The sequence below is a fragment of the Eulemur rufifrons genome, chromosome 3 (genome assembly GCF_041146395.1).
Source record: "Eulemur rufifrons isolate Redbay chromosome 3, OSU_ERuf_1, whole genome shotgun sequence".
Taxonomy (NCBI): Eukaryota; Metazoa; Chordata; class Mammalia; order Primates; family Lemuridae; genus Eulemur; species Eulemur rufifrons.
This window is the reverse complement of record NC_090985.1, coordinates 3,403,283-3,524,314: the sequence shown is the minus strand read 5'-3', so window position 1 is coordinate 3,524,314 and position 121,032 is coordinate 3,403,283. Positions and strand designations below refer to the sequence as shown.

The following is a 121,032-nucleotide window of genomic DNA, read 5'->3' as shown; positions in this document are numbered from 1 at the left end:
ATATAGACATCTTGGCCCAGGTATCAAAAAGACATCTCCACATATCCTGTGACACAGTGCTTTCCCTCTGGAGTATTTGTCCTATTCAAATATATTCATATATTTGTGAAATGACTAAGTACGTAGATATAATTGCAGCTGTATTTGTGATAATAAAATATTGGAATACCCATCAGGAGAGAACTGGTTAAATTATAGTATATTCATCTAATAGAACACTGTACAGCCATTAAAAAGCAGATAGTATTATATGTACTGATATGGAAAGCTCTTCAAGTTATATTGCCCAGTGAAAAAGGAAGATAAGAAAACAAATGAAAATGAGCCATAAGGCTGAGATAATACAACATTTAACAGGACATTATAATTTATAGACTGTCTGGATCAGTACTTCTTAACTCTGTGACAATGTATTAATCAACTTTTGGCCTTGACCTTGTTCTACTTCAGTTTTCTCATTTGTAAATTTGTTATTAATATTATGTAATAGGCCGGGCGCGGTGGCTCACGCCTGTAATCCTAGCACTCTGGGAGGCCGAGGCGGGTGGATTGCTCAAGGTCAGGAGTTCGATACCAGCCTGAGCGAGACCCCGTCTCTACTAAAAATAGAAAGACATTATATGGATAACTAAAAATCTATATAGAAAAAATTAGCCGGGCATAGTGGCGCATGCCTGTAGTCCCAGCTACTCGGGAGGCTGAGGCAATAGGATCGCTTAAGCCGAGGAGTCTGAGGTTGCTGTGAGCTAAGCTGACGCCACGGCACTCACTCTAGCCTGGGCAACAAAGTGAGACTGTGTCTCAACAAAAAAAAAAAAAAAAAAAAAAAATATTATGTAATAATAATAGCTGTATCATAGAATCAGGAGTGGATTCAGGTTTTATGGGTCTGAAGCTTATACAACTGGGGGAGTACTTTCTAAGAAAAAGAATACAAAATTAGAAAATTGGGGTATGTGGTCTTCATTGAATAAGTCTTTCAAACTTTTCTATATGTTTGAAATTATTAGAAAAATTAGAAGAATATGAGGAAAAAATAATAACAAGTCACACATTTTTTTAAAAGGTAACAAATATCACAAACAACACAAATTCTGAAAATAGCAATCTTTTTTATTAACTACCTGAAACACTTCTATAATATTTTTCCCATGCAGTTGTGGCTTCATACTCTTTGATTGTCTCTTCACATGAAAATAATTTTGGAATATCATTTTCTAGAGAGAAGATAGAAAAATTATGTTTTTCTTCTAACATGATCAAAAAAATTACCATTGGTTGTTTAGTTTCTTCAGTTTCAGAAATGGTTGCTGGTAAATAGCACATTTTTAGGATTGTTCTGAAATCTAGGAATCTCTTGATATTTGCTTTCTATATGAGCTACAACAAACATTTTTAGAACTGCTACAGATTCTTGCCCTACAAACACAGGAATTTTGATAAATTCTATTTTGGGCAATTCCTGTCATTAAAAAGTATGATTATCTATAGTTGTAATCGATGAATTATCAAGAATAGCAGAACAGTTCTTTTTTGACCAAGTGTTAATGAGAACCAAATTCTCTATTTGCAAATTTACACTTTGATGGATTGGAAGAATTTTCCACAGACTAGCTGTATTTGTAACCTTATTTTCTCTACTAGGCACACGCTCTGGGGCTGGGTCTCAGAGGATCCGTTTATACTGTGATGAGTTCTGGCCCTGTGTCACGACCTTTGTCTCATGATGCTGGCTAGGTCGGCATAGTAGGTGTTGGGAGTATTCCTGGAAGGTTTTCCCACAACGTACATCTAGCACAAGTGACCAGTAACCACATAAGGATATCCTACTAACCTAACTGAATGTATCCCTAACTCAGCTTCTCCCTAATGTCAGAGGCTACTCCAATGACACAGGGGAATTATGATGGAAGATTTGTCAGAAGCAACACTCTTAATCAACGACGGTTGAATATCTTATTTTGCAAATTTTACAAAAATATAACATGGTGTGAATATATTGCTAGGGCCTGTCCCATGGCCTTAGGAGACATATGTGCAACTGAAGGGCCCTGAAGCTTAAGGATCATGAGTTTCATGGTAACTCTGACTCTGCATGGAGTCGATGTGAGGATCAAGGAAGTAATACATAGAAAGCCTCAGAACAGCGTGGCAACACAGTAAGTGCTCAATAGTTGCTGTCTATTATAAATTACTGATACAGGAATAGGTAGCTAAATACAGCAGACCAAGAAGTCCAGAAACAGACCCAATTATAGGTAGACAGATTGTTATAGAGATATAGGAGGTAGATAACACTTCATATTAATGGAGAAAATGAGGGATTTTTTAGTAAAGGTACTGATATAAAATTATTGAATTCATTAGAGCTAGATTGTATTTCACTCCTTACATCAAAAGTTTTACCTGAAAGAATAAGCTATATATTTTAAAAAATGATGAAGAAAAAAAACAGTAAGAACAATAAGAACAAGACCAATAAGAAACCATAAATGAACTAGAATAAAATGTAAGTGAAAAGTATCTGTTTTTGAGGCAGAGAATTCCTTTCTAAACATTCACCAATGACTAAATCCACAAAATGAAAATACTGGCCTATTTGACAATGTAAAACTGTTAAACTTTCCATTTAAAAAAGCAAAATAAAAGTACAAAGACAAACCGAGAAGAATGTTTGCATGATTTATGACGAAGGCATGGTATCCTTAATATATAAAGAGGCTTTATAAATTGATAAGACAAATATCCTCTCCCTTTTTTTAATGGACAAAGGACACAAACAGGGAATGCACAGAAGTATAACCTTTCTGAAGAGTGATTCAGAAATGTGTCAGTAGTTTAAAACCTCAAAACCTGTGTATCTCCTGTTCCAGCCATTCTACCTGTGGTAATTTATCCTGATGAGTAAGAGCTGGGTGTAGAATTAAAAACAACAATGAAGGCCAGATGTAGTGGCTCATGCCTATAATCCCAGCACTTTGGGAGGCCGAGGTGGGAGGATCACTTGAGGCCAGGAGTTGAGGGTCAGCCTGGGCAATATAATAAGACCCCATCTCTACAAGAAATAAAAAGAAAAAAATCAGCCACGTGTGGTGGTGCGTGCCTATAGTCCCAGCTACTCAGTAGGCTGAGGCAGGAGAACCATTTGAGCCCCGGGGTTGAAGGTTACAGTAAGCTGTGATGGGCCCACTTTACTCCAAGCTGGGCAACAGAGTGAGATGCTGTCTCTTAACACACACACACACACACACACACACACACGAAGAATATCAAAGTGTTATAATAATAATTTTTAAAAATAGAAACAACTTAGATAAGTGATTAAATTATGGTGCAATCAATCACATGATGGAGCAATAAATTCCTATTGAAATAGTTGTATTGATATGAAAACGTGTTCTCAACCCATGATAATTCGTGAAAAGAGCAGGCCACAGAGCAAGATGCATGGCATACCATCTTGCCTTTGAGACTTAGAGTGTACCAGTTTGTTTTAAATGTCTAATATATATATGAATGTCTAAAAAGACAAAGCATGACCACTGCTATTAATTTGATATATTGCAGGGTAATGGGATTGTGAGTGATTTCACCCACTTTATATTACTTTTCTTATTTCAGAGAAAGAGTTTTTTTTTTTTAAGTAAAAATATTGTGAGATTTGACTACATAAAAATTTTGAATGAGCTATCTGGTAAGCTACAGCAGGGACACTAGGCATGTCTATGACATAAACTGCAGTTTATTTCTTGACTTCATCTGAAATGCTGTTAAGTATCACTTTTTATTTGACTAAATGTGATTTAATTCAGTTCAGCACTCATTGCAAGGCACCAGAAGTGAGATTCAAAGATGACTAGAACATATTATTCACTCAAAGAAGCTTATAATTTAGTAGGAAAGGGGGAAGCCCACTGGGGCCTGCTCAGCTAGAAATAAAACCTCTTTTGCTATCTGGTGGATTTTTAAGAAATGCAGCAGCAAAGGCAATTTGCCATACCCTAGACTAAATTCAGCTTACTTATGGAGCTCTTCTTTCTTTGCTTGTCGTTGCTTTCTGGAATCCAGCCTAGGAAAGTAATATATGTCACCATGTGTGCTAGTTTATAATTAGAACACATGTGAGGACTTACAAGAAAAAGGCCTATCGGCAAAAAACATTAAGTCCAATCCTAGAAAAGGCAGTCAGGACAAAGAAGGAGGAAGAGATCTATTTTGAAAAATAATTTAATGCCAAAGAAAGAGAAGACATTTAAAAAGCATAAAAGGCAATTATTATGCTGTTAGGATTTTTATATTTTAGAGAGTGCATGAAAATATAGCTGCTATTGAATTACCCTCTATTTGAAAGGATGAGCATTGTAGGTATAAATAGAAGCTAAGGTCAAGAAACTAAAGGCAGAAAGAGGCTCACGTGTCCGGCAGAGACTGATAAGCGTGTGAAATAATACCCTCTACTCGTACTGCCATAACTATGCCTGGGAGCGGAGTTTGAGCTCCTGGGAAGAAGTGCAGGGTAAAATCAAAAAGGCCCACGACTGCCCTTCTTATAAATCTTAAATCAGCCCCAGCCTTCATCAAACTTTATTATGACACTAACGCACAGTAGATTCTTAGTTCTAAGATCTCTGAGCCTAGAGGGTCATTTTCTCCCCACATGTCACCTTTTTCCAACTGAGAATTGACACTTTTCAGAAAGATGTGGTTGACCTAAGCCCTGATAACCAACATTTCCTCCCTCTCCAGGCTCAAGCGTTTCTGAGAGGCCTTTCCCAGGAGCATGGGCCCCGGAATTAAACAAACAAACAGGCAAGCAGGAAGAGGGTCACTCTCAGTGGGAAGCAGCTTGATCTCTCCCCATCTTTCCACCCCCACCCCTCCCCTGCACTGACCTCCTCCATCCCAGATTTCCCACCCTCTGCCCGCCGCGCTCAGACGGCAGAGCTGCTCGGCCACCCCCTCTGCTGCCCTGCCAGGCTCCCCCAGCACCGCCCCGCCGCCTCCTGCCTTGACCGTTCCCTCTGTCTGGGGCTCTGGTCCCAGCTGGGCTGCAGTCACTGCGGGACCCGCCGCTGTGCCCCCGCCCCTCAGCAAGGTTGGGAGAGTCTCCACAGATGCTCAGCGAGTCTGCCGCCTCCTCTTCGTCCTCCTCTGAGAGGTTCCCTTCTCATGACTAGATGCCAGACCTTTCTTCGAGAGGAGGGAAAAGAAGGACGTTTTAGTTCACTGCGTTCACCCAAGTTCTCTCAGGACCCTAGCTCTTCCCCAGACACGCTTCGTCTCCGTGTTAGAGTATCTCTCTTCTGCCTCACTCTTCTGGGCTGGAAGGAGAATTTATTTAACCGCTGATACATAGTTTTTGTCTGCAACCCGTCTGAGGGATGGGGACATGTCTACTATTCCCAGCAGATACTTGGCACCTTTTCCCTAATGTCTTCAACCAGTGGGTGGGAACAGGAAGTACTGTCTCTCTGCGCTTTATCTTTTTGGATTGAGGAGGCAGAGATTTCTACTCCTAGGTTCCTTTGGGCAGCAACATTCCTTCTGATCCAGTTTTCTGGGGATGGTTGGAGGAAGCTGAAGTTCGTAGCTTCCCAGGAGCCCACTGTCTTAGCCCAAGAATCTGTCACGTTGGCACCAGGGCCCTAGGCCGGGTTTGTCTTCATTGCCGTCACACAGTTTTCCCTACAAACTCTAGATCCTACAAAATTCAGGACTCCCTGAATCTATCATCTTATGTCAAAATTTCTCCTCCTTTCTTCTGACCCTGTGAGAGTATGCATTCTCTTGGACCAGTAGAACTGAAATAAATGTTAGGTTATTTAACTAAAGTATGTCCAGGGGCTTGTTAAATAAAGAGGAGTGTGTATGGGAGATTGATTTGTTAATTAAATGGAAATCAAAGTCAGGGCAATCTGAGGACAGCTTATCTAGATGCCACAATAACACCAATAAGCATATTTACTTAAATATTGAGGGTATTATTTTTGGCCATCCCTCCTCTTCCTCTTCTTCCTCTTCCTTTTGACATTATCTCATCACTTATGTTTTACAACTTTCTCATTCAAAAAGTCCATATTTAATTCACCCTGGTTTCATCTGACAATTTGGAGAAGCAGAATAGCACAAAGTAAAAGATCACACACCGTGGAGCCATGTTGCCTAGGTTTGAATCCTGACTCCACTTCCTATTGGCTGTGTGACCTGGGGCAAGTTGTTTGGCTCCTTATGCCTCGGTTTCCTTATCTGTAAAATGGAGATTATGACATTCAGTTTATAGAATTGTTATGAAGATTAAATAAGATAATATCATAAAGCACTTAAAATATTGCATTGCACATGAGCTAAATCTAAGTGCTTTAAAATAAATAATATATGTCTTTGAGCAAATTAGGGAGTAAAGGCATTTGATTCGTAAGTTTTCTAAGACTTTGCAGACCTGAAATGTCTTGGTGTTACTTTGTTCTACGGATGACAGCTTTGTTGAGGAAACAGCTCTTTGCAATAAACCTCACTCTTACCCTCCCCTGCCACTAAGCCTTGTAGATGTTGCTCTGTTGTATCTGGGCTTATGCTGTCTCTGCTGGGAAACTTTGCAAAGTGTCTGCAATTTGAAAACACCATTGTATCAATCTCTTACTTAAATGTTTTTACTCTTTATTGTGGAAAATTTCAAACTTATACAAAAATAGAGGGATTCTCTAACTTAATTTTAATAAAGATTCCATTTATAGATGAATTTTTCCCCTCGAATTCTGTTGTATTTTTAGTTATTGGCTGTTGAGAATTGAGGCATCTTCTCTGAGGTTCCTGAGGTTCGGAGTGTGGATGCTGCTGCTTACTGTCTTGGAGCTCCATCTGTCTGTCTTTCCTCCCGGGTGATAATTGTTGTGGAGAAGCCCAGGTTTGGCTTCTGGTTTGATCATTTACTGGTTATGACCTTATTAATTTTCTCTAAACCTGTTTCTTCATACATAAACAATGGTGCTTAACAATAGTAGTTTAGCGATTTTTCTATTTTACTTGGTTTATTGTACATTTTTCTTTGTAGAGTTCTTTTATGTTCTGAATGTTTCTCGAGTCAACTCTGTTTTGCTCATTGACTTTCTACCATGTCCGTTTTGATTTCCACTTCTTCCTATGATGACTTGAAGTAGTTTATTATGGATTTTTTATAATGAATTTTTAAAAATCTTGTCCTAGTGCTCTTGGGTATATGTTGCCTTTTAGCTCTTTTAGCAATGGTGAACCTCACATGATATAAGAAATCCACTCCAATCTAAATATGAAAGGCATAAACAAATCTTATAGAAGAAAACAAAGCAGAACATATTGGAGTAGGCAAAAATTTCTTAAAAAGGAAATAAAAAGCTTTAACCATGAAAGTTGATAAATTAGACTATATTTAAATGACACTGTTTATCAAAAGATGCTAATCAAGAGAAGGAAAAGGCAAGCCATAGATTGGGAAAAGATATTTGCAATACATATGTCTGGCAAAGGACTGGCAACCAGAATGTGTAGATCGATAAAAGGAAGGAAGCCAACTGAATAGAAAATGGACAAGAGACTTGAACAAGCACGTCATTAAAGAGGTTATTCAAAAGCCCAGTAAGTGCACAAAGAGATGTTCAACATAATGCGTCATCAGGGAAATGCAAATTAAAACCACAATGAGATCCACTACACCAGAACCATAATCGCTAAAAATTAAGTGGCTGAAAATAACAAGTGTTGGCAAGGACATAGAATGATCATTAACACTCATACGCTCCTGGTGGGAGTATAAATTGGTGCAACCATTTTGGAAAATTTTTTAGCATTTTCACCTATGGATGAACATACACATGGTCTGTGACCTACAGATTCCACCCCTAGGGATAGTCCCAACAGAAATATGTATGGGTGTTTACCAAAAGACATGCCCAAGAATGTTCATAGGAGTACTCTTTGTGATAAACAAAAACTAGAAACTACTGAAATGTTCATTTTCAGTAGAAAAGATACAGAAGTTGTGGTGCATTCACACAATGGGCTACTACACAGCCATGAGAGTGAACTGATACGTGAACAGCATGGATGACTCTTACAAACTCAATATCAAATAAAACGAGCCAGATCCAAAAGAGTGTATATTGTGTAATTCCACGTAGATAAAGTTCAAAAACAAGAAACTAGTCTATGCTGTTAGGAGGCAAGAAATGGGCTTCTGGGTACAGGTGATGTTCTGTTTCTGGGTCTGAGTGTTGCTACAGAGGTGATGTATGATGTTCAACATCTCTGTGTGCTTTCAAATCTACTCACTTTTGAAAATTCACTAAACTACACACTTTGGATTCGTGCATCTTTCTGTATATGTAGAGTCTATATAGACTGCAATAGAGTTTGAAAAAATGTTGGAGATTAGTTCTCTAAAACTTGCATTTCTTCTGGGTGATTTAGTCAAGAGATTTTCCTTAGGCTCTTACTGCTTTTTACTGTTCCTGTCCTTAAGTTACTTTGTGCTTGCTTGAGTTACGGTGAAAATATTTTTGCACACAATAAACTGATGTGTTTGTTTTATTTCCATCTTAATGTTCCCTTGCAGCCTTCCCTAAGAAAGAAGACTTATCTTCCCAGAACAGGAAAGAGTGAATATGTGGCTTCCTTATCAAGGTGGTTGGTTTAAAATTAGGGCGTCCAGGGAGAAGACCTGGTGTTCACTCCCAGGAACGCAGACTTGAGACCCATGGACCTGCTGGGTGAGGGTGAGGTGACCCCATTGCTTGTCCTCCTGGTCAGGGGCCAGATGGACAAAGTGGCAGCGATTTAGAGGAGCTCCTGGGATCAGTGAAAGCCTCGGTGAGGTTGAGCCAGCTGGAGGGCAGCCCTCAGGCTCTGACCAAGAGAAACCAAACTGGTTAGACCAACTGCAGAGGTGAGCTGTGGACACCAGAACACCAAGGACAGGGACAGTTGTCCCTCAACTATCACCAGCCCACACATACCAAAGGGACCAAAGGGCCAGCATGAGGCCAAAGGAGGCTTCTATCCCCACAAAATCTTGAGGCCACCTGGGCCCCTCCCCTGTGTGCCCGGATGCTACCTTAGGGCTAAGCTGGAGGAGGAGAGTGGGATCTGAGACTGAGTCCTTCTGCCTATGAGACAGCCTTACTTAAAGGGATTGGTTACATTCTTACTAATTGTCCTGGGATAGACTAAAATACATCTTTTCCATGTCACCTAGAGGGTGGGACCTGGTGACATCAGATCGCTTAAAGATGATTAAACAGCTACATTTTGTCTGCACTTCTGAGTATAGTGTGAATAAATTGGCAGCCTTCTTTCTCTCTCTCTCTCGTTTTTTTATTTTTCCTAGATTTTCACCAACTTGTAGACTTTTGTTGTTGCTGAAAGTACTTCGTATTAGGAACTTTTCTAGATACTTGAATAGAATTTGAAAAGAAAGCTTCCAAAATTGCAACTTCCCACAATCATTCCTTTATTTGTTAGTAAAACAATCTTTATAATTTCTCTTACTTTTTCACTCTATTCATCATCTAATCGTCTTTCCCCCCATCCAAATAATAGCCATTTCGTTGGCTCCATGTGTCAGGTGTTGAGCTACCAGATGAAGAAGACAGTCCTCGCCATCGAGTTTCAAAATACAGAGAATGAGCGGGTAACAAATGCTGTTCCATAGTTGCTTTTCCACACAACCGCACGGGCTTGTTACAGCTTCAGTGTCTGGGCGTTTTAATTACCAGGCCTTGTTCTAGGCCTTGGGTTTCTGAGTCTTGACATAATGACAGTCATCTTTGGGTTGTTTCCACCTTTTTGCTGTTGTGAATAGCAAATAATATGAGCTTTCACATATGAGTATTTGTTTGAATATGTGTTTTCATTTCTTTGGGGTATAAGCTGAAGAATCGAATTGCTGGGTCCTATATTTACATTTTTGAGGAATGGCCAAACTGTTTTCCACAACAGCTGCATCATTTTACCTTCCCACAAGCAATGCAGGAGGGTTCCAATTCCTCCACATCCTCACCAACACTTCTTAGTTTCCATTTTTTTATTATGTGTATGGAGTGGGTGTCTTCCTTGTGGCTTTGGTTTGTATTTTCCTAATTATTAGTGATGTCAAGTATCTTTTCATGTGCTTATTGGCCATTTGTAGATCTTCTCTGGAGAAATGTCTATTCAAATCCTTTGCCCATTTTTACATTGGGTCTTTTTATTGTTGAATTGTAAACATTCTTTATATATTCTGGATACTAGAACTTTATCAGATGTATGATTTGCAAATATTTTCTCACATTCTGTAGGTTGTCTTGTTACTTTCTTGGTAGTGTCTTTTGATGCACAAAGTTTTTGGTTTTGATAAAGTTCATTGATCTAGTTTTTATTTTGTTGCTGGTGATTTTGACATCTTTTCTAGGAATTGCTTGCCAAATCCAAAGTCGTGACAATTTACCCCTATGTTTTCTTCTAAGAGTTTAATAGTTGAAGTACTTACATTGAGGTCTATGATCCACTTTGAGTTAGTTTTTTTATATGGTATGAGGCAGAGGTCTACCTTCATTCTTTTGCTTGTAGATATCCACTCGTTCCAGCACCATTTGTTAAAGAGTCTATTCTTTGGTCTTGGCACCCTTGTTGAAAACCAATTGACCATAGATGTTTGGGTTTATTTCTGTATTCTCAATTCTATTTCATTAATCTTTATATTTATCCTCATGCCAGTACTACATTGGCTTTATTCTTAGACTTTTGTAGTTTTGAAATTGGGATATGTGAATCCTACAACTTTATTTTTCTTTTTCAAGATTGTTTTGGTTAAACAGGGATCCTTGCAATTCCTTATCAATTTATTATCAGTTTTTAATTTTTTGCAAAAAAGGTCATTAGGATTTTCATAGAGATAACATTAAATCTGTAGATCACATTGAGTAGTATTGCCATCTTAATATTAACAATCTCAAGTCTTCTAATCTATGAACCCAGGATATCTTTCCATTTATTTAGATCTTTATTTTTTTCATCAATGCTTTGTAGTTTTCAATATATAAGTCTTGTACCTCCTTGGCTAATTTGGTTTTTTCTGATGCTATTATAAATGGAATTTTTAAAAAAATTATTTTCAGATTGCTCACTGCTAGTATATGGAAATAAAACAGATTTCTGGGTATTGCTCTTGTATCCTTCAACTTTGCTGAATTCATTAACTAGCTATAATAGTTTTTTTGTGCATTATTTGGGATTTTCTATATATGGCATCATGTCATCTGTTAATAAAGATAATTTTACTTCCTCCTTTCCAATTTGGATGCATTTTTTTCTTTTTCTTGCCTAATTGCTCCGGCTAGGAGTTCTAGTACAGCGTTGATTAGCAGTGATGAAAGTAGGCATTCCATCAGTTTTCCCATCTGCAAAATGGAAAAACAAAGTAGGTATCCTTTGTCTTATTCCTGATCTTAAGAGAAAAGGTTTTAGTCTTTCACCATTGAGTATGATATTAGCTGTGGGTTTTACATAAATGCTCTTTATCGTGTTGAGGATAATTTCCTTCTATTCCTGGTTTGTTGAGTACTTTATAATCAAAGCCTCAATAATTTTTAAGAATGTAAATGGACCCTAAGACCAAGAACGTTAAGGGGTCCTGAGACTAGTTTGAGAACTGCTGGTATAGAGTATTAGTTAACAGCAAGAGCTCTGAAGTCTATCTACCTGGTTTTGAATTGCAGTTGGGCAACTTATTTGCTATATGACCTTGGCTGATTTGTAACCTTTCCGTGCCCTAATTTCCTTATTTGGAAAATGGGGATGACAATAGTAACATGATCTACCTCAGAGGGTTAATGAAAATTAGAGGAATACATTTAACTCTCTGGTTGTACTTCTATTATTAGCTGTCTCACATATTGTTTTGATGCAGTCAAATATAAGATAAATAACTAAAATTAGTCCAGTTTACACCTCATTATCAAGGCTGTTCTTGTGTTAATGAAAATAATATAAGGGCTCCAAGGACAATGAAGAGCTGGAATTATCTGTCCCACATGTTCTGAATCTTTTTGATAAGCCAGACTGAGCACAGTTGCTGTGATTCTGCTGTAGTGATATAAATATGACCTTCCACGAAAAAGCATGTCATGGCCAGAAATGAAATTCAAAGCAGCAGATTGGGTTTCAGAGTCCCCATCACTAGAATATGCTGCCTCTCTGGTTACAGCGAAATAAATATAGACCAGACTGATGATGTGAACACATTTATTTAACTTCGCCCATCTTTGCTTACTTCCCAGCCAACAGAAACGAAACCAGCCCAGCTATAAGTAGGTCTGCTAATCCCTCTCCCTCCAGCCTCAGTGATTCCTTCCTTTTCAAGGGTAATTTTCCACCTTTGCTCTTGAGTTTTTCCCCTGTTGTATTGCTAGACTATCTGTCCATTTTCCTTCTGGCGACTTTAATGTCTCTATCTCTACTGGTTCCTTTTCCTGATGCCCACAGATATATATTAATAACTATTCCGCTAACAGAAACGATTTCCTCAAAGCCTCTACTTCAGCCTCTGAGTGTCTGCCGTTCTTTCTTCCTTCCTGTCACAGTTTCTTCACTCCACTTCTTCATCTCCTCACGCTCCTCAGCCACAACAGTCTGGCTGTGGCCACCACTTCCTGAGTGGCTCTAGGGCCACTGGCTGGTGAGCTCTAACTGCCAAGTCCATGAGTCTTTTCTGTCGTGTTATTTGGCCTCATCAGATATGAGTTGACCATTCACTCCTTGAAACTCTCCTTGCCTGGAATTTGTGTCACAGTTTTACATTTTTTCACACTTCTCTAACCTTTTCTTCTTGTTTGCTGTATCACAAGCTTCTCTCCCGCCCCTACCCTTGGGCAGTGGTACTGCCCGTGGTGCCATCCTTGGCTCACTGCCTCTCATCCCCAACTCCGTTCTGCATGGTCTCATCTACTTCCACGATTTCAGCTAATGCTGGTGATCCCCAAATCTGTATCTCCAGCCCTGATCCTTCTTCTTAGCATAATACTTGTGTTGGGTCTTTAAATGTTGAGCAGAAATCTCCTGCTGATGTCCTACAGACATGTCAAACTGAGCTGACTACATCTCCTTCCCTGGCACCTCTTTCAATTCCTTATAAGGTAAATTGCTGCTACTTAAAAAAAAAAAAAAAAAAAAACTCCAGCTGAAATCCTGGAAGTGAAGTGGGGACAATGTCTGGCAGTCTGACGTTAGCCTGTGGCCTCAACAGATCAATTACATCAGAATGCAACAGAACTGTGCCGTGTGTGTCACATAATTGCGTTCAGAGATGAGGGGAATGATTTGATGACATTCCTGTCTCCGGGAATAGCACCACCCACCTGTCAGCCCCACACCGTGGTGGAAAGTCACTGAGCCCCGGTTGCTCTCCTGGTCTGCTCATCACTAGCTCAGGGAGATTGGGCAAGGTTTTAAACCTTGCCAAGCTTCCATTGCTTCATCTGTCAAATGGGGAGAATAACATTGTTACCTGGGAAAACACAAAAGATGGGATTGTTCAATCAGACTCACAAGAATCAGAAATCTTACTCAGTATTGGCCTTTATTAATAATTCAAAAGATACAGTTGGTATTGAGACTTGGGTTGACCATGCTGTGGAGAAGTCTGGGGCCACCAATGCAGCTCCAGGTCCTCGCTCACCACATTAAGACACACTCTGGCCCAGAATGGACACATGAGGTCTGTAAGTGATGCGTGCAGGACGTCACTTACACAAAGGGGTCAGGAAACACTTCCATTTTATACTCAGTAATTAGTAGCTGACACTAGTGCTTTCCAATGGGCGAGGTCCCATAAATGTCCCCATCCCAGATATGCTCACCATAAAGTGCCAGCTCAGCCCTGGCAAATGCATTGTGCAGATCGGGCTTCTCTATCGTCTTTCCCAGTGCAAATGCTGCCAAGAGGGATTCAGCAGGAGTTTGACCTGGGTCACTTCTTCTTTTCTTTTTGTCTTCTTTCCTAGGATGTTCTGAAATTTGGGAACATGACTTTCAACCATCACCTAACAGTTATTTCTTCTTCTTTCCCAGTTTACAGAACCTGATTTTATTTGGGCAGCAACATGCACAAGGAAGGAACACCTGTCCCTAGGCCTCAGAGAAAAGCCATGATTGGTCCAAGCCTGCCCCATTCCCCTGCTAGAAATTGGTTCTGGACTGAGCGTGTGCTCAATTATGGCCAATGAAATGGAAGAGTCTGGAAGCAGGCGTTTGGAAGGATTTTTGTAGTCCAGTTAAATATAAAAGCCCAGAGAGGAAGAAGCCTCATGTTAACAAGCTTAAGGGTAAAAACCCAACATGCTGAGGACGGGGACTAGGAAGACATAAAGAAGCCGGGTCCTTAATGGCATCCTTAAACCACTGCAGCAAAAAAGAAAGCTTCTTTCTCCAGGGTTATTGTTATGTCAGATTTTCAAATGTCTTCATTGCTTAAACCAGTGTGAGTGTGGGTTCTGTCACTTGCAGTTCCATGTGTTCCCAATCGAGACAGTACCTTGTGGAGTCCTTTGAGGATCAAGAACAACCCCTGAATGTAATTGTCAAGCATATAATAGATCTTTAATTTCCAACCACTATCCAACAGTTTTTTCCTCCGGTCTTTGCTAGTTTATAAAACCTGATTTTATTTGGGCAGCAACAAGTGCACGAAAGAGGGCCCCATCCCCAGCCTCAGGGAAAAACCACAAGTCTCGATAGATCTCAGTGTACCTCAGGCCCCTTAGTTCCCTTCCCCTTTCCTTCTCCCTGCCAGCTGTCATCCCTACATTCTTTTCTAGTCCCAGCTGCCACATCCACGCAAGCACCAAACTCTGTAGACTGTTTCCTGACTGCTTCCTCCTTTCTGCTTTCGCCATAGCTGCGCTGGCTGGGATGACTGCTCCTCTTTGCTGCCCATTTCCCTCCCCCAACCCCGTTCTCCACACATCTATTTGTAATTGGTTAAAGAAATGACGCTTTGTCTAAAGGCTTGGAATGTTTTAAGTTAAGATAGGAGAGTCTGTTGATCAGAGACAAGCCACCGGACACTCAGTCAATCAGACTCAGTGATCTGTTAAGTACCTTGAGGACCTGCAGGTGTGGTTCAAGCTTTGCCTTGCATGGCCTCAGGCCTATTAAATGAGTCACAAAGGACATCTCCAAGAAGGGAGGGGGGCATGAGGAGGCTTGTCTGATCTCCCTTCTCATGGCCAGCAACTCAGCCTTAGGGTATGTCTAGGGTCCCCTTGGCCAAGAGGGGTCCACTCAGTCCACTGGCTGGCGGGGCTTCAGGTCTTAGTTTAGTTCACAGCAAGCTAGTAGGTGAAAAGTGCTACTTTAGTCTTTTTCTTTAATTTTGTTCAGGAGACCCTTTCAGTCTTAAAGACCCATGTATTTCTTGAGCTTAAGAAAATGTTCTGTTGCTTCTTTGGGTATTTTCTTTCCTTCATTTTCTCTGTCTTTTCCTAATTAGACAGTGGCTGCCTCTCTCCTCAGTGCTCTTACCCTTGCTGCCTCTTTGTTTTCCTTGCTCCCCAGTCTGTGAGATTCCTTGATTCTAGACCAACTGCTTGGTCTTTCACTGTTGCCAACTTACTATTTGGCCCATTTACTGAATGTTTGCTGTTGCAATCCTCCTTTTAATTTCCAAGAACCTTTTCTCGTCCTTTGATTTGTTCCTTTCCCATAGCCACGTCTTCCCAGTTTTCTACTGCAACGTCTCACATTTCTCTGAGGACAGTAATTACTATTTTTATAAAGTCCCAAGTTGTCACTGCTTCCTCCAACGTCAATTTTTCTATTGGTTCAACTTGGACTTTCTCTTTCATGCTGTTGGTTTTCTTAATATACCTGCAATCCTTGGTTTCCTGCCTGTATCAATGAATACAGGACTGTGTTCATCGGCATGGCAGTTGTCATGAGTGTCTTTGCTGAGGTTAGGTCACTGTTAGGCCACACTCTTGACTGACAGTTGTCTGAGGGTTCTGTGTAAGTAGGTGGGGTCTACCAAAAGACAGAAACCCTTTTAGGGTGCCTGGGTGAGGAGCAAACAGTCAGGTTAGAGACCGTCACAGTAGTACGGGCGGGCTTTATTCTGAGGGGTAGAGCTCTTTAGTATTTTAAACTGGGGTCTGCCTCATTCTCAGGCCCTACACCCTCCCTCAAACACTCTCTAGGCAGGTTGCCTGCTTTCTTTAGAGACCAGGTTCCCGATCAATACTGAGTGTGAAAGCCATTGCCTCTAGCTGTGACATGTTCATGCAGGGGAGGGGACAAGGGCTGACTCAGCTGTTCACAGTGCTGTTCCTGAACGATCATCCAAAGCCTCCTTCTACTTTTTGCATGTGTTGACTCTGAGCTTGGACCTGTTCCTTGTCTCCCTTAGGAAGAATTTTAGTGTTTCAGGTTTATATTTCCTCTGTTCTTTCTCTGTCACTGCTTCCTATTTTTCAGTTATCCACTGTTGCATAACAAACCACCCCAAAATTTAGTGGTTTAAAACATAAAAAAAGGTATCATTTCTCATGATTCTCTGGGTTGACCAGGCAGTTGTTTTGTTTCATGTGGTGTCGGAAGGTTCCAAATGATGTCCTTTCGTGGCTGGTTGTTACTGCTGACGACTGGCGGGATCTCAAGTCAGGCATCAGCCAAAGGCCTTGGCTCTTCTCCGTGTTAGCCTCTCCACGCAGCTGCTTGAGCTTCCTCACAGCATGGTGTATGCGTTCCAAGAGTGAGTGTTCTAAGAGGATAAACCCTAACGTGTAAGCACCCATGAGCCTCTGCTTATATTTCCTAATGTCTTGGCCAAAAAAAGTTACATGGCCAAAGTCAAAGTCAAGTGGTCAGGGAGATGTGGTTAATTAGAGGCACCCAAAGTAACAGAACAAGCTTCTATGTAACCTTCACATTTTTTGGTCTCCTAGTAGTACCCTTTCCTGTTTTCAAGCACTGTGTTGTTTCTTCTTCTAGAAACAAAGCAGAGTCGGGCTTGGTGGCACCTGGTGGCTACTCGGCTGAGGAGGGAGGATCACTCAGCCCAGAAGTTCAAAGCCAGCCTGGGCAACATAGCAAGTGTGCGTGTGTTTGAAAGACCTCGGGAGCAGTCTGAACACTACAGCAACGTTGCGTTTTGATTTAGTCCCTGTCCCAGCTCACCTTTTTCATATGAAATGTCAAATTATCTTCCATTTCCTTCTTGTCGAACCATAATATTTTGTCCTTTCTTATCAATACAGAATATTTCTTCTTTCTTGCCAGCCACTATAACGTCAAACTCCCCATTGCCTCATTTGTACTCAAACTTTATTATATAAAATAATATTCGTAGAGCATTGCTTGAAGGGTAGTCATGAATTCCCTTTGGTCAGAGCTGGCAGGTAGGTTCAAGCTGGCATGTGAGAAGAAACCTAGCAATGAGTACTGTTGGGAAGGGTGATGAGGTGATGTCCAGTCTCAATGGGAAAACGTTCAGTGATCATTTGGTGACGTTTGCCCTGGGCAGGACTGGAAGTGCTGGTGTGGGTGCCAGAAGGTATTTTCCACCCGTGTCTCCAGATATTGTAAAATTTATCACTGAACCAAGCCAAACTTTCAGAGAGTTGCTGATCTGCGTGAAATCATTTTAACCACTTGAGTGTACTGAAAGGCACTTGGCAACACGCCAATCACCTGCATCGAGGATATTCTGAGAGACAACTGTTCAGAATTTGATTCTATATTTATTGCAGGAACATTGCTGGGGACAAACTATACGACACTGTGTTCCCTTTAAGAGGATCCAGGGAAGAGTTTTTCTGAGCAACGGATCTGTTTTTATCTTATGGGCACTGTGCATGTTATAACTGATTATGTTTCCTTCCTTGCTTTGGTTGCTAGGAAACCCAGGACAAAACTGCAGACCTCCTCTGGCAACAGCACAGGACCTTTGAAAAACATTTTAGGTGCTAACTTTACTTCTCCCTTCATTTCATTTTTTAATCACTCTTTTTCCTACAGAACTCCTTCCTTCCCTCTTTCATTCCTGATTCCTTTCTTCCTCTCTCCTTCCCCCTCTTCAGTTAACATTAATTGAGCATCTGCTGTGAGCCAGCACTGTAAAGGGGCTGGACACACAGCCATCTTTCCCCCTCAAAATCCATGTTAATAATTGCATCCTTAGTCAGGGAACTCAGGCTATTGGAAAGAGTCGGGGAGACCCATGCACTGAGAGATTCTTTCAGTAGTTTTCTTGGTGGGGGGGTTGGCTCCTCCCTGGTCCCTTCTCCAGACAGGATCCTAGGGACCTACCCACTAAGCACACCATCCTTGCCCTGGTTACTCTCAGGTCATTTGTTCTGTCCCTAAACACCCCAATGATCAGCCTATTTAACTGCCTCTTGCACATTCATCTGGAGTGTACTGTAGCCTTTCCTAGGAACACAGACACAACTTTTATCAAAGGACAAAAATTGGCAAACGGAAGCATGCGAGGAGGGGAGGGGAGCGCAAGTCCTGGAGCGGGGGCTAAAGTGGGGGCCGCTTCCACTTCGCTCTTCCACAAAACCATTAGTCTGATGAGTCTGCCCAGCAACATGCTGTCCGAGTTCCCACTTCCCGTATGACCGCGCTCCACAGGGCTCCACTTTCACTTCCCTCCGCGGGAGAAACAGTCATCCCGAGGGGGGCCTTCGATTTAGTTCCAGATTAGTCAATTATTTTGAATCTACATTACAAAAAACTCTGTCTTTCTCACCAGGTAACGGGCAGTGTGCAGCTCTCCATGTTTCTATTTTTGCTTCCAGGAAGCTTGGAGTCAAATCTGATACTTTTGTCACAGCTACAACATTAGCCTTCCTGGCTTGCAAGATTGATGCTCCCAAGAAAACCAAAAAGCAAAACTAAAAAACCAAACAGGATTTATTGTCTGAATGTCTTTTTTAAAAGCCATCTCCAACCCTTTTTCAAACTTAGTAAGTACTGGTCTACACTGAGCAGAACTCCGACCTCAGCCTCCTGAGCAGTGAGTCAAGGTACCAAATGGTGGCGTGTCCATCCCTTGTTTTCTAAGGTGCTTTGCTGCTGGTCAGCTGTGGCATCATGAGTACTGTGACTTAGAATCAGAAGACATGAGTTCAAGTTTGCCCTTTGTCTTCTTAGCCCTGTGAACTTGGGCAAGTCATCTAACTTCTTTGAGCCCCAGTTTCTTCATCCATAAATGACTGTATATCTTCATGGTGTCGTAAGGATTACAGGAGATAGTATCAATGGAATTACTTTTTAATCTACAGAGTACTACACTGTTGCAAAATGGGATCATACGCACTGGGTTTATGACCTACCCCCAAACCCAGGTAAGGTTCTATGAAACATTCTTCATTCTGACCACTCATATCTTCAGCATTAAGAGAGACTGTTGGCAACATAAATCATATAATCTCCAATATTATATCACCATACCTCGAAGCTTTGCCATGTCCCTTGGGCCCCTTGCAGGCTCTGAGGGAGCAGCTCCCTGCGCTGGGATGTTGGATGTTTCTGCCGTGGAGTCCGGAAGCCCAAGGCTGTCATGCCGGTGGCGAGGCTCAGCAACCCCTCTCAAGTGGCTTCTGTTCACCATCCTCTCTGACTCCACCTTCTTCACGGGACATTCGTTTCCTTGATTTTAAGCCCCATTTCTATGCTGATGACCCCAAAATATCCGTAGCCTGTGCTGCTCTTGGAGCCACAGACTAGTAGCCCCAACTGCCTGTGGGTTCTCCTGGGAGCTTCTCCTGGGAGCCCCAGGGGTACTGAAAACCCAACATGTCTAAAACCAAACTCATCTCTAGCACCTTCCTCCCGACCTTCTCCAATTCCTATCCAGATCTTCCACATCTGTGGCTTCCTTCTCACTGCCATCGCTTTGGTTCAGGTCCCATCCTCTCTTGTCAAGACAACTGTAGTAGTCTCCTAATTAATTGCTCTTCCTGACTTCTATCTCTAGTCCTTGTAAACCGTGGTCCCTACCAGCTGCCTGAACGAGGTTTAAAGATGCTACTCTGATCAAATCAGCCCCTCTTCCCATTTATAAATCATAAAGGGATCCCTGCACTTAAGGTTCTATGACATTGAGCCTCTGATCACCTTCCGTCTTCACCTCCTGCCAGCCCTCCTTGACAGTCCTGCATGACATCCCAGTATTTCCAACCAGAGAAAATGGCTTGCAGTTCATAAAGTGACATGCTCTCTCACACATTTCAGCTTTTAACGCATGCTGGCTCCATTGCCTGGAACACTCCACCTCTTCCTTGTCTGCTTAGCCAACTTCTAGCTGTTCTTCAAAGCTGGTCTAAAGCTTCACTTCCCTCTGAAGCTTTTCTTGGCTCCTCCAGACCAATTCGGCTGGTTTCTATAGCAATTTGTACATACATCTTTTATTGCATTATATGGCAATTGTTTATGTCTTTCTCTCAAACTAGACTGTGGTCTTCTTGGGCAATTCGTAATTCATCTTTGTGTGCCCACTTAGAACAATGCTGGAAACATGGTAGACTCTCTGAGGATGTCTATTGATTAAATGAATTGATTAGTGATTTAGTTATCACACCTATTCTTACAGTAGTAGAAAGCACTACTGAAGCCAGGTCAATATGGTAGGAGTAAGTCTAGAGCTGTGATGTCCAATAGAGAAGCCACCAGCCACGTGTGACTGCCGAGCAATTGAAATGTGACTAGTCTGAATTGAGATGTGCTGTGTCAAATACACACGGGATTTGAAGACTTAGAATGGAAAAAAGAATGTAAAGTATCTCATTAATAGATTTCATATTGATGACTTGAAATGATAATCTTTTGAATATATTGGACTAGAGAAAATATTAAAATTAATTTCACTTGTTTCTTTTTTTTTTTTTTTTGAGACAGAGTCTCACTCTGTTGCCCAGGCTAGCGTGAGTGCCGTGGCGTTAGCCTAGCTCACAGCAACCTCAAACTCCTGGGCTCAAGCAATCCTCCTGCCTCAGCCTCCTGAGTAGCTGGGACTACAGGCATGCGCCACCATGCCCGGCTAATTTTTTCTATATATATATTTAGCTGTCTATATAATTTCTTTCTATTTTTAGTAGAGATGGGGTCTTGCTCTTGCTCAGACTGGTCTCGAACTCCTGAGCTCAAACGATCCGCCCACCTCGGCCTCCCAGAGTGCTAGGATTACAGGCATGAGCCACCGCGCCCGGCCCACTTGTTTCTTTTTACCTTTTTCATGTGGCTGTAAGAAAATTTAAAATTATACACGTGGCTCACATTTGTGGCTTGTATTATATTTCTATTGGACAATGATGATCTAGAGCATCCATCCACTGAACAACTACTTCTTGAGAACCTACTGTGTATCAGGTATTAATCTAGATGATGGCAACGGAACAGTGAACAAGACAGGTAAGGTTCCTGACCCCAAGGAGCTTCCACTATAGAGGAGGAGAGACACAGATGAGCAAACAAAAGTGTAAGCAAAATAATGTTAGATGGTAAAAGCACTATGAAGACCGTCACGCAATGCGCTTGATAGTGTGGGGGAGGCTCAGGAGGGTGGTCAGGTAAGGCCTTCTAGAGCAGGTGGGGTCAGGGAGAGGGAGACAAGGCAGGAGACTAGGACACAGTCTAGACGAGAGGTGATGTAGACACAACTCGGAGGTGGTGCAGATGGGGAGGGGCAAACAGACTTGAGCGATACTTGGAAAGTAACACTGGTAGAACAGTGTAACCAAAGGAATTCTGGAGAGGTCAGAATGGCTGTGGATGCCCAGGTTTCTGGTTCTGGTGAGTGGGCGAATGTGGTGCCACCAGATGAGATAAAGCAGCAGATGTCCCAAGGAAAAACGAGGAATTCCACGGCCATGTCAAGTGTGAGGTGCCATTGGGATGTCCATGCAGCCACACTAAGGGAACAGGTCAGTGCTAGGAATGATCATTTGGGATCTATCAGCATAGATGTGGTCACTAATAGCAAATGTTGCTGAGAAAGGAAAGAGAGAAGATGGTAAACGAAGAGGAAACTCAGGTCCAGGGAGCACATTCCTAAATTGGAAGATACTTGAGCATGTGTCTAGGTTGAGGGGAAGGATCCAGGGCAGACAGAGGGGTTCTGGTGTAAGAGGGAGGGCAAGATCAACGCAGCAAAGCTTGGGTGGTGATGGGAGGGTGGCCTGCTGTACCGCTGGGAGGAGGTCAGGGGTGTTGGAGGAGGTGGTGTTAGGGAGGCAGCAGGAGTTTAAGGCGAGTGGCTTAGATGAGAGGTAGTTATGATGTCCAGGTTACGGGTGAGGGCACTTCTTGGAGAAATTTTGGATATGTCCCAGTTTGGGCCAAGGCATTATCACTGTGTGCTCAGAGTTGGAGAAGTCTTCAAGAAGAGCTAGGAGAGGCGATTAGGAGAGCTGCCTTTTGAAGAGTTGCGTGGCCCTAGAGCAGGTTGTAGCTTCTTTGTGGCTCATTTTCCTCATGTCTACAATGAGCCAAATAGTCTCTTAAGTTCCCTGCAGTTGTAAGGACACTGAGTATTCGCCAGGACCTCCCGCAGTTGCTTAGCTGTTCTCGGTCTGGAACTCACATTCCTTCCCTTCCCCCACCAGTGGCCCAACTCAGGCTCAGCCTCAGGGGGCTTTCTGACACCCCCAGCCCCAAAGTCAGCGTAGCCCTTGGCACACAGTATTGTCTATAACCAGTAAGCACTTATCTGACCACATCCGAGGCGGGGCTTGCCTTCCAGCCTGCGCGCCGCGGTGCCCAGCGCCAGCCCGGCAGCAACCTGGCCTCCAGGACGCTTCCCGGAATAGAAAGAAACGGCGTTCCAGTCGGTCAGGTCTTGGCATTTCTCTGAGTGTCAGTTTCAATATTAAAACCAAACCAAACCAACATCCCCCCAAACCAAAACAACAACAATAAAGGAATTGCAGGAGACAGTGTGGTGAACAGTGCAGAATAAAGTGCTTCGTCCATATTAACTCAGCTCATCCCACAACCACACCGTGAAGTGGATCGTCCTCCTTTCACGGATCAGGGAAGACACAGAGGTTAAGTAACTCGACCGAGGTCGACAGCGGGTGAGTGGACAGCCGGGTTTAAAGCCAAGATTCCTACTCAGCGCAGGACCCGTGCTTGCTGGTGGCTGCTCGGCGGACAGGTGCCAAGGTTTCGGGAGCATTTGTCCCTTCCCATCTCCGGGTCGTGCGCTCCGCTCCCGCATGGACGATCTCGCACGCCCTTCCCGCTCGACACCCGGTCTGACTCCACCTCCCTCGGCCCGCGGCTCAGCGCAGCGCCTCTCCAGCTGGTCGATGCCCAGCCCCTGGCCGTGACCAGGAGCGGGATCCGCGCCGCTGAGCCCGGGAGCCCCCGGCGGGAGCGCAGCGAGGACGCCTCCGGGACTGCACCGCGGCCCTGCGCACCGGGCGCCGCGGGCCGGGCGGGCGAGGGGACGCCGCGAGGGCGGCGGGGGGCGCGGGGCGGGGCGCGCGGCGGGGGCGCCTCGGAGGGCAGCGCCGAGGGGCGCGGGCGCTGCCGGAAGCCGGGGCGGGGCGGGGCGCCCGGGCGCGATGCGGTGAAGGGCGCGCGGCGCGGCGGCCGCGATGAGTGCCTCTGCGGCCACTGGGGTCTTCGTGCTGTCCCTCTCGGCCATCCCGGTCACCTACGTCTTCAACCACCTGGCGTCCCAGCACGAGTGAGTGAGCGCGCGCGGGGGTCGCGCCGAGGGCGCGTCGGCAACTTTTGGGATGGGGCTTGAGCCGCGCCCGGGGGCGGAGGTTCGCACCCCGGCCCCCCCCCCGCGCCGGCCAGAGGCGGGGAGGCGTCCCAGGGGTCGCGCGGGTCGTGGGTGTCAGCCCAGGCTGGCGCAATCCCGGTCTGGTGTGCGCCATGCCGGGCACCCGGGTCACAGAGGCGAACACAGCCATGCCCCTGCCCTGGGGGAGCTCAGGGCGGGGGGAAGCGGACCAAACAAGGAAATTACAGCCTGGCCACCTTATCTCGGGTGTGCCTTGCTCCTTTCGCGTTTCACAGGAACGTTTCCATGTATGGACTTTCGCATACTTATCATTTCTTATTAATTTTAGAAACTGTTGTGAATGACTAGCAGAAATAGCCCTGAACGGACAGGCAAGAACGTGGGTTCTAGGCCTGGCGGTGGCACTGGCGGTGTAGCCTGGCCCCAGTTTTCGGTTTGTCAGGTGGACTGTGTGTGCGCCCTGTGGTGAGGATCCCACGAGACCGGTTTGTGAAGGGGCGCTGTGAATGGAGAAGTGCTTCCAAGTCTCCGCGGTGGCGCAGGGTGGGGACCAGGGGCAGAACAGTTCAATGCTAAGGAAATGGGTGGAGTGAAGGAGGGGTCCAGGGCTTGGGTTCCGAGTCCTGCCTCCCACTCCTCCGCGGGGCCACTGGCTAGGGGACCGCACCTGGCAGCTGGAGGCAGGGGAGGGCAGTGGGGAAGGCGCCTGCCTCTGTGCCTGCTGTCGGGGGAGGAGGAAGTAACCTATTATGTTTCTCAGCAGTTGGTGCTAAGGAAATTACATCAGTCTGTACACTGCAAACCCCCTTCAGACGTTCAGGCTGCAGAGTAGCGTCTGTATGCAGTGGTGACTTCCTCCTTTCTCACTGCTGTGGCCACCTTTTCCCAACAGCACCTACACCAAGTGCAGACTAGGCACCGGCAGTGTCTGCCTTGGTCTGACCCAGCCTCTGGCTGCATCTCCTGGAAGCAGCAGCTCTGGGCAGCTGAATATTATGAGCCTGTCAACATAGTGCAGGGGGCAACCGTGCTCCTAAAATGTCATTATGGACAGTTTGGTGACTATATATTGAGTGCCTACTGTGTGCTTGGCACTATTTCAAGGGTTGGGGGCATAGCTGTGAATTAGCCAGAAAATGCTGGGGAGACGTGTGTAGAGACAGACATCAACAAATGCATAAACAGATAGTGACATGCTACACAGACAATAACACAGGGTGACTGGGAAGGCGGCTGGTGGCCGTAGAAGGCTTCCTGGAGGAGGTGACTCTTGAGCTTGGGAAGATCTGGGGACAGAGCCTTTTGGGCAGGGGAACAGGAAGCAGTGCAGGGGCAGGAAGTGGACGGGTGTTGTGGGACGGGGCTTACTGAACCGTTGCAGGGCAGCAAAGAGGGTTTGAGGCTGACTCCTAAGTTTCGGCCTCAGCTACTGGGAAGATGGTGATGGCATTTACTGAATACAGACTGAATTATGTATTGCTGAGCATTACTGAGCACATTCCTAAGCCCTACAGTTTTTTTTTCCCTACAGTGTTTTGAATAATTTGTTACAACCATTCTTCTCATCCTCCTGCAGGTTAAAATCCCAGTGGCCTTTGACTCCTCTCTCTTCTTTCTCCATTCCCTTCCTCCTGCTGTCCCCTTCCCCACAAGTCCCAGGGCCAGTCCAGTACCTGTTCCCTCCTTTCAGTTCTCCCTGGCGCTGGCCCTCTCTGACCGGTGGCAAAGGCTCCCACTCGAGCCCCCTGCCCTGGGCCTGGCCACAGCCCCCCGCACTAATGCTTCAGCCGCCCCAGACTGCCTTTGCCCCTGGAACACTCCTGTACATTCCTGCCTCCTTGCCCGTGCGCACGCTGCTCCCTCTGGCTGGGGTGCTACCTTTGTCCCGGTCACCGACTATTGAAGCCATACCTGGACTTTATGGGCCAGAGAAAAATGCCACTTTTTCCTTTTGAAGACCTTCCCTCTCTCTCTTTGAGCCCCATCAGCCCCTTGATTACAACTTTCCCACAGGAGTTAACTTTCCTGTGGTCAGAACTTACCTGGCCAGGCTACGGCTCGCCTTGGTAGTGTCCTGCGCAGCCCGGTGCCTTGTGCATAGTAGGCATTCAGTTGTTTGACTTTGTTAAATTCAGCTTCCTTCCCACCAGACCTTTTATGAAAGTCTGAAAAACAGAAAAAGCAGATTACGTTGAGGGTCAGGAAAGGGTCAGGGTCTCTCTCTCTCTCTGCTCATATTCGTCCATACATGTGCCCTCTCAGTAGATGTCTGTTCATAAACGGGCATAAGTAGCCCTTCCCACTCCCCGAGACCGACAGTCTTTTCATCCCTCAGTTAGTCTCAGTCATTCCCATCCCCCTGAGTCTCTGCTGGACCTGTTTCTCCCTGTTTTGAGCAGCCCCTGCACTAGGCTGTTGTAGGGTCTCTGGGGACCACACCAGGAGACAGAGATGTTCTGCTGCCCCAGTTTCACTTCATTATTCCCTCCTCCCGGGGGGCGGAGAGCACAAGAGGACTCCGTGAACCAGTTTACACTGCTTTCTCGTACTCCAGACGTGCACTGGCCGGTGAGTGTGCTGGCTGTGAGCTCAGGCCCTTGGTAGGAGCAGGGATGGATATGTCTCCTGACCACCACCTGTGCCTGTCAGCCTACCCAGCACACCTAACTGCTGCCCTCCTCATGGATGCTTCCGCCCAGCATCTTGCTCTTGACCCCCTTACTTTCCTCCTTCGGCTCATCCCCACAGGAGGACCTTGGAGCATCCACTCCTGTGCACCACCAGAAACCAATTTTTAGTTTCTCACCTGGACATTGACATTGCCATCTCATTCTTATCAGAGAACTAATCTATTTCTCCCTACATCTGTCATCCATCTATCATCCATCCATCAATCCATCCATCCATCATCCATCAGTCCATCCATCCATCATCCATCATCCATCCATCCATCATCTATCCATCATCCATCAGTCCATCAGTCCATTCATCCATCTATCACCCATCCATCCATCCATCATCCGTCTATCCATCTATCCAATCATCATCTATTTGCTCCCTGTTCCCCACCCTCCCTTCTTCTATCCTTCTCTTTCTCTCTCCCAGGGACATATGGCTAAGGCTCTCCAAAGGGCCCAATGTTGGGTTGTGGTGGTTTGGAGGGGTCTCAGCTGAGGAGTGGTGCCTGTGGCAGCCCTAAGGGTTTGTGAGGAGGTCCTGGTATAGCAGGCCATCGAAGTGGGACAGGTGGTTCTTTGTTTAGAATTGGAACCCCTGTCGGTGCTGGAGGTGTGATAGGGAGAGGATCTCTATTGGACTGGAGGTGACCCAGATGGTAGAGTTCAGAGTCCATTGAGATAGGTCTCTCCCTGTAGACAGGGACCTCTCTTATTCATCTAGTCTCCTTAGGTCCTGCAACAGTGCCTGCCACATAGGGGTGTGCAAAGTGTTTTTTCTTCAATATGTTCTTCAATTAATTAATAAACAGATGAATGCAATGTGTGACTAAGGTCACACAGTTAGTCAGCAACAGAGTGGGTACTAGGACCCAGGTCTCCTGACTGCCAACTCTACCAAGTCTCATGCCCCAGGGCTGCCGCACTGAATAGGGGCCTTGGCCCTCGGTCTCCTTGGTGCAATTCCCCTTCCCCGGAGAAGGTCCAGGGGATGTGCCCAACCAAGCCTTACCTTGGTTTCTCTGGCTGGGGGGTTGGATGCTGGCCTGTTGGCTTGGGTGTAGGGTGTTGGGCTGTCTTTATTCTGGCTTCAGGTTTAGCCTAGACTCTTCTCCTCCTTGGATTCCCTTGCCTCATTCTCTGGCCCATGTGGTTGTACACATGACACTTCTTCCTTGTCCCCTTGGAAAGTGTGTGAGGCTGTGATGCTTGCATGTTCCTTGGAGCTTGGTCTGAGGGTTTCCGACTGGCCCTGAGGGAGGTGACAGATCAGTGGTTAGGCCTGTCAGCCTCTGGGAATGGGGCTTAGAGGAGCAGGTAGGTAGAGGCAGTGGGGCAGTGGCCATCTCAGGGGCGGGTGTGGGGGGAAGAGGGAGCTCCAGACATACTGTCTGTGTGCATGGGGCAGGCGGGCAGGGTAAGAGGAGAGTGAGGGCCTGTTGGCTCTGGTCCCTGGAAACCAGGGGCTGTGGCCCAGACGGGCCAAAGTGCTGCAGATAAACTTCACGAACTCTATGGTGCCATGAGCTGCAGGCAGAGGCAGAATTATGTATGAATTACGCAGCGCTGGGAGAGAGTGCATTCAATAGGCAGGAAATTCCAGGCACCATTGTGTTTATTTTGTTAGTGACCACCTCCCTGTTCTGGTTGTTGCAGTTCCTGGACAATTGTAGGGGTTGCTGCCCTCATCCTGCTGCTGGTAGCCCTGCTGGCTCGTGTCCTTGTCAAAAGAAAACCACCCCGGGACCCGCTGTTCTACGGTATGTCTCCCCGGAGGAAATCATTTGTGTCTGCTTAATAATGTAGTACTTCTGGCCTCAGTCACACGTTCCTTCTTGGTTGTGAATACTGAGCCCATCGGTCATGGTGGCTGGAAGTGCAGGTGCTGCAGGACCACGCGGCCCTCGCCTCCAAGCTGTCACCTCTCCAGGGCTCTGGACTCCACTCTCCCAGGTGGGGTCCTGGTGGAGGGTTCCTGCCAGGGCCAGGCAGGGCGCCCTCCATTCTTTGCTCCCAAATCCCCAGCATACTTTGACCTCTGACCTCCGACCTTGACTCCTGTACCAGCCCCTTCTGGGCTTCCTGCCTTCAGCCTGCTACTTGCAGTCCCCTCCACCTAGTGCCGAACTTAGCAGTACCTCATCTCCCCTGTTCATTTGCATAAAGAGGAAAATCAATAGCACCTGCCATGGAGAGTTGATACATTAAATAAAATAATATTTGTAAAGTATTTAGAACAGTGCCTGGCAAATATACATGTATGTTAAATAAATAACAGTGCCTTGAGTGTGCCTTGTACGGCTCTGAGCACTTTAGCGGTATTGCTCTATTTAATCCTCACAGTCCCTCCACTGGCAAATGAAGATGCTGGCTCAGAGATGCCATGAAATGTGGTCACGGTCACGTGATTCGTGAGAACAGCATTGACCCCCACAGCCCGTGCCCTTTCATGTGCCTGAAGCAAAGCTGTTACTGCCTCGGAGCACTTCCTGTGCTGGGCACTTTGCTGGACATTTTGTTCTTTAATTTCTGCTTCAGTGATGCTGCATATCAAATACTCCCCAAATCCTACAGCCACGGACATTTGTTTTTCTTGCTCTCAGGTTTGTGGGTTGGCTGGGGCTGCTCTGCTTCAGGCTGTGGGTTGGATTCAGGGCTGTTCTATGTGTTTCCTTGTTCTTGGACCAGCAGCTCCCCAGGCGTGCCCTTGTCGTGGCAGGCACAGAGGCACCGAGGGGCTGGTGGCCTTGGCTGGGAGCTGCCCCCAGTCACTTCCACCCACATTCAGTGGCTGAAGCATCACAGGGCTGAGCCCATCATCAATGGCATGGGGAGCATTCTCTGCCCACAGTGGACCTTGGCAAAGGTGGGGTGAGAAAAAATAATTGTGAGTAATTAGTTTCTCCCAATCCACATATAAACAAGTGAAGCCTGGAGAAATGATGTAACTTGCCTAAGGTTTCGCAGCCGTTAGTAGATGAGCTGGGTCCTCTGACTGCCAGGCCCGTCTGCCCTTCCAGGCTGGTCTCCTGTGCTGTCTGTCCCCTTCTCCCTCCCCACTCCACAGAGTCCGCGCTAACTGTCCTGATGACTCTTCAAGGCCAGATGCCTACTCTCCTACAGTCTCAGTCCCCTGTCCTGGTCGCTGTCACAGCTTTGAGCACACTGCAGCCTTAGGGCCCAGGCCAGACTCCTCACCCACTAGAAAGCAGAGACCGTGTCCCTGTGGGCATCAGCGGTCACTGGTAGATGACATGCTGAGCACTTCTTCCCTGGGAGACGTATGATGGCTAATCACCTGGGAGGGTTCCGAAACACGAGTGTCAGAAAGTGATGCTGTCGGTGAGAACTGGGCCGAAGGCCTCCGTGGAGGCGCGGGGAAGGCGCGTCTGCAGGACAGTGCACGGGGAGGCCTCGCGCTCCTGGCCGGGCAGATGTGAATGCCGGGCTCCTGGCCGCAGGCTCTGGGCAAGGCTGGCTTCTCTTCTCTGCGAGTCCACCTTCTCCTCTCTCCTCTCCATTTCTTCTTTCACAGCCTTTATTATATTCACTGTCAGATTTTTCTGCTGTCCATGCCCATCCCATTGTCTGAGACACCGATTTATGACAACTTGGAAATGCAGCTTTAGCAAACTGACATGTACTAAATTTCATCACCCGCTATTTAATAACTGTTGTTCCGTAGCTATTTGTGGCTAGTAGTTTTAAGCCCATTTAGGAGATGCCCACAACTCTAGTAGGATTCTCTATGATGCTACAGCTTTTCTTCTTTGATATTCAGTTGTACCATCTTGTATTCATTTTTTAAAATCACTGGCTTTTTTTCTTAAAGCCATTGTCACTTGTACATCAGCGTCTTGCCTGTCTTCAGGAGCTCCAGTGTGGAGCAGGGCAGATGTGGGCACACTGTGAGTGGGCCTCTTGGTCATCATTGGGATGAATCACCTCATCTGCGTCATTGTTTTAAACCTGGTGGTCACCTCTCTGCTTCCTTGGCCACTTGGTTACTGGCTTTGCGCCCACTGCCCAGGTGGGATGTGGGCTTGGCTCTGGCAGCGCATGTAGGGGAGTGGAGGATGCGTAGGGTGGCCTGTAGGATCTTCTGGGACCGAGTCAGCGGTGACTTTGTTACTCTTATTCCTGTTCCCTGTGTGAGGGCACTGGGCAGGGATAGGGGGCTCCATTAACACAGGCAGAGATCTGGCTGGATGTGCAGGGCTATTCTATGTTGATGATGTCCACAGCATCTTCTGGAAAACATTAAAAACATTCCATTATTACTGACTAATGCAAAACGTTTAGTAACTGTCCCTCCTGAGCTGCTGCTTTTTAAACTGCTGCTTTCTTTGCTCTAGTGTTTGCAGTTTTTGGATTTACCAGCGTGGTGAACCTCATCATAGGACTGGAACAAGATGGGATCATCGACGGGTTCATGACGTACTATTTGAGAGAGGTATGGGACTGCTCAGTGACTACGAGGCTTAAACCAAAGGGCCAGCAGCCCAGACCACGCGACTCAGAGACAGAAATCCTCTCATTTAGCGTAAGCAGGTCCGATACTTGGCACTGCGTGTCCTATAATAGACTCAGGCTGCTTATTCCCAGGGAAAGTGAAGCAGAAAGGTGGGATTAGACTGTGGGAGGCAATTCTCCTCAACAGTCAGTTCTCACAACTCCCCTCTCTCTCAAGACCCACGTGTTGACATGACTTACTTGTCCCCTTCATTTGAATTTAATATAAATGAGGTACTCTATAGGAAGTTAGTATTTGTGTGTCTGTTACTACATTAGTATCTCAGAAAGCCCAAGTCAGTCTTCAGCTTGTAAAGTACCAAACACTGAGGCACCTAACAAAGCCATTTGGTTGTGATGACGGACACTCCTCCTCCCCACCCGAATCATAGCATTACAGAGCTACCCGACACCTGAGAGCTAGTCCTATCTTCTTATTTTAGGGTGGGCTGAATCCAGCCCCAGAGAGGTTAAGTGGCTTACTCAGGTCACACAGGAAATAAAGAGCAGAGCCGAAAGCATAGTCTTCACCTGTGTTTCAAATAACAGGGAGCTTTGTATGGAAGCTAAGAGAGGTAGGGAGACCATTTGGGAAGGTAGCAGTGGTCCAGGAGGGACACCGAGGGCTTGACTGAGGCCACGATGAAGGGGAGGATCGCCTGGGGTGACATTACAGAAATAAAATTGATAGGATTTTCCAAAAGACTGCACAGGAGAATGAGGAATAATAAAAAAAAAAATGACCCTGTGGTTTTGACCGGGGTGGCATGGCCACTAGTGCAGAGAGGCCAGGCGGGGGCTGGTTGAAGGGAGAAACTGATGGATTAAAGGTGTTCAGGTGAGTTCGAAGGGCCTAGGGACCACCCAGTTCGATGTCTATCACGCTACCAGGAAAGGACAGCTCTGGCTTTGAGAGCCAGGTGTGTTGGCATAGAAAAGTTGAAACCATCAAATTGGACGTATTCTTCAGCCAGAGCATGTCAGAGAGGAGCGATGTGGGCCAGGCTTGGGTATAGAAGTGTGACTTCAGTTGTTTCCTCCTCCTCTGTGATTTTAATTTGATTTGATTTGTGGGGAGAGATGAGAGAGCAGTCCTCGCCCCAGGGGAGCATGACGCTTCAGAGAATGCCGGAGTGGCTGGCTGATTGACGGGCTGGTTGATCCACACTCTTCCCCGCCGTAGAAGGGACTTGAGGCAGGGCAGGGGGACACCGACAGCCAGGAGAGCACAGACACGGGAGAGAGAAGAAAGAAAAACAGGTGGAGTCAGAACAACACTAAAACCCATGAAAATTTGACAGTGATTGTCTAGGAGCCGCCTAGAAATGAAACCACCTGCAAAAGGGAAATGTAACTCATCATATAATCTTGTTTTCCTAAAATTAAAAATTTCCCAGGAGAGGTATGGCTTTTCATGGTAGTACAGTCTCTGCTAGGCATTAACTATGAGGCCTTGGTCGTGTTACCTCTAGGAGCCTCTATTTCTTCATCTGCGAAATGGAGCCAATCCTATCCATCCCATAGGGTTGTTGGAGGGTCCAATGAGGGGGTGGGTGTGAAGCTCTGAGCTCAGTGCCTGCCTGTCTGTGTGTATGTGTGTGGGCAGTGAGTGCTGTCCCCACGCCCAGCCCGGTAAGTCGTGGGATCCGCATGAATTATTAAGGTCAGCCAGTGGCTCCAGTAAGCAGGGTCTTCCCTGGCCACCCCTCTGGCCATAGCCAAGCACCTTTTGTCCCAGATTTGGCTTGGCCTCAGTGAGTTTGCTGTGAGGCCAGGATTGCCAATAACACCATGTGCCTTTGTATCACAGTGCAGACCTGTGTTCATGCGTCACAGGCCAGTTGGCTAGGCCTTCTCTAGTTCCATCCTCTGTGGCCGCACCCTGGTTTTGGCAGCTCCAGGGTAAAGTTATTTTTTCACATTTCTACCAGTTTTGTAACGTTATAGGGATAGTTTCATCTTAGCAGACTAACACAAATTGTTCTGCTGTTTTATTTTACTTGCAGTACAGGCCTGGTGTTCTGCATCGAAATGTCTGAGTCTTATTTAAAGTGGACCTCTTTTTCCTGCTCTCCTCAGGGCGAACCGTATCTGAACACCGCATATGGGCACATGATCTGCTACTGGGATGGCTCTGCTCATTATCTGATGTACCTGGTGATGGTGGCAGCCATAGCATGGGAGTAAGTCAGTTCACCAGTGTGTGCCTTTGCCACCTTAGCACCTGACAAGCGGTATGTAAGGAAATGTTACACATAGAGGCAGATGCGCAAACAGGTACACCCCGACATGAATGTAAGCTCCAGGGGCGCAAGGCAGACATGGCTGGGTTCTCCTCGTACCACTGCCTTCTGAACACGTGCCTGGGGTTGCTCCGCAACAGCTCAGGCAGACCTTGGCTCTCTGAGTATGTTCTCTTAGAAGAACAGTCTCATTTTCAGGAATTAAAGCCAAGCACATGCCAAACTTTAATCCAGATTTCAAACCTGCAAAATTTCAAAACTTCAATCTCATTTTAGCTCCCAGCTTCTGTCTTTCTCCCAGTTTGGGTGTAGCTCTGAGGCTTGTGGCCCTGCACTGAGGCTTGGGTATGCGGTCCTTTCGTTCCTTCTCACCTCACTCTGCAGCTGGCTCTGGGAGTATACACGTGTGTACATGGGATTAAAGAACGACAGTGGCTGTTCTTTGGTTACTGGTACCCTCTATGGTGATATGCTGACTTGATCTTGTGAGGCACACGTGTGGGTTCTTTGGAGACCCCTGCCATGGGAACCTTTGCCTTGCACCAGTCCCCGAAGTAAACAATGCTCTCTCTGCCAAATACCTGTGTCTTGCCTGCCCGTGATGGGAAACCCACAGCTTCTTACTGCTGGGGTCCCTATAACCCAGGAGGTCCATCTTTTGGGGAGGCATCGTTCATGACGTCTCAAGCCCAGCTACCTTCCCGGGCCTCCATTTGTTTCCAGGTTAGAGAAAGTCATTCATTTTTGCCCTATACAAGGCTGCAGTTTGACACCCACTCCCCTGCATGATGTACTCAAGGACAGGGCCAGCTCATTCTTGTCTGTCCTCCCTATGACAATCCCAGTCATTGTGAATGGGACCCTTGGGGTTTGGTTGTATTTGGCTTGAGGGCTGGGGTGGGACAGGAAGCACACAGTGTTCTTCATTTCTGTTTCCCTTCAGAGAATCTTCCTTTTGAATTTTTCTCATAGCCTATTACATAGTATGGAGTTGGGTTATTGGGGTTCTTAGTTGAAGGAAATTTTTCTCAACATTGAAGATTAGGGGTATATTTCCAACAGCTCCTTTATAGCATGGGGTACATGTCACTTATTATGTTCACCTTCAGGGCTTTGGCCAAGATTCTGTGACCCAGGGTGAGTCCATTTAACATCCTATTACTCATACTTACGATGATTTGGAATATGAATCCAATTTCCTTTCTTCTTCAAACTTTTTCCTTTCATGCTATGGGTTTCATACATAGTATGGAAATACAGGAGTCCTTTGGCCGTGATGACCATGGTGTAGTTTAACAGAAGATCAGTGTAGCCAGCATAATTTCCTATTTAAAAGGACACAAAAAAGGTTCTATAGTACATCACACATGGAAATGAAGTTTGATTACCAGGGTTCCTTGTGTTTGATTTATTACTCTTGTTTCACGTGCTTTACTAGTTTGAATAAAAATAATATTGAGGGTCATCTTTTGCTCATAGTATTCTAAGACAAGTGCACTAAGTCAAGCTTTTTTTTTGTTACAGAGAAAGTTATAGAACCATTGGCCTCTATTGGGTTGGATCTATTATTATGAGCATTGTTGTTTTTGTGCCAGGAAACATTGTAGGTAAGAAACTTTATGTTAAAATTCATTTTCATTTTCTGAAACAATGGGGCTTATTTTTAAACAGAGAAGCTATTTTGGTGACAATAGAGCCTAGAGATTCCAAGCTTATCAAAACTCTGTTTTGCAGGATTATTCTTTTTTCTCTCCTTAATGTTACCTTTTGAGCAATTTTCAGAAGTGTACGTTGAACAATTAGACAGTCAAGTATCAGTGATTCCTGACTTTTTAGAAGGATCTAGAGGGGGTGAGTGTGGTGTTTATGGCTACATTTAGTATGCAAATATTTCTTACAATGCTTTGTATTAGCTATAACTCCGGACCCAATGAGAACTCCAAAAATGTACCTGCAAATTAAGATTCTTGAAGGCTGAAGTAAAAGAGGTTATTTATGCATGCAGGAGATCAGGATATTATATTAAATATGCTTTTAAAATACTATAGATAGGATATAGCTGTTAATACACATCTAATAGTTTTAAACTGAGCCCTTTTTTGGGGGGGGGGGTATCTCATTAAAAATATTGTCTGGCCCATAACAAAATTTTAGATGACTTAAGATGGGTAGGTATTCTAAATGTTACTTGTGTTAGATGTGCTTTTGGTAAACTTTTGACTTTCTCTTTCTTTCTCTCTTTTAAATAGGAAAGTATGGAACACGAATTTGCCCTGCTTTTTTCTTAAGCATACCATATACTTGTCTTCCTGTCTGGGCTGGTTTCAGAATCTATAATCAGCCATCAGAAAATTATAATTATCCCTCAAAGGTGATTTTATAAAGTTTTGATGTAATCTGTTCTCAAACTCACAGGGCTCACTCACATCCACTGGCCACCGAACTGAACTATGCCTCCGTGGACTGGAGCATTTGGGGCATCCAATCAGTGTGATTGTTTTGATTATGTAGCATTAGTTTATATCTTAGTTAACACAGCTGTGATGGTCTGTTTCTATCTGAATACGTCTGCATCTATTGGCAAGGCCATACTTTTGGGAACTTCTTGTGCCTGTGGTCACACTGGCTCTTAGGTATTAGATTGTGCATTAGTGTTCTGGATGAAGTCCAGAGTGTGCGGTTTGTCTGGGGTTGTTAATGGCCTGGCTTTTGAGCACCTGGGCACCTCTTTCTGTGATACCTATATATTTACTGTCCTGAGAGGATGCTGGAGAGATACTGCTGTTCAAGGTAGTCCATGTAGCCACAGGGTCTGATTCCCAGGAGATCCAGGCCCATGGAGACGTCTTCTGAGACATCTGTCTTCCATCCACGGCCCAGGTGGTCAAGGTGAAATAATACTGGCCTGGCAGGTACTCTGTTAAGGTCTTCATTTCATAGCTAGTTTCTCTTTCTAAGTTTCTTCCTTTTATAGGTATTAGATCATGTAGCAAGATCCTTTAAGCAAAATTGATATATGAAAATATGAATTATTAATCAGAACATGATTATTCATTTTACAAAGAGATTTACAACAGAATTCATTAAAATACATTAAAATTTACAAACACTTCGTGTGTAAACATTCGGACACCTGCTATGTAAACTCCGGCCGGCACGCTGACAACTGGTACCCGCTTCCATCCCTTTGAGGGAGGAGGTAGCTGTTAAAAAGAAAAAACAAATAGTAACCTTACCCTTAGTCCTGGCTCCACTGCTTTTGAAGGTTCCATGTCAGCAGAGTATTTATGTCATAAGGCATGCAGAACTATCTGTTATTTTTAATGCTAAAACACAGTGATGGCCAGGACCGAACAGGCAGTGTCACACGGTGCTGACAGGAACATAAATTTAGAATTGTTCTGCAAAGCAATTTGGCAGTGTTACCAATCTTAACAAATTTAACCCTTCAGGGTTAATTCCACTTCTAGGACCCTATTCTCAGAAAATCATCAGGGAGATGCTGCCAAAGATTTATGTACAAAGTTGTTCATTATCACATTAAGTGTAACAGCGAAAAATGCCTAAATGTCTAAAGTTGGGAGAATAGCTAAAGACTGATGCTTCTATATGGTATTAGTTTTAGAAGAATTTTTAATAACAGAGGAAAGTGCTTATAATAGAGGTAGATATTGAGGTCAAAAAGAATACAGAATTATTTATATACTAAGTCCTAATTTTGTGAAAAATACAGATTATGCAGGTTATATGTGTGTATGTGTATGCATATAAGTATGTGTACATGTCAATATATTCATTTACATATACTACTGGAGAAGTACACCATCTGTTAATAGTGGAGTGGTGGGTTTATGGTTTACATTTCTATTTTTCAAGTAAGTGTATGTTTATAATCATGAAAATGTTATTTTAAGAAAAAATATGGACTCATAGAGCTAGAGGGCCCCTTCAAGAACATCTGGCCCAGTCTCTTCATTTCCCAGATGAGGAAACTGAGACGTGAGGGAGGAAATGATTTTCCTTAAGTTCCATGGCCAGTACGTTATTATATGAACTATGAATCTTCAAAATTCTCTTACCATCCCTCATCATAGCATTTCATGTTTCAGATTTCAGATTCTCATTTGGCACTTGGGGCCTGCTCTTTAGTTACAAACTCTATTTTAGGTTGTTCAAGAAGCCCAAGCGAAGGACCTGCTGAGAAGACCCTTTGATTTAATGTTGGTTGTGGGTCTCCTCCTGGCAACTGGATTTTGCCTGTTCAGAGGCTTGGTAAGCATAACAGATCAAAATAACATAACATTATTGTACTATTAATACTTCCAAATGGGAAAAACCTGAAAATGTTTTTGTTTTTTATCAGACTTCTTAGCAAAGTAACACACTATTCTTCTCATGAGAGCCTGGAGCCGTGGACCTGCTCTTCTGCCCCAGGGGGCAGCTCTCCGGGGCTGTTTTCTACCACCTCCTTCCGGTCCTTAGATCAAGCTCTACTCACAAGTATCTTCCTTCCCCTATTTTAGGGCACCTGAAAAATTAGCCATCAGAGTCTCATGCTTTTGAGTGCTTTGATGTTTCTGATTTAAATGTAATTATCTTTGGTAAGGGTGATACCCGATACAACTGTGGCACAGAACATCCCTGTGTTCCCAGAAGCAGGGTTGGTGGGATTGAGGAAGGGGTACCCGATCAACAGTTCACACGGATGTAGCGTCATGTGACTTTCTCCCTGGTAAGAGTAACGTGAACTACGTTGTGCCCAGCTTTGGAATCTTTATATTGGTGTGACTGAAATACATGAAGGGAATTGGGGAATTTCATTTTTTCTATTTTTCCTTTACCAATTTTATAGTGTACAGATTAAGAAAAAGACCCACAGGCCTTGGAGTTGGAATCCTGGCCATTTACTAGCTGTGTGGCCTTGGAAAAATGACTGAACCTCTTGACCCCCAGTTTTCTCCTCTGTAAAATAATAGTACTTACCTTATAGTATTGTTTTGAAGATTAAATAATATGCCTCAAACACTTGGTAGAGGACCCAAAACATAGTATGTGCTCGATAAATGACTGCTGTTGATCAGTGATCCTTCACAGTGCCAGTTTCATGATTTATTATTAGTAGAAATGAATTTGAGGAGCTCAGAATTATACGGTTAATTATATTCAGCTTTAGTGACAATTATTATTCAAAGCCTACGGAGTTGCACAGAAGTTGGGGAGTAGAGTGAAAAGTGGAAGCTGATGTAGCTAATTTATGGGTTTGGGGTCCTTGGGCTGTCTCTAAGGGGCCTGTGCAGCCAGCTGGATTCAGGGCAAGAAGCTGTTTTAAGGGTTATCTTTTGGGGCCCATTTTTACCAACCACTGGCCCACGTTCATGTTATCTAGGTGGGACAACATTTATGGCCAAGGACGTGAGGAATAGTGCCTGAGGGGGAAGGTGACTCAGAGGGGACCTAGCAGTGTGCCAAAGGAATAGCTATTTGTGGCCTAGAGTCTATACCACCATGACTAAATCTGCTCTGCTCTCTTTCAAAGTGGACACTGGAGGTGGCTTCAGACAAGACCCTATTTTCAAATCATTATTCTTTACTGCCCCCAAAGGCCATACACTGTGAGGCACTGGAGAGAGGAGGATGCTATTTTTGAACCTTACAAAGCATAGTAAGATAAATTTGGTGTAGAAATATACTTTTCTTCCTGTAGGGAATAGTTGGCTAGTTATTTCCAGGAAAAATGAAACTGGGAATCTAAAGCAAGCTGTGCTTTGGCTGGCCAAACCTAGACACTTAAAACTGTGAATATTCGAAAGGTACCCAAGAATAGAGCAATAGTTTCCATTTCCTGCTCCGTGATTAACCTCTGCTTAATCTCTTTGGAGTAAATCTGTAGAATATTTATTTCCTTTCTTTCCCTTTCACTGACGAGCCTCTACAATGCATAGTTTTTTTAAATGGCAAAGCAGCTTGTGACTAAACCTGGCACATTTAGTCTTATCAGCAAACCTAAGAACCAGCTGTGATTGTATTTTTACAATGACTTTATTTTGTCCGTAGATTGCTTTGGATTGCCCGTCTGAGCTCTGCCGATTATATACACAACTCCAAGAGCCCTACCTGAAGGATCCTGCTGCTTATCCTAAAATTCAGGTCAAGTATTAATAGTTATGAAGACTAAGATTTTTCTAAAGTTAATTTTCTCTATTTAAAAATATGTAGGCACGGTCCATATAGGATATAGGAATTAACATTTTCAAAGATGAAAATGTTGATTTTTTTTGTACTTACTCAGGCCGTTAACTGCTAATTTGCTGATGATGTGATTTCTCTGTTCAATATAGATGCTGGCGTATATGTTCTATTCTGTCCCTTACTTTGTGATTGCGCTTTATGGCTTAGTGGTTCCTGGATGTTCCTGGATGCCTGATGTCACACTGATACACGCTGGAGGTCTAGCTCAGGTACTAAGAATATCCTCTTTTGAGAGAGTTTACTTGTCATCTAACTGTCATTGTTGAATACATAAAGAGCATCATAAAGAGAATCATTGCTCAGTGTTTTAGAGGAGATAGTTGTCACCTTTTGTTTATGTTCCTTAGAAGACATTTCTGCAAATACATTTATTTAAATCTCACAGTACCTATCTAGTAGATGTGTGATCCACTGAGGTTCAGTGACTTGCCCCAGGTCACATACCCAGCAAGTGATGCTGTTGTTTTACAGGACTGTTTCCCTGTCACTGAACACCATGGCTACTAAAAACTGATTGAGAATCGTTATCTTCAAGATGTTTATCTAAATTTAAGATTTTAGAAGTCCACTATACTATGCTATACAGAAACAGGGAAAGTGGTTTTACAACAGTTCTCTATTTCTGAAAAGCAGGGCCTATCACTTGATCCCTCCCCCTGGCACCTAGCTAAGCCCCTGGCCTCGCTGGGTGTTCAGCGAAAGCTTACCACATTGAACCGAACATGAAATTATCTATGGAAAACTTCACACCTAACACAAAGAACACTTTTAAATAATGTAACAATTAGCAAAACAAATTGATCTTCTGAACAAGGAAGAAAATTAAGTAATTTTATCTTTTTTTTTCTTACTAGAAATAAAAAACAATAGAACTCATCTTTAAAAACATTACCTTTGTCTTGGTCTTTTCAAGCAGGCCCAAGAATGAGGTTCATCCAGAAACTCTAGGCATACACAGTCAATTACACTCATGGTATAGTAACCATGATGGCAAAAAGACATAACTAGAATTTATGGGGTTGAAAAACAGTTATAGTATTTAAATGTTAAATCCTTCCAGTTTGAGGTACTACTTAATTATAAAATTAGCATATTAGTATGTAACAAAGTTGATGCAGCATCTAAAGTAATGGTTCCTGTCCTTTACTTGAGTGACTAGAGAGAAGAGAAATTTATCTGCCTTCACTGGTTGCTCTTCCTTTGCAGATTTCTAGATACCTAATTCCTCAGGCCTCGGTTTGGGGTCTTTATTTCCATATCTTTCAGTACCAAGTATAGGCTGATGAGTTCCAATTTCTACCTTCAGCCCAAACTGCTCCCAGACTCCTATATTTAATTCCAAACTCTATCTTTTTACTTGGCTGTCTCACTAGCATCTCAGATTTTTTTTTTTTTTTTTTTTGTTGAGACAGAGTCTCACTTTGTTGCCCAGGCTAGAGTGAGTGCCGTGGCGTCAGTTTAGCTCACAGCAACCTCAGACTCCTCGGCTTAAGCGATCCTACTGCCTCAGCCTCCCGAGTAGCTGGGACTACAGGCATGCGCCACTATGCCCGGCTAATTTTTTCTATATAGATTTTTTTAGTTGTCCATATAATGTCTTTCTATTTTTAGTAGAGACGGGGTCTCGCTCAGGCTGGTCTCGAACTCCTGACCTTGAGCGATCCACCCGCCTCGGCCTCCCAGAGTGCTAGGATTACAGGCGTGAGCCACCGCGCCCGGCCGCATCTCAGATTTAATGTGAAAAACAGGACTTGATATTCCCCACAACTTCTCTCTGTTTTTCATTATCTTTGTAAATGGCCCAATTGCATCCAGCAGCTCAAGCCAAAACGGTGGAGTAATTTTTTTTTTTTTTTTTTTTGGAGACAAGAGTCTTGCTCTGTCACTCCAGCTAGAGTGCAGTGGGCTCAAGCAATCCCCCTGCCTCAGCTTCTTGCATAGCTGGGACTACAGGCATGCACCACAATGCCTGACTAATTTTTCTATTTTTTTGTAGAAATGGGGTCTTGCTCTTACTCAGGCTGGTCTTGAACTCCTGTACTCAAGCGATCCTCCTTCCCCAGCCTCCCAGAGTGTTGGGATTATAGGCGTGAGCCACTGTGCTGGGCCAAAAAGGTGGAGTAATTCTTTACATCTTCCATTCCCTTGCCTTCTACATCTAGACCATCACTAGATCTGGTTAGTTCTGACTCCAGAGTAATTCTCAAATGCATTAATTTTTTTTCCCCAGCTCCACTGCCACTAGACTAGTCCAAGCTCTTATTACCTTACTTTACACCAGGCAAACCAGGTTAAATGTTTTACTTGCCTGTTTCTGTAAGGATAGGCTATGTGCTATGCTGCAGTAACAAATACTCAATGGCTTAACACAATAACATTTTATTTTTTGCTTGTGCAAAGATCATGTGGGATATTTTCAAGGGCCAGGCCTGGCACCAACTCAGCTGCGAGGGAGGCTGGTAAATGTGGCCTTCCTGTGTGCCTCCGAAGAATAAACAGCCCGATGAACACATTAAAGATGAAGAAGCTGAGGCCCAGGACATCTTAAGTTACTTGCCTAAGATCGCAGTTACTAAATGGCAGACTAAGGATATGAAATCCTGTCTGGCTCCAAGGCCCATATTCTTCTCCTCTGTGTTATTAATATTTTCCCCCACCCCATGAAAACAATTAGCTATGGCATAGAGTCCTACAGCCCAAAGACAGACTTGCACATGGCACTGAGGAGTTGGAGAACCTTCAGGGGGGTAGGAGGCAGTGACATCTGAGCTGGACTCTGAGGGCCCAGTGGGGGCTTTATGAGGTGAGCCTCTCCAGGAACAAAGCAAGGCAGCATTTAGGCCTGGGAGTGTGCAGCAGGCCTGGGGGCAGAGTAAGCCTTAGCTTTTGTTCTCTTGACCTGTTTCCCCTGCCTTATTCTCCTGTATCTTCCAGGACAGAGGGCATCACACCCAGTTCACACTTGCTGGCCCTTTCTTCAGAAAATTAGATTGCTCAGAGTTTGACAGCTATTCATTACCTGTGTGCTTTGCTTGTACGATCGGGCCTTCTCTGCCTGCCACGCGCCTTGGTCTGCCCAGTACCCGTCCCCAATGCAGGAAGGCTGGGTGTCATCAGCTAGGAGGCTAGCTACAGAGGCCAGATGTTGGACCTGGTCAAATCACAGGAGACAACTGGGGAACTAGGCAGGAAAACCGAAGCAAAGGCCTAGTCATGTGGACAGAGTCAATAGTCAGGAGGCTTAGGAAGTAACGTTTTGGGGAAAATGGGTGTGTGACCCTGTAGCAGTAAGATTAAGCCCAGGCTAACCTGTTGGTGAAACTTAAGCTTGCAGATGGCACTTGTGACTCTAGCTGGGTGGTTCTGGGAAGGACACTGTAGAGCAACTGGCAACAGCAGGGGCAGCTTTAGCGAGACCTCAGGCCTTGCAGGAACCCTTGGGTTTATCCATCACTGCCCAGTTTAACAAGGTAGCCTGAAGCCCCTCTCTTATTGGTGAGTGCCAAGACTCACAGCCTGAGGCTAAGGACCAGATCCTCTAAATGTTAGAAGAATGTTTCTCCCAACCCAGCAGGTAAAGGGTGGCATTATTCAAGAATTATGTGTCTGACATTCCCATAGCTCTTGGCTGGACTTGAATATCTATCTACTTGTTGTGTGTTGGCTAAGGAAAAGTTAGAAATCATGCTCAACAAAACAATGCATACTATTGGAACGATGAATTATAGTTACGTGATTTGGTTTATACTTAGCGAATACTTGGTTATGAAATGGATTCTCACTTCAGGGAGGTACCTGATACAGTCATCATAAAAAGCACTTTCTGTAGTCTTGATCAGCACCCTTGCTTGCTGAAACTGCCATTCCTAATTCAGAAGCCTTATGCATTCATGATCCCAACTAATTTACTAAAACCTGCTTTTATTTAAAGATTAGTGAACTCCCAAGAGTCTATGCAATTTAACAACAAAAACAACAAAAAACCAACCTTTGAAAAGTTCTAGATCAGTATAGATCAATGTTGGGTAGTTACTGGTTCCTTGATTTCAGACCATGTAGGAATCTGCCAAATCTGCTGCCTTCAGAAATCAAAAAGATCAATCCAAAAGTAAAAGAAAATTGAATAAAATAAAATAAAACCATTTTAGACCAAAGAGTTCCTTTGGGGACTTATTTATAACCCAATGATCTTTTCATGTAAAATGCTTACCACAGGATTAAAGCTGACAGTCTAATTTGAAAAGCATTATACGCTGCTTAGATCTACTTATTAGCATTTCCTATCAATTGGTATTTTCTATGCTAAAGTATCACTGAAAATGAAAACAAAAATCAGAGCCAGTATAGTTAATATGGTTAAGAGCATAAGGTCTGGAGGCAGACTGCTTCCTATGTGAACCTGTCACTGATTAGCACAGTGACCTGGTTACTTTACCTCACTGATCCTGTTTCCTCTTCTGTGAAGTGAGGACATACCTTTCTCAGAGTTGCTGTAAGAGTTAAATGAGGTAATACACAGGAAGGCTTAGAACAGTGCTTGACACATAGCAGCTGTGTAACTCTTTGCTGCTGTTATCATTATTGATAGAAGATTCCCAGTAAGAATTTGGAAAAATGCCTTATGTTGCTCAAGCTGTAGACAAATTAACTAAGCGATGTGTATAATTGCCAAAAAAAACCAAAGAAACTGGGAGAAAGCTTTGGGACAGATTCAGAAAGGGTTTGGCAGGGAGTCCCTAAAGCAGGATCAGTTCCACTGCAGTGAGACTACACCCCTTCCCACTGGCTGCCCTCAGACCGTCTAACTCCCTGGCTATGCAGGGCCTTGGTCTGGAGGCTTACGTGTGGATAATCTGGTTGTAAAGAGTTGACTCTACTGGAAGTAAATTTCCCAAGTTTTATTTCCTTTATGAAGACCTTTTTTTTTTTTTTTTTGAGACAGAGTCTCACTTTGTTGCCCAGGCTAGAGTGAGTGCCGTGGCGTCAGCCTAGCTCACAGCAACCTCAAACTCCCGAGCTCAAGGGATCCTCCTGTCTCAGCCTCCCGAGTAGTTGGGACTACAGGCATGCACCACCATGCCCGGCTAATTTTTTCTATATATATTTTTAGCTGTCCATATAATTTCTTTCTATTTTTAGTAGAGACGGGGTCTCGCTCTTGCTCAGGCTGGTCTCGAACTCCTAAGCTCAAACGATCCGCCCACCTCGGCCTCCCAGAGTGCTAGGATTACAGGCGTGAGCCACCGCGCCCGGCCTATGAAGACTTTTAAGAAATATCTGAGCGTAAAGATTTAGGAAGAACATGGATAATTGGGATCCTAATGCAAATCCCATTCTACTCATTTGCTTCTGGTGTGATTCATTACTAAAACATCTTTCTTTATTCAGTATTAAAATTAGATTTTGGGTTTAGCATCTTTAGGTGCTTATCCTTTTGTAGAGACATTGACAAATGGTCAAGAAGGGTGTCCAAAAACAAAGAGCCCAGGTTTTCAACAAAGTAGAATGCCAGAGCATGAATAGGGGCTTCCGTTGGGTTTTGTATTTGTGTCTATGGAATAGCCCTAAGTGCCTGGCACTAAGAATATCACAAATACCAACTCATTGAACCTTCACAACAACCTATGAGGTAGGTTCCATTATTATCCATGTTTACAGATGAGGAAGCCAGAGGGTTACAGCTCTTGCCCAAGGCCATACCGCTGGTGTGCGGTGGAGGTGGGGTTTGACTCTGGCAATCTGGTTCCAGAGTCCATGTTCTGAACCACTATACTACGCTGCTCAGAAAACCCTAGGAAAAGAGCACAGTTCTGGACCAGCAACTCACACTGTATTGGCCAAACAGCCTATCCTAGCTATTGTCCCAATGGTCACATTAGTTTTTGCTTATAACATTAACACTGGCACGTAACACTCTTTCAGTTCTTCCTTCTGGAGCTAGGATTGTGATTTTTAGTCATCCTTTCCAGATTGTCTCTGTAAATAAAAGAAAACAGAACTATTAAAATTTAAGCTTTGTTCACTTTTATTGTCTTTTCATTCCAATCATCCATTCTAAAAAAAATCAGAGTATATATCTTAATTACTTCTGTAAGAGGAAAGATGATTTAGAATGCAATAGAAGAAAAATTATTCGGAACTCAAACCTCCCATCACTAAATTTTGGAGATTTCTGGGATCCACATGTTAATTCAGCAGCACCCAGTTCGCAGAGCCAGCTGACTCCAGAATCGTGTGCAGGCTGAGCTCCTCAGGTCCTTCACAGGGAGATCTGCTGCTGCTGGGAACATCACCCAGCAGATATTGTCGGCCCTTTATCAGCTGTGTGCTTAGGAAAGGAACCCTTCTCAGGTGAGACTGAGGTTTTTTGCAACTTCAGAACCCTGAACATTTAACACCACGTGCCTTGGGAGGAAACTGTGGCTGGGTGCTCAGCTGGCTGGAGGTATGGCAACCATTACGCCTGTTAGAACTGTGAGCAGTACTGGGAGCTGCAGATAACTGGCCTCAGAGTTCTCTCACATACAAACACCTTTTTTGATTAGGAATGTAATAATTTTTGCCCTTGTTAAATAATTCCAAATAAAAAGGTCTACTAAAATAGGTACAAAAATAGACAAATGCTTTGTAGACTCTTTTTTTTGGAGACAGGGTCTTGCTCTGTTGCCCTGGATAGAGTGCAGTGGCATCATTGTAGCTCACTGCAACCTCAAACTCCTGGGCTCAAGTGATTCTCCAGCCTCAGTCTCCTGAGTAGCTGGGACTACAGGCATGCACCACTATGCCGGCTAATTTTTCTTTTTCTTTGTAGATTTTTTTTTATAGAGATGGGGTCTCACTCTTGCTCAGGCTGGTCTCAAACTCTTGAGGTCAAGAGATCCTCCCGCCTCGGCCTCCCAGAGTGCTAGGGTTCCAGGCGTGAGCCACCACACCTGGCCTTGTAGACCCTTTTTGTATTTTGACAGTCACAAGACCACTGTTGTCGAACGTTTATTGAGCTCTAACAATGCGATAGGTGCCACACAAAACATTAGACACAGTACCTGCCCGGTGGGCTTACAATCTAATCTAAGGACATGAATCATTTTTAAATGTTGCCATGACTTTGCTGTTCATGAAAATGAGGTATTAACTGCACTGGTTAGTGCAGGAAAAGAGCCTACAGAACCAATGACTTTTTATGCAGGCTTCCCTATGCAAGTAGGCACAACTGCTCTTATTTCTTACTCCCTTAAAGTATGGTTGGCATTTTCCCAAATTTTGTGATTTCGTGATGTCTACAAGTGTCTATAAAGGTAGAGCCACCAAACCCACATTTCTGAAAACCAGGGTTCAAATTTAGCCTCTAGTCCAGAAGAAAAAGGGTTTGGCTATATATGTAGAAAAACACTATCATTCAAAATAGGCCCTAAGGAAAAATAGTGAGGGGGCCAATCTCCTGCTCAGAGTTCCGAGAATTTCCACAATAGCAGCTCCTCAGGGGACACTGGCAAATGCCCTTGACTCTCAAGGTCTTTTGTCTTCGGAGCCAAGAGATGCACACACGTTTGCTGGGTTGTGTTTGGCATCTGCCTAGGGGAGGTGTGTCCGAGGGCAGAGCCCTCTCAGCGCCTCATGGATCACAGTGCAGACAATTCACATGCTGGTCCTTGGAAACAAACCACACTAATTTAATTTTTATCTCCAGAGAGTAGCAAAAATGTACCAGAGTATATCTCCAGAATACATCAGTAATTTGTAAAAATGCAGCCCATTAAAATATCTGCCACTGATAAAAATTCATAAAGATGCTGCTTATAAAAAGCTTGTCCTTTTCTTGTCATGGGTAAAGTGAAGTGCTAACACTTTTATCTGTTAACCACTTAGCAGAATAAATTGATTTCATATGGAAGGAAATATAAAATAACTTATGTATTTAAAGCAAATTATTTAGTTCTTCATTCTTGTTACTTCTGTGCCTTCTCTAGATTGCAGTATCTTTTCTCTCTTCACTTTGATCCTGATGAACTAATAATTTACTACTTACTACGTTTAGATTCCCAATCCTTTTGTCATGTATATCTTGAATTTCAGCAAGCTATGAAAATGCAGACTCTGGGCTGCATTTTGTAATGATACAGCTTTCTGAAGAAATCTTCCCAAAGGAGCTTTTAATCCTGCTGTGGCCTGCATGTCCCTTTCTAATACAGTTTTCCTCTATGCTTATGAAAAGTGTAAAAAAAGACCAATGGGCACATTCTGAATGTGTGTTCTGAACAAGTAAGAAGCATAGAGGGAGGCTGTTTAGCAAACTCAGACTATGCTGGCAAGTCCTACTTTTAACTAAATTATAATTTGATTTGAAAAGTTTGCCTACATGTATATTTGCCATTTTATAACGAGCAACCATACTCCTACCTCTGCCCAAGTAATAGCCTTATCTTAAAAACAATGCTTAGTATTTTTTAAGTTGCATAAAAAACAAACAAACAATATACAGCAAGAGGGCTTCGAGTGCTTGTTCCAAGGAGTGGATGAAAGACTGATAAACGAAGCTGAGGTCCCCAGTGCTTCTCTTTAAATAGTTTGTTATGCTAAAAATATTTTAGCTTTTTTAAACTCTGTACTTTTTTCATTTTTGCTGGACACAATTTGCGAGCCACAACTGAGTCTCTATGTAGGATCTCCAGAATGCAAATCAGAAGAAAATTGAGATATTATTCAGATTTTTGTGTTAAGATTGAGCCATTAATGTTTGGTAAGGAACACTGGGTGGGTTAAAAGACAAAAACTAGCATGATGAAACCACACTAAAGAATGTATACTTTATTTCAACAGTTGTATCAAGAATGGCCCTAAATTTAACGAAAGAGTACATTTAATGAAAGACTATCATATTAAAGACTATGGATCGTTTGACGGTATTCTGCCTGCAGGTAAGACTGGTTTTGAGGACACAGAAACATGGTCTGAATGAACCATTTAGATCTCATCGTGCATCCAGCTAAACACAAATTTCATGCTTACCCATTTTTTTTTTAATGTAACAGGCTCAGTTTTCTCACATTGGTGCCTCTCTTCATGCTAGAACTGCTTATGTCTACAGAGTCCCTGAAGAAGCGAAAATCCTTTTTTTAGCGTTAAACATAGCATATGGAGTTCTTCCTCAACTCTTGGCCTATCGTTGTATCTACAAACCAGAGTTCTTCGTAAAAACAAAAGCAGATGAAAAGGTGGAATAAAAATATTACTTCATGTTCTTCCTCTCTAGATTTGTGACTCTTGTTATACTGGTACTGGTATTTTGTCCCATTTATCCTCTTCCCATATATGAATACTTAAGAATACATAAATTCTTGCTCTGCACTAACATGTGTGAGCTACATTGTATCGTGTGGATAAATTTTCTTTTTTTGAAGGAAATTTGAAGTTGTTGAGAAAGTTTGTTTAAAGAAATCTATTTGAAATTATTTGCGAATAAACCTGACCATCTATCTCAATATTCTGTTTGACATATTAAATAAATGTGTGAAAAATTACAATTTAGTGCCTATAGTAGTGAGCTTAAAAATCAAAGTATTAAAAAGTGAATATGGTCTTATTAAAAATTCAAAATAGTGAACATAAGTTGGAAAAATAACTCTTGCATATAAGATGTATATGCTTCATTATCAACCTCAATATAAAAGGCAAGTCATCAGAATATTTTAAAATGTTTGAAAAGTGTTTTCCCAAAGAAAGTATATTATTTGCTACTGTTTTAAAAATTGCTTTTACTAAACTTTTTTGTGTGAATGTAAATAGCTAAGGAGGGATAACTTTATCTCTGCCCTTAATGAACACTTGTTTTATTGGTGGCTAGCAATATTTTTATTGTATTTCTGTATATATTTTTAATAAAAATTATTTTTGGCCTTTATGAAGACAATTTTGTTAACTTCGAAACATTTTACATATGCATATAAAATGGCTTTTTCTTTAAGAAAATCTGTTATATGTTCCAATTCAAAATGTCATTTACATTCTCCTTATGTTTTAGTGTGAGCAATGAAGAGGACTTTTGATGAATTAATTAAACTCCATTCATTATATAATAAATTAAAATGTTCAAAATTAAAAAGTACCTTTTAAGAAAAAAGAACTGGATTGGTATCCTTCCTATCCTTTTATGAACGTTTCCAATTTGGAATCATGTGAGTACACAAAGAAAATATTTGCTATATGAGAGAAACAAACCGAAAATACAGCTGCCTCCTCAGTGTGCCGTGGAGCACTAAGTGGCTTGGTGCTTTCACACCCTCAGCTGCCATCCTCACCGTCATCATTAATGGCCCTAGGCTTTTTTAGAGCTGCTCACATTTTCTCTTCATGTTATTTATTAGCTCTTCAAGATAAGAAAACCAAAAGAAAATGGGATACAAATCAATGCATGGATAATACCAAGTATGTATATCTGGGGTCCACTGGGCTGGTGGATAGGCATGTGCAAGCAAATCACGCAGTCATCTCCCCAACTCCCCCGCCCCCCCAGTGTTTTCAAATAGCCTAAAACCCAGAGAGAGAGTGTTTAAAAAAAAAGTAATAAAGAAAAAGAAAACCCTCACCTGCACTTGATTCTATTGTCAACTTGCTGTTAACAGTTTTTGCTTTAATATATGAATTACATTAATACCTCATGTTACATATATGAAGCCAAATTACACTAACTTAGTTGTTTACAACCTTAAATCTTACTCCCAGTACACATTCCAATAAATTTATTTTGTAAAAACAATACATTTTTTTGTTTTTGATTTTTTTACAGTAAACTTTTCAACTACAAACCTCGAATACGCGAAAGATGTTCCAAAGACAAGCATAACAGGATTGATAAAACTCAAACTGACTAAATGTGTTCTCACAATATAAGCTGGCATAAAAATAAATAAAATTCTCTATTATCACAATAGCAACAATAATGTACACATAATAATGGTTTGTGGATGAATATTAACTATTCTAATTCTAGTTCCAAAAGAAAACAGTTCATTTTAAAAGTCTATATTTAAAAGTCAATGTTTTGTCTGGTTTCCCATAGGGCTGCTGCTGAGTCCAGCTTTAAAATGTAAAGTGTCCACCTTGAGTGATTAGCTCAAATTGTACTGGCATTGGGAAAAAAATAAATCATTGCTTTTATTCTGGAGTAACATAAAAAGACTCACTAACTTCACATATAGAAACTTAGTTTGTGTACATAACAATATGAATTTTGAGAAGTATAAGCTGTCAACTAGCTATTTCTAATACGGAATAGATATTTTACAATATGGTTAAACTTTACACATGGCCTCAAAACTGAAGGACAATTTAAATTTCATCTTCAACATACCAACATTAATGTATTTAGGAATTAGTTCCTGGGTTCTGTCACAAAGAAGAAATTCCATCATTAAGCATTATGTTGAGTGGTCATCTAAAAAAATGCTAATTTATGTTTAACTGAATGTTTGGTGATGGTGGGGTAAAGGCAGGAAAATGATGAACACAACTGCCTTGGTCAAAGGATCCTAGACATTTGTAAGTCTGCGCAAAAATCTTGATAATCCTTAGTGGTTAAGGGCAACTTCATGCAACCAAATAATATGAAATTAAATCAGTAACTTTAAAAAAGGCTAAAATGTCTTTTTTTTCCCAAACACAACAGAGAGGAATGTGAATAATGTACATACAAACTGGGGTTCTGTCAATGACAACAAGGACTATGTGTTGGTTCATATCAAATCCAAGAATATTAGACAACCAAACATATAACCTTCTTGTGGTTTCTCTTAATATGCAGCATTCATTAGGGTAGTTAGGTCTGTAAAAAAGGAAAGAAAACAAGCTTTTAGATGATTTAGGACACTAACAATGAGAGCTATCCACAAAGGTCTGTAAAAAAGGAAAGAAAACAAGCTTTTAGATGATTTAGGACACTAATAATGAGAGCTATCCACACCTACATAATATATAACTGATTTTCTGAGGTTTTAATATGCACTGCAACATTAACAATACTACTTAGCAAGAACGGCTTGAGGCTTTGCTTTATACCTATCAGTGCAAAAAGTTAAAGGAAATACTAGGGCATTTTTAGTGCTACATTGGAAAAAAAGGAAAAAAAGAATAAACTTTTGTCTACTGTCTGTCAGGGCAATACGACTCTAAGGCTATGTTCCTTGCTGAGATACATAAAGCCAATGGAGAAATTGACATCATCTATCTTTGTGAGGACTATGATGTCAGAAAAGCTGTGTAAAATTTAAAAAGCATTTAAGAGTATGCACAAATTAATCTTCAAAATATTTACAACTTAATCACTTATGACATATGGCTCAAAGAAATACAAGAGTTAACAAAATCAAGATGTTCAAAGTCTTTTGACTTCTTGCTTTTGAAAAAAATATAAAGGATGAAAAGAAAAGGAAGCCTAGATTTCTTTTGAAATTTAGATGGAATCCACATGACAAAGATAAAATATTTATTTCATAAAAGAATTATGTTTCAATTTGGGTTCCACTTTAAATTGTATCAGGTTATATTTCCCAAAAAGGATGCTATTTTTGTTTTCTTCATCATTAACCCAAATATATTAAACCCCTTAGTAAATCTCTTATAGGATAAATGAAAGAAGGAACCCAAATATTTTTTCTAAAAACAGCCTACTTCATTCAGCTCGTTATTTGAATCAATGAATGAATGTATTTGTAAGCACACATGTACACACTCATGGGTATGTTCTCAGCCAAAATGTATAATATACTTTTATAATAAATGATTCCAGGACCTTCCTAGGAGGAAAAGTTACCAAATCTACCGTCCCCTCAATCTGGCAGAAATGCATTTCTTAGCCTTCTCTGTCCCTACCAAAATGAGGCAGTCAATCTTAAACAAAAAACATTTAAAATCTGTGAACTTGCAAATGCAATGCCCAGTGACTCCTAATTATTTATTAACAAATAAAAACACTAGATATAAGATTATACTCACAGATACTTTGGAGGATTTTCCTCCCTTGTGAAGGAGGAAGACATCCATTAGAACAATGAAAAATGGTTAGTCCACCAAAGAAACCTTTAACAATGTCTTTTTATTATTAATGTGAAAGGCAATAAACTCAGTGTTCACCTTGGTAGAAAATTCATAGTAACAACTATCAATCCACATCAAAGAATATTTTTGGAACAGATGGTTCCACAGCAGCCTCAGAGTATTACTGATACCTCAAACAAAGTGAAGGTGGCACCAGAATGTGACCACAACTTTAAGCACATGCTTATTTTTATCTTCAAACAAGGTACTGTCAAATGGGTGCTTTGTAAAAGCAAATTATAAAATCTGAGTTTTTTTTTAAACTTCTCATACCATACTCATTCTATTTGTATCTATGTATTGAAAAAAAATATCTTGCTAATTCATAATGGCATATAATTTGGACATGTACTCTGAGTGTCTGCTAGACCTGAAGTGTCTTCTCAGTGAGTAGCCAGAAATGGTTCCTTATGCCCTGGTTGCCATGCACCCTACATTGGATAATGGCTGGGGAATCCAATCAGGTTCTCTGTGGAGGTACCTGCGTTTGAGGCATATTGAGAGGCTGTAGGGTGGCAGTGAAACTGTAAGGTACTCAGAACACAGTCGGCAGAAGCTGTGAGGCAGTAGATGTCATAAGGATCTTTTCATGGAGTGCCATTTTTATGTCAGGCATATTCAATATACCTATTCGAGTGTGGCAATTTGGCACTTTGTAAAAAATAAACAAAGTGACTTATTACTTCAAGAGAAACAACTGACAGTATCTGTTGCCAATCATAAAATTTAAGCATTTAAGTGAAAAATCAGAATTTTGAATCCTCCATCACTGGCAGCTTCCCAATACTTAAAGACTTTTCTGAGGTAGGTAGGTAGTGATATTAAAATACCTTATAATGAAATGGGTCAATATTTGGAAGACCCAAACTAATGAGAGAACCAATATTTTCCAAATGGGTGAAAGTTATTCAAAGTGCCAGATAGTCCAATGGGGTTTAATGTAACAGAATAGGAAAAGTTAAGATTTCACATTGTAACTAACCTTTAAGAAACTATCTCTTATAGAATTAGTCTAATATTAAACAAGAATATCCACAATTAGCTGGCAAGACTATTAAAATATTCATATCTCCATTTTCTCATTGCATATCTACATAAGGCCAGATTTTCTTCGTATACTTCAACAAAAATTACATATTACCACAGACAGAATGTAGAAGCAGGTAAGAATCCAGCTGTCCTCTATTAAACCAGACATTAAAAAGATCTGCAACCCATTCTATTAAGTGAAGTATCCCAAGAATGGAAAAATAAGCATCACATGTACTCACCAGCAAACTGGTTTCCCTGATCATCACCTAAGTGCACATTTGGGAATAACACCAATTGGGTATCGGTCAGCGGTGGGGGCTGGGGGGAGGGGATGGGTGTACACCTACTTGATGAGTGCGATGCGCACTGTCTGGGGAATGGACACGCTTGAAGTTCTGACTCGGGGGGATGGGGGGGCATGGGCAATATATGTAACCTGAACTTTTGTACCCCCATAATAAGCTGAAATTAAAAAAAAAAAAGATTTGCAAAAATGTAAAACAATGTCATTGTTCTCAAAGCATTTTTGTGAAAATAACTATATTTTCTATAAAGATGCTATTTATGTGAAGTTATGGGTTTATTATTATTAAATGAATTAAGTATTTTTAATTGTTTTTATTTCTAAATATCAATAGCTGTAACATATAAACAAAGCTCTCTGAGACCCTCAATAACTTTTTAGAGTATTAAAGAGGTCCTGAGACCAAGAATAAATGAGAGTAAATGGTGAGAGATGAGACTGGAAAGATAAATTGAGGTAGACATGAAGGGCATTATATGATGGAATTAAGACTTTGGACTTGATCTTGTGGGCAGTGGGGACAGGTTTAGGATCAGAAGAATAAAGGCACGGACACTAGTAAACAGCTACAGGGAACACTGTAGCTGTCCTCCTAACATTTATTCTATCTTCTGCCACTTCCCCCAATTGTGGGGTAGCCTTGTGATTTAGGACTTGATTCCAGCTCCACGGGTGAGCAGAACCTGACAAGTGCGAGCCTTTGCAGGGATTAGATCAGCAGCTGGATCAGGCACGGGCAGCTTTCTAATATGGTCTCCAGTGATCCCTGCCTCCTGGTATTTACACCCTTGTGTAATCCCCTCCCCTTGAGTGTGGGCTGGAGTGAGTGGCTTGCTTCTAACAAACAGAATGAAGCAAAAGCGATGGGATATCACTTCTGAGATTCAGTTACAGAAGACTGATTTCTGTCTTGCCAGCATTCTCTTGCTGACACTTTATTGCTTGTTCTGATGAAGCCAGCTGCCATGTTGTGAGCTGCCTCATGGAGCAATCCAGGTGGAAAGGAATCAAGGGAGGCCCCTGGCCAACAGCTTGTGAGGAACTGAGGTCCTCAGTCCAACACTTGTGAGGAGCTGAATCCTGCCAATAATTACTTGAGTGAGCTTAGAAAAGGATCCATCCCCATTTGAGCCTTAAGATGATTTGACTCCCAGCTGACTTAGACTTCAGCCTTGTGAGAGACCCAGAGACAGAGGATTCAGCAAGTTGCACCTGACTGGATTCCTGATACACAGAAAAGATGAGATCATAAATGCTGCTTTAAGTCACTAGGTTTTGGGGTAATTTGTTACATGACAAGAGATAACTAACCCAGCAGGTCTAAACCAAGCAGTGCATGGTATCCTCTTGGCCAGAGATTGGTCACCTCCACCTCCCATCTGTGTGAATCAAGGGGAGCCAAGTGTTTGGACAAGGGAGGCTGCTCCTTTCTACCTCCTGCTTCCACTGGCAGGAGTGAAGAGGCAGTCAGAGAGTTTTCGGGAACAAACAGGGACCCCTTGTAAGAATCTCTTCTCTCCTTCTCCTACCAATGCTCATAACTTCAACCTAACATCTGCCTTAGACCATCAGGCTTTTTATCCTTATTCCCTTTATCCTTGCTTACTTCAGGATGGGCTCTGGACTCACATTCCCAGGCAGCTTTGTACATGTCCTTTTATGATCTCATTTCTTAACAGTCCTCCCACCCCCAATTCCTTAATCTCTTCTACTGGGCTCCCTGGAAGTCACATTCAGCCATTAGAAAACCTCCTACACTCTCAACTGGAATTTCGAAGATCCTCCATTTGTCAACTTTTTCCTACTAAAATCTGCTTTCTCATAAGGGCAGTGCTGCTTCTTTTCCTGCAAACCCCTCAAATGGTAGCTCTTTCCTCTCCCATAGCCCTTATACTTCTACTGGCCTCAGAGTGGGGAAGGTGCCTTCTTGCTCTTCACTACTATGTGTAAGCTGTTCTTCCTCTCTGCTGTGCCCCCATCCTCTGAAAAGAAAATCCTCCCGGCTTTGAATCTCAGTACTGTAAGCCACTCCCCTCATTACTGCAGCCATCCAAAGACTCCCTGGATTATTCCCCTTACTCCTTAAAGATTTTAGCTCTGGCCCACTGTCATTCAGTATCTTAATTCCTGTGATTTCAACATCCATGTAGATTATCTTTCTAACATTCTGGTATCTCAGTTTCTTGGCATCCTCTCTGCCAAAGATCCTGTCCTCTGCCCTATCTTGGTCATTCAGTCCCATGGTTATTTCTTAAGTGATTTGTAACCACTGGAGTATTTGTAAATAATGTTTTAAGCCACTGTTTTGAGGGTAAAATTATGGGGGAATTTTAGGTTGTTATAAGTTAGGGGTTCTACTGGTATTTAAAAGACAGGAGCCAAGGGTGCTAAATGTCCTATGATGTGGACAGTGCAATGAAGCATCATCCCACTCAAAATACCAATAACACCTGCACTGTCATTAGCAACTACTGCAGCCCTTCCACAACTCATTCCGCTATCACCACCTATATTTCTAGCTCACTTCCTCTATTTGATATTCCATCTCCAATAATTCTTTGATACGCAAATCTGTTGATCATATCCCTTCCTTGTATACCTCTCTCGCTCTTAATATATTTTGAATTCCATGGTACATTGTTATAATCACTTCCTTGTACACATTCTTTTTTTTTTTTTTTTTTTTTTTTTTTTTGAGACAGAGTCTCACTCTGTTGCCCAGGCTAGAGTGAGTGCCGTGGCGTCAGCCTAGCTCACAGCAACCTCAAACTCCTGAGCTTAAGTGATCCTCCTGTCTCAGCCTCCCGAGTAGCTGGGACTACAGGCATGCACCACCATGCCCGGCTAATTTTTTCTATATATATTTTTAGCTGTCCATATAATTTCTTTCTATTCTTAGTAGAGATGGGGTCTCGCTCTTGCTCAGGCTGGTCTCGAACTCCTGAGCTCAAACGATCCGCCCACCTCGGCCTCCCAGAGTGCTAGGATTACAGGCGTGAGCCACCACGCCCGGCCCCTTGTACACATTCTTAATTCCCTGGTCTTTAATCTCCTTTACCCTACTCACTGGGCAAACCCCAATTCTAGTGAAATTCAATTTTCTGCTCTGTGGCTGGGCAATTGAATATGCCTAGAGAAAAAACACACAACCATTCTGTCTGTTCTTACTTCAAATTCATGACCACTGGCCTCAAGTGGGCCCTTACTGCTGCCTGGCAACTCAACTTCATTTCCCAGGTTCATTCGCTCTTCTATTCTTCTAAATGACAATTTTATATCTTTTCCTCTCTCTTGAAGCTTCCAACACTTCTTCCTGTTCTCATTCTCAAATGCTAACCTTATTTCCTAAGAAAATAGAAGCAATCAGAGGAGAACTTTTACAAGCTCTCACTCCAGTTATCTACTTACTTGTATCTGTGCCCAAATACTCTACTTTCCCTCCTGTTTCAATGAATGAACAAAGGTAACCCCTCTAGATGTGCACTAGATCTTACGCCTTTTTAAAGGATACTGCTTCAGCAATTCTTTCTTACATTATTATTTTGTGATCATTCCTCACTTGAGTCATTCTTACCAGCATCTATGCTGTAAATTCTCCCATCCAGAAAAAAGCCTCTCCTTGACCTTCGATCCCAGACCACGACTATTAAGTATTTGAAAAGAAGTTTAAGATTAAGCTGCTATCCATACAAGATTTCAGGACTCATTAGAAAGCTACTATAATTAAGAGTGTGTAGTATTGACCAAAGGAACAGAGGAGAGAACTCAGAGAGAGACTCATGGATATATAACAGATGGCACTGCAGGTCAGAGAGAAAAGGAAGGACTACTCAATAAATGGTGCTGAAAATGCTAGCCATAAAAAGAAAAGTTTGATATAGCTGACTACAATAAAATTAAGAAAGTCTGTTCACTAAAAGTATCAGAAAGAAATTGAATGGACAAGTCATAAACTTGGAGAAGATACTTACAAGGCAGATGACCATGCATGTTAGTTAGAATCCAGAACATGTAAAGAAGCCCTAAAAATCAATAAGAAAAAAAATCCGGCCAGGCGCGGTGGCTCACTCCTGTAATCCTAGCACTCTGGGAGGCCAAGGCGGGTGGATTGTTTGAGCTCAGGAGTTCGAGACCAGCCTGAGCAAGAGCGAGACCCCGTCTCTACTAAAAATAGAAAGAAATTATCTGGCCAACTAAAATATATATATAGAAAAAATTAGCCGGGCATGGTGGCACATGCCTGTAGTCCCAGCTACTCGGGAGGCTGAGGCAGGAGGATCGCTTGAGCCCAGGAGTTTGAGGTTGCTGTGAGCTAGGCTGACGCCACGGCACTCACTCTAGCCCGGGCAACAGAGTGAGACTCTGTCTCAAAAAAAAAAAAAATCCCATAGGAAAATAAGCAAAAACCCGAACCAAGCACTGCACTGAAGAGGAAACATGGGTGGTCAATAAAAATGAAAAGAAGCTTAACCTTATCATTAATCAGGGAATCATAAATTAATACTATAATTGACCATTTTTAATCTATTATGCTGGCAAATTAAAAAGCCTGACTATGCCAAGTCAATCACAGGGGACTCTTATACACTGCTGGTGGGAGTGTAAATTGGTCCAACTACTAGAAAAATAATTTTGCATTATCCTGTAAAGTTAAAAACCATAAACCATGACTCAGTATTTTCAGTTCTAGTTACATACTCCTAGTACACGTGCACTAGAAGACAAGTATGAGAATGCTCACAGAAACATAGCTCATAACTGCAAAAATCTGGAAACCACCCAAATGCCCATCAATAGGAGACTGGATAAAATAAGTTGTAGTACACTCACAAAACTGAATATTATACAGTACTGAAAAAGGAATAAAAGCACTGCTACACCTAACCACATGAAGGAATCTTGGAAACATAGTGGTGAGTAACTGTCATGATTTTTTTTTAAAGTTCAAAAGTAAGCAAAATTAGACAATATATTAAGCATATACCTACATTTTAGATATGGGCTATGATTTAAAAATGAAAGAAAATAATAAATACAACATTGGTGCTCATCTCTGGGTAGGAAGAAGATGGGACTAGATACAAACATGTAAATAGGTACAAGTTAATTATTATATTCTAGTTTTTAGGTTGAGTGGTAGGCTCACTGCTATCATTATAACCCAAGGTCTCATAATTTTATACTATATATAGATAATTCTCTATATAGAAAAGATAATTCTTTTGTATATAACAAAGATATTATTAAAAACAGGTTAAAAATAAAAGGATCTCAGGCTCTTGCTTCCCACTCTGACTCTTAATAGCTGAGTGACCTTGGGCCAATTCTTTCAGCCTCAGTTGCCCCAGCTAACAAATGGAGAAAATACCTGCACCTACCTCCTAGGGTTTACATGAGGATTAAATGACATAATGCATGCACAGCATTTCGAACAATGTGTGGCACACAGGCTACCGTTGCTACCTAGTAGCAATTACTATTTTCTAAGGTCCTTTAAGATATTCAAGTAGAAATGGTTTCATTAGCAATAGAAAAATGAATCTACAATGCAGGAGATACAGAGTGGAAGTCATCAGTAATATATAGTAGTTGAAACCATGTGAGTAGATAAGATGGATGTAAGTTTTCAGAGCAGAAGTGTGTCAAGTTGGATTGAAGAAAAAGGAGCTCTAGAAAGAGACTGAGAAGGAATAGGGAGGGGAAGCAGAAGAGATTGGTGACCTAGAGGAAAAGTCAGGAAAAGAAAGGGTCTAATGGCATTAAATGTTACAGAGGTAAAAACAAAGATCAAAGGAGACACTGGATTTGGCAATGAGAGGATCCCTACGGACCTTAACAAGCGCAGTTTCAATGAATTGGTCAAAGAAGGAACAAGAGTGCAATGGGTTAAGTCATGAGTAGGAGGTAGGGAAATGGAGACTGGGAGAAAAGATAATTCTTGTTAAGGAGTTTAGAGATAAAGAGAATGGTGAAAAGGGTAGAATACATGACTCTTCAAGAATAAGGGAGATTGTACAGGCAGAGGCGAAGGAGCCAGAAGACGACATCAGTACAAGAGAGAAAGAGGACAACTGATTGGGTATGCCTTGGAGAAAGTAGGAGGAGATAATATTCTGGACCCTGGCAATAGAAAGGTGTAGATTAGTGCTCCTCAAACTTTAATGTACATATGAATTACCTGGGGGGTTAGTTAAAATGCAGATTCTGATTCAGAATCTGTTGTCTGGTGTGGCCCTGAGATTCTGCATTTCTAACAAGCTCCCAGGTGATGTTGATGCTACTTGACCACAGACCACACTCTTGCATAGTAAAGGTGTAGAACAACGCTTCCTCTGTCACAAGAAGTGTATCTAGAAATAAGTTCAGTAGTAAAGGGAAGAGAAATTGTGGGAGCTTTTGCTATTTGCACATTGAAGCCACCTGAGATATATGCAGCATATCTATCGAGACAGCCAAGTATTCAAGCCCTCAGGGGTTGTTAGCAGGTATATGCCCCTGGGAAGGCTGCAGGCAAAGGTGATGATAGAGCACCATTTATTGGAGAAAAGTCAAGAGAAGGAAGGTGGACAGATGATAGAGTAAAGCTGAGCTGGGTGAGAGGAATAAGAGAACAATTAGAATCAAAATACTTTGGGTGTAATTATAGATAACTGGGATGAAGGAGTAAAGAATTGAGAAGTAAACAGGATTAACATGAATAGGCAAGAACTCAGCTGAAACTAGATGATAATGTATCTTATAGGTCATTATTTTAAAATGATTTGACACTGTCCAACTAGTCTTCATAGAGAAAAGACTCATGGAAAATGTCTAGGGGCAAAATTGGCCTTAGCTAACACTTTTACAAAGGTGGACTTACCTATGACTTTGAAGATAATAGAAGTTAACAAGAATTAAGAGTCAAAGTGGACATATTTGTCCCTATGGGTACTTTAAATATCAATATTCAAATACTGCTTGAATATTTGAATATTCAAATATTTAAAGTCCTCATGGGTACATTAAATTACATACTACTTCTGGGAAAGAAGCAGCAGTATATAATACTCTATTTTGAATATACCATTGATTCTATGATAAAAAAATACAACTGTGAAATTTTGAGGTGACATTTTATAATTTCAATATTTCATACCGTACTTTAAAAGACTTTAAAGTAAGTTTAAAAAAGAATAAACCTGTTCACAGAGTTGCAAATTGACAGGAAGGTATAATTCCCATTTGGCTCTCTTTTGTTTTCAGACACTAAGCATTCAGTCACTCATTAAGGAGGTGTGAGTAGACGTAAATAACAGAGAATACTTTTATTCATTTACTAACACAATGTTTACTAATGCTGAGATATGGATGCTGAATCTGAAGCAAAATGTCCTCTAGGTTAGTAGAAGGTAAGAAAAATTACATGTATATCCTTCCTTACCCCTTCACTGGTTTTCTGCAAGTCTGAAGTTGTGTTTCTTGTGTCATTGCCGGCATCTCCACCCTCAGAGCTGCTTTTGTTTTCTTCTTCTTTGCAGTCTTTGTCATCTTCATCTCCTGGAGATTTCCGGGACTGTTTAGAGGATTTCTAAATGTTTGGACAAGTTAAATATTATAGTCAAAAGCAGAAATCCAAATGCACAAGCATAAGTAAGAGATGCAGAAGCAACTGACTTGTACCTAGCCTTTGTGGGTTGATACAGGCTGTAAAGATGTAACATGCAGTGTGCCACACTGGGCTAGGTGACATTGGACAAGCCATTTTACCTCACTGGGTCTCAGTTTAACCAGCTGGAAAGGAAACAGAAGTGGACTAGATGACCTCTTAGCTCTTTCCAGCAATGTGGTATTACAAGCAGAAAAGATTCATGTACACAGAACCCTGTCAATGAATACGTATAGCTGGATGGATACCTGCTTAAGAAACTGACAGAACTAGAAGGCATCCTAAAGGTTACCTTGTTCTTCCTCATCATTTTACAAATGGAGGTCCAGAGAAGTAAGGTGAATTACCCAAGATAATATATGTATTCATGTCGGAATACTTTTGTTGAAGCTATTTGGCTAATGGTATATACGGAATCATCTTCACAAAACTTCTGTATCACTGTGTGATATAAACTAATTTTAACTTTTTAAATTATGGACAGTTATTTAACAGCCCCAGGCTATACTGGTAAACTAGTCCTTTTTCTGATCATCTTGCATTTCAAATCAAGATGAACTCTAGAGAAAGATGAAAATACAATTATAGTTTGCAGTAAGAACTGCTTAGCAGAATAGCATTAAAATGTTAAAAAGTTGGCCCCAATTATGAACCTTTAAGGAAGTAAAATGTAGCATTTTTCTATATTTCTACATTTCCTACAATTCTTTTAGAAACTTTAAGAATCTTCAAGCACATTGCACATAAGAAGTAAGGCAAAACTGATTTAGCCAAGTTACTTGTGGTCTTCCAGAAATGAATTTGCAAACTGAATCTTCTTCAGAAAATCACTTTTTAAAAATGCACCATCCAAAGAGACATCTTCTAGCTATGTGATAGAATATATAATTAAATTGTTTCTATTTTACTTAACAGAAACGACCAACCAAGCCCAAAATGTCAGTTTAAAATGCAGTGAGTTTTACTTTTTACATGAAGGGAAAACAGGACTTAATACTCCAAATGTGGAGTGTCTAAAGATAAGATTGACAATAGTAAAAGTAAAATATTTTTTTGTTCTCCTAATAAATGTAGTATAATTAGTAGTAATTGCTTTATAAAAAATCTAAAATAATACTCCTTGATCTGCAGTTCCTATAGATAATAATTTACAACTCCCTAAAATTTATAATGCTTATAAAGTATATTTATGAGTAACCTTATAAGTGAGTTTATAAGTATTATAATTTGCTACATATTTGGTATACACAGACTAGAATTAGGGCATTACTAGAGTTTTACTAACGAGCCGTAGCATTCAGTACTCTACTACAGAGTCTGGCTGCTAAGCTGTATTTGGTAACCTTGCAAAGCTTTTCAGATTACTGGACTTCCTGTAATTTTGGGGAAGGACCATCATCTATTTTATCAGTGTGGTCTTAAGTTGGTTGTGTGTCCACATGTTGCCATTTTTGTTTTTAAACTAAAATTACTGGTGGCTTATCATCATCAGTCTAGTTTGCTGTGACGCTCTGATTAGCCCTACTGTATACAGTAAATAATTTGTATGCAAAATATTTTTGACCTATAATTTTCCAGTATCTGTTAGGACTCAAATAGGAATCATCCATACCCTTACTGCTAAAGAGATATACAATCCCCCTCAAATCTGTTATCTTGTGACTTTTCATTATGATTATTGTGCTCTTTTCCCACAGAAAAAGTGAAATTAAGTGAAGTAGAGGAGATAGATGTGGGACATTCCCCTCTACCTAACAGGGATGTAGTCAGAAAAGTTTGTGAACCATTACTTTTCAGTGCAAAGGAAGACAATTCAACTTTAAGAAATAGATATGAAAAAAGAGCATCACATTCAATAAAAAGGAAACATTTGAGAAGCCAAAAGAGAACAATGAGGTCATGCTAGGTAAGTGGTTCTCTAAATGTGGTTCCCAGACCAGCATTATCAGCCTTACCTGGAAATCTGATTCCTGGACCCCATCCTAGACCTTATGAAATAGAAATTCTGGGGGTAAAGCTCAATAAGATGTGTCTTAACAAGCTTTTCATGTGATTCTGATGCACGCAACAGTTTGAGAACCATCGTACTAGGTTACTTCATTGATATTAAAAAGAAAAATTAATTCTTAAATGATCATGAAAGCTGTGATACTGAAGGAAAAGCCAAGGAAATAATCCTTTTATTTAAAATAGATAACTCTAAATAAGCTAAGTATGTCTTTACCTTTTCACTGCTTAAAACTGTAAGTCTACCCCAGGTATGAGCCCCATTACTTCCGGTCTCTGCAGCAAGCAATGAAATAACGCATTTAAAAGCCACATATCCACACTATTAAATGTCTAGGCAACATTAGGTAGCTTACATAATTTAGGGTTGCACAACATATTACATGGAAGTTCAGCAAGCAACCATAAACTAAATAAAATCAATTCAAGTGGGTGTTTATATGAAGTCCACAATGCTAAAAGAAATTCAGCTTAAAAAAATAATTGCAATGGAAGATACAGTCTGACAAGGAAAGTTCTAATTATTTGTTGTCATTTGCAAACTCCTCATCCACAGCAATCACGTATTTTTCATTAGGTACATGGGAAATAATGCTGCATTCACACAATTTTACTTGTATGCCAGTTGGGTAGATTTTATAGACTGCCAAAATAAACTGCTGATAGTCTGATAAACTCTTGGTACTTGTTCTTAAGGAGTTTCCTAAGCATATCTAGCCACTAAATACCAGTATCTAAATGAAAGTAATTTATCCAGCTATTCAATCACGTGACAGACCAATTATAGTGAAATCTATACCAATCTTTGGTCTATTAAGTATCAATTTATCTTGTTTTCAGTTTCTAAAGGTGAATAATTTTTGCAATCTTGCTGTTTTTTCAATTGCATTTCTGAAGTACCTAGACTTCCAATTGTAAATCTAAGATCACGTCACTCCTCTGTTTAAAACCTTCAGTTATTGTTACATTTGTAATAAAATCCAAATTCCACAATACGGTCTACAAGTCGGCATTATTTGGCCTTTGTCTGCCTTTCCCCTTGATCATGATTCTCTAGCCACACCGTCTTTCAATTCAGAAACACAGAGCTTTGCTGCTATGTTCCTTTCCCTCTGCCACACATGGCTTCTCCTCTCAAACCTTATTTCAGGTCTCAGCACAAACTTCACCTTTTCAGAAAGGCCTGGTCACCCAATCTAAAGTAGGTTCCCCATCTCTGTCATTTCCTACTCCCATTCATTTCCTTCACAGCCCTTTCCCAATTTATGTATGTTTATTATTTACTTGATTACTGTGTGCTACCCCACTTCCTTGCTGTACTGTAATTCATGTGGGGGAAGGAATGGAGCTGAATTTGCTCACCACTGTATATCCAAACTAGTGTCTGGCATATACTAGGTGATTAGGAAACACAAGAATTAAATGAAGAAGCAAAGCACATTCTTTAAAGCAGAATGACAAGTAGGAATACATCTTTATACAGTCATGTGCCACATAATGACATTTTGGCAGAGACGGACTGCATATACAATGGTGGCTATGCCATACAGCCAAGGTGTGTAGCAGGCTATACCATCTAGGTTTGCATAAGCACACTCTATGATGTTCGCACAATGACGAAATTGCCTAATGATGCATGCGTTTCTCAGAACATATCCTTGTGTTAAGTGACACGTGACTGTATTTATATTTACAGTACATAAACATAGTCTTGAATCGTATTTGTCTCCCATATTCCTAAATTCTTCAGAGCTTGTCTGGAAGTTATCGTAGGAGGCACAGCTACTCATATGTCCTTAACTAAAGAACAGTCCTCCTCCAACTAAGGAAGTGTTATTTTCAGGGCCAAATCAGCCATAAAGAGTCAATAGCCAGATTCTCCAAACATTTACGGTTACTTGTATTATTCCCTCTGCTATATGATTATCCCTAAATGCAAAGGCTCCAATGAATCTAGTATATTTCTATATGCTCAATAAACAAATTAAAAATATTCTAAAAACTTTTGATGACTATGCATGTAACATTAATAACAATGGGAAGTTTCTCAGTAACCTTTGAAGTGTATGACTTTTTCCGTTTTGAGCCTGCTTTTTCATTCTTTCTTTTGCCTTTTCCATCTTCTTCTACTCTATCACCTTCTTCTTCACTGCTTGCATCTGCAGTATTTCCACCTTCTCCCTCTGTTTCTGAAGAGCTCTGTTGCTGAATTGCCTAAGAAATGATAAAATATTAGCTAATTACATTTTTGAAAAAAATAGCAGTGAACATAGACTGTGAAAAGAACCTATTTTAATTTTAAAGGGTTCAGTTTACTCTTAAGATTTTCAAAATAAAGGGCTATCAAACTCAATTTTCCAGTGGCCACTGGATTTGAACCCTACTGGGTAAGAGTTACATTTAATCCAAAATGCTACTGGAATCAAAAAGAATTCTGACTACAAGGTAACTATTAGTAGTAAGGACGTATAAGAAAGATCTGAAAAAGATTTAAAACCAAAGAAATGAGATTTAGCAAGTGAGAATGAACTAAACCATTACCTGGTATCCAGTAAACTTTACTCCTGGGTTATTTTCTATTTCCCACAATCCTTCATTAAATCCTTTCCGTTTGTTTGACTTTCCAAACTTGTCTTTGTATTCCTTATATGGAAAAAGGTCTTTGGGACCTAGAAATGCACTGCAGAGATATATTAGAAGTAGAACTGACATGGTGACCTTCAAATGTAAGGTATTTTAAATATCAGTATCAAATAAGATGTCAGAGCATATTAAATAAATTTAAAGTACATATAAACCCTCTGAGTTAGGCACATATTACAAGTTGTTTTAGATATATATTTCAAGGCAGAAAAAACAGATAGCTCAGCATACAAGCCAGCAACCCTGGATTGCTGGTGCCACTTTGATTTTACTTTTAAATTACCAATATCTTCTTTGTTTTGAAACTATTTTTAGTTACACAAGTAGAATTATGGATGTCTACTTTGACCACTTAAGTCATCATCTTGAACTAAGATTTATCAATGTAAGTCTTGTCATAGGTAAGGCTTCTGTAAGATTCACAGTAAAAATATAAATTCTGGAATAAAAAAATATTTTAACTCTATATACAGTCATCCCCTCTTATCCGTGGTTTTACTTTTATTTGTTTTGTTACCCGCAGTCAACTGCGATCTGAGAATTTTCAACAGAAAACTCCAGAAATAAACAATTAATAAGTTTTAAATCTCCTGCCGTTCTGAGTAGCATGATGAAATCTCATGCTGTCCTATTTGGGATGTGAATCGTCCCTTTGTCCAGCATGTCCATGTTCTTTACACTACCTGCTCACACTTATTAGTGGCTTCTGTTACCAGATGGGAAAACATAGTAAATATAGGGTTCAGTACTATTTGTGGTTTGAGGCATCCACTGGGCGTCTTGGAACATATTCCCTACAGATAAGGGGGACTACTGTGCCACATTAGTATATTTATTCACTATTATTTCTATAAATTGAAAAATCATTAGTGTTTAATGACGCACTAAGCAAAAAAAGAAAAAAAAAGAGCGAAGTGGCAAAACAGAATCTTATCCAATTTAAACCTATCCTAACTTAATCATAACCAAGAAAAAATGAGTTAGAATAAATACTGGGGATGGCTAATAGGTCTGAGCATTCAAACCACAGTATTTGGCATTATTATCTATGATATTAACCTGGTAAATAAGACTGTGGAGGCCCAAATTCTGGCTGACATCCCTAAAGCTTATACTTCAAACTAAGATTCATTTATTCATTCCTTCAATAAATACTGATTGAAAATTTATAATGTTGTAGGCTAAGGATTCTGCAGGGAACAAAGAGACAAACATCTGTGCCCTCTTGGAGCACACATTCTAGTGCTAGAGGTGGGAGTGTGGACAATAAAAAAGATAAAGAGTACAGTATAAATATATAGTATGTGTGCTTAAAAAAAAATAAGATAAAAAGCAGAGAAGAAGGATGGGAAGAACTTGCGGTGGATTTTAGAGTTTTAGATACACAGATCAAGGAAGGCCTCACCAAAAAGGGAACATCTAAGGTAAAGAACTAAAGTAGGTGAAGGAACAACTCATGGAGTTACCAGGGAAGAACAGAACAGGTTGAAGGAAGAACAAGCACAAAAGCCCTGAGGTGGGACAATGCCTAGTATGCCTGGGAAACAGAAGAGACTAGTCTGGATAGAGTAAAATGAGTGAAGAAAGACCACAGCAGATGAGGTCAGAGAGGTAACAGAGTATGTTGAGCCTTGGAGGACACTATAAAGGCTGAGTGGGAAGGGAAGCCACTAAAAGTTTTGAGAAGAGAAGTGACAATTTATGTGTTAATAGGATCACTTTGGTTGCTGTGCTGAAAATAGAGTGAAGGGGTGGATACTATGGTGGAAGCAGGGAGACTAATTAGAAAGCTAATGAAGTAATGGTGGTGACTTAGACCAGGTTGTAAGCAGTACGACTGGTAAGAAGCAGGCAGATCCCAATTTCATTCTCAAGAAAGAGCTGTTGATGGGCTGGATATGGCATATGAGAGGGTCGAGTTGAGGATATTTCCAAGGTTTTAGACTGAGACATAAGAAGAACAGAGTTGATATTTACCGAAATGCAAAGGTTTTTAGGAGGACAAGATTTGGGGGTAAAAAGCTCAGTTTTAAATGTTTAAGTTTAAAATCCTGGTTAGACATCCCAGTGAAGATGTCAAGTAGGCAGCTGGAGAGATAATTCTGGAGTTCAGGGGAAAGGTCTAAGCTGGAGATACAAATTTGGAAATTTTTTTTTTTTTTTTTTTTTTTTTTTTTTTTTTTTTTTTTTTTTGAGACAGAGTCTCACTCTGTTGCCCAGGCTAGAGTGAGTGCCGTGGCGTTAGCCTAGCTCACAGCAACCTCAAACTCCTGAGCTCAAGCGATCCTCCTGTCTCAGCCTCCCGAGTAGCTGGGACTACAGGCATGCACCACCATGCCCGGCTAATTTTTTTTTTTTCTATACATATTTTTAGCTGTCCATATAATTTCTTTCTATTTTTAGTAGAGATGGGGTCTCGCTCTTGCTCAGGCTGGTCTCGAACTTCTGAGCTCAAACGATCCGCCCACCTCGGCCTCCCAGAGTGCTAGGATTATAGGCGTGAGCCACCGCGCCCGGCCCAAATTTGGAAATTATCAGCAAAGAGAAGATATTAAAGGCTTTCAGACAATACATTAACAGTTTAGTGCTGATCTTTGGAAATTCCATTTTCTGACTGTGACTCAGTGTTGATCCCTCATATGGTCCAGCTGATCAAAAACTTCAAGTTGATAAAAACACCCAGGGAAGCTTTCTGACCCCAGAGCTGTTTAGAAATCAACAAACCTTTCCTTATTGCTCACCTTTAATTGCTCAGCATGATTACATCTCATTGAACCCAGAAATAATTCATTAGGTTACTGAACATATTAATAACAAACATGTCAAAGTCTTGCTTGACAAACTGAACATAAGAAAGAAATGTGTGTATGGCAATTTCACTTTTAGAGAAATTTGTCATGAATTAAGACTCTGGCTTTTGACCTTCTCCAGCCTTTGACTCTATGCATAGGAAATAACTGTGGGATAAGCTGCCTGATGCTGACATCAGCTACTGATGCTAACCAGAGCTTGCCTGTACTTTAACAATGCCTAAACATCAGGGTTAATGGTTATTATTTTTGGATGAAAGAGTTAACAAATTCTGGCCTTCCTTATTTTTATCTTGTCTCAATTTTGGATACCACTTTTGGATATATGAGATGCACGTCTTCCTGTTACAGAGAACGGAAAACATCTTCTTATGAATAAATGATACATTTTTACTATCATTCCCCAGGAATGGATTTATTTATTTTGTTTTTTTTCTTTATAACACGTGCTGAAGGATGATCCCAGGGATGATTTTAACTGACAACTGGCCAATTTAGTTGTTGCTAGAAAGAGGAACCCTGAATGAACTATTCTAAAACAAGTTATTTTTGATAGACAATCCTGTTTTTTTTCTGGATTATAGATAATTTTATAAGTCAAATCCCCACTCAATTGGTTAACTTTGCTGTATGTTTTACAAATATTAAAGGGTACAACAGAAAATAAAATTGTTAAAAGCTACATGTGCTAAGGATGATTTTTTTTCCTGGTCAAGGATTCCTTGAAAATTGTCCAAACTAAAACTAGTGAGGTTATGTTATATGGAGCAGAAGAATTGAGGCTCCAGTCACCTATCTGCCTGAGAATTAGAACAGATTCAAAGCCATGTTTTGAGGAAAATACTTGTCCTACATAGAGTACTCCTTTAGCTAAACTGAATACAGCCTTTTTGTTAAGTTTATCACCTTCTACATACTCTTCCTCATCTTTATTTCTTTCATTTAATTAATTTTAATTTAATCAACAGCTATTTTTAAAATACCTACCCTGGGCCAGGCACTGTGCTAAGCACTGTGTGTGTGTATATAGGATTAAGCAACACTGATGTGATCACTGCCCTTCACAGAGAGGGTAAACATTAGTACTTGCCAGGGCAAGTATAATCTCAGGTTCAGGGACACCGAATACTTAGTAAAAGTTCAGCAGAACCAATGTTATGGCAAGTTTTGGGAAGTTCATTTTCCTCCAGATACTTTAAAATCTACCTTTAGGTGACTGAATAAGCAAAAAAAAAAAAAAAAAAAAAAAAAAATCACACATGGACTACAATACAACCAGTAAAGAGATCACTTGGAGATAAGTCCTAAAGAAAAAGCAAAACAATTGTATACACAAAACATAGGGGCAGCAATGAGGAAAATATAAAAATATGTATCGTAAAGTCCTAAGCATTAACATAGGTAAAACATTTATTTCTAAGCTTTCTAGCAACCTCTCTAAGGAAGAAAACATGGTAAGTTGCATAGTCCACAGTGTCTATTACATAAAAATAATACAAAGGAGAATAAAACTAACTTCCTGAAAGAAACACACCTATTTGTCACATGAAGAAATATTTCTGTCTTGGAGAGCCCTCCTCTGGCTCTCTTTCAAGGAGAGAATGAGGAAGATGTCAGAGTGACAGAGACAGCAAATTAACAAAGCGTTCATGCCAGGCTTTACTAACATTCAGATGAATATAAGGGATAACACTGAATTTGAAGACTTACAAAATTTTGTGATAGTTTTTAGCTTTTACTCCCATTTGCAATTTCTATTCCATTTGTTTCATTGTTGTAAGCAACCATATACATTCTTAGTGTGTCAAAGACTGCTAACTGTCCCCTAGTATCCATTCTCTTCTTGATTTCTTTCATTAATGGATTATTCCTCCCAATTTTTAAAGCAAGATACAGAGTTGTCCACCCAGAGACTGTTGTTTCCTAGCTTTTGTAGCTTGATGGGGTCACATGACCTAGTTCTTGCCACTGGAATGAATGCAAGTGTCAACGATATACAGTAAGTCCTCTAACGCTGTTGATAGGCTTTTGGAAATTGTGTCTTTAAGCAAAATGACATTGAATGAATGATGTTATTTAAGGAACTGCTGTCTGTGGTTTCCCTTAAAGTTAGTTTCCAAGAACTTATTGACATTAGTGAGGAATTACTGTATGCAACTTCCTTGTCATTTCCTCACAAAGAATTAGCGTTCTTCACCTTACTCTTTCCTCCTTCTCTCTGTCTGTAAAATGCACACGTGCTGCTGAGCCAGTATTTTTTGTTTTAATATGCAGACAAAGGCAGCATCCCAGGGAATGACACGACAAGACAGAAGAAACTTGGGTCCTTGGAGGAATCTATCCACTCTGATCTATCTGCCTACTTCTGGATTACTTCAAAAGAAAGAAAGAAATTTCTATATTTTTTGAGACATTGCATTTGTAGATTCCTTTAGTATAGCTCTTTACCCTGTATGCTAACTAATATAATTAGAAACCCTTAAAAAGGTGGTATGTTTCCTCCAGGGTCCTACATGGTGAAAGAGCCTAAGAAAACATAACTTTGTTTTGTGAAATATGAATAGAAAAAATTTCTCTAGAAATGAAATATACAAGAGCTACAAAAGAAAGTACTGGGAGTGGTAAAAGAACCACCCAAGGACTCAAAAGTATCCTCAAGGAGAATTCTGGGTAAAGACTAACATTTATTTAAAAAGAAGTGGAAATGACATTCCAAAGCAAAGATATGCTTTTAGTTATAAAGATGTCTATGATGAAAAATATTTACATGAAGAAAAATACATTATTAAGCTTGGTAATTTTATATACTTGATTATAATGATTTTTAACAACATATAAGATTGTCTATAAACAATGTAGTCTAGCAGAATCAAGTTAGAGCTGTTGAAACTTTTCTTTGTTAACTTACGTTTCATGGGTGCCAAAAAAGAAGATGGGATACTTGTTTGCTGGAGGCTTCACAGCTCCTTCTGGGAGTTCATCAATCTATTAAAGATAAATTTAGTTATTAAGTGGTTACCATAAACGTAAGATTATTGTTCTGATAATTTATTGCTAATTTCAAAACAAGATTAATCAAAATCCTAATAATTTTTCTTTTCTTGAACCTTACAAAATGATTCTAAAGGTCATATTTGGCCCACCACATGGAAGTTAACACTATGAATTGATTATAACTATTATGATAATTCATAACCAGGAGCCCAAACTACTCATTTCCTTTGCTCCAATGAGTTACTCATGGGAATCTGTCCTAGTGAAAAATTTTAAAGAGTAACAAACAAAAAAGAAACAAAAAGATGTACTTTTTTGGGGTAATAGTGAATATATACACATCACCAGAAATATAAACATTTCAAGATAGGAGAATTATAAAAAATTAGTTTGATGAAATATTATGTAGATATTAAAAGACATCGTCTGTTGCCTGGACTACTACAAGTCTCTCTTATCACTCTTTTAAACTAGAATTTTCTTTTTAAATGCACAATTATGTCACTTCCTTGATTCAAATCTTCCTAAGATTCTCACTGTTTACAGCATTTCTAGCTGTGCATGTGAATTACTTCTGCAGCTTTTAAAAAATAAAGATATTTCAGGCTTTCCCCAGACCAACCAATTCTTATTGACAGCTGAGGTTGAGAATCTGATAGGATAAAGCCCAAATTCCTTAGATTATATAGTTATATATACATTATTCCTTAGAATGTTTCAAGAATAGTCCTTGACCATCTAAACTCCTGTCACTTTCCTCTCCTCATGCCATGATTCAGCAATATGAAACTACATGGAGTTGTTTACAAGCATGCTATTTTCTTTCATGTAGTCTTCTCTGATGGTTGAACTTCTCCTCATCTTCCAGAGAGACATAAGAAAATAAACCACAATGGGCAGGGGTGAGGGAGAGAAAAAAAGATAAAAAAATAAAATGAAATAAACCACAAGAAAATTGTCAGCACTTTTCTTCTGAGACCTCTTTAGGCAAGTTCCCAGAAATGCTTACATAGAAATGCTTTCTGGTTATAACTTAGCTTCCCCTCTCCACCTCAAACACTAAAACTCCTGGCACTCAGAGTAGTCCAGCAAGTGAGGGACCCTGAGATTTAAGCTTCATTAGCTTCATGGTAAATCAGGTAGCTCTGATGGACATGTCACTCTCTGGAAGCCAGACGTGGGTATAAGTCCTGACTCTGTCACTGGCTGTATGACCTTGCACCAGTCACACAACTGCAGTTTCTTCGTCTCTTCACATGTAGCTAATGACACCCATCCTATAGAGTTGATGTGGTCATCAAATGAAGGGTGGTTCAGAATCCCTGGCACGCACCAGGTGCTCAACAAATGATAGGTAGTTTGTTTCTGTTATTAGCTATCAGAGCCCCTACAGAAAGAGCTTTTCCTCATGTGGCCCTACTGCCCAAGTCCAATTGAATGACTTTTGACTTTCCCCTACTGTTCCTGCCTGCCCTATGGCATGGCTGTGTTCAGACACATTTTTAAAATCATCTCTTTTGTGAAGCCTTACCAGACTCCCAATGCAGAACTTGGTCCACTGCCGTAACTGCTTCTATTGCTGCATTTTTTACCTAGTACTACTCTATTTTCAATTTATTCCCCTTTACTAGACTATGAATTTTGAATATAAGCTAAGTGTATCATAATCAAAGTGCTAAAAACAAAAATGACAAAGAGAAAATTGTGAAAAGAAAGAAAGATTACATACAGTCAATCAATGGTAAAACTCTCCCTGACTGCTCCTCAGAAATAATGGAGAATAGAAAGAAATGCAATGACATCTTTAAAGCATTGAAAGAGAAAACCCTTTCAACCCAGAACTCTGTATCAATATCTATGTATCTATATTCTATATTAAAAATGAGCATGGGGAGTGATGTGAGCAAGATGGAGGAACAAAAGATCCCCCAGCATCACTCCCCCCACAAAAATACAACTGGAAACTATTCAAAGACAAAAATACCATCCTGAGTTAACCAGAACTCGGGAGAGAAGTAGAGAAACCCCATGGGCCCACAGAATTAAGAGAAGCTACAACCAGTAAAAGAAATAGTCATTTTGGATTGCACCCGCTATCCCCAAGCTGGCACAATGCTACTTACAGAGAATTTCCCTAGACACATGGTTTCCAAGGTGAAAAGAAGGAATTGGAGGTGGATGTTCCATCTCCCCACTGGTCTGGAAATCTTCATGGGAAGCTCACCCTGGTCCCATCTCATGGGAACCACTGGAAATTCCAGAGAGCTGAACCACCTGGGATGAATTAGGGACAAAGAGTGGGGTGCTGACTGCAGTGATGAGCACCTGGATCTAGGTAGTTACTCTGTGCTATGATAAGCAGGGATGCCCCATTGAAAAGAATGGCCAGTGCTACCATGGGCACAATTCATGAGAAGGACCAAATACCAGGCCAGATTTTCCACAAAGCCCAGGTGCTTACAAGGAGCCTTCCTCTGGCTTGGAAACAACTGAAGGGTCAGGATTAAGTACCAGTGCCTACTTAAGTCTTCCCGACTGGGAAACAACAGTAGGGCAGAAATTTAGTTCTGGCGCACCATTTAAGTTCCAGCGTACACTGTAAATCTTTCCCAGAAACAATGGCAAGGTCATGAGTTAGTTCCAGTGTAGTGTTTTAGTTCTGGTGCTCACTTTAAGTCCTCCCCAGAATGGGAAGAAATAACAGGATAGTGTTTAAGTTCTTATACTAAGTAGTAAAGATCTAACACTATCAAAGAACATCTGCAAAAACTGGAAGAGGTGGCTGTCTCCTCAAGTGTGCAGTCATTACATAAAGATGCAAAGATTCTGAAAACTCGGGAAATCTGACACCACAAGAAACCACCAAAACTCCAGCAATGTAACAAGAAGTACTGAACATCTACGAAATGTCGGGTGGAGAATTCAGACTAATCCTCTTTAAAAAATTCAGGAAATCCAAAAAAATATGAGTAGAAAACTAAATAATCCAGGAACAAAATGATAAATTTGACAAAGAAATAGAAACAATTTTTTTTTTCCCCCGAGACAGAGTCTCACTATGTTGCCCGGGCTAGAGTGTTGTGGTGTCAACCTAGTTCACAGCAATCTCAAACTCCTGGGCTCAAGCGATCCTCCTACCTCAGCCTCCCTAGTAGCTGGGACTACAGGCATGCGCCACCATGCCCGGCTAATTTTTTCTATATATTTTTGGTTGTCCATATAATTTCTTTCTATTTTTAGTAGAGACGGGGTCTCGCTCTTGCTCAGGCTGGTCTCGAACTCCTGAGCTCAAACGATCCACCCGCCTCAGCCTCCCAGAGTGCTAAGATTACAGGCGTGAACCACCGCGCCCAGCCCCTTATCATTCTTAATAACCTCCTCCTTAAAACTCTCCTCCCTTGGTTTCCACATCACTACAGACAGCCCCTGACTTATGATGATTCGACTTACAATTTTTTGATTTTATGATAAGGCTAAATTGATATGCATTCAGTAGAAACCATACTTCAAGTACCCATATAACCATTCTGTTTTTAGCTTTTAGCACAGTATTCAATAAATTACATGAGCTATTCAACACTATATTATAAAATAGGCTTTGTGCTAGATGATTTTGCCCAACTTTAGGTTAATGTAAGTGTTCTGAACACATTTAAGGTAGGCTAGGCTAAGCTGTGATGCTTGGTTAGGTGTATTAAAAGCATTTTTGACTTATGATATTTTCAACTTACAATGAGTTCATCAGGACGTAACCCCATCAAACACTGAGAAGCATCTTTACTCTTGTCTGATTTTCTTCTTTTCTAACTACTTTTACTAATCTGTTTCTCTGGTATTTCTCCTTCCATTCTCCTAGGAATTTTGGATGTTTCTCTACGTTTCATTCCAGGATCTCAGCTCCTCTCAAACGATGTTTTCTTTCCAAGTAATCCTGTCTATTTAAATGAATTCAACTTTTGCCATTATTTTTATGGACTTCCAATTCTCCATCTCTAGCCGTAACCTTTCCTTGAACTCCAGGTATGAAATTACCAATGTCTCCAAACCATCTCCATTACAGGTCCTATAAGTAGCTTAAATCCAAGAAAAGACTACAAATAGGGAAAGACACACATTTGTAGCTTAGAGGGCAATAAAAAGGCTCTGGCATTCATTTTCTTGAAGAAGCCTGCAGACCTTCTTAACTAAACATTATGTCAACAGCCTGAGGATTACTGCACCATCACAAATTCATCTTTGAAATCCATGAACCATGTGTCACAGAGCAAAGATGCTCTGGTGTACTAAGAAAAGATGGACTTTGAATCTAGAGACATATTTAAGTGCTGCTTTGATTTAAACTGTGATTCTTAAGGTACCACTTAATCTCTTGGAGCCTTGACTTTCATTATCTGTGAAATGAGATGGTTGGACTAGGTACCCTCTAGATTTCCTTCAAGTCCTGAAATTCGATAGCTTGTCTAAAATTGAACTGGCACACTCCGCTACCTAGAAAGAAACCTTAACCTTTTGTTTCCTCAAGTCCCACGTTCATTTGTTCAATGAATCCTGCCAATTTAGCCCCTGAAACGTCTCTCAAAATGAGCACCATTTCAATTACTAAATTTAGTTTTCTAAATAAAGTACTCATGATCTTCTGATAAGGCCATCATAGCAGCCTTTCAAAATACCTCCTTGTTTCCAGGATTTCCTGTTACCTACTATAAAACTGCTATAAAAACCTCCTTGTTATATCCAACCCTACCCTACAAAAGCAACTTAAAATGAATATGAATATATATAATATATAAACTGTGATAAAAAAACATAAAATTTACCAACTTAACTATTTTTAAATGTACAGTCCAATAAAGTATATTCACATTGCTGTGAAACAGTTCTCCAGAAAATGAATAATTATATTTTAAGTGGACAAAAATAGAACTTAAAATGGAAATGCATATGGTTATGTATGTAATAGGCAATGAATTACAAGTTGATAAAATACCATCACATCATGTACTTTCTTACTCTAGTGAGAACACCAAAAGTAAGTTTTTTTTAAAAATCTTTTAAAACTTTTCCTTCAAACAAAACCATATCTTTTAGGTTAATTCTTCCCTTGCTATAATGTTATATATATATAACTAACATCTACTACAGAAATTGCAAACTGGTGGCCCTCAGGCTATTTCTGCCCTAAAGAGATGCTTTGTTTGGATCATACAGTGTTTTTAAAAAAACTGAATTGTTTATCAATACTTAAAAACTGGAAGATTCACATTAAAATCCAGAATAATGACTTCTGTGAAAAAAATGAAGATGAGAAGTCTACATTGTCACATTGCCAACGATTAGCTGAAGATGATCAACAGTTGCTCACTTTAGACAGAGTATGTGCTCTCAAGGTCGTCACACTCCCTACCACTCTCTATAATGTTGTAAAAGACCTCTTTTTTTTTTTTTTTTTTTTTTGAGACAGAGTCTCGCTTTCTTGCCTGGGCTAGAGTGAGTGCCGTGGCGTCAGCCTAGCTCACAGCAACCTCAAACTCCTGGGCTTAAGCGATCCTACTGCCTCAGCCTTCCGAGTAGCTGGGACTACAGGCATGCGCCACCATGCCCGGCTAATTTTTTCTATATATATTTTAGTTGGCCAGATAATTTCTTTCTATTTTTAGTAGAGACGGGGTCTCACTCTTGCTCAGGCTGGTCTCGAACTCCTGAGCTCCAGTGATCCACCCGCCTCGGCCTCCCAGAGTGCTAGGATTACAGGCGTGAGCCACCGCGCCTGGCCAAGACCTCTTTTCTTATTTCCATTGCTTGCCTGGACCCTCTGAGTATTTGAGCTTGTATCCGATGCAAAAAGTATTGTCAAAAATAGTAGCCAGCCTTATCATTATGCTGGTTTCCTTAAACGTGGGTCAAATAATGTTTTGACATGCACTTACTTTGTATTTTTATGATTCTTGTTTTTAACTTTTTTGAAAATTATACCTTGACAATTTTGGAAATACACCAAGACGTTCAAGTAGATACACTTTCCTGAGTCGATTAAAGTGTGCATCTATCTCCCAGGCATAGTTTCTTGGCTCCTAGAGTAGCAAGAGAACTTTACCTTTATTGAGTTTCTGTTTCTCTACTGTTTCTGTTTTCCTGACTTTGTATTTTTACTTATGTTTCTGGTCCTTCGCTGTTTGGTTCTGATTCTGGTTCTGTATATTCAGTAAGTTACTCCCTGTAATGGGATGATAGAAACCTATTTTCCGTTGGGTGTGACATGGCAGAGAATCTGATACATCAGACTTTTGGTTTGTAGAAGAATATGCCAACACCCTTTGAGATCTAGATTGGAAAGAAGAAAAGGAGGAGGAAGAAGAAAAGCCCTTTGAGATCTAGATTGGTATGTGTGTCCTATGTTTTCTCTTACTGGTAGATGAAGTCGGTAAGTTCTCTGTGTGACAATATTCGAGAAAGCCTTTACTCCTCATTTTTTGAAACATTTTCCTACTCCTGTGAAACAATATTAACAAATTAGATATAAATTTCTTAAAATAAAGGAGCTCTCTTTTTATCAGTTTATAGACACTAGTAAGACATAAAAATCTAATATAAAAGAACATAAGGATCTTCAGGAAATTAAAAAACATTTTTTTTTTTTTTTGAGACAGGGTCTCGCTCTGTCTCTCAGGCTAGAGTGCAGTGGCCTCATCACAGCTCACTGCAACCTCAAACTCTTAGGCTCAAGTGATCCTCTTGCCTTGGCCTCTCAGAGTGCTAGGATTACAGGTGTGAGCCACCGTGCCCTGCCTGAATTGTGAATACTTTAAATGTGGTGGCCTTTTTGTTGTTGTTTACTTGTTTGCTTTGCTTACTGCAGATACTCAGGGGATATTAGAAACCCAGATTATGCCCCTTAGAGTCTGCAAATCTACAGCCCCATGGCCTGGAAGGCGGCAGCCTCATGTTTTCCAGAAAAACCTATTCTCAGAGTTTCATTCCTAGACCTTCACCGTCAGTGTCATTGGGACTCTCTAGAAATGCTAATTCTCAGTTCAGAACCAAGACCTACTGACTCAGACATTTGGGGGAGTAGGCCAAAGAATCAGTGTTTTTAGGAGCCCTCAGGTGATTTTAATGCATATTATTAGACATTTCACCCTCTTGCTGTGGTGTCTATGGATGGATTGCCTGTGTTTCTTGTGATTAACATGTATCTGCTCTAAATCTGTAGGATTTTTGCACTGAGATTGCAAAAATGCATCAGTACAAGTTTGTTTTCTTAATACTTTAAAAAAATCTATAAAACGTTAAATTTTCCATTTTTAATTAAACAAGTACTTCATCATATTAAATGTGATGGCCTTTTAAGAAAAAACCCTCCTCACAGAAGCTGCTAGTTCAGAAGCATTTTTATGTAAGAATCTGAATTCAAGTAATCAAAGTGAATCCTTGAACAAATCAGACTGGTTTGATAAGGGTTTTTTAAAGCAGCTATTTGTCTTTGTCTGAATTTAATCACTGTGGAGTGCAATATTATAAGCAAATGTTTCAATTTTTAAAATAAGTTTTCTCTAATTTCATCCTTAAACTTCTTATACAGGTCTACTGTTAAGCGACTATTACTTCTATATAATGTTTAAGATTAAGGAAACTATAAACCTGAATTACAATTCTGACAAACTTTTTTTTATTTCAACAGTAATTATGTTCTATAGTATGTTAGATTAAACATAATTTCTAACATTCCTGGTTAATTTGAAGACCCTGAACTAACATTAAATAAAGTTAATTAATGGATAATCTTTGTATACTTGAATAATTTCTAAGATAGCAATATGAAAACATTGGTTACCAAGTACAGTTTTAATATATATACCTTTGATTTTTATTTTTATACGTCATTTAGTGGCTATTTTTGCCACTTTAAAAAGGTATAGAAAGGATATGTGTATTATGTGTCTCCATGAACTTTTCTGCTTTGCTGAACACTTACATGCCAGAATTTCTCAATTATGTAACTCTATGAAATAGAAGTCAGTTACTTTGGTTGTTATAATTAATATGGAGATTGAGACCATACTAAAACCAATAATGCATAGAAGTAAAATTGTATATGTAAGATAACAGATGTGTTTTTATTTACTAATGGGGAAAAGATTAGTCTTGTTCGTAAATATCTGGGTTTTTCCAAAACGTGAAAGATGGTAATGAAGCACAAAACCTGGATGAATACTGAAAGCTATAGATTTGTTGAAAGGGAAATTTATTTGTCTTGAACTATAATAACTGCAAATAAAAGCCTGAAAACACATAATAAAATATTAAAATTTTGCCAAAGCTAGCTTAGTTTTGATGAGTTTCTTCATAAGATTAAAAAGGAAAAACTCGTGAATCCATTAATGTCAAATATTTTTTAACACAAAGCTAGAATTTGGTTTTCTGTGTTAACAAATTAGTCTTGGAGTAGAAGTCTGCTCTCAAAAAGATGTAATAAAAGATTATTCTTCAACCTCTGAATGATCTGTGTAAATAGCAGAGATGACATATTTCACTAATATCACCTCCTAGACTTTGTGCTGACTGGCTTATACCCTTAAATTTGTTTTAAACAAATAAAAAAAATTCCTTGCTTCTGACAAAGCTAAGGTTCTTTAAAACAATTCGGTCACCATCTTTCACGTTTATTTTAAAATTATATTGTCATTTTGATTAATTCATTATTCTCAGATGTCTATGCTCCTATCTGAAACAAATGATCAAATCTCTGAAAACTCTTCTGATGTTGCTGAGTTCAGAGTATTCACTGGGAAACTAATCTGGTCTAGATTGTGGTATAAGATCTAAAGCTCAATATTAGGTGCTGCCTTCTCAGGAGGGCCTCAAATGGTTTCTTTGCAAGTTCTCCCTACTCTGCTCCTGTGGATAAGGTCCTCCAGACAAAACCCCTCCTTACCAACCGGACGAGGCACAGTTCCTGCTTATCCTTGAGTAGCAGGCTTCAGTTCCTTGCCAGCCCACATAATTATTCAAAGAAGCCAATCACATGCTGCTGTGGGAAGCAGGCGGTACTCCACCCTCTAGATACTACAAAGCCTGCCTCCCACCACCTCTGGTTGTTCATTCTATTTCTGAGAGCAAGCCCCATGTGGCCCTGTGCAGCATGCAGTGTCCTCCTCCCCTGGGCTGTGAGTATATGTAACTAGTAAATTGCTGTCTGTCTTATCTGTCCAGTGTTGCGTATTGTGAGTTCAGCCATCCCCATAACCATAAGGTGGGACTCTCTCCCTTTAAATAGGAGGTGATTAAAACACAGATGGGCACCAAAATCAGGATAATCTATTAATACAATGATTTAAAATTCATAGTCTGAAACCGCAATTACTTTTGCACCAATCTAATAATTGGGATACAGAGACAAGGGATTTCACATGGTGGCTCAAACTTGTTTGTGTTGTAGCTTAGTCATTTCATTCATTCTAGGAGTCCAGATGATAGCTGGGATGATGTGGTGTGGAGGGTGAGAAGTCGGAAGGGCCAGAGTGCTAGGCATGTATACCAAGGTTTCTTCCTAGGCAAAGTCTCTTCTCTCGGAAGTGCTCATGGTCCACTCCCTTATCTCATTCAAATCTCTGCTCAAGTATCACCCCATCAGAGAAACTTCCCTTACAATCTAACTTAAAATAGCACCTCTTTCCCTATCATTCTCTATTCCCTCATTCTGCTTTATTTTTAGCATTTTCCTGACATTCAGTATATGTTTGTCTCTTCAACATTAGAATAATTTCCACGAGGGGGAGACTTGTTTTGTTCACCACTATAGCCTAATGCAGTACCTGACATATGGTAGGTGTATAATAAATGTTCCCTGAATGTATGAAGTCATAATCCTAGTCCTATGGACCTAGCCAACTCTGTGTGTGTGTGAAGGGAAAGGGTGAAGGGGAAAAAGTGGTGATGAGTGAAATACAAGGATTTTCATAAGGTGGGGTGGGGGCAATCCAGGACTGGAACAGTGGATGCCAAATCTAGCATCAGTAATTTATTTCAGGCTTCAACAGTAGGACAGAAAAAAGAAAATAACAGGGAGTTAAGGTGGAGGATCACCTGAGGCCAGGAGTTAGAGACCAGCCTGGTAACATGAGACCTTGTCTATACCCATCCCTCCCCCCCAAAAAGTATGGAAGACCAAAGTTTTGTGATTGATTCACGATCTGAAGATGCCCACATAAAGGGAATTAGTGACCCCTGCTATGATGGGGAAGAGAAAAGAGTTGTGGAATACTTTCAGTAACAAATTACTAAGAAAAACTATTACGAGGTTATACAATAAAGGGGCCTCTATGCATAAGAAAAGAATATGAGAAGGACAAGCAAACTTGTCTCCTGAACATGCCAATGAGAAGGATTTTTGGGGCTAGCTGCCAAAGAATGTAGAGAAAAAAGCCATTTTGGCTACAAAAAAGTTTATGAGGTGTGGTAAATTATTATAGAAGAGGGAGGAAAACTCCAAAATTGTGATCTTGTTATAAAAATGGACTTAAATAAAGACAAGTCTGCAAATAAGTTAACAAATTTACTGTAGGAGCAGAAGAGGAAAGCACATTATGGAAAAAGGAAGCGTGTATAATAGAAAGTGGAAAAAATTTTTTAAAAATGTGAGTATATTTGGCTTAACAAACAGGTAACCGAGCAATTTAATATTTGAAAAGAACCAGGTTAACAGAATCACAAGTATAATGATATGAAAACACTTTCCAAAATATTAGTTTGAAAAAATGTCTACAGCTATTAGTCCCTAGTTATCTTCAAGTATACAAAAACTGTCATCTGTTAGTTGATAAATTTCTTACAGACATTTTGTTTTTAACTCGATAAAACCTTCATTTGTATGTTTATAAGAATTATAAATAATTTTGAAAGGTCATGAAATACTTAGAACTCAGTGCTTTTAACTTACTATAAGCTTTATGTAGGAGACAGACCAGATGACTTACTGAGGTCCCTCATTAGTATGTTTACACTGCTGATTCCGGAGGAGGAATATATGTGGGGCATTAACTCATTCTCATGGTATACCTGGAGGGACCAGTTTCTGACAATTGGAAAAACTCAGGTTGAATAGTTAAAAGTGAGGGACTTCGGTTTGTGATCTTCAAATAAGATCTTCATTTAAACCTCCAGGGTTTATCCTTTTTTTTTTAATTCTAGCAGTCACATTTTAAATTGAGTTGTCCAAAATTTTGGCATATTCCCCCAACTCCCCTAGAGTCCCTTCAAGTCTTCTAAACAATTGTCCAGACAGATTGAATTTTGAACAGGCATAAAATACATCTGCTTTTAGGGTTTATTTTCACTTTTGTTAAGGTAAAATTTATATACAGTAAAATACACCAATCTTGAATGTATACTTCATGACAATTTGATAATCTAATAAATGCATATACCCATATAACCAACACCAATCAAGTACGGAACATTTATACCATCTCATAAAGTCCTTGTACTCCCTACCAGATATTTCCTATTCCCCACAGGTAACCAATTTTCTAAGTTCTTGAACTTAAAATATAAAGAATCATACAGTAAAAAGTCTTTGGTCACTAGCTTCTTTTGCTCAACATGCCTTTGGGATAAATCCATATTATATTAGTAGTTCATTCTTTTATATTGCCAAGTAGTAAGTACTTCACTGCATCCATTCTACTGACAGGCATTTTCATTGTTTCCAGTTTTGGCTATTGTAAAGGAAACGGCTATAGGCATTCTTGTATGCTTCTTTCTGTGGATATATGTTTGCACTTCTCTTGGGGAAATACCTAGGAGTAGATTACTGGGTAATAGTGTAGGTATATGTTTAACTTTATAAGAAACTGTCAGACTTTTTTCCAAAATGGTTATACCATTTTATATTCTCTTGAGAGTTCCAGTTGCCCTACAGCCTAACCAACAATTGTTATGGCCAGTCTTTTTAATTTGAGCCATCCTAGCAGGGGTGAAGTGGTATCTATTGTGGATATCTTTTTTTTTTTTTTTTTTTTTTTTTTTTTTGAGACAGAGTCTCACTCTGTTGCCCAGGCTAGCGTGAGTGCCGTGGCGTCAGCCTAGCTCACAGCAACCTCAAACTCCTGAGCTCAAGCGATCCTCCTGTCTCAGCTTCCCGAGTAGCTGGGACTACAGGCGTGCACCACCATGCCCGGCTAATTTTTTCTATATATATATTTAGCTGTCTATATAATTTCTTTCTATTTTTAGTAGAGATGGGGTCTCGCTCTTGCTCAGGCTGGTCTCGAACTCCTGAGCTCAAACGATCCGCCCACCTCGGCCTCCCAGAGTGCTAGGATTACAGGCGTGAGCCACCGCGCCCGGCCTATTGTGGATATCTTTTAACAAATCAACTTCTTACAATGCTCTATGTATTTACCTCCCAAAGTAAAAGCATATGTCCACACAAAAATTTATATAAAGATGTTCTTAGCAGCCCTATTAACATGAGAATGGCTAAACAAACTGTGGCATACAAGGGAATACTATTCAGTAACAAAAAAGAAAGAGATACTAATAGATACAATAACAGGAATAAATCTCAAAAACATTAAGCAAAATGAAAGAAGTCTTACACAAAAAAGTACATATTACATGATTCCATTTATATCAAGTTCTAGAAAAGGAAAAGCTAATTTCTGGTGAAAAAAAATCTGAACAGTGATTACCTCTGGGGGAAGGTGGAGGTGGTAACTGGGAAGAGCATGAGACAATTTTCTGCGGTGATGGTAATATTTTATATCTGGATAGGGTTTTGGGTAAAAAAGGTATATATAATTGTCAGAACTCATGGAGCAGAACACTTAAAATCCGGGCATTCACTGTATGTAAATTTTATCTCAAAAATGTAAATAAATGTTAAACTCTAGTTAATGACATGCTTACTGAAATGTTTAGGGATGAAATATACTAATGTCTGCAACTTATACTTTAAAAAATATGAAAAATAAGATGAATTGATAGAGAGAAATTATTAGATGGATAGAAATGTGATAAAACAAATTGAGCAAAATGTTAACTGTAGAATTTAGATGGTGGGCATATGGGTGTTCACTTTAATATTCAACTTTTCTGTATGTTTAAAAATTTTCATTATAATATATTGGTAAAAACAGGTCGAAGGAAAGGGAAGAGAAGATGAGGGTAGTATAACAAGTTGGTCATATTCCTTGTCTCTTAAGATGAAAAGTCAACAGATATTATTTAGTCAAAAAATTGAGATTAGACAGGAGACTATTATGCTCCATTATAAGTTGAGGTTGATTTTAAAAACCATACACTTACTTCAGTTAAAAAAATTTCAAAAAAGAATGCTATAAAACTGCTAAATTGCCAGTTACAGGGATTGCACCAATTATACTCCCACCAAAAATATGAGTCCCTATCTCCCTATACCTTCACTCATAATGATTATCAGTTTTTTTATCTTATCTGAATTTACTATGTGAAAAACATTTTATTTTAATTTGTACTTTCTTAATTATAGATGATGTTGAATATCTTTTCATATGTTAGTAAGTTATTTGTATTATATTTTCTATAAACTGGTTTTTTACATCCAATGTTTACTTTTCTACTGGCTTGCTGGTCTTGTTATTGATTTGTAAAAGCTTATTTTATATACATATATACATATATATAGCTCAGCCCTTTTCTAGGTAACAAATGTTTTTTCCCTATTTATCATTTGTCTGGACTTCATTTGTAATATTTTTGCCAGCAGAAGTTGTTATTTTTTTATACAGTAAAAGCTATTACAGTAATTTTTTTCTTTTGTGGCTATGGGTTTGTATCTTGTTTAAAAGACCTTTCCCATTCCAAGATTACCAAAAATTTTTCTCATATCTTCCCTAGTATTACTTTTGTGGTTTTAATGAATTATTTTCTTAAGCAAGAATTATGCCCAATAGTGGGTGCAGGGAAATGGGCACCCACATTAACGATTACTGGTAATGTAAACTTGCCACAAATATTTAAGAAGTTGATATGATGGCATACATTATAAAATACAAAACACACATGCCTCATGGCCTAACAATTCTACTTCTAGGAAACAAACTATCCTGCAGAAATAAGACTATGAATACATAAAGATAAACAAACCAAGATATTCATTGAAGCTGTCCTGCCAAAAGAAGAAATAATTAAAGGGCCGTCAGTGCAGGAATAGTTAACTAAATTGTGGTGCATACTATGGCATATCACATGGCCAAGATCTGTATATATTTACTTGAAAAACTAGTACTATATCAAGGACAAGTGAAAAGAGCAAAGTACAGAATAAAAAATGATTAATCCCATCAAACTGTGTGTTTATATAAGCCTAGAAAAACATTAGGAAAGGCACACACCAAACAATCAATACTAGTTGCCTCAGTAAAGAGGAATGCTAGTGTTACAAAACTATATTTTCTTCTGACATTAAAAACAAAAATATAAATTATTTTTTTAAAAAGTAAACCAATAAAAATACAGATGAATAGGGTTTGCTTCAGAAAAAGTATAATTAAAAAATTATAGAATAGAATTCTTGTTAAAGAACTGGACAATTAAATTTATCATACCTTGCTGTCTACATTTGTTGAAGGTGGCTCTCTTCCTTTAAACAGTCAGGCCCTTTAAGAACCGAACCAAAGAGAAACTAGTCTGACTGGATATAAAGAGCACTTTTTCCCACTGCAAAGAGAAGTAGGGTAGGGGGGTCTCCATTCTAAAACTGGTTTGAACTCCTAGGAACCTTTATTTGCAGGAATTTTTTTTTTTTTTTGAGACAGGGTTTTGCTTTGTTGCCCAGGCTAGAATGCAGTGGCATCATGATAGCTCACTTCAATCTAAAATTCCTGGGCTCAAGTGATCCTCTTGCCTCAGCCTCCCGAGAAGAGGGGACTACAGGTATGTGCCACCACACCCGGCTAATTATTTTCAGAACTTTAACCTTCCCTTTCTCATCTCCCCAGTAGGGATTCTTAGCTGGCCCTTCTCTAGCAAAATTTCCCTAATTATATGCAAGATTTTATATAGTACATTTTAATGCAAAGAGAATTCACTGCTCTACTCAGATCTTCCAAGCCTTGCCTCCCTTACCAAAAAATTTAAAGAAATATAATCATGCACAAAAGCTAAATTTGGATTACTTGTGAATCCAGTTCACAAGACCTGTGCCAATTTTGGCACATCTTTTATTTCTGGTGTCAATTTCAGAGGGCTTTAAGTTGTTAACATAAAATGATATGCAACATCTGCTCTTTTCCTTTAAATTCTATTTTGTCTAACACAAATGCTGCCATCTCTCTGTTTGTTTTACTCAAGTATGATAAATTGATCTTTCATCTTTCCAATTTGGGGATAATTTTTGCCTTCTATTATCTATGTTAGGTCAGTCTAAGCATTTTTTGTTGGATCTTATTTATCAGTCCAAATCAAGGCCATTTATGCTTGTAATATGATGTTCTGGCTTTTTATGCCCGTTTTCTCTCTCCATGTATACCTTTATGCTATGAATTATAACTCAAATACCTCATTTTTAATTCTATAAAGACTCCAAATATTTCAAAAACACTTTAAAACCAACACTTACATAATATTGTAATATTAATGATATAAATAATATTATACACTATTTATTTATCCGAATCTGAAATAAGATATTTAGTTCTTTCCTCTTCCTTTCCCTCTCCCATTCTTTATTAATCTTTCCTCAATAACAGGATGTCAATGTGGAATTACTCAAGTGTTTCAGCTGAAGACCCAAGACAACAGATAATGCATACATTCCAGTAAGAGGTGAGTAACCACCATGCCAGACTTGCAAAGAACATCATCAAGATCCTTGCAAACTTTAGCTCTAGCATAACAACAACAACAAAAAGGTTGGAGATGGCCAAGAGAAGAGTTGGCAGTTATGGACAGAGAATTTTTGGAAAAAGCAATGTATATGCTGTGGGTCTCAGCTTCTCTTTCCGCAAGGATCTCGACCTGTGGAAAGAAGCTTCAACAAGACTACCTGGACAGCTTAACATATGTCTTCTCGAGCTTGGGAGTCATAGGCGGCTAGTGTTTGACTCAAGCCTAAGAAATCTTGAAAGAATACAATACTTTCTGGTGAGTTGCTCTGATGGCAGCATAAAATGGGTGGTGACTGCACTGGGATTGGCTTGCACTTCCAGAGTTTCTTGTGGAAAAGACCACAAATCTTCATGGACCACTAGCTAGTGTGGGGCTGTCCTAAATCCTGTCTAAGGGGCCACCTGTAGGTAAGGGGACCATAGCAGAAAAAAGCTGAAAATGTACCATGAGATATCCTGGAAAAAAGGGAGTTAAAAAGTGACCACTAAGAGAGATGCATTTGCCTGAATCAAGAGAAGTGAAGATGAGATAACCCCAGGAATGCTGGTGGTGGGAGTGGTAAGCTGTTTCTAAAACAGTTCCCAGTGCCCCCCATTCCTGGTGTTCATGGCCTTGTGTAAAATCCCCTCTCCCTGAGTGTGGGCTGCACCTAGTTACTTCTACTGAGTGGAACACGGCAAAAGTGATCATATGCCAATTCTAAGGTTAGGTTACAAAGAACTATTTACTTCTATCTTGCTGACTCTTCTCTCTCACTTGCGTGCTCTGAGGAAGCCAGTTGCCACGTTGTGAGTTATTCTATGAAGCCCACATGGCACTGAGGGCAGGCTCTGGCCAACACCTCATGATGAAATGAGGCCCTTGGGCTAACAACCATGAGGAGCTGGATCCTGCCAACAACTACCTAAATGAACTTGCAGGTGGATCATCCTCTAGTCTAGTCTTAAGATGACTGTGCCTTTGTGAGACCTGGAGCCAGAGGATCGAGGTAAACCATGACTGGATTCCAGAACCACAGAAAATGTGAAATAATAAATGTGTGTTGTTCTAAGCCACTACGTTTTGGAGCAATTTATTATATAGCAAAATATAATTAATATGGGATAGCTCTGAAGAAACTATAAAAAGAGTTCACAAGCAAAAGAATCAGCTCTAAACAGTTGCCAAGCCCAGACAGCATCAGCACTAGCCCACAACAGTTATTAGTCAAGTAAGAACTTTCCTGCCACTTCTATTCCACCCTCAACCCTAGAGGGCTGAAGAATGTGGTGGGGGAAAGTTGGAAGAGGCATCAACATGTTAGGTAGGGTCAGAAAAATTAGTTGACTCCTCTTCCCTACTGTCAGCATTCAGGTCAGGTCAGGTCAGGTCAGCATTTAGAAGATAAATGCTTCTTTGGAAGGGAGAAACTCTGGCTTTAGATAAAGTTTGAAGTTTTTAATCACTACACAGAACTGACCATATTAATTATTGAACTTAGTCTGCTTTTGTGACTAGAACTGATTTGAGGACTTTTTTTTTTTTTTTTTTTTTTTAAAGCAGAGTGTGACAAGAATAGAGATCCTTATCCAAGGAAACAGGAGCAAAGCTAGAGTCACAGAATGGATTTGAACAAAGAGTAGAGGCAAAATAAAGCTTTAATGGAGTAAAATGAGGAAAGAAAGCACAGTAGCTAAATTACAGGGAGAAAGAACAAAGGTAGGGACAGTTCAAGATGAGCACCAAGTCACGCATCAAGACCAGACTGAGGAGAAAATCAGCTAGGCTAGAACTAACATTCTATAAATAGCAAACCCACAGGTTCCCAAGGTGCTCTGAGAAGCTCAAATCATTAATGAGAGTCATGATGTATACTTCCATTTCAATTTAAAAACCAATAAATACAATAATTTAAATACTTTCTCTGTAAAACTGAACAGCATGAGAGCCTCTTGGTGCCTACTAAACAATTATGTGTAGCAATAATAGATAACAGATAAATGTGTTTACGATTCAGATATTCAGTTAGGTTTATCACTCAACTGAACACTGCTGGCTGCTCGTGGATTTGACCATTTAACCTGTTCTAATTTTTATTCCTAATCTCATATTATTTAGTTTATACTCAAACTATTGGTGAAAGAGTAAAAGCTAAAATAGCAAAAGAACATGCATGTCAAAACAGAAGTTAGTGAAGAGCATAAAATGATAATAATCCTGTAAATTTATTTCAAAATTATCATTATTCTATCTGTAAATTGAATTTATCTGATCAATATCAAGATTCTCTACCTAAATCAGCATTGAAAGGAGAAAAAAATGCTGACCAGAATATCCCAACTTACCATTTTATTTTATTTTATTATTATTTTTTGGAGCCAGGGTCTTGCTCTGTTGCTTAAGGTAGAGTGCAGTGGTGTGATCATAGCTCACTGCAGCCTTGAACTCCTGGGTTCAAGTGATCCTGCCACCTTGGACTTCTAAAGTGCTAGGATTACAGGTGTGAGCCACCGTGTCCAGCCTCCATTTAGTATTTTATTTCAAAAATTAATTATAAGTTAGGATTATTATTTTGGTGACTGTTTTTCATGTCTTGTGTGTGTGTATACATATATGTACATATATTTTACATAAATGGGATATATCACAGAAACTGTTTTTATCATAGATATCCTTTTTCCTCTTAAATAGAAAATACCTCCATATCCTCCCTTCCCAGACTTACTCATCCCCACGTAATCACTATTTATAATAAAATATGCTTCTCCTCATGCCCATATAATCATATACATATAATACACAGAGGTTTTTTTGGAGGGTAGAGGGGGATTTCTCCCTCGCGCTCTATACACACACACACACACACACACACACACACACACACGGAATCATGAAAAGTCCTTAAAGTCAAGGCACGGATCAAATTAATTTGTTTTCTTAATGGCTGCATTATAACAGTGATTGGCTAATCTGTAATTTAATCTTGCCCTGAGGGATAGGCGTTTACCTTGTTTTCAGTGTTTTTGCCCTTAAAAAGAAGGTTGCAGTAAACCTACTTACATTTTTATGCACTGTTGCCTCTATTTCCATGAGATAGATTTCTAGGAGTGAGACTGCTGGATCATAGATTAATGGTAGTTTTCATTTTAATAGATATTACCAGACTGCATTCAGGAAAGGCTATAATAATTCACATTTCCACCAAGGTATGAAAATGACCACCCTTTCAATCTTTGACAGAATTAGGTATTATTGCTCTTTAAAATTTGCATTTCCCTGATTAATGGTGAGGTTAAGTATATTTTCACAGGTTTACTAGCCATTAGGATTTGCCTCTCAGTGAACTGCCTATTCATATCATTTTTGCATTACTCTACAGAGTTGTCTTTTTATTATTACTCATTTGTACCATATTAATCAGATACGTATAATTTCCATTGCATATATATTTTTCTATTATATCTTATGTCCATTGAACATTTTCTTGAGTTCCAGACACTATAGTCTCCTGGTTTTTTTTTTTTTTCCCCCTATCTTACCATCCATTTCTCATGAGTCTCCTTTCATAGCTCCTCCTCTCTTCTTTACCTACACTTACTCCCTTGGTGATTTCATCCAATTCTACAGTTTTAAATGCCATCTTATGTTGGTGAGTCTTATATTGCTACCTCCAAATTCCAGACCTCTTTTCTGAGCTTCAGACTCACATACTGGGGTGTCTCATCGGCATTTAAAATTTAAGAGTTCTAAAAACAAACCCTTAATTTCATGGCCTAACTTCCTTATCCTTCAGGACTCTCCCTGTAAGTAAATGGCATTACCATCCATCCAGCTGCTCCTACCAGAAACCTGGAAGTCATTATTGATTTATACCTCTCCCTTCCAGACATATCCCCATCATGAAGTCCTTTCAATTATGCCCTCAAAATTTATCACACTAAACTAACCACTTCTTTCTTCATCCACTGCTACTGCCCCCTCCCACCCCAGCCCTTTCTATTCCACTGTCACCTAATGACTAAACTTCTATAAAAGCGACCCAACTGGGCCCTTTGAATGTACTTCCCTCTGCCCTACCCCTGCCTCTGTCCTCAACAATCAACTTTTCAGTCCCTAAACATAAAACAGATCATGTAATTCCTTTCCTCAAAACTCTCCTATGACTTTCCATCATACTTTAAAAATTATAAACATTACTAAAACCGTAAGGCCCTACATGATATGGTTTTTGTCTATCTCCTTGAACTCATCTCCTGTCCCTCTCCCCCAGTCCTACTTCATTCTCCATGAGCCTCACTTGCCTTCTTGCTCTTCCTTGAACATGCCAAGCTCATTACCACTTTTTCCTCAGATAGTTGTACAGCTCCCTTCCACAGAACATTCAGTTCTGCTGAAATGTCACATTTTCAGAAAGGTCTTCCTTGACTGTGTAGAAACACACACACACAATCACACACACACAATCATATCATGTGCTATTCTTTTACTTTGCTTCACTGTTTTTCCACAGTTCTTATGCCTGCACTAAATTGCATATTACTTTTCATACTTACTTATTCATCTCTTCCCCTCTAAACATAAAAAGAATGCTTCATGAGGCCAGAAAACTTGTCCATCTTGTTCACTCTTAAATCCTAGCACTCAGAATAGTGTCTGGCACACACAGTGTCATCAGGAGTTCAGTAAATTTTTTTAAAGGAATGAATAAACGCTGCTTTATTACTCTTTGACGCTGATGATTGCAAAGCTGCCTGATTAACTACACTGAAAGCAACCAATGTATACCTGTAGTTCATTCACTTTTAATGAGTATAATATCCTGTTATGTCAATATACCACAATTTAATTTTCCATACTCCATCAAAAAACCTGCGTTATTTTCAAGTTTTTTCATCATTATGATTTCTGTGAACATTCTTGTATACATCTTCTAGTACATGGGTAAGTTTCTCTAGAGATGCTGAGTCAGAAAGCATGTAAAATTCAACTTCACCACAAAAAGTTAAATTGTTTCCAAAGTAGCTGGGCCAATACATACTCCTTCAGTAGTGTGTAAGAGTTTCTGTTGATCCATACCCTCTTCAATTTATGATACCGGCAAAACTCTTAATTTTGGGCAGGCTCACAGTGACATTAATTTGCATCTTCCTGGTTACTTGTAAGGTTGAGCATCTTTTCATATATTTATGGGCCTTATGTATTTTTTCTATGAAATGGATGTTCACGTCTTTTTGCCCATTTTTCCATTGGGCTGTTTGTCTTTTTCTTTTTTTTTTTTTTTTTGAGACAGAGTCTCACTCTGTTGCCCAGGCTAGAGTGAGTGCCGTGGCGTCAGCCTAGCTCACAGCAACCTCAAACTCCTGAGCTCAAGCGATCCTCCTGTCTCAGCCTCCCGAGTAGCTGGGACTACAGGCATGAGCCACCATGCCCGGCTAATTTTTTTTTTCTATATATATTTTTAGCTGTCCATATAATTTCTTTCTATTTTTAGTAGAGATGGGGTCTCGCTCTTGCTCAGGCTGGTCTCGAACTCCTGAGCTCAAACGATCCGCCCACCTCGGCCTCCCAGAGTGCTAGGATTACAGGCGTGAGCCACCACGCCCGGCCTGTTTGTCTTTTTCTTATTGATTTATTCTGTATGCTAAAGCTTCATTAGTTCTATGTGTGGCAAGCATCTTCTCCCAGTTTGTGCCTTTTAAATTTCATTATAGAATTTTTTATTGAACAGAAGCACTTGGTTTTAATGTATGCAGTCTTTCCTTTCATGGCTAGACCTTTCTGTGTCTTATCAGGAAATTCCTCCATGATATTCACATATGCCCTAAAAGCTTTTCATACTATGCAAAAATGATTTGTATATCGTATTAAGTAGTGATCTAATTTGAGAGGGGCATTATGATAGTTAACCCATAAGGAATTTAATCCATATGGCTAACTAATCATGCCAGCATTATTAATCAGCCAGTTTCTCCCCTCCCACCCCCGATCTGTAATGCCATCCATGTCACATATTATGGGCTCCATGTACCTGTGGACCAGTTCCTGAGTTCATGTTCTGCTGTACTGGCTAATACATCTCTCTCTGAGCCAAACACTGTTTTAACTTACTATTAATTATGATTTGAACAATTCTATGTTTTGATATCTGGTAGGACACGTCCCACCACCTTATTTTTTTGTTCAGAAATGTCTTGGTTTGGCTGTGTGCTCTTCTCTATATATTTTAAAGAATACAAACAAAAAGACAACATAGTTACACACCTATTTATAATGTTGGCAAAAAGTATGATACCTCAGAATACATCTAAAAATAGATGTATAGAAAATTATAAAACAGTTTAAAAATATTTAAGAAGACCTAAATAAATGGAGAAATAAACCACATTCATGGATTACAAGTGTCAATATTACATCAATTCTTCCCATATTAATCCCATAGATATAATTCAAATCCAATCAAAATACCAACACAGTTCACTGTGAACCTCAACAAGGTAATACTGTTTATTCTGATTCTTGATTGGAAACATACAGAATTCTACGTTTAAGACTTTAACCAAAATATGGCTCGGGATCTAATATGTGATAAGCCTTATCTATTTCCAACCCTAGGTCTTTCTTTTATTAAGGTCTAGAAAATTTTTTTCTATTATATTTCTGATAATTTTGAACTGTCTGCTCTGTCTTCTTCTAGAATTCAGTTATTAGCAGGCTGACTCTGTCTGAAAGATAATTGATGTTTAATTATCATCTCTTCCCTTATATTTGTCTCTAGCCATTTCTTTTGCTTTCTGGATATGTTCCTTAAAGTCTATTTTTTATTTAGCTAATTTATTTTCAGTAACATTGATTGTGTTTGTTATACTAGGGCGTATGCCTTAGACTGATACCAGACAAAATGCAAAGATCACTGAACAAAGCACAAGTAAGATAATCCATCAAATGCTTCACAAATTTAACCTTAGTAGTATTAATAACATTCTAAGGATTTAGAACCATCCGTTATCTGTTAAATGCATCCCATTGTAATTTATCTCTTTTTGAGTACAAAGATGTTAAGATAGGTTTGTCTTTTTGTAGAAATTGCCAATTCAAAATTCAACAAAACAAAAGAAAAAACAAAGCCAAAAAAACTCTGATAGACAAGTGTTCCTGACACGGTTGCTAAACAAATATTTAATAATGAAAAGTAAACAATAGGAAGAAAATATCAATATGTGCCAGAGTTAAGAGAGCAGACAATGGTGAGTACATTGATTAGGAAGCTAATGTTATTTTTTGATGGGTCAGTGTAATTGCCAATAACATAAGAAGAAAAAAAGCACAACGAGCTTATTGTAGTACTTCTGTAAGTAGAGGTTAAGAGTTGGTTCTTGGAACAAAAATGTCCAGAAAAGACAGCACTTTTTGGATAATTTTCTTAGAAATTGCAGCCTTCAGTTTGTCTTAGGGATGAAATTCATCACAGGAAAATTTGAAAAATTCTAGGCATAAAACAAAGTCTTAAGTTTGAAGATATGCCTATTTTGAGTCTTAAGCTAATCTTGCTTTTGACAAGTAGAAGTATTAGCTCAGCCAATCAATCTTGTCCACCTTATATGCACAACAACTGATTTAATCATCTAAATAATCACTCACAGGCATTTTCTGAACATTCTCTTGTTTTCCTTGTTCTCAACCCTACCCAACTGCCTAATTTAAGGCTAGGCCTGGGCAAACTTGTGAAGTTTATCTGCAGCCTGATGTTTTCATCTTTCAGTAACTTTCTCTCTTATTCTATACCATGTATCTGGTAACATCATAATGTCCTTACACAACCTCATTTCATTGCTCCTGCCTTCCCCATATATAGACTTTCATAAAAACTCATTGTTCTGGGATACCTCTTCAGAGTCCTGTTCTTTGCTTATTTAAATAAATTACAATGAGCACAACAATCAACAGAGTAAAAAGTGAACCCAGGCAATGGGAAAAAATTATTTGCAAATCATGCAAGGAGCTAACATCCAGAATATATAAATAACTCCTACAACTCCACAATAACAAAAAACAAACAACCCAATTAAAAAATAGGGCCAGGTGCAGTGGCTCACATCTAAAAGCCTAGCACTTTGGGAGGCTAAAGTGGGAGAATTGTTTGAGACCAGCCTGGGCAACATAGCGAGACCCCATCTCTAAAATAAATAAAATTGGCCAGGCGAGGTGATCTGTGTTTATAGTTCTAGCCACACAGGAGGCTGATCCAGGAGGATTGCTTCAGCACAGGAGTTTGAGGCTGCAGTGAGCTATAATCATGCTACTACACTGTAGCTCAGGTGACAGAAAGAGACCTTGTCTCAACAAAACAAAACAAAACAAAAACAAACAAACAAACAAACAAACAAAAAACAAGAAAAAATGCAAAGGACTCAAATAGACATTGTTCCAAAAAAGATATACAGATGGCCAACAAGCATGTGAATAGATACCTGCATCTCGACTGCTCATTAGGGAAACGTGAATCAAAACCACAATGAGATATTGCTCCAAACCCATTGGGATGACTACTAGCAAAAAACCAAAATAACAAGTGTTGGGGAGGAAGTAGAAAAATTGGAACACGTAGTATTGGTGGTGGGAATGTAAAATGGTGCAGTCCCTATGGGAAACAGTATAGTGTTTCCTCAAAATATACTAAAAACAGAATTACCATATGAACCAGCAATTCCACTTCTGGCTATATACCCCAAAGAATTGAAGGTAGGTTCTCAAAGAGATTATTTGTACACTCATGTTCATAAAAACATCATTTACAGTGACCAAAGGGAGGAAAAAACTCAGGTGTCCATCAATGGATGGACAGATAAACAAAATGTGGTATATACATACAATGGAATATCATTCAGTCTTAAAAATGAAGGAAATTCTGACACATGCTACAACATGGATAAACCTGGAGGACGTCATGTTGTGTCAAACAAGCCAGACATAAAAGGACGTATACTATATAATTCCATTTATATGAGGTACCCAGAGTAGCCAAATTCATAGAAACAAAAGGTAGAATGGTGGTTGCCAGAGACCAGGGTTAGTGGGGGGAGTGGGAGGGAGAGGAGTCAGGAATGGAGAGTTATTATTTAATGGGTACAGAGTTTCAGTTTTACAAGATGAAAAGAGTTCTTGATATGGATGGTGGTGATAATGGTTACAAAACAATGTACTTAATATTATTAAATTATAAACTTAAAAATGGTTGAGACAATAAATTTTGTTATGTGTATTTTACCACAATTAAAAAATTTTAACTGCATATGAAATTATAACCGACAGAACTGAAGGGAGAATAGACAATTCAAGAATAATAGGTAGAGATTTCAATACCTCATTTTCAATAATATATAGAACGGTTAGAAGACTAAAAAGGAAACAGAAGACAGATAACACAATAAACCAACTAGATCTAACAGACTTCTATAGAATATTCCACCCAACAGCAGAATACACAATCTTCGGAGGTACACATGAAACGTTCTCTAGGCTAGACCTTATGTTAGGTCATAAAACATGTTTCAATAAATTTAAAGTATGTTCTCTGACCACAAGAGAATGAAATTAGAAATCAATAGAAATTTGAGAAAGTCATAAATATGTAGGAATTAAATAGCATGCTCCTAAATAACTAATTGGCAAAGAAGAAATCACAAGAGAAATTAGAAAATACCTAGATATTTCATCCATATATACATGGATGAAAAGCAAAACACAACATACCAAAATTTAGGGATATAGTGAAAGAAGTGCTTAAAGGGACATTTATAGCTGGAAACATCTATATCAAAAAAGAAAAAGGATCACAAAAAAACCCTAAACTTCTACCTTAAGAAACAACAAAAAGAGTATTAAACTATTTAAAACAAGTAGAAGGAAGGAAAGAATAAAGATTAGAATGGAAATAAATAAAATAGAGAATACAAAAATAGAGGAATCAATGAAACCAAAAGTTAGTTCTTTGAAAAGATCAAGAAAATTGACAAACTATGAGCTAGACTGACCCCCTGCCAAAAAAGAGAAGATTCAAATTACTAAAATCAGGAATGAAAGAGGGAAACACTAATACTTAACAGAAATAAAAAGATGATAAGGGAATACTATGAACAGTTGTATGCCAACAAATTAGATCACCTAGATGAAATGAACAAATTCCTAGAAAGGCACAAACTACTGAAACTGACTGAAGAAGAAATAGAAAATCCAAGTAGAACTATAACAAGTGATTGAATTAGCAAACAAAAAACCACCACAAGTAATCCAAAAACTACCCACAAAGGAAAGTCCAGGATCAGATGGCTTCACTGGTGAATTATATCAAATATTTAAAGAATAATTAAGACCAATCCTTCACAAACCCTTTAAAAAATATTAGAGGAGGGAATAGTCTCCAACTCATTTTTGAGGCCAGTATTATCCTGATACCAAAACCAGATAAAGACATAGCAAGAAAAAAATATATATAGACCAACATCCATTACAACTACAGATGTGAAAAATCTTTAACAAAAATCTTAGGAATCCAAATCCAGCAACTTATAAAAAGGATTATATACCCACCAAGACCAAGAGGCTCTATCTCAGGAATGTAAGGTTGGTTTAACATGTGAAAATCAACCAATGCAATACACCATATTAATATAACCAAGGACAAAAACTACATGTCAGAAAAGCATTTGACAAAATCCAACACCCTTTTGCGATTAAAAAAACTCAACAAACTAGGAATAGAAGAAAACATCCTCAACCTGATAAAGAGCATCTATGAAAAACCCACAGCTAACATCATATTTAATTATAAAAGACTGAAAGTTTTTCCTTAAGATCAGCAACAAGACAAGGATTTCCACCCTTATTAACTTCTATTTAACACTGTATTGGGGGTTCTAGCCAGGGCAATTAGACTGTTGGGAACATAAAATGGTGTAGCTGCTTTGGAAAAGAGTCTGGCAATTCCAAAGGGGAAAAAAAAAAAAAAAAGAAAATCCAAAGAGAAGCAGTATCAGCTACTCCAGATGGGAAGGAATCAGCAAAAGAACTCCAGAAATATGAAGAATCAAAGCAAAAAGACATCCCAAAATGGAACACCAGCTCTCTAGCAATGGATCACCAACCAAATTCAGAACACTAAAATGACAGATAAAGAATTTCGAACATGAATTGTAAGGAAACTCAATGAAATGCAAGATACAATGGAAACCCAACACAAAGAAACCACACACACAAAAAAAAATCCAGGAAATGAATGAAAAATTCACTAAAGAAACTGAAATATTAAAGAAAAATCAAACAGAACATCTAGAAATGAAAAATTCATTCAAAGAATTACAAAGCACAGTGGAAAGCCTTAAGAATAGGTTAGAGCAAACCAGAAGAATGAATCTCAGAGCTCGAAGACAATATCTTACAATTCAACAAGTCAGTCACAGAGATAGAGCAGAGAAGAGAAAAGAGGAAAGCCTACAAGAAATATGGGATTATGTGAAGAGGCCTAACATAAGAATCATAGGCATCCCTGAGGGCTATGAAGAAAATACACAAGGGTTGGAAAATCTATCAGAGGGAATAATTGAGGAAAATTCCCCTGGCCTTGCTACAAATCTATATATCCGGGAACAAGAAGCTCAAAGGACTCCTGGGAGACTCACTGCAAACAGGAAAACTATCACGACACGCAGTCATCAGACTGGCCAAAATAAACATGAAAGAGGCCCTCCTATAAGCTGTAAACCAAAAGCAGCAGGTAACTTACAAAGGAAAACCAATCAGACTAACTGCAGACTTCTCAACAGACACCTTACAAGCTCGACGGAACTGGAGCCCCATTCTCAGTCTTCTCAAACAGAGTAACACCCAGTCTAGAATTTTATACCCAGCAAAATTAAGCTTCATATATGAGGGGGAAATAAAGTCTTTTTCAGACAAGAAAACACTAAGGGAATTTGTCAAAACAAGATGTCCCCTGCAAGAAGTACTCAGAACTGCATGACACATGATCAGCACAATAGACACTGAACAGTGTAAAATCATCCAAAAGCTAAAGGTCAAACGCCAGAATACCACAATGGCTCAAGACATAAAACAAAGCAACAAAGTTCTACTCAATAGGATGAACAGAAATCCACCCCACTTAACAGTTCTTTCAATAAATGTGAATGGCTTAAACTGCCCACTGAAGAGACACAGGCTGGCCAAATGGATAAATGTACACAAGCCAAGTATTTGCTGTCTTCAGGAAACACATCTAACCCACAAGGATGCATTCAGACTCAAGGGAGAGGGATGGAAAACGATATTCCATGCAAAGAGAAACCAAAAGAAAGCTGGTATAGCAGTTCTCATATCAGATAACTTAGTCTTCAAATCAACAAAAGCAATGAAAGACAAAAATGATCATTATATAATGGTAAAGGGAACAAGTCAACAAGAAGATATAACAATTCTAAATATTTACACACCCAACACAGGTGCGCCCAGATTCATAAAGCAAATCCTACTTGATCTAAACAAAATGATAAACAATAGCACTATAATAGCTGGGGACTTCAATACCCTACTGACAGAACAGGACAGATCTTCCAAACAGAAAATGAACAAAGAAACAATGGACTTAAACAGTACTGTAGATCAAATGGGCCTAACAGACATTTACAGAACTTTCTATCTCTAAATCACTGAATATACATTCTTCTTACCAGCTCATAGGACATTGTCTAAGATTGACTACATCCTAGGCTACAAAACATGTCTCAACAAATAAAAAATCCCCAGAAATTATGCCATGCATCTTCTTAGAACACAGTGGAATACAATTAGAAATCAATTCCAACAGAAACACTCATCTCTACACAAAGTCACAGCACCTAAACAACCTACTGCTGAACAATTATTGGATGAAAGAGGAAATTAAGATGGAAATCAAATGATTCTTTGAACTAAATGATAAAGGGAATACAAATTATCAAAATCTGTGGGAGATCGCTAATGCAGTCCTGAGAGGAAAATTCATAGCCTTAAATGCCTACATCCAAAAGATAGAAAGATCACAAATTAACAATCTAATGAATCGACTCAAAGACCTAGAAAAAGAAGAGCAAATCAATCCCAAACCCAACAGAAGAAAAGAAATAACCAAGATCAGAGCAGAACTAAATGAAATCGATAACAAATGAACTATTCAAAACATCAATGAAGCAAAACCCTGGTTCTTTGAAAAGATAAACAAAATTGATACACCTCTTGCTAGATTAACCAGAAACAGGAAAGAAAGGACTCTAATAAACTCAATCAGGAATGAAAACAGAGAAATTACAACTGATACCACGGAAATACAAAATATCATCTATGAATACTATAAAAATCTCTATACACATAAACTTGAAAATATGGAGGAAATGGACAAATTCTTAGAAACACACAGCTTCCCTGGGCTCAATCAGGAGGAAACAGTACCCCTAAACAGGCCAATATCAAGTAACAAAATTGAAGCAGCAATAAAAAACCCTCCTAAATAAAAAAAGTCCTGGACCAGATGGTTTCACACCTAAATTCTACCAGACTTACAAAGAAGAACTGGTGCCTATCCTATAGAAATTATTCCGCAACATCAAGAAGGAAGAAATCCTCCCTAACATGTTTTATGAAGCCAACATCACCCTGACACCAAAACTGGGAAAGAACTGAACAGAAAAAGAAAACTACAGACCAATATCCCTTATGAATACCAATGCAAAAATCCTCAGTAAAATCCTAGCAAATCAAATTCAGCTGCTTGTCAAAAAATAATCCATCACGACCAAATGGGCTTCATCCCAGAGATGCAGGGATGGTTCAACATACGCAAATCTATAAATGTAATTCACCACATAAACAGAAGTAAAAATGAAGACCATACGATCCTCTCAATATATGCAGAAAAAGCATTTGACAAAATTCAGCACCCTTTTATGATAAGAACTCTTAACAAAATAGGCACAGACAGGACTTACCTCAAAATGATAAAAGCCATATATGACAAACCCACAGGCAACATCATACTGAACAAGGGAAAAACTGAAAGCCTCCCAGCTTAGAACTGGAACCAGACAAGGTTGCCCTCTATCACGACTCCTGTTCAACATAGTACTGAAAGTCCTAGCCAGAGCAATCAGGCAAGAGAAGGAAATCACGAGCATGAAGAGGTCAAACTACTGCTCTTTGCTGATGATATAATCTTATATCTAGAAAACCGCAAAGATTCTGTGAAAAGACTACTGGAATTGCTAAATAAGTTCAGCAAAGTCTCAGGTTACAAAATCAATGTACACAAATCATCAGTGTTCATATATGCCAACAACAGTCAAACTGAGAACCAAATCAAAGATCAGTACCTTTCACAATAGCAACAAAGAAAATAAAATACCTAGGACTATATTTAGCTAAGGAGGTGAAAAACCTCTACAGGAAGAATTACAAAACACTGAGAAAGGAAATAGCAGAGGATGTAAACAGATGGAAAATCATACCATGCTCGTGGATTGGCAGAATCAACATTGTTAAAATGTCTATACTACCCAAAGTGATCTAAAGATTCAATGCAATCCCTAATAAGACACCAACATCATTTTTCACAGATCTAGAAAGAATAATTCTAAGTTTTATATAGATCTAGGGAAGACCCTGAATAGCTAAAGCAACTTTACGCAAAAAGAACAAACTGGGAAGCAACAATTTACCACACTTCAAGCTATACTACAAGGCTATGGTAACTAAAACAGCATGGTCCTTGCACAAGAACACAGACATAGACCAATGGAACAGGACTGAGAACCCAGATATAAAACCATCCTCATATAGCCATCTGATCTTTTGACAAAGCAGACAAAAACATACACTGGGGAAAAGAATCCCTATTCAATAAATGGTGCTGGAAAATTGGATAGCCCCATGTAGAAGACTGAAACAGAATCTGCACCTCTCACAAAAATCAACTCATAATGGATAACAGAGTTAAATCTAAGACATGAAACCATAAGAATTCTAGAAGAAAACGTTGGAAAAACTCTTATAGACATTGGCCTAGGCAAAGAATTAATGGAGACTCCAAAAGCAATCACAGAAACAACAAAAATAAATAAATGGGACCTGATCAAATTAAAAAGCTTCTGCACAGCCAAAGAAACTATCACTAGAGTAAACAGACAACCTACACAATGGGAGAAAATATTTGCATGCTATACACCTGATAAAGGTCTCATAACCAGAATCTATATAGAATTCAGGAAAATCATCAAGAAAAAAAATCAAACAACCCCATTAAAAAGTGGGCAAAGGACATGAACAGAAACTTGTCAAAAGAAGACAGACTAATGGCCAAGAAACATATGAAAAAATGTTCAACATCTCTAATCATCAGGGAAATGCAAGTCAAAACCACAATGAGATATCACTTAACACAAGTCAGAATGGCTTTTATCAAAAAGTTCCAAAACAACAAATGTTGGTGTGGATGCGGAGAGACAGGAACACTCATACACTGCTGGTGGGACTGCAAACTAGTGCAACCTCTATTGAAATTAATATGGAGATACCTGAAAGAACTAAAAGTAGAACTACCATTTAATCCAGCAATCCCACTACTGGGCATCTACCCAAAGGAAAAAAAGACATCATATAAAAAAGACATCTGCATTCGAATGTTTATAACAGCACAATTCACAATTGCAAAGATGTGGAAACCACCCAAGTGCCCACCAATACATGAGTGGATTAATAAAATGTGGTATAGGTACACCATGGAGTACTACTTAGTCACAAAAAACAATGGTGAACTAACACCTCTTGTATTATACTGGATGGAGCTGGAGCCCATTCTCCGAAGTGAAGTATCACCAGAATGGAAAAACAAGCACCACATATACTCACCATCAAATTGGTAATGATTGATCAACACTTATGTGTACATATGGAAGTAACACTCATCAGGTGTTGGGCAGGTGGAAGGAGGGGATGGGAATATTCACACCTAATAGATACAGTGTGCACTGTCTGGAGGATGGGCACATGTGTAGCTCTGAGTTGGGCAGTATGAGGGCAATATATGTAACCTAAACGTTTGTACCCCCATAATATTCTGAAATTAAAAAAAGTTTAATAAAATTCTAAATATTCGTAAGAAAAAAAGAGTCTGACAATTCCTCAAATGGTTAAACATAATAGAGTTAGCATAACCCAGCAATTATATTCTTATGTATATACCCAAGAAAACTGAAAACCTAAGTCCACTTAAAAATTGTTTAAGAATGTTTACTGCAGCATTATTCATAACAACCCACAGTAGTCATACCCATCTACTGATGAAAGGATAAACAAAATGTGGTATGGATATATGCAGTTTCTATAGGTTCTGAAATATGCACAAATATAAGTATAAACTCCTCTTGTTATAGTACTGTTAGAACCACACACTATAAAACCAAGATAAAATCTAAATATCAAATAGAAATAAAATTGATACCAAGAAAATTCTAATGACATTAATTTAATTTCATACTGTTCTGCTGAAATTATTAATATATCCTGTTTACAACATAAATATGCCTTAGATTCTTTTGAGTTTAGCATCCTTACATTGTCCTGAGCTACACAATAAATCAAATCTCATACCACTTCTCTATCAAAACTATTAATACCAACAGGTTTCCATTTGTAGAGCCCATCATGACATCATAAGGTACCCAATAAGATATCGGAGATAAAGTAAAAAGAGCATCTAAGATGACTGGAGGTCTTAGTATTTTGGGGTGACTGGTTGGATAGTAAGCCTTTAAGAGAGGAATACTTGGGTGGGGTAGGACAGCTAGATTAGTTTTGACAATAAGTTTGTGGCACTTGAGGGACAGCTAGATGGAGCTGTCTAATAGGTAAATGAATTTCTGGATTTGAAGCTCACAATAGTGAATTTGGGCCTCAAACAGAGGTTTGGAAGATACATTATCTTGAAGAATTGTGGCTGAAGCCAAAGAACAACCTGCAAAGGCACTGTCAGAGAAGTGGAAGAAACTTTCAAAAAAAGAAACACATGTGGGAAGCCAAGGGAAGATAATGTTTTAAATGCAGTATTAAATTCCACAGAGTCAAAAGTGTGGAATGTGTTCTTTGGCTTGGCAGGTCATGGTGATCAGTGGGAGAGGGGAGAGAATGACATCACGGCCCAGTTCTTCAGAAGCTTGGCTACCCGGGAAAGCAGAGAGAGCAATGCCTGAAAGGTAAGAGAGATTATTTCCAGTTTGAAGAAAAATAGCTAGTTAAGGGTACAAGGCTTAAGTTATGTGAGGAAAAAGACTTTGGGTCACTTCTCTACCCCTAGTACCTATCCCAGCACTCTAATGCCTGGAACATAGCAAATATTCAAAAAATATGTATTGAATGTTGAATGAAAGAAGGAAAAGGAGGGGTCAAACAAGAGGAAGAGGGTCTCAGTAAGAAGGACAGGAAAGGGGTGAAGGGGAGGAAAACTAACATTTTCCGATCATTTGTTAAACTCCAGGCCCTTTTACATTCATAATCCTTGAAAACATCCTGAAAGGAAAGCATTGTTGTCTCCATTTTACAGATGAGTCCACAGAAGCTAAGAGATTAGGTAAATTGCTCAAGGTCATTCATCCGCTGAAGGACAGAGGTAACATATAGAAACAGCTTCATCTGCCCACAAAGCTTTTGCTCTTCCACCTTACTGCCTCCCAAGAGAAGGGGCACAAATGTGTTCTATACCAAAGAAAAGAAAATGAGAGAGAGAGAGAATTTTCATTCACAAGCAAAGGATAAGTTGTAGTTCAAACCTTCACATACTTCACACATGAAGCATGAAAGTAAAATAATTTGCTGAAAATAAGGGGAAAGAAGTTGGAAGAGAATGGTAAAAGTATCTACAAATAGCCGAGGAAGATACAGAAGTAGCTGACCCAGGGCAAGCAGGACTGATGAATAGCATTGAGCACCTAGATGAAATTAATCCTGGAGCAGCCCGTCTGCATTTCTATGCTGGAACAGAGAAGGCAGATTGTAAAAATTACCCAGGAAGGGGTCTGTAGTGTGAATGCATCAAAGTAAAAAGAAGATGGGTGAAGAGCCATCAGAGTTATCATTTGGGGTTTAATTTGGACAAGGAAGGAGTGAAGGCAGGGGTGGGGTGGGGTGGTATAGTAGAAGAAAATGGAGAGGTCAAGAGCAGGGTTTACAATGATAACGAAAATGCAATTTTAGTGGAGTAAGGAGGAGTCTTCAATTGCCATCAGCTCCATTTCACATCAACAAATCTCTCCAACTGCCTGCTCTTGTTAAGCTGCTCTACTTTTGTCATTTGCTTTTATAACAATATAAAAACAAGGGCGCATTTGTTCTGGATTACCTGATCCTTCGTAGTTAAATAAATCTTTGCCCCAGAAACTTATTAAAAATGAAAAATGGAGACCATTATATTTCATAACTCTATCAAAGGCTTTGTCTTTCCCCTGCCACCCAGCACAGCACGAGATAGGGTCAGTAAACCATAACAGTAATAACAATAAAAGGCTGTGCTGGAGAACAGCCAGAGTTCTTGAATACCTAGCATAACATAACAATTAAATATCAATAAGATTAATATTTCTTTTATTCCAAAATACTTCCATTTAGTATAGTGGGGCAATTTTCTAATAGAAATGTACATATTTTATGTAAGTCAATGAGCCAGATGTGAGATACAAAACTGTGCTTACTGTAACTTTTCAGAAATACATCTTTTACAGAATTTGAAAAATGCTTTCCTATCATCAATACTAGGTTCTCTCTACTGAGATTGCTCTATCTCATAGTAGCAAAAACATCTCTTTTTGATTGGCACAAAGTGTTTAAAAAGTAAACACATAACACATTAGGCATGTGTTTGTCCCACAGACTTTACATCCACTTCAGAGGGCACCACAAACCTGCCCTACCTATAAGTATTCTGAATTAACAAAAGCTCCTCATCTTCAGTAACAGACAGTCTTATACCTCTACAGTCTGTCTGGTCCCACTAGAAAACCCCAGAGCCTCAATGCTATCAGGCAGGGAACACTATGTAACCAAACACTGTATATAACTGGGTAGTTAGCAAATATATGGACCTTATTACTCTTAAGAAGGCATATATATATATAAACATATAAAACTATAATTACTTTCAAGATAGTTGTGGATACATTTGAAGTTCAAAGATTAGAAGGAAGATGAGAATAAAAATGTTTGATCTGTATATTTAACCTTTTGAGATCAAGGGAAATACTGGCCTGGATAAACAACCTAATACAGTATCACTTTAATTTCTTACATTTATGTGACCTTCATGTAAGACTGTGGCTATGGCAGAATAAAAAACTCAGGACTGTTAACAAATCACTATCACATAAAAATCCAACTTCTGTTCCACATAAACACATACAACTCATATAGATTAATTTCCCTTTGGCCTAAGAGACCACACCAATGTTTTTCAACCTGTAGGTAGTGAAAATGATTTAGTAGGTTGCAACCTGATTTTACAAAGAATATAAAAATATCAGAATGTATCACATATAGTTAAGTATGATTTGGTGAAAAAAATTTCCTGGTGTTCGTGTCTCAGTGCTTTGTGTTGCTGTAACAGAACACCTATGGCTGTGTAATTTACAAGGAAAAGAGGATTATTTAGCTCATGGTTCTGCAGGCTGGAAAGCGTGAGAAGCATGACACCAGCATCTGCGTGGCTTCTGGTGAGGGCCACATGCTAGACCAAAACATGGTGGAGAAGATCAAAGAGGAAGTGGTCATATTGCGAAGGAGCAAACAGAAGGAACTTCGCTTTTTAACAACCCACTCTTGAAGGAACTAAACAATTCCTGGAGAATTAATCCAGTCTCCAATGAACGAGAACTTACTACCACAAGAACAGCACCAAACTTTCATAAGAGATCTGCCCTCATGACCCAATACCTCTCCCTCACTAGGCCCCATCTCCCAACACCACCACACTGGGGATCAAACTTCAACATGAGTTTTGGTAGGGACAAATAAAGCATATCCAAACCATAGCTGTGTGTGCATGTATGTGGGTATGTATGCCCCCAAACTTGTATGACGGAATGGCAATTAATGCTTATTTCTTCCTGTGGGGTACAGTCCCAAAAATCTGAAAACCAACAGAATCAATCAGCAACAATTACTCATTTCCAAGGTCTAAATATTTTTTCAAAATTATTTACTTAATCCTCATGCAGCAGTCCAGTGAAGGAGGTTAAGAAAAGTTATATCTTGTTTAAAAACAGTTGGTCTCATTTTGAAAGCCAAACAGAGGTCTAGAGGGAATTAATTTTCAATTCATTCAACATATGCTAACTCTAAAAAAATTAACTGAGAATTTATAATACTACTCCCTCTGAATATGCATTTCCTCCAAAATTAAAGATGTTATTAATAATAAAGTTCTACTTTAATGTCAAAGAAGGAAATAGACATCTAAAGCTATGACTTTATTTTCTGACATGCCTGCCTACATAAAAATTCTTTAATCTTCTGTGAAACTCATTTTTGTATGTACTAACCACTACTGAACTTATCACTTGTAACAACTCTAATCCTAAACAAATTTTGCAAATAGAAACTGAGAAGTTACTACTATGTTATCAAGAATTGAGTTCCCATAGAGGCTACCTTGCTGCTATCACTGACTCTTCTACACTGACACCTCCACTTCTGGGTAGCCTACTGACTTAGAGAATCTGCTCAGAGCATGAATCTCAGTGATCAAATGGGAATAGCAGTTTATTTATATATCCTTTTTGTATGTCAACATAGTCCAGTCTACTTTGCCCCCAAATCCTGAAGCTCTATGGAAACTCCAGAAATGGCCCATCACACTCAGGAATCTGAAGGAGGGATAACAATGGTAAGTCCCCATAAATCCTGAGTCTAGAACCAACTTACTATAATAAAGCCACAAAGAAACTGCTGAAAAACACACCCGCCAAGCCACAGAAGCATTTACTGAGACTTCACTAGATGCCTTGTATTATATAAATAGGGAATTTTCTGTTCCTGGAAGGTAATTATTTAGCAACTTAATCAGAACTTAATTAGGAAACAGTTCTTTCATGTATACTTTAACATTTGATTCCTAGAAAAAAGAAGGGAAAGAGAATAAGAATTATCATCCTCCCTATTTTACAAAGAGGTTTTAAAAGATGCCCAACCTAACAAAGCAAGACAGTGGTGGAATTAGGTACTTGTCTTTTAATTCCTGATCTAGTTTTCTTTCCCTACATTATAGGGCTTCCTTAGAAATCTGGAGTATATCATTCTGCAAGCTTGAGCTCATCAATCATTAGATTCTTCTTTTTTTTTTTTTTTTTAATTCTGTGTGGCTCTCTGTGACCATACAGATAGTTATTTACCAGACTAATTGCAGTAAATTCTTATCTAGGCAAGAAGCAGATATTAATAGAAAAATTCATTTACTACCTCTATCCTCTATTTTAATCAGGCTGAAAGATTATCTATATGAATGGCAGTAAATTAACATAGGAAAATGTTGTCATTGGGATTGAGAATGCAGGAAACTGGCAAAAGTCTACACAGGCTAATAAGTCATTTTTATGATTTGGCTTTGAGGCTCTACTGAACCAGTAACTCTCATATAACTACCCTATTTGATGTTCAAAGTATATGTGTTCTCTCACACACACAAGTTTTAGAATCTGTATCTAAGATGACACCATGCTATTCATTCACAACTGATTTTTAATGGTTCTCTGCTTTCCCCATATGTATAACTAATGTCTTATTTGTTTATATACTCCCCTGTGTCAAAAGCCTTTCGAATAGATATAGTCTAGAGAAAGATAATATAATCTACTATAGGAAATATTTTCTGATTTAAGACTGGCAGCTTCACAGCTACTTGTGGGTTCCACGTATAGTATATATGGTCTTCTTACATGCTGCCAAATGCTTCTTCAGTCCTTTAACCTAATCTAATGTCACATTTCTTATGTTCTTGTGGCATTCTTACTGGTCTGGGATTATTAACTGCATGACCCTGGGTGAATTTCTTCAGCTGAGTCTTGGGGATAATATCTACCTAATAGTAATGTTATCATATATATTTATCTTAACTTGTAATCAAGACACATATATATGATTTGATACATATCCTCATATGATATATATATTCAGCCTAACTTGTAACTAAAGAAATTAATTATTTGTATTTATTAAATTGATAAAGATTTTTTTAATGTGAATCATTTACTTTCAATGAATATGTGGGAATACAGGTATTCTCTTATTTTGCTAATGGGTGTGTAAGATAGTCAAAACTTTTCTGGATGGCAATTTTGCAATACAAATCCAAAGCTCTAAAATGTGCACATGCCTCTTGACTCAGAAATGTAGTTTCTAGAAACTTGTCCTAAGGAAATAACTAATGATTTAGCTAAATGAATGTGTCTGAGTCTTGTTTTATAGTTAAAAACTAAAAAAACTCTAAATATGCTATAGTAAGAAGTGATTATAATATATAATAAATAGGTCCACACTACAAATTAGCAGATAGCTATTACAAATGATGTTACAGAAATATATTAATTGCCATTCAAAGTCATTTAAGATACAGTGTTTAACAGAGGGAAAAAGTTGTGAAACTGTATATATTACAAAAATTATATACCCACATATTTAAGTGTATATTCATGGTGCTTGTTAATATCTCTCTAGGTATAGAGATATTAATATTTCTACAATGAACATTATTATCTGTGTAATAAAAAATTTTTGCTATAAATAAATCTTATTTGTAATAATATAATGTTTATAACATGAAGGTCAATTCATTCCCTCTTTTACATAGTTGACAACAGTTTAAATGGTATATAGTACGAGCAAATTGTTTTAGGTATGAAGACCACTACTGACCTTTCTAAGTTCTTTATAGTCAGCACTTCTACTCTACCTGTGGTGAAGAATCAGTTTTGTTTTTTTAAATTTCTACTTTGTTACAGACTGACGTTTTTATAAAATAAAATAAAAATGAATTATTAGAAAAAGAAAAAGGCATACAAAATGAAGCCTCAACTTTTTTATTAGATTCACAAACATAAAGCAATTCCATAAAATTGTTTTAAAGTTTCTATATTCTTACGCTCAATTTCTGTACCTATTTTGCCACTGACAGGTAACAGGATACTGACCATGCTTTCAGCAGCACTGTTTGAAGTGATTAGGACAACTTTTTGCTGTGGGCTAATAACTCCATCAAGTGGACTAGACTCTGACCTAACATCTGGAGACTTTCACAATAGAGAACTTTCCCTATTAATAAGTAAAAATATTTGGGCTCTTCACTATTATGTTTATTGTATTTACTGGCCTACTATGCTTTTCTAATGTTAACAGGCATTTTCAAAAAAGTCATATTTTCCAAAGAATCAAACAACCTTTTACAGTAGAAGCCCGACTTCAGAGAATTAACAATATTTTTCAAATCATGGGGGAACAATATTCATTAGGGCATTCCAAAGGGAATGTGCCAGGAATACAGATTCATCTGGTTGAAACAGGAGCACTGGAAAATGTACATATTGGTATTAGGAGTTTAAGTTGCCTATCTGCTCCCAGATTAAGCAGAAGAAAATGAGACAATGTGCCAATTCCCTGGCAAAGTGAATGTAGTCCCTAAGGAAAAGGCCGAGTGAGTCTGTGTTATTCTACCTGAGGATGGAAGCACTGATGGACTTCTTTGGACTAATGCCAAAGTAATGAAGATTATAAACATCTTATTTACATTGAGATTAAAAAGAATTTGAATCCCAGAGTGATTTCCTGAAAACAAACTATGTGGCATGGTCTCCAGAAATAAAATTTCATAGTAGCTTATTGTCAAATGCAAATAAACCATGAAAGTGCTATGGATCAAAAACTGAGGATTCCCAATATTTTATTAATAAAGGATATGGAAACACTTTATAATCATGTATTAAACTGCCACAAATTTAATCTGTTGGTAGGAAAAAGATAAAAACTATACTTCTGTAACTTACATAGAGTAGGTACTCAACAAAAACTCACTAAGAGTTCAGCTCTTCAATCTGCATGATAAAATGGCAGGGTCAAATGCTTTATTCTTAAGTTTTACCAAATGACAGGTTGAGAGCTAGATAAAAAACATGATGAGTAGTGATTTAGTATGAAAGGAAGAGAAAACTCTAATGCAGGTAAACAAGACACGCAGAAACCAGAACTAAGTAGAATGCTCTGAAGTAGCAAATGAAATTTCTAAAATAGTCAAATGGGAATAGGGAGGTGCAACTTGGTAGGACTGAGAAGAAACTCACAGAAAGCTAAAAAATGGTGAAATTCAATCCATACAGAAGCATGACAGATTCTTCTACTCCCTACCTCATATAAAATGTATGTTTTTAAAACTGAGGTATAACTTTCATATTGTATAGTGTACAAATGTTAAATGTACAGTTTAATAAATTTTTACATATGTACATGCCCATGTAACCACCATCCGGATCAAGATACAGAACATTTCCAGTGTCTTCTCCCAGTGAGTAATTCCCCTCTGCAAGGTGATCACCATTGATCAGTTTTGTTTGTGAATGTCATATAAACGGAATCATACAGAATGGACTCTCTCGCGTCTGGCTTTTTTCATTCAACCTTATATTTCTAAGATTCATCCATGTTTTTGTGGACATCAGTGATTTGTTCCTTTTTATTGTCAAGTAGTACTCCATCGTATGAATATCCTACAAATTTGTTTATTCATTCTCCAGCTGATAGACATTTGAGTTGTTTCCAGTCTTCTATTATGAATAAAGCTGCTATGTATGAGTACTCTTGTACAAGTCTTTTGGTGAACATAAACACTCATTTCTTTTGGGTATATGCCTAGAACAGACTTCTAGGTCACAAGGTAGACATGCATTTAATTTTAGTAGATCAGGCCAGTTTTCTCAAATGATTGTATCAATTTACTCTCCTAGCAATATTTGAGAATTCTCATATAAAGTTTTTAAAAAGCCCTTTGGTTGAAGCATACAAGTTTTGAGGCTTTTTGTTTGTACTGTTTTTTGTTTTTCTATCTTTCAGAGCAGGGGTAATATAAGCAGAGCATTCACATCTCAAGGGATACACAAGATGATTTTTGGAGGTATGAGAAGAAAATAGAGTTTCTATTTTAGTTTCTTATTCTTTTAGCTAAAAAATAAATTTTACTAATATTTAATATATAAATTGACACTAGTACCTTTATTCAGATGGTTATGTTTATTCACTTTGGGTATACTGTGATTTACTGCCATTTGCATGTGTCTGATTGAGCAGAATTATGGAATATCTATTTCTAACTGAACTAGCTCTCAACAAAATGAACAAGCGGCTTAAAAAAAAACGAGAGTCCCACACAAAGAAAATACTAATATAAGAGCAAGCAAACAACAAGGAAATGGCTGAGCTGACATTTCTATTCCAGAAAATCTCTTTAAAAGATAAAAACTATGAACATCTATCTAGTCAGATCTCACAAAGAAGCAGGCAAAAACTATTCCAAAAATTAAGACTTTTAAAAATATGAACTTAATCTATTACTATTAAAATATTTTGCCAACAAAAATTTTAAAACATAAAGTATTTATATCATCTGTCATTCCTTTTAGCTTCTTTTTGTGTTCATTTTATAATATACGTAGCAGTACAAAGTACATGTATATATAATTTTAAAGTAAATTTACATATAGTAGGAATACATGCTCAATTGTTTTTACCAATAGGGTAAATAATCAAAAGAATTCAGAGATTCTTGTTTTAGTATATTTTAGTATTAAGCTAGCTAACCTATAGGCGTAGAAGAGCTTCTCATTTTTAAAGCCATATACAGTTAGGTATACTCCATTACAAATAGCCAGCTACTATTTAATGTTAAAATAACATAACTGAATAGTGGGGGAGAAAGAAGGGGGAAGACAGGAATCTACTACAAAGAGGCATGAGAGAACTTTGTTGGGTACTGTTCTATACCTTGTTAGGTTTTTGTATTATACCAGTGTCTACATTTGTCAAACTCACTAAATGGAACAGTCAAGGTAAATGTGTTTCACTCTTTGAGGTAAATTTTACCTCAAAAGAAAAAAATAGAATCCATAAAAAATATTGACCTCTAGTTAATGGTATGCATGTTGGAGTGTCTAGGAGTAAATAACAGCGATATCAGCAACTTAATTTGACATGCATTAAAATAAGATGGACTTCTGTATGGACAGAGGGAAGAATATATAAATAGATACGTAACAGAGCAAGTAGGGAATTGTACAATCTGGATGGTAGATATATGGGTATTCATTGTACAATTCTTTCAACTTTTCTATATATTTGAAATTTTGCATGATAAAATGTTGAAAAAATAACAAATCTACTCAAGAACTGAAAGTTGACAGATAATTAAGAACAGTGTAGTGATCCAAGGGAAAGTTAGAAATTAAAAAAGGAAAAAGGAACATTCAAGCACCATTGCTTGGTGCTTTCAGATACTCTATATACGTGGGGTAAGAATTATCCCTATTTTACAGACTAGTAAACTAAACTTAGAAAGATTACAGAACATACACAAGGTAACAGTGCAAAGCTCAGCCAAGAGCTGAATCCAACCTGTCCAAATTTTCATCCTCTTGACTCACATTCCTCAAAAGAGGTTGCCTAGGACCAAACAACTTCCCTACAGCAGAGAAGTTGCTTCTCCATTCCTGCATGGACCAGCTCTGTCTCCCCAGGTTTTTCCTCCTAGGTTTTATCTCTAATCACCACATGACTGGCCTTCATATCAAGTGACAGTATTTGAAATTTGAATAAACAGAACTTTTTTCCAGTTAGCATAACATTATCATCTATAAAGCTATAACTAGGTATAAAATGGGAAAAATGTCTCATAGAATTGGGATGAAAATAAAATGAGAACATATATGAAGCACATAGCACTGTCACTAAGAGTAGGGACTCAAATTATCTTTTTCTTCTTTTTCTAACATTTACCTTTCCTTGAAAATTACAACATGTTACTCAAAATAATGCCTTTTTTTTTTTTTTTTAAAGAGACTTAGGTCCTTTGAGGAGCTCATGTTAAATGTGAATAGACATAGATTTTTTTTTCTTCTATCTATTTTTTAAATCTAAAAACCTAACTTTGTTTCCTCATTTTACTTTCCATTTTGCCTTGGTTTGGAATTATAACTTCCAGGAATTTTATATACAATTAGATGTACAACTAGGACCAAATGTATAGCACTTTCCTGTTCCACAAATTACTACAGGTGGCCAACCTGTGAAAGCAACACGTTCATGAAATTAATGAAATTTTACATCTATTTTCTTTTCGACTCCCAGAAGATATTTTTCAAAGGTAAGATTTTAAAAAGCCATTAAATTACAAGGAAATGACCAACCAGTGATGGTAACTTTTAATTCACTTTCAACTGTATATACATATAATGCCTTAAAGCTATTTATTTCTTATTTGACAAATATATCCAGGGATTTCCTGAAGGACTCCTAAAGTCACATATCTTGCCCCTTTAAGCAATATTGTCCTACAGCATAAAAAATAAGCGGTTATGCTTCCTTGAAAACTTTGCCTTATTTAAGGACAACCTACAGTGCCAATGTGGAGAAGTTATTTTCACAGCCTAATGGAACATGAATAAGACTGTTTTTTCCTTTTGATATCTGAGGTTGTTAGTGTTGGAAAGGATCCTAGAGATAATTATTTTATAGTTGCAGAAATGGATATGCAGACAGTTGAAATGATTAGTCCCTGAACCAGACACCAGGTCCCCCAATTCCTGGCCTAGTGTTCTTTCCATTTTACAGTCGTGCCAAACCAAACACAAAATAAGTGATTATGTCCATCCATTACCTCAACTTCACTAAATTTCAGTCTGGCAACCCATGATGTCACTTCCTTTTGTGAATGGGTGTATTTTTTTTTCTTGGTCTTGCTATCTTCACTTGGCTATAATACAACATCTTAGAGCTCACACTATATGCCAATTTTCCCCACGTCTATTTCTGTTTCTTAAGGAGACTACCAACGTAGTCTCCAAGATACCTTGACCCTCCTTTTCACTATATGCCTCATTTCAAGCAATCCATTGTCAACTGTTACAAAATTTTAAAAAGGGATTTATTTTAAAACACAAAGCACACATGGCAGTGTTGTGTGTCTTCCTCAAAGGGCTTAATAAAAATTTTTAATGCTGTGTATTACATGCAGATGCTTTCCAGAGAAAAAGCCCGCTATGTAGGAAGCGAGAGCTATTGTGGACTGTAGTGGGAGGCCAGAATAAGGTTGAGAATTCAATCTAAAACAAATATGGAGGTGAAAAGGCACAAGGAGCTTGCTTGGACCCCCCAGACGGTGCTGGGGGCAAGCTCTCGGCTACCTGGTGTCGGTCTGAAGAACGATGGACACCAGGAGAGCCACGTACCCCCGGACAATGACGGGGCAGGCGGGGCACCTGGAATCGCGCGCAGGGAAAACTCAACAAGTCAGGAAGGCGAAGAGATGGCTGAATGACTGCCAAGAGGCTCCCGCTGGCCTCTGGATGACCACTGCCCCTTTCCAGGATCCACCGCCGCCGGCACTCTCCGGCTCCAGACAGCCATTTGCTCCACGCTCCCCTACCTGCCCCGACGTTCCCCGGCGCCCAGGGTATCTACCGACCCCGCCGGGGCCGAAGTCCCACCCCAGGCCCGCTTCCCGGCGGCCCGGCTTCCTGGGTCACCGCTGGCTTTCCAGGAGGAAGGCAGCGTCGGCCTGCGGGGGCCGGACCCGCCTTCGAAAGTGGGCGGAAGGATGGCCGCCCTGGCGGGGTGCGGGCGCGGCCGGGAGCCCTCGGCTCCAGCCCGGGCTCCGTCTTCTCCGCGCAGCGCTGCCCGCGCTTCAGCCCCGGCCGCCGCCGGCCGCCGGCCGCCAGCCGCGGGCTCGGGGCTGAGGCGATGAGGAAAGGGGGCGGGCGCGCCATCATGAAGGGAAAATGGTGGGCGGGCGGGCCCGCGCGCGGCCGCGGTACTCACCCGGGCCGGCCAGTGCGGGTAGCCCTTCATCTTGGCGAAGACCAGGTCGCCCGCTTTGTACTCGCGGGGCCGCGGACGCGCCATCCCGGCTGCTCCCCTTCCTGGTCGTCCTTGGTCGCCGCGAAGATGCCGGGAGGCCGCCCCCCCGCGGGCCGACGGACTGCGCCGCGCTCCCCACGGGCCTCGAGCCGGGTGGACGAGCGGCCGCTCCGACGAGGGGAAGCGGCGAGGCGGCGGCTGAGGCGAGGGGTGGGCGGGGGGCGCAGCAGGCCCGGCAAATCACGGCCCGGCAGCGGGGGAGGGGCGCCCCAGGCCGCTCTGTGCTCGCCCGCGTCCGGCCGCGCCGAGGTCCCCGCCGCCGCCGCCGCCGCCGCCGCCGCCGCCGCCGCCGCGCGTTGCTCACAAGCGCCGCGTCGCCTGCCTCATGCCGCCGCCGGCGGCCTCCCTCCCGGGCTCCCGGGCGCGGCGCGAGCGCCGGGCCTCACGTCTGCTCCGAATTCCTCCTCGGGCAGCGACCGCAAACACGATCTTATTATTGTTCTCGCGCGCGCTCAGCATCCCCCCCGCCCCGCTTCCCGCTCCCCTCCCCTCCCGCGCCGGCCGGTTAATTCCTAGGTACACGGCCGGCTTTCGCGGAGAAACCGAGCGCGCCCGCCCGGCTGCTCGGCGGGCGGGCGGTGGGTGCGTCCTCCCCCAGCACCGAAGCCCGCGCCGGGCGGGCGGGAGCGCCTACTCCGAGGACGCCGGCCGCCCGCTCCCTTTTGTTCTTGGCTCCGAGCAGCCTGCCGCAGCCCAGCCAATCACCACCCGCCGCCCCGATCCTGCCGGGCCGCGCCACCCGGGGGGCGCTCCCACTCTCGCCCCTGGTCACACGCCCACCTCCCGCCGGCTCGACCCCTGCCCGGTACCCCCCGCCGACCACCTCCGCGGGTGCTCTCCGGTAAGTGGGGGGACAGAGGCGCTCCAGGCCCGGGGGAGGGCTGCGCGAGGGACCCGTTGCCTGGCACCAGGCTGCCGAGAGAGCACGCTCTGGAGTCAGCCACCGTGTCGGGTTCTTGCCCCCGTCTGCCCTTAACAATGCAGTGTGACCCACCTGGGGCAAGCTGTTTAACCGGAGGCATGGGGGGTTTTCTCATTTGCTGAAGGGCACAGTCGGGATTCGAACTTGGATCCGCAGGAGTCCAAAATCCATAAGCGGTTATGCTTCTTTCTGTGTGGGTTTCACAGGCCTGCAGTGTTTGTGAAAAGGATGTACTCTGGCAGGTCACTCGTTTTGGATCTTGGCAACATTTTGGACGACGTTTTTGAAATTGGCATCCGGTTCTGGTGATTTATGTGGGTCTACAGGTCATTAGGTCTAGAACAACATGTGCGTTTACCACTATTTTACTCTGAATCCTTAGCGGGCTGCTTTCAAAGACATTTTAGGGGCGAGAATCTTCCTAACACCCTCCTTTAATTTGAGATTAAATAAAATAATCCAAGGCGTCATTTTGGGTCTGCCCAGTGAATGAATACTGCTTCTTTCATCATCCTGAAGCCCACCTCCTTCAAGGGGTCAGCAGGCACAGCTCCTGAGTGCAGCTGACTTTCTGTGGCCTTCTCCTTGTCACAAGGACAGTTCTCATTGTGTCTGTACCCTCTTCTAGGCTTCCCTGCCCTCTCTTCCTTTTATGGAAGCCACAGTTTTCCGGCATCTGCCTTGCTTACTTGCCCTGTGGAATGGTGTGGGTGTGTTTTAACCCCTGGTCTTGTTCCCTGGTGCTGGGCTTCCAATAATGAGGCTTTAAAGTCTCCAGACTTCCTGTGGATTGTTCACTTTGTTAATAGTGCTTTGGCATTACTGTACTAATGCATTTCCTTACTACTTGCGTCTCATGACTTTCTTTCTTTCTTTTTAAGTTATTTACCCTTACTTGTCCTACAGGTTCACTTTTTCATCTTTTCTCACTGTGGAAGACTAGTCTAGGTCTTTTTGCCTCAGTTTTAATAATCTGCTACTGTCTCTCACTTCTAGAACCTGCTGTGTGCAGCTGTCTTTATGTCACGTGCTGCTCATGAACCTGTAGAACAATTCCTATATCCTCTTATGCCAAACCCAGATCCCTCTGACTAGCTGCCGAAGCCCGATCTGTCAGCTGCTGGCCTGTATGAGCCAATCTCCCTGTGGGCACAAGGTAGATATGCGGGAGAGGAGAGAAATGAGAGGGAAAAGGTGGTCAGTTGGAGGGCCACCCTGGTAGGACATTGAGCAGGGGAGGGACGTGATCATAGTTTGAGTGTAGATAGATTACTCTGCTGGCCAGTGTACAGGTAGATTTGAGGGTGAGAGGCTGGGTAGGACCTCAGTTGAGAGGTTCTCACCAGGAGAGAGGAGACAAGGATTGAGATCGAGTTTGCTGACTCGTTGGGTGGCAGGTGCGTGGGAAGAAGGAGGAGTCAAAAATGATTACCTGGTTTCTGGCTTAAGCAACAGGTTGATTAGTTTTGACACTCACCAAGGTGAGGGAATCCATGAAGGTTAGGCAGGTTTGGAGATGAGATCATGAGTGGTTTTGGATGTGTCGAGATTTCCATGGGGCATCCAGAGAGATGTTTAGTGGGCAGATGAATGTACAGTTTAGAGAAAGTAGTCAAGGCATAATGTAGAGATTTGAGCGATTTCGATATACAAGTGGTCATTGAAACCATGACGGAGGATGCCCAAGAGACTGTAACACCAACATCTAAGGGTCAGCCAGAAAAAGAAGAATGTAGTATCCTAGGAGCCAAGGAGTCAAAGAATTTCTGGAAGAAAGATGATGTCCAGATAGCTGCCACAGGGAGGCCAAGTAAGGTACAGAAAGAGATGGGTCCATCATATCTGGTAATTGCAAAGTCATTGGTGACCTTGTTGGGAACTGTTTCACTGAATAGTAGTGGAAGAAACCAGAGAGCGGTGGCTTAAGATGTGAGTGAGAGGTGAAAATGTGGAGGCAGGAAGTGTAGACAACTCATTCCCAGCAGTGGCGAAGGGGTAGCAAGAAAGCATAAAGGGAGAGTTGTTCTGTTGTGATTGTTTGGCTGGTTTGTAAAAATAGGAGAAATTTAAGTTTGTACTGAGGAAAAGCAGCCAATAGAGTGGTTGAAGACAGAGACCAAAGAGGGGATAATTGATGGAGTTTGGTTATTTTGAGAAGGTGGAAATTTCTCCCAGTCTAGGCTTTGGTTTCAGGTTTGCAATTGAGCCTGGTCTCATTGTTCAGCACGGGTCATTTGTCTGACTCTCATGCCCTGACCAAGCCAGACTTAATAATATGCCCACAGGGCTTTCTGGTTGGTCATCAGGAATCTCCAAATGTGCCTGGCTAAGAGCCCATCTGTCAGGCTGGATGCAGACCACCTTGTCAACACGTTGCTACTGGGGATGAAGCATTGCCCTGTGGCTTTCACTGCAGACAGAACTTTCAGACTGGTTCCTCCACTTTATGCAAAGGACTGAGCTGTGGCTATTCCAGAACAATGCTCTATTCAAATATTGAAGAGATAATATGTAACCCTTTAGAGATATCACTAGGACCATTAAAAGAGTCTGATGTATTTTATTTTAGTCAGTGTTGCCCCTGGAACTGGTCTATTTGCTTTATCAAAATAGAACACATTAATTTTACTTCTGAAACTTGGAAGGAAATATATTCACAAATGATGATAATATCCATTTTCTTTGCTCACTTTTGATTTTAGCATCCTCAAATCCTTGTAGGCCAATAGTTCTCCCTGCCCTTGGCTCCTTGATCGATTTTGCCATCCTCTTCTCACTCATATGCACCCACATACTTTGTTCACTTGATCCTGTTTTCATCTTCTCCTTTCATATCTTGATTCAGCTTCCTAGTAAGACTCTAACAGTTCCTTCAAATCTTGCCCCCACATTCACATTGTATGATGCTTCAGTTGCCTAAAATCTATTCCTCAGCCCCAAATTATGTAGGATACATATAAAGCACTTAGAACAGTGCCTAGCACATAGTGAGTGCTCATTAAATGTTAGTTGATATTGTTATATTTGTTGTTGTTAACATGGTGTGGTAAACAAAATTGTGGAGTCAG

At 40.1% G+C, this 121,032-nt stretch overlaps 2 protein-coding genes and 1 long non-coding RNA gene across 15 annotated transcripts; 2 read left to right on the top strand and 1 right to left on the bottom strand.

The window, feature by feature from the left end:
• Positions 1-23,500: 23,500 nt before the first annotated feature.
• On the top strand, positions 23,501-49,386 carry TM6SF1 (transmembrane 6 superfamily member 1). Of its 12 annotated transcripts, XR_011233193.1 has the most exons (11): positions 23,501-23,698; positions 28,093-28,196; positions 30,792-30,889; positions 33,028-33,131; positions 34,716-34,798; positions 35,441-35,562; positions 37,359-37,463; positions 39,246-39,338; positions 39,530-39,649; positions 48,258-48,355; positions 48,470-48,523. XR_011233193.1 is itself a non-coding variant. In XM_069466544.1 (10 exons), the coding sequence occupies exons 1-10, from the start codon at positions 23,607-23,609 to the stop codon at positions 48,659-48,661; spliced, it is 1,113 nt and encodes a 370-aa protein (XP_069322645.1). In that variant the 5' UTR covers positions 23,501-23,606; the 3' UTR covers positions 48,662-49,386. The 12 variants fall into 12 exon arrangements, 11 of the variants coding, with proteins under 11 accessions (XP_069322645.1, XP_069322653.1, XP_069322651.1 ...); XM_069466544.1 differs by lacking the exon at positions 48,258-48,355 and having other exon boundaries at positions 48,470-49,386; XM_069466552.1 differs by lacking the exon at positions 48,258-48,355 and having other exon boundaries at positions 33,028-33,196; positions 34,722-34,798; positions 48,470-49,386.
• Positions 49,387-51,198: 1,812 nt separating this feature from the next.
• On the bottom strand, positions 51,199-117,282 carry HDGFL3 (HDGF like 3). Its single transcript, XM_069465653.1, has 6 exons — positions 116,944-117,282; positions 71,879-71,955; positions 66,059-66,197; positions 65,573-65,731; positions 61,286-61,432; positions 51,199-51,258 (listed from the first exon to the last, which is right to left on the bottom strand). The coding sequence occupies exons 1-6, from the start codon at positions 117,025-117,027 to the stop codon at positions 51,253-51,255; spliced, it is 612 nt and encodes a 203-aa protein (XP_069321754.1). The 5' UTR covers positions 117,028-117,282; the 3' UTR covers positions 51,199-51,252.
• LOC138381434 (uncharacterized) lies at positions 86,690-88,880 on the top strand. Of its 2 annotated transcripts, XR_011233158.1 has the most exons (4): positions 86,690-86,877; positions 87,693-87,768; positions 87,952-88,086; positions 88,752-88,880. It is a non-coding gene; the product is annotated as an uncharacterized lncRNA (long non-coding RNA). The 2 variants fall into 2 exon arrangements; XR_011233157.1 differs by having other exon boundaries at positions 87,952-88,880.
• Positions 117,283-121,032: the final 3,750 nt, after the last annotated feature.

What these genes read in the sequence shown, in the direction of transcription:
- TM6SF1 (XM_069466544.1), top strand. Translation starts at nt 23,607, where the DNA reads ATGAGTGCCTCTGCGGCCACTGGGGTCTTCGTGCTGTCCCTCTCGGCC. An exon ending in CCGGGACCCGCTGTTCTACG is followed by an intron (nt 28,197 to 30,791) that starts GTATGTCTCCCC and finishes TCTTTGCTCTAG; the next exon opens with TGTTTGCAGTTTTTGGATTT. An exon ending in GTGGCAGCCATAGCATGGGA is followed by an intron (nt 33,132 to 34,715) that starts GTAAGTCAGTTC and finishes TTTTTGTTACAG; the next exon opens with AGAAAGTTATAGAACCATTG.
- HDGFL3 (XM_069465653.1), bottom strand. Translation starts at nt 117,027, where the DNA reads ATGGCGCGTCCGCGGCCCCGCGAGTACAAAGCGGGCGACCTGGTCTTC. An exon ending in TAAAGTTTACTGGATACCAG is followed by an intron (nt 65,732 to 66,058) that starts GTAATGGTTTAG and finishes ATCATTTCTTAG; the next exon opens with GCAATTCAGCAACAGAGCTC. An exon ending in AAAAGTCATACACTTCAAAG is followed by an intron (nt 61,433 to 65,572) that starts GTTACTGAGAAA and finishes CCAAACATTTAG; the next exon opens with AAATCCTCTAAACAGTCCCG.